The following is a 144,179-nucleotide window of genomic DNA, read 5'->3' as shown; positions in this document are numbered from 1 at the left end:
CACTAAGGTAACTGCTCAGGGTCCTTATCTTTCCTGTCACTCTGGTCATTATCTCAACCCAGATACACATTAACTCACCCTAGGTACATCCATAGCCACCGACTCCTTGCTCCTCCCATTCCCCAAGCATAACCCACATCCAGACTCAGCTGACCTCAAACCGCACCCATCCCCCCAACCAAAGGCTCACAAATCTCCCCATTCACGCCACTTATACACAACAATCAAGGCACCCTCTCCAAGAGCAGAGCATCCTACCACAACCCATGCACTATCCAAGGGGACATTGGGAACCCATCATCTATTCTCCTTCCTCTCTCTGTACTTCGTATTGTAAGTAAAGGTATTATAAATAAATAAAAAAACTGGCTGGCTATATTTAAAGCCACCTATACTAGTGGTATGCCTTACATTAACCCGCACCAGCAATGTACAACAATCACTAAAAAGCTTACCATTTACCTGCAAAAGGGCATAATTCTCCTCTATTCCCTGGGAAAAATCATCCCACCAGGGGCAATTCCAAAAGCAGTCCAGTCATGTCCTGAAAGAGAGCTATCTGAAGGTATATATACACCCTTATCTAATGATGCCTTACAGGTGTCTCTACTTAAGCCAACGCAATTGCGTGGGCCATGTGGTTTCTGCAGGGCATAGAGAAAATAAGATCCTAAAGAAGTACATGGTGCTGTAGGGATGGTCTAATCCAAGAAACACCTTGAATAAATGTTTTTACAAGAGAAGATGAAGCCGGGGGTTTTGGAACAAAATGGACAAGGCCAAAACCAGTTCCTTAAGAGTACTTAAAGTGGTAGTAATCTAAAGAACTGAAAAAACTGTTGACAGGCAGAGTTTTTATAATACACAAGACAACAGAAGTCTCTTCTGTCATAAATTTCCCCCCTGCCTGTCAGTGGGTAATGTGATCTGAGCTGCAAATGTGCAGCTCAGATCACATTTACGGCCCACTCTGTGTGCTGCAGCGATGTGATTTCAGTGCGCTTGAGCGGGAGTGATGTCACTTCGGTCCGCCCATTCAAGCGGCCGAAGATATGAAACCCTGAAGAAAGACCGGGGGAAGATGGAAGCGCCGAGGGAGCCGTGACAGCACTGCACTGGAGGGCTCCATTTCTAGGCAAGTCTGTCAAATTATCAGAGCATCCAATGCCAGTGCTAAATGATCCATGGGCCTAGCAAAAACTGGGGTAATTTGTTGCTGTATCTGGAGGCCAGGATGTCCACATCTGAAGTTCCCCATTTCTGACATTGGAGATTAACCACTTCCGTAACGCCCACTGCATATATACTGAGGCAGGGCAGCCCGACTGCGCAAAATCATGTACCTGTACGCGGTGTAGGGGGGGCATGTGCATGGATCTCTCTTTTCCTCCAGTGTATCTGTCCCCCACACCAGTTAGAAAGCACCTCCCAGGGACATACTTAACCCTTTGATTGCCCCTGGTGTTAACCCCTTCTCTGCCAGTGTCATTTATACTGTGACGGTGCATTTTTTTTAGCACTGATCACTGTATTGGTGTCACTGGTACCCAAAAAGTGTCAGTGTTCAACTTGTCCATCGCAATCCTGCTAAAAATCGCTGATCCCCGCCATTAAAATGAATAAATAAATAAAAATGCCATAAATCTATCCCATAGTTTGTAGACACGATAACTTTTGCGCAAACCAATAAATCTATGCTTATTGGGGATTTTTTTAATCAAAAAAATGTAGCAGAATACATATTGGCCTAAATTGATTAATTAATTAAATTTTTTTTATTGGGAATGTTTTATAGCAGAAAGTAAAAAATATTGTTTTTTATTCAAAATTGTCGGTCTTTTATTGTTTATAGCTAAAAAAATAAAAACCGCAGAGGTGATCAAATACCACCAAAAGTAAACTCTATTTGTGGGAAAAAAGGACATCGATTTTATTTGGGTACAGCGTCGCACGACCGCGCAATTGTCAGTTAAAGCAACGCAGTGCCGTATCGCAAAAATATGGCCTGGTCAGGAAGTGGCTAAAACCTTTCAGGGCTGAAGTTGTTAAGGATGCTGGGATGAAGAGCCCATTTCGCTTGGTCCAGGCGGTGATGGATGAAGTAAATCCACCTTCCAATTGTCCAGTCCTGCAAGGTGAACAGCAGAGAGGGCTGGCTGGACAGTTCTCTGCCAACGAAATGGAAAGACTTCCATTAGGTTGCCTGACTCCTGATGTCCCCTTGGTGGTTGATACAGGTCACAGTTTGGCATTGTCTGATTTCACCCCGATCAGGTGATCCTGAAGTAGGGAGTCCAGTGAATCAGAGCTAGTTTTATTGCTTTGAGCAACAGAATGTTGATAGGGAGCCTAACTTCCTTGGGTGACTATGTGCCTTGAACTGCAAGGGACTAGAACGCTTGTACCCAGGCTTCGAGGTTGGTATCTGCTGTTATCATCCTCCATGGTTATAGTAGAAATTACTTCCCCATTGTCAAGGTTGGATTGGAAATCCACAAAGCTAGGGAGCTCTTTGGCTGGCTGAAGAGGAGCATAGGGAAGTTGAGAGCAGGAACATGCTTATTTCAGGCCAACAAGATGTTGCGTTGGAAAGGCATTGAAGGGAATTGAGCGAAGGGGATGGCTTTGAATGAGGCTACGAGGTCCAGAATTCTCTTAGAGATGATTACTGAGGGATGCACCTTTGATCCTAAGATCTGAGCATGAGATCATAAGGAGAGTATTTTGTTTTTTGGAAGAAAGACTTTTGCCTGGGCTGTATACAGAGTGAGGCTTAAGTATTCTGAGCGAAGGGTGGGTTGAGGAACAGTCCTTTGAAAGTTCATTAACCAGATGAAGTCAGAAGTATTTAAATAACCCATTGGACATTTGCAGATAGTTAAAGCGGAGATGAATCCCTCAGTCTGAGTTCTTAAAGTGGATGTAAACCCGATTCATGAAATTTGAGCTTGGCACATACAGTATCTCACAAAAGTGAGTACACCCATCACATTTTTGTAAATATTTTATTATATCTTTTCATTTGACAACACTGAAGAAATGACACTTTGCTACAATGTAAAGTAGTGAGTGTACAGCTTGTATAACAGTGTAAATTTGCTGTCCCCTCAAAATAACTAAACACAGCCATTAATGTCTAAACCACTGGCAACAAAAGTGAGTACACACCTAAGTGAAAATGTCCAAATTGTGCCCAAAGTGTCAATATTTTGTGTGGCCACCATTATTTTCCAGCACTACCTGAACCCTCTTAGGCATGGAGTTCACCAGAGCTTCACAGGTTGCCACTGGAGTCCTTTTCCACACCTCCATGACGACATCACAGAGATGGTGGATGTTAGAGACCTTGCGCCTTCCGTTTGAGGATGCCCCACAGATGCTCAATAGGGTTTAGGTCTGGAGACATGCTTGGGCAGTCCATCACCTTTACCCTTAGCTTCTTTAGCAAGGCAGTGGTCGTCTTGGAGGTGTGTTTGGGGTCATTATGTTGGAATACTGCCCTACAACCTAGTCTCCAAAGGGAGGGGATTGTGCTCTGCTTAAGCATGTCACAGTACAAGTTGGCATTCATGGTTCCCTCAATGAACTGTAGCTCCCCAGTGCCGGCAGCACTCATGCAGCTCCAGATCATGACACTCCCACCACCAGTCTTGACTGTAGGCAAGACAAACTTGTCTTTGTACTCCTCACCTGGTTGCTGCCACACATGCTTGACACCATCCGAACCAAATAAGTTTATCTTGGTCTCATCAGACCACAGGACATGGTTCCAGTAATCCATGTCCTTAGTCTGCTTGTCTTTAGCAAACTGTTTGCGGGCTTTCTTGTGCATCATCTTTAAAAGAGGCTTCCTTCTGGGACGACAGCCATGCAGACCAATTTGGTGCAGTGTGTGGTGTATGGTCTGAGCACTGACAGGCTGACCCCCCACCCCTTCAACCTCTGCAGCAATGCTGGCAGCACTCATACATCTATTTCCCAAAGACAACCTCTGGATATGACGCTGAGCACGTGCACTCAACTTCTTTGGTCGACCATGGTGAGGCCTGTTCTGAGTGGAACCTGTCCTGTTAAACTGCTGTATGATCCTGGCCACCATGCTGCAACTCAGTTTCAGGGTCTTGGAAATCTTCTTATAGCCTAGGCCATCTTTATGTAGAGCAACAATTCTTTTTTTCAGATCCTCAGAGAGTTCTTTGCCAGAAGGTGCCATGTTGAACTTCTAGTGACCAGTATGAGAGAGTGAGAGCGATAACACCAAATTTAACACACCTGCTCCCCATTCACACCTGAGACCTTGTAACACTAATGAGTCACATGACACCGGGGAGGGAAAATGGCTAATTGGGCCCAATTTGGACATTTTCGGTTAGGGGTGTACTTACCTTTGTTGCCAGCGGTTTAGACATTAATGGCTGTGTGATGTTATTTTGAGGGGACAGCAAATTTACACTGTTATACAAGCTGTACACTCACTACTTTACATTGTAGCAAAGTGTCATTTCTTCAGTGTTGTCACATGAAAAGATATAAAATATTTACAAAAATGTGAGGGGTGTACTTACTGGTGTGAGATACTGTATATCTGCAGTGTTTTTTCTCTCTCTTCAAAGCACTATGTCCTGTAGCTATGTCCTGCTCCATTTCTCTGTTATCAGCATGATAAGTTTTGACAAGCTCTCCAAGATGGGAGCCTGAACTATGTGTCGCAGGGGGTTGCTATATTGTAAATAGTTTAGCACACAGCTAAACTATTCACAGGCAACCTCTGCATGTGTGGGGAGGGGCTGTGTGCCTTTCCTCCATTCTGCTGTCTCACAGTGTCTATCAATAATCCCCTCGTACAGGGGAATCAGGAAGAGAAAATTCTAAAAGGATGTGCACTTTCTAAACAGTATATAGACAGAAGATATACATGTAAAACTTATGTAGGGAGATTTGTTTAATCTCTGTGTATCATCTGAGGCTGTTCACTTCACTGGGTTTATGTGAGGGTTTACACCCACTTTAAGGGGGGGGGGGGGGGATAGCCAACTTTGAAGGTTTCAAAACTTTGGAACATGAAGGTTTTTTTTGAGGGATTTTGGTTCCAGGATAGGATGAATCTCTCCAATCAGTTTTGGCACAGGTTTGAATAGAATCCTTTGAAACTGTTCTCCAAAGGGAATGGAACAACCACACACTAGAGATGGTTCAGGGTAGTCTGTACAACCATTTATCAGATCATCAAGAACTTCAAAGAGCGGTTCAATTGTTGTGAAGAAGGCTTCAGGGCACCCAAGAAAGTCTAGCAAGCACCAGGACAATCTCCTACATTAGATTCGGCTGTTGGCTCAGGGCGCCACTGGGGCAGAGCTTGCTCAGGAATGGCAGCAGGCAAGTGTGAGTGCATCTGCATGCACAGTGAGGCGAAGACTTTTGGAGGATGGTCTGGTGTCAAGAAGGGCAGCAAAGAAGCCACTTATCTCCAGGAAAAACATCAGGGGCAGACTGATATTCTGCAAAAGGTACAGGGATTGGACTGCTGAGGACTGGGGTAAAGTCATTTTCTCTGATTAATCCCCTTTCCGACTGTTTGGGGCATTCGGAAAAAAAGCTTGTACGGAGAAGAAAAGGTGAGCGCTACCATCAGCACTACTATCAGTCCTGTGTCATGCCAACAGTAAAGCATCCTGAGACCATTCATGTGTGGGGTTGCTTCTCAACCAAGGGAGTGGGCTCACTCACAATTTTGCCTAATAGCACAGCCATGAATAAAGAATGGTACAAAAACATCCTCCGAGAGCAACTTCTCCCCACCATCCAAGAACAGTTTGGTGAGGAACGATGCCTTTTCCAGCATTATGGAGCACCTTGCCATAAGGCAAAAGTGATAACCAAGTGGCTTAGGGAACAAAACATCGTAATTTTGGGTCCACGGCCAGGAAACTCCCCAGACCTTAATCCCACTGAGAACTTGTGGTCAATTCTAAAGGGGCAGGTGAACAAAAAAAACCCACAAATTCTGACAAGCTCCAAGCATTGATTATGCAAGAATATACTGCCATCAGTCAGGATGTGGCCCAGAAGTTGATAGACAGCATGCCAGGGTGCATTTCAGAGGTCTTGAAAAAGAAAAGTCAACACTGTAAATATTGACTCTTTGTAAAAAGTTAATGTAATCATCAATAAAAGCATTTGACACTTATAAAATGCTTGTAATTATACTTCAAGCGGAGTTCCACCCAAAAATGGAACTTCCGCTTTAAGGGAGGTGACCCCCTGACATGCCATATTTGGCATGTCATTTTTTTTGTGGGGGGGGTGGGAGCCAAGGGTCCAAGCACCCACTTCCTCCCGATGCACCGCTGCACCGGTAAGGAGATCACCTCTCCCCCCTCCCTCTCAGCAATCATCTGGGATACGTCACAGGTCCCAGATGATTACCTGGCCATTCACGGTGCGCAGCGCGGCTCGCGCATGTGCAGTGGGTCCCACAGTGGGTAGTGGGTGAAGCCACAGCTGGACGCCCACACTTACAATGCTGGTGCCACAGAGAGGCGGGGGAGATGAGCGGGGTTTCGCTCCCCCGCATCGCTGGACCCTGGGACAGGTAAGTGTCCGATTATTACATTTTTAAATTTTTATTTCTTTAACAGAACTCCGCTTTAAGTATACCTAGTATCTGACAAAAAGATATAAAAACAATGAGGCAGCAGACTTTGCGAAAATTTATATTTGTGTCAGTGTCAAAACTTTTGGCCAGGGCTGTGCATACAGTTTAAAATCCAACACCAGGAAAATTAAAAAAAATCCAGCATTGCACTATAAGGGTAAATGCTTTTTATGTCTAGGAGAGGGTTGAAGAGGCTATCTTATGTTACACCCCCTACTCTACCTGAAGCTCTGGTCTTTGGGTGGAGACTCCAAATCATCACGTACAATACAGAGCCATTAATCTGTATTACAGTATATGCTAAAATGGTGTATGACAGGGACAGTCGCACCTTACAGAGCAGGCTTCAGAGGACCAGCTAAAGAGCTGGAGGGAGCCTGCTAGAGCAGGAAATAAGTATTTACTCCTTCACCACTTCAGCCCCGGACCATTTGGCTGGCCAAAGACCAGAGCACTTTTTGCGATTTGGCACTGCATCGCTTTAACTGATAATTGCGCAGTCGTGCGACGTGGCTCCCAAACAAAATTGACATCCTTTTTTCCCCACAAATAGAGCTTTTTTTTTTTTTAGGTATTTGATCACTTCTGCGGTTTTTATTTTTTGTGCTATAAACAAAAAAAGAGCGACAATTTTGAAAAAAAATGCATTATTTTTTACTTTTTGCTATAATAAATATCCCCCCAAAAATATATAAAAAACATTTGTTTTCCTCAGTTTAGGCCGATACGTATTCTTCTACATATTTTTGGTAAAAAAAAAATAGCAATAAGCGTATATTGATTGGTTTGCGCAAAAGTTATAGCGTCTACAAAATAGGGGATAGTTTTATGGCATTTTTATTAATAATTTTTTTTTTTTACTAGTAATGGCAGCGATCAGCGATTTTTATCGTGACTTCGACATTATGGCAGACAGATCGAACATTTTTGGCACTATTTTGGGACCATTCACATTTATACATTAATCATTGCGATTAAAAATGCATTGATTACTGTGTAAATGTGACTGGCAGTGAAGGGGTTAACCAGGAGGGGGCGCTGCAGGGGTTAAGTATGTCCTAGGGAGTGATTCTAACTGTGGAGGGGGCTACGTGTGACACAACACTGATCACCACTCCCAATTACAGGGAGCTGTGATCCGTGTCAGTGTCACTGGGCAGAACGGGGAAATGCTTGTTTACATTAGCATTTCCCCGTTCTTCCTCTCCGTGAGACGATCGCGGGTATCCCCGCGGACATCGAGTTCGCGGGACCCGCAATCACACTCACGGAGCTCGCAGCAGGGTCGCACGACCACACGGCGGCAAATTTAAAGGGACGTACCTGTACGCCCATTTGCCTGTCCGTGCCATTCTGCCGATGTATATGTACTTGCGGCGGTTGGCAAGTGGTTAAACCCTGGTACACACGGGCCGAATGTCGGGAGACATCGGCTGGTTACAAAAAAAAAAAAAATGTCCGACATTCGGCCCGTGTGTATGTCAGTATGTCTGAAAGAAGCTGTCCGTTTGGCCGACTTGTGTTGGACGTGCATCCTGGAAAAGCAGCAGCCGGATGACTACCGATCAGCACTCTCCACCAATGGCAGAGAGCACTGATCGGGGTGTTCTGTTGGGGGGCCGTCTCCCTGTCAGAACACAATAGTTCAGCAGGGAAAATCCCAATACTAACTTTGCATAGTTAGTATAGCAGCTCTGACTGGAGCTGACAGTTTTTTCTCATTCAACCGGCTGGGTTCAAGGGAAAAAAAAGGAATAGTGTGTACCCGGCTTACTTGTTACCCCCTAGACTAAAGAAGCAAAGGAAGTGGGGGGTTCACTGTAAGACTGGATTATTTAATTTTTCTGAAGTTGGGTTTTAAAGTGATTGTAAAGTCTAGTTTTTTTTTTTTTTCTATAAAAATAACATACAGTGGATATAAAAAGTCTGCACACCCCTGTTAAAATATCAGGTTTCTGTGATGCAAAAAAATGAGACAAAGATAAATCATTTCACAACCTTTTTCACCTTAAGGCTGGGTTCACATTGCTGCGGTGCGGGAACGCTGCAGATCTACTGCGGGTTCCCGCATCGCACCCACTCGCATGGCAGTTCACACTGCCATATGTGAACTGCTGGGGAGTCTCATACAATGTTAACGACACCCCCAGTTCAGCTCGCATATCGCATTGCGAACTGACATTTCGGACATGAATCGGATCGCATAGGTGTGAAAACCTATGCGATGCGATTCTGGTCCGAACAAAAAAAGGGTCCTGTGCGTGTTTGGACCGAATGCGGTGCGATATCAGCCATACTATATGTATGGCTGATATCGCACCACAAAGACATCGCATGTGATGTGAATAGCAGCGTGCTGCGAATCACATGCGATGTCTGCCATCGCAGCAGTGTGAACCAAGCCTTAATGTGACCTATAAACTGTACAACTCAATTGAAAAACAAACTGAAATCTTTTATTTTAAAAATAAAAAACAAAAATAACGTGGTTGCATAAGTGTGCACACCCTCTTATAACTGGGGATGTAGCTGTGTTCAGATTTAAGCAATCACATTCAAATTCATGTTAAATAGGAGTCAGTACAGGCCCAGTGGCGGGCGGCCGGTGATATTTTTTTGGGGCGGGGTGGCATACAGTGCACAGCCAACCACCCCCCTCCCCCCCCTCGGTCGGCTCACCCGCACCTCCCCCCGGTCAGTCACCCGGCTGCAACACTTACTCTAAGCTGCCCTCCAGGCGATGGACGGGCGGCCGGCTAGCTTCCCCTGCATCTCCTCGTGTCTCAACCCTCCTCCTCCCAGTGGCCTCTCCTCGGGCTTCCCTTTGGGCGGCCAGCTAGTTTCCCCTGCGTCTCCTCTGCCCAGCGGCCAGCATAGCTTGTCCTTTTGGCCAATCGGGAAACGGGTCTCCCTGATTGGCTGGGATGAGAATTAGTGTGACACTAGCGAAAATTCATTTGCTAGTGTCACACAACTGGGTGGGCTTCGGGCGCAGTGCTCTGCGCCCTGAGCCCATCCTATGTTGAAGCCTATTAGAGCCTCTGGGTCTAATCACCTGCTTAAAAAGAAAAAAAAAAAAACACCCCCCCATTGGAATCCATGCATCCGGCACCCTGCATGTAGATTAGTTTCCGGATGCATGGATGGGGGGCGGCAGGCCGCAGTCCGCCACTGCACCTGCCATCATTTAAAGTGCCTCTGATTGACCCCAAATGTTGATTAACCACAAAAAGTTCTAGTAGGTCTTTTCTGCCTTTTCTTAGTCGCATCCTACAGTAAAAGCCATGGTCTGCAGAGAGCTTCCAAAGCATCAGAGGGATCTCAATGTTAAAAGGTATCAGTTAGGAGAAGGGTACAAATTAATTTCCAAAGCATTAAATATACCATGGAACACAGTGAAGACAGTCATCATCAAGTGTAAAAAATATGGCACAACAGTGACATTATCAAGAACTGGACGTCCCTCCAAAATGAAAAGACGAGAAAAAAACTGGTCAGGGAGGCTGCCAAGAGACCTACAGCAACATTAAAGGAGCTGCAGGAATATCTGGCAAGTACCAGCTGTGTGGTACATGTGACAACAATCTCCCGTATTCTTCATATGTCCAGACTATGGGGTAGAGTGGCAAGAGGGAAGCCTTTTCTTACAAAATAAAAACATCCAAGCATGTGGGAAAATGTGTTAGGGTCTGATGAAACCAAGGTTAAACTATGGCCATAATTCCAAAAGATATGTTTGTTTAGCGCAAAAACAACACTGTGCATCACCAAAAGAACACCAAACCCACAGTGAAGCATGGTGGTGGCAGCATCATGCTTTGAGGCTGTTTTTCCTCAGCTGGAACCGAGGCCTTAGTCATAGTAGGGGGAATTTTGAACAGTTCCAAATACCAGTCAATATTGGCACAAAACCTTCAGGCTTCTGCTAAAAAGCTGAACATGAAGAGGAATTTCATCTTTCAGCATGACAACGACCCAAAGAATACATCCAAATCAACAAAGGAATGGCTTCACCAGAAGAAGATGAACGTTTCGGAATGGTCCAGCCAGAGTCAGACCTGAATCCGATTGAAAATCTGTGGGGTGATCTGAAGACAGCTGTGCACAGGGGATGCCCTCGCAATCTGACATTGGAGTGTTTTTGCAAAGAGTGGGCAAATATTGCCAAGTCAGGATGTGCCATGCTGATAGACTCATAGCCAAAAAGACTGAGGCTGTAATAAAATCAACTGGTGCTTCAACAAAGTATTAGTTTAATACACATTTATGCATCCATATTTTAGTTTTTTATTTTTACTTCCCTCCACCTAAAAGATTTCAGTTTGTTGTTAAAAACGAAGTTGTACAGTTTATAGCTCACATTAAAAAGGTGGAAAAAGTTCTGAAACAATTTATCTTTGTCTAATTTTTTACATCACAGAAACCTGACATTTTAACAGGGATGTGTAGACTTTTTTTTATATCCACTGTACATGTTATACTTACTTGCTCTGTGCAATGGATTTGCACAAAGCAGCCCGGATCCTCCTCTTCTCGGGTCTGTCTTCTGTGCTCCTGGCCCCTCCCTCCTGTCGAGTATCCCCCCCACAGCAAGGAGCTTGCTATAGGGGCACCCAAGCCAAGTCATAGCTCCCTGTGTCTATTCAGACATGGAGCCTCGGCCTGGCCCCTGATTGGCTAGCTGACTTTGATTGACAGCAGCGGAAGCCAATGGCGCCACTATGTCTTCACCAATCAGGAGGGAGAGTCTTGGATTTCCAAGACAGTTGTGGACATTGCTGGACAGAGATGGGGCTCAGGTAAGTATGGGGGGGGGGGGGGGGCTGCACACAGAAGGCATTTTAATCTTAATGCATAGAATGCATTAAGATCGAAAACCTTCTGACTTTACAACCCCTTTAATCTGAAGATGGAGAGAATGGCTGCTACACTGTGTCCGAGCACTTGGTTGCATTTTACTTAGTGTCCTCTGTATGGGCACCCTTACTATGAAACAGAATAGGGTTTGTACTCACAGTTGGTTCTCTTTCCAGCACTAATCTGTAATTGCACTGAAAAGCATATTCATACATTTACTGCTTCCATCACCAGTGCATATCTGATCTTTCTTGAGACACTTGGGAGCGGATGTGGGGAGCAGGGACATGTTTTGTCAACATGGAATAGTGCATGTTGGACACATAAAGGAGAGGAAAGAATATGCAGAAGATCTAGTTAGGGCAGGCAAATACAAAATAATGCATGTATGGTATGTATCCCATCTGTCACAATTTAAAACAATGGTCATGTCAATACCTGCGCTTGTTTGGCTCGGGGGATAATAAAAATCATGAGTCAGCTTGTTAGGTGCAGGTAAAGCAGAGATTAAGGTTTTTAATGAAAGTCAAACAGTCAGTGCAAGTACAGGTGAACTATGCTGTGGAGACTCCTACATATCAGCTGAGCTGTTGAATATTATTGTAGAAAAGGTATTAAATGGTTAACTCCTGTGCATTTGTGTTTCAGAAGTGAGAGGAAATATTTACAAAGTGAGGGGATGTCAACTCTAAGGCCTCATGCACACACAGCTCTTCTAAACGCCTCCTGGGAGGCGAAATCCATATTTTTTTACAGTGTGCATGAGGCCTTAGACAACCGTAACAGTAAGGCCCCTTTCACACGGGACTGTCCGTGTACGGACTCCGCTTGCTCAGCGGGCATCGCTCCGCTGATCCCCGCTGAGCAGGCAGATGACAGGTCCGTCTCCGCTCATTGTGCAGCTCTCCTCTATGGGGGATCGGATTAAAACGGACCGCTGTCCGTTTTCATCCGATCCGATCAACGGATGGAAAATAAGGTCTCCAACCGTCTGGATTCAGCGGATCGGATTTCAGCAGACATGTCACCGCTGACATCTGTCATTCCATAGACCTGCATGGAGCATCCGTTCAGGTCCGCTTTAAAAACTGACAGGTGGATCGTGTGAAAGGGGCCTTAGAGCTGTCACCATTAAAAGATTTCCCTTGTTATTCTTGTTCATATATTAGAAACTGGTTTTCCTCTGATGGTACTTTATAAGGCAAGAGTCTTCAAAAATATCAAAAACATGTATAGTTTATTTGGTATCAAAAAATTAAAATTGTAACAAAACAACATATATAAATACTGAAGAAAACATGAAGGATGCTACAAAAAAGGTGTGGACAATAACAGTATGCTTGTAAAGGTACACTGTGAACATAAAACCACATCAACTATACAAACTGGAGTCTAACCCACAGGGGCCCGACGCGTTTCGAGGTTTAAAATTTGGTTGAGACCTCTTCTTCAGGGGCTAGTGGTGAGATGAGTGACTATCATTTGACTCCTGAACCCACAATTTGAAAGCATCCAACTTTAAAAACAGAGATAAGCGCAGTAGACCACCAATGAAGAAATGACCCCCAGTCCAGCATTATCAGGCCTACACAGGCGTCGGACAGGTCGCTCAGCCACACCATTCCCTAAGTGATTGCATGCGGCTGTGCTCAACCGCTGTGTTTTCTTCCCCCCCTATTGTTGGGAGATCTGATGACACAGAGTGCTATTATATATCTTCTCTTACTCATTGCTAGACCTTTATGTGACCTCCTTCTACTCATGTTAGGAGGATTGTCCATTCTATATGAGTCTATAGGTGATATCACATACTACCTACAACAGCTGTGGCAAGTGGTGTCAATTTGCAAATGGTAGGACGCTCTTTGTGTCCTGCTGTGATCTGCATGTCCGTGCTGTGTTTCTGGTGCTAGCGCTGGACTGGGGGTAATTTCTTCATCGGTGGTCTACTGCGCTTATCTCTGTTTTTAAAGTTGGATGTTTTCAAATTGTGGGTTCAGGAGTCAAATGATAGTCACTCATCTCACCACCAGCCCCTGAAGAAGAGGTCTCAACCAAATTTTAAACCTCGAAACGCAACGGGCCCGTGTGGGTTAGACTCCAGTTTGTATAGTTGATGTGGTTTTATGTTCACAGTGTACCTTTACAAGCATGTTATTGTCCACACCTTTTTTGTAGCATCCTTCATGTTTTCTTCAGTATTTATATATGTTGTTTTGTTACAATTTTAATTTTTTGACACTAAATAAACTATACATGTTTTTGATATTTTTGAAGACTCTTGCCTTATAAAGTCCCATCAGAGGAAAAACAGTTTCTAATATATAGTCTCATAGGGATGTGGGCAAGTTGTCTTCCTCCACAAGGTCATCGTCACTATTCTTATCTATTGTTATTCTTGTTCTGGTCACAACTGTAACGTTTTGTATTTCTCATCACATTCTGTCCTGGTGACAAAAGTCACCTGGACAAAAAAAAAAAAGAAAGAGGATAAATCTCCCCAGATTGGACTCAGACAGCAATCAAACCTGCCAGGGGTCTCATTACTTACCTACTCCATCCAGTTTTGGCTTTAGTTGCAATTTAATCCTTGTGAAGTTTAGGATGTATGAATCTGGAAACACAATCATCACAGGAATTACATAGTCTATATATAAGCCCAGAGCTGTAATAGGAATAAAGTTGCACAGTTGGATATTTCAAGCATGCATGCTTATGGAAAGATCTACTTGTTTCTGGATCCATTTGGTATATCTGGACGGTCTTCTAATGTCCATTGGTGCCTTTATGTTGGAAATACACTTGGCAATTTTTGGTTCATATATATTTGGACACAGGCACAATTTTCATACTTTTCGCTCTGTATGCCACCAGAATAAAATTAAAGTGAAACAATCCAAATAAAATTGAAGTGCAGACTTTCAGCTTTAAAGTGTTACTAAACCCACAACAGTAAAATCAGTCTGTATATACAGTAAAGCATGCCTGTTATACTCACTTTGGAACCTAAGGGGTTAATCCTCTGCATTTTGTATAAAGGGTGTTTGATCCTCTTCTGGCTGTCCACTGTCTCCAAAAAATAACCTGATATTTACAGAACCAGGGGACAGGCTGCACATGTTCAGTTTGGTGTGTATAACTGGAGAGTTGTTTTTTTTCTTTTGGGAAAGTGCATGTGATCAGCACTGTCCAGACAGAGGATCAGGGGAGAATGAAAACTCCTTCTACAAGCTTTACTAGGAACTGATAGTTCCAAGGCTGCTAAATACTGCTGATGAGAAAAGGTATTTATCGGTTTATATTTGCTAAAAAGATTGCATTTCATGTTCTATGTACTGTGGGAAACCAGATATAGTGAATGCAGGGTCCTGGGTTTAGCAACACTTTAATTCAAGGGGTGGAACATAAATATCAAGTACAAATTTTAGGAACTGCAACCATTTGTATACACCGTCCCCCCCATTTTCAAGGGCTCAAATGTAGTTGGACAAATGAATATAATCATAAATAAAATGTTCATTTTTAATATTTTCTTGAGAATCCATTACTGGCAATGGTTGCCTGAAGTCTGGAACCCATGGACATTACCAAAGACTGGGTTTCCTCCTTTCTGATGCTTTGCCAGGCTCCAACTGCAGCTGTCTTCAGTTGTTCTGTTTGTGGGTCTTTCTGCCTTTAGTTTTGCCTTTAGTTTTGCCTTCAGCAAGTGAAATGCATGCGCAATTGGGTTGAGATCAGGTGATTGACACGGCCATTGCAGAATATTCCACTTCTTTTGCTTCTGCAGTGTGTTTTGGATCATTGTCCATCTCTAGTGTGAAGCGCCGTCCAACCAACTTTGGTGCATTTGGCTGAATCTAGGCTGACAGTATATCTCTAAACACTGCAGAATTAATCTGGCTGCTTCTATCTTTTGTCACATCATCAATAAACGCCAATGGCCCAGTGCCACTGGAAGCCATGCATGCCCATGCCATCACACTGCCTCCACCATATGTTACTGATGACATTGTGTGCTTTGGATCATGAGCTGTTCTTAAGTCTTCTCCACACTTTTTTCTTCCTATCATTCTGGTAGAGATTAATCTTAGTTTCATCCATCCAGAGACTGCTTTTCCAGAACTGGTCTGGCTTTTTTAGATGTTTTCTGGCAAAGACTAATCTGGCTTTTCTATTTTTCAGGCTTATGAACGGTTTGCACCTTGTGGTGAACCCTCTATATTTGCTCCTGTGAAGTCTTCTCTTGATTGTAGACTTTGACAATTATATGCCCACCTCCTGGAGAGTGTCGTTCACTTGTCTGGATGTTGTGAATGGGTGTTTCTTCACCAATCGCGGGATCCTCCACCACTGTTGTCTTCCATGGATGTCCAGGCCTTTTTATGTTGCTGAGCTCACCAGTGTGTTCTTCTTTCCTCAGAATGTACCAAACTGTTGATTTGGCCGCTCCTAATGTTGCTGCTATCTCTCTGATGGATTTGTTTTGTTCTTTAAGCCTTACAATGGCCTGTTTCACTTGCATGGACAGCTCCTTTGAACACATAATGTAGGTTCACAGCAATAGATTCCTAATGCAAATACCACAGAATCAACCACACACCTTTTACCTACTTAATTGATGAAGAAATAACAAAGGAGTAGCCCACACCTGGCCATGAAACAGCTTTTGATTCAATTGTCCAATTACTTTTGTGGTCCTTGAAAAGGGGGGTGGGCTATTAAGAGCTGTAATTCCTAAACCCTTCCTCCTATTTGGATGTACATACCCTAAAATTAAACCTGAGAGTGTGCACTTTCAGCCCACATCCATTATATAAACTATAGCTTGAATATGTTTTGGTAAATACCTGAAAAAAAAAGCCTTGTGTGTATGTATATATATATATATATATATATATATATATATAAAAAATATAATATATATACCACACACACACACACACACACAGTGGGGACGGAATGTAGTCAGACCCACTTAAATTTTTCACTCTTTGTTATATTGCAGCCATTTGCTAAAATCATTTAAGTTCATTTTTTTTCCTCATTAATGTACACACAGCATCCCATATTGACAGAAAAGCACAGACTTGTTGACATTTTTGCAGATTTATTAAAAAAGAAAAACTGAAATATCACATGGTCCTAAGTATTCAGACCCTTTTCTCAGTATTTAGAAGAAGCAGCCTTATGATCTAATACAGCCATGAGTCTTTTTGGGAAAGATGCAACAAGTTTTTCACACCTGGATTTGGGCATCCTCTGCCATTCCTCCTTGCAGATCCTCTCCAGTTCTGTCAGGTTGGATGGTAAACGTTGGTGGACAGCCATTTTTAGGTCTCTCCAGAGATGCTCAATTGGGTTTAAGTCAGGGCTCTAGCTGGGCCATTCAAGAACAGTCACTGAGTTGTTGTGAAGCAACTCCTTTGTTATTTTAGCTGTGTGCTTAGGGTCATTGTCTTGTTGGAAGGTAAACCTTCGGCCCAGTCTGAGGTTCTGAGCACTCTTGAGAAGGTTTTCGTCCAGGATATCCCTGTACTTGGCCGCATTCATCTTTCCCTCGATTGCAACCAGTCGTCCTGTCCCTTCAGCTGAAAAATACCCCCACAGCATGATGCTGCCACCACCATGCTTCACCGTAAGGACTGTATTGGACAGGTGATGAGCAGTGCCTGGTTTTCTCCACACATACCGCTTAGCATTAAGGCCAAAAAGTTTTATCTTGGTCTCATCAGACCAGAGAATCTTATTTCTCACCATCTTGGAGTCCTTCAGGTGTTTTGTAGCAAACTCCATGCGGGCTTTCATATGTCTTTCACTGAGGAGAGGCTTCTGTCGGGCCACTCTGCCATAAAGCCCCGACTGGTGGAGGGCTGCAGCGATGGTTGACTTTCTACAACTTTCTCCCATCTCCCGACTGCATCTCTGGAGCTCAGCCACAGTGATCTTTGGGTTCTTCTTTACCCCTCTCACCAAGGCCCTTCTCCCCCGATAGCTCAGTTTGGTCAGACAGCCAGCTCTAAGAAGGATTCTGGTCGTCCCAAACATCTTCCATTTAAGTATTATGGAGGCCACTGTGCTCTTAGGAACCTTAAAGCGGGGGTCCACCTATCGTTTTTTTTTTTTTGAGTTCATTCACAAACTTTTCCTCTCAGCATTACGTACTCACATATTGTGTGTAATATGTCCCCCTGTGTCAGATTTTGTCGGAAAGAATAACTTATATTATTCACTGCAGGCAGTTTCCATCTTCATTGTGGGCATTTGAAGCCCACAAGCATTTATTTCCTGGATGTGGTGAATGCTGTGCTCCCAGCATTCACCGCTCGTTCCCGCACATGCTCAGTGGCATCCTGGGAAGCCTGAGACTAGCTCCCAGGAGTCTGGGAGAGGCTAGAAACACGCCTACTCCCACGGGAGGAGAAGCAGGAAGTGCAAAGAAGAATAGAAAAATAAAAGGTAATTACGGCGATTTAAATTTTTTTTAAACGGCATGTCAGCATCTAGGCAAGGAAGAGAATACATACAGATATTGTTCAAAATTTGGGTGGAACCCCGCTTTAAGTGCAGCAGAAATTCTTTAACCTTGGCCAGAGCCATTCTTTGCCACAATTCTGTCTCTGAGCTCTTCAGGCAGTTCCTTTGACCTCATGATTCTCATTTGCTCTGACATGCACTGTGAGCTGTAAGGTCTTATATAGACAGGTGTGTGGCTTTCCTAATCAAGTCCAATCAGTATAACCAAACACAGCTGGACTCAAATGAAGGTGTAGAACCATCTCAAGGATGATAAGAAGAAATGGACAGCACCTGAGTTAAATATATGAGGGTCACAGCAAAGGGTCTGAATACTTAGGACCATGTGATATTTCAGTTTTTCTTTTTTAATAAATCTGCAAAAATGTTAACAATTCTGTGTTTTTCTGTCAATATGGGGTGCTGTGTGTACATTAATGAGGAAAAAAAATGAACTTAAATGATTTTAGCAAATGGCTGCAATATAACAAAGAGTGAAAAATTTAAGGGGGTCTGAATACTTTCCGTCCCCACTGTGTATGTGTGTGTATGTGTATATATACATACTGTCAATGGAAATCAATGCAGATCTGCCATTGTTGTAGACCAAAGTGACCCAATGCATGCAAGCTTTTATAAACAATGACAAAGTATCAGGATTATTTGCTTTTTCTGTGATTGATGAGATTTAACCTAATTTCTGTATGGTTACCATGTAAGCAAGTGTGCAAAAGCTCTCCAACTGGGGCACAGACAATTCTTAAAATTGTATGGGGAAGGGTGAGAATCTGTCATTTTATGGGCCGTCTGTGTCCCTAACTGCAAGACCTCCTTTTAAACATGATGTTTAATCTTCCCAACATGGACAAAGTAATAAAAAACTTTAGAGATTATACGTTTCCATCAAAATGATAAAACGTTTTGGCTGCAGTTGGGCTGTAAAGGGGAATGCAAGATGGGTGGTGGGAGGCCACCACTCTTCTGCTTGGTTGAATGACAGACACCCTGCATCATTCAACCTACTTCTTCAATGCTCTACCCTCCACCCTGGCCCCAGGAGAATGCTGCAGCTAGCAGATGTATGTCATTATATTTCATCAGGAATCCACCCACCACAGAGGAGGAAGACAGGAAAGAGGATTTGTGATGTCATCAAACTCCACCAAAGACACCTGCAAAGAGAGAAAAAAAAAGTAAGTATATTGAGGGTGGTGAGGTTACAATTCAAAATGAATCCAGTCCAGTTAGGCTTAAAAATGGTAAGTATAAGACTTTGCAGGTTGGCAAGCCAGCTGGCATCTAAATTATTTTACATACCTGAAGTTTGCATTAGGTGAATTTACGATTGTGCCTATGGAGAAGGAAAGGAGTGATTTCTGCAATCTTGTTGAGGGGTGTGGCTGGGAAGAAAAAACATTCTGGATATTCAATCTTTTACCCTGTCAGAAGGGATTGGGGGATGCCTACAGCATGTACAAAAGGTGCCCTCATCCTACCAAAGCAAGAAAAATTGGGTGAATGTTTTTAAACCCAAAATGAATCTGGGTGTAGAAAAACACAAGTTAATATAAAAAATAAAACATATTACTTCTTACCAAACTTTAAACATGGTAGCTGTATTGGTTTTATTTTTTATGGGACCATTAAAGCATCATGTGTATTGGTGCGATAAGGTGCCATTTACAATGAACACATATTGCCAAGGGACTTGCATTGCAATGCATGGCAACACACTGAAGTGTGACATAGAGCACTGCTTGAAATGGTACCTAAACCTTTTTTTGGTGTGTTAGGTGTGAACACACATTTGAATTTTGGGCCAAGGTTCACAGTAGGAGTACTGCAGTATACTCAACACTGGCCTATATAAAACAAAGTATCTATAAGGCTTATTTACTACAGGAGTTGAAAATGTGCGTGGAGATTCACTTCATTTATCCAATCGTGCAATTTCTGTTTATTTCTTCTGCACATTACTGGACAAATGGTCATTTCTGAATGAACATTCTGAACCTATTTAATAAATTAGCCTCATTATGTGGAGTCATAAAACTAGGTGGACTTTATAAAGCTTATAAACTGAAAACTGTGTAATTTTAGCTTTGTTCATCATTTAATTCCCAATACTAAAGTGTGCAATTGTGAGTAAGAAGCAAAAGCACAGCAATAGCTCAGTTTTCACCCTGTCCCAGTTTTATTCTAGTCGCCCCTGGAGGTTGCACACAGCAGTCAGCGTCTTTCTTTCATTAGCATTTCCAGGGAGTGAAAGACCAAGCGCACTTTCTCCTAATCTTATAGAGTGAATGCTTATGCATATCATAAGAAAGGATTATCTGGATAATCTGAGATAAACCAGGAAAACTACGTTTATTTCAAATCTAATTCTTTTTTGATGGGGTTTAAGTGTGGGTTTTGAGTCCTGGAAATGACAGCAGACGTAAAACACACTTAACATAATTCGGTATTAGTGTTTATTACAACATCCTAATAAGCTTTTAGGGTGAGATAGTTACATCATGAAGTTATACATTGTAAAGGATACAAAATCAAGCTCCTCATACCTCAGCAGTTTGGGTCCATTGGAAGCAAATACAAAATCTTCACCCCTCTTGATGAGAGTGGACAATTTTTCCTTATGGGTAAGAGGGTGGAAATTTCTCCCTAACATAATTGTTACCATTTGGTCATTATAACTGTGGATTCCATAAAAAAAAAAAAAAAAAAATTATATATATTTTTTTTTTTTTTTTTTTTTTTTTTTAAACCACTAGTGCTTGTGCCATTACTACCTTGTAGGGCATTTCAGAGTTTAGCAGCTTATACCCCAAGTAAATGACATTTAGTTTGCTAAAAGCACCATGTATCAAACAATTGCCATTTTCAGCATAAAATATGGTTTTCATCCTCCCCCCCCCCCCCCCCGTATTCTTTGTTGCCCTTCGGTGCTGCTACTCTTCTGTTGTCTCTCTGCTTCAGTTTTCTATCCAAATGCGCTCCAGTGATGCCTTCAAGCCATTTTTTCCTAAGAAGAATAAAATGTGTGTTGAAGCTACCCTTTGTCATCTCCACTGGAAGTTCATGTGATGGGGTGACAACACAGCAGCATGATTAGGAGACAGGGACACAGTCTTGTCATTCCCTAACATGAAGTGCCTGAACAAGGCAGGATTACCAGGCAGTATTTTAATAAAAACTGCAGATATAAAAGTATTAAAATTGCTTTACAGTAAAGCATATTTTTTTAATGTTTGTTTCTGTGCAATTGTATTGCGCATAGTGGTCCCTTACTCCCTCTTCTGAAACCCCCCTGCTGGTGCTGTCCACTCCTTCTTACTGAGGGTGCCCCTACAGCAAGCCTTGTACTATAGTTACACCAGTAAGTGGTGCGCTCCTGAGCTGGGCTGTGTGTGTGTTCAGACACGCACAGCACAACTCGACCACGACTCCCACTCCTTCCTCACAGGAATTGACTTTATTGCAGTATTAGCCTGAGTGTGTGTTCAGGGCTGTTCACCCGCTCTTGCATGCCTTCCACATTAGGATGAATGGCTGTGTCCATACAGGCACTGAGTCCCAATAGGCAAACAGTTTGCTTGCCTGCAGAGGGATGTTTCAGGATGGAGAGAGTGGGAAGGGCCCGGTAAATATGTAATTTACCGGCCCCTTCCTTTTCCGAATGGACACAGTGAGCGCTCAATACCAACCCCCCTCCTGTGTTCGTTTATCGCTGATGCACAGTAAACCGTTTACTATGCTTCAGCTTGTGAATAAATAGGAGGCCTGTGAGAGCTTTCTATTCATTCATTTATGCAGCTGAGCCTGCAGAGAAAGGGACTGATGAATCTACGTCCTCAGTCCCTTGCTCTGTTCTAACTGGAAGACATCAGTGGTCTGTTTAGAACACTGATATTTCACCAAAGCCCCCAAACAGGGCAGTTAAAAATTGAAAAAAAAATAAAATAAAAATCTAAAAAAAAATTGTAAAAAATAATAATAAAAAAAAAAAAGATTTACATGAAATGCTCTATAATTTCTGTCATGGCTGAGAATCATAGCATCATGCCAGTGGCATGGCCCAGCCACTGCCTCTGTTGCTCTGTGTTTGCACTTTCGGGTGCATTCACAATTTCTTTAGGAAGTCAACCCCACTGCTAGTACTACATTTACTTTGTATTTTATTTGGTTCACTTTCTATGCTGAAAAAAGCTTGTATGACCACTTCCTTTTTGAAGTAAGTTTTAAAACCCCCTGTAGCGGCACGTGCCAGCCAGCACCATTCTTTCCATTTCTAATGCTCATCAGGGCAATGGGTCAAAAAAGATGATATGGGTGGCAAGTAGCCATCTCTCAGGTCTACAAAGAAATGTCAAAGTCTGCATTTTAGAGCACCACAGGATGCCCCAGAAGATTTGCAGCAGACTATATAGTATCAATTTTGCAGGAGTGCCCATTTTCATGTTGTTATGCACATGTATAGGTGTGAAATGAGCCCAAAAAGTCAGTGTGTGGATCTAAACCAACCACCTAGGAAAGAATAGAATTTCTACTGTGCATTTTCATGTAGGGAAATTAATGTGGTTTACAGCATTAAAATAGACAAGTGTGAGTAGGCCTTAAAGACTGCACTTTGCAAAGTGCAGTTGCTTCAGAGTTTAGTAAATGAGCAGAAGCTCTGCTGACTTCCATCAACCAATCATGTGCAAGCAAAATGCTGTTTTTTTGTTTTTTATTTTCCTTGCATGTGATTGGGTACTCTTTGCAAAGTGAAGCCTTTACCTCATTTTACTAAGCTCTGGAGCAACTGCACGTTGCTAAGTGCACACTCTATTTGCCTTTAGTAAATCAACCCCATAGTGAACTACTGGGGGAAAAAAAACCTGCGTAGAAAGGAAACTATAAATGATCCTCCATATACAAAAGACAAAATGTATAAATATAAAAGTTTATTCAGTATAGTGTTTAGAAAAATAAGTTCACATCATTTCAGAATACAATAAAACTTGTCCAGGCATAAATCCCTATTACAGTACAATGAAAACAAAAATATACCGCCATACCTCTTTGGTTGGGTAACTGCACAGAAATGATTTTTGACATGAGTTTGGTACCATAAACAACAACAAAAAATGCATCATTAAAAATGACTACATAAAATGCGACAGGTGTATTTTCTGTTCAAACTGGATCATAAGGCACAAAAGAAACATATATAAATAAAAACAAAAAAAAACAGAAACATGCATAAAGAAGCAGTATGAACATGAGAAACGAAGGCCAGATATTAGACATGCATATTTAAGTTAAATAATACATAAAACAAAGCTAAAGGCCACCAATTCCCAGTTTCTAAACTAGAGGACATATTACATTTATATTGTCGGTCTCATCTGCTTCAGTTGCATTTTTACAACGACTTCTCAGGAAAATGAAAAAATATATATCAGACATGCAAAAACACAAGAAAAGTCAAGTAAACAAAAAGACTTACAAAGAGTGGAGAAGATTCTCCAATGACACAGATATAAGAAAGGAGAGAATTCAATTTTTTCACTAGTCAGAAACAAAATGTTAAAGTACAAATAGCATTTTGCCTCTAGCTATAAATTTATTAATGCAGGTTCCATGCAATAGTGAAAAAAGAAGTCTAAATATGTTTTTGTTAAAATAGTGCAAAAAGATTCAAATTAAAATGTAGTGTACATTTCCTAGAAGGAATCTTTTACTGATATGGACATAAACTGAACACTGAAATAAAGCATATCTAAACGCAAAAACAAAAATATACTATACTGCAGAACACTTGTTGATATATGTGGTGGCTTCATTCGTTTACTTTTTAAAAAAAATTTTTTACTTTGGCCTGGAAATCCTGCCAGTAACACATTTCTTGTCCTAGTGTGACAACCCTCAGGGTACTGTAGCTATGAAAAGGAAAGTGTTGTCACCCTAGGTTGCTCTCCTGCATTGGACCACAACACCTCCCTTTCTTGATATGTCCATTACATAGGGAGATGGTGTTCTGTAGTTCACAGAAGATAACTGGAAAAGCTGATAACATCGTTTGATATATGAGTTTAGTGCACATGAAATTACACAAGTTTTCTGGACAGGATCGACATGTAATTTTCTGTACTTGTAGAAAATGTACATAGCCAAAAAAAAAAAAAAAGAAAGAAAAGGAATGCAGCAAACATCAAAGGACTGGTAAGCTGCAATAATTACTTTTGTTCTTGGGTTTAGATATACTTTAATTACTGATTGTCATTCCCTTTGGGAGCAGATCACTAACCTATGTGCTTATGTTACTAAAAGTAACTACCATTATTTCAGTTTCCTTAAAAAGACAATTTCCAAAGAAAAGCCTTAATTTGCCTAGCCCCTTTCCCTATAGTAATACAAAGATGTCCTCAACTCCCACAATTCCTGTGTAAACAGTGCAACCCACATCATGCGACTGGTTGCAGTGTCTGGAAGACAAAGTTCCAGCATAGCAATATATTGTCGCTACAAGGAATCACTGTACAGAATTGTAGTGCTGCATTTACTGGTAGGATGGGAGAACAACTGAAATATCAAAAGTTCAGGTAAAGCACAGTAGCTGTGGGAGGAGGGGGAACCCCTCTGTATTAATATATAGGGGTCATCAAAGACTACTTCCAATCTTCCAGGTTATACCCTTAAGCCCCCATTCACACAAAGCCGCACAGCTGTCTTCAAAGTCATACCTGAAGTTGCACTGAGATGCGGCTTTGAAATCGTGAGATTGTAGATGAAGTCACACGATTTCAAAGCTGCAAAGTGAACGGGGGGCTTAATCGGCCTCTATCACCAAGAACTGCCAGGAGTCCACCATACACACCTGCCAGTGCCATATTTGCCAGAGTCACTGCAACAAGTATCAGAGCAGAATCCCAATGATGGTCAGGATTCCAAGTATCAGAATGGAATCCCAATGATGGTCAGGATTCCAAGTATCAGAATGGAATCCCAATGATGCTCAGGATTCTGGGCAAGAAAAGAGATCACTGACCTGGCATTGGCCTAGGAACATGATGGGAAGGAGTGGTCAGGTTTTGAGGCACAATTACAATGCATGGATTCAGGCTTCACCATTGCAGTGGGTAACACATTACCATACTCACTTTAAAGGGAAACTATATATACACTTTTTAATACATATGAATATAATATTTCAGTAAAAAAAATACTAACGACCCTAACAATATGTGTGTGTGCTGCAATATTTATATATATCCTGTTTCCCTGAAAATAAGACCTAGCGTGATTGTCTGTGATGGCTGCAATATAAGCCCTACCCCCCAAATAAGCCCTACTCTGTTTCCCCGAAAATAAGACCTACAAGGACTTTAACTAGGGCTTATTTGGGGGGGTAGGGCTTATACTGCAGCCATCACCGACAATCACGCTAGGTCTTATTTTCGGGGAAACAGGAGATCTATATCTATATATCATGTCTGACTTCAGCAGTCATAAAACTTGAAACCCAGGGAAATACTTAGAAACATCATCTAACTCAGTGATTAAAGTCACTGAATGTATTTTACATATGGCTAACATTTTTACAAGAAATCGGTCTTGTGAGCTACTTGTACTCACTATCACGGCAGAATGGGAAAAGGAGGAGCAGCACTCTCAGCCAATCAGGGCTCTATGGCTTTGAACAGTGCATGTCAACTCAACACTGAATATGTTTACAGCAAAGGAGGGGTAAACCTCGCCAATGTGCTTGCTGATCCTTCACTGACAGGGAGGAGAGCCGATTAAAAAAAGCAGAACTTCAGCACCCATCAGATGGGTGAGTGCCAATACTGTGAGGTCATAGTAAATTAGGGCAGGACATGTATATATCATAAAATTTAGATCCTGTGCTTATGCAGTGTTTACAGCTTAGCTTTAAACAGGTTTGCTAATAATATGGCTGACATTAAGACATGCAATGCCCAAATCTAGAAAAGCAAGCATTACAGAAAATGTCATATACATTTGCTTTCCGTTTCAAATAACGCCAATACTGTAGAAAGGTACGGTGTGCATTCTCAAAACCATAGTTATAGTTTCCCTTTATGGAGGGTTCATACCTACAGGCTTTTCAATGCAATGATGATGTTCAAAAATAATTAACCCATTGCACTCCAATTACACCAATCCAAAGCAGACATAACACCCTGTGTATAGAGCGAATATTACTCCCTATACCATTGGACATGTGGTTGAACGCATGCGTTCGCATTGAGTATATTAGAGTTCTAATAAGCCTGGTACTGTGGACATTCCTATGGAACCAACGCCAAGTCCTTCCATTGTGCACTGTACAGCTATTGCCAAAAGATTTGAGAATGACACACAAGTTAATTTTCACAAAGTCTGCTGCCTCAGTTTTTATGATGGCAATTTGCATATATGCCGCAATGTTATGAAGAGTGATCAGATGAATTGCAATTAATTGCAAAGTCCCTCTTTGCCATGAAAATGAACTTAAAGCAGGGGTCCACCTAAACCGCCAAAAAAAAAAAAAAAAAATATTAAAAGCCAGCAGCTACAAATACTGCAGCTGCTGACTTTTAATAAATGGCCACTTACCTGTCCCAGGGTCCAGCGATGTCGGCAGGCAACGCCGAGAACCTGCTCGGTTCTCGGCAGCTGCCGCCGCCATCCTAGGTGCGGGAATCAGGAAGTAAAGCATTGCGGCTTCACTTCCCGGTTCCCTACTGCGCATGCGCGAGTCGCGTGGCGCATCGTAACTGGTCCCCGCTATCTCCTGGGAGCTGTGTGTTTCCCAGGAGACAGCGCGGAGGGACAGGAAGAGGCATAGACTCCCATGGGAGTCTATGCCGGAAGTGGGTGCAAATACCTGTCTTAGACAGGTATCTGCACCCCCCTCCCCCCTGAAAGGTGCCAAATGTGACACCGGAGGGGGGGAGGGTTCCGAAAAGCGGAAGTTCCATTTTTGTGTGGAACTCCGCTTTAATACCAAAAAACATTTTCACTGCATTTCAGCCCTGCTACAAAAGGACCAGCGGACATCATGTCAGTGATTCTTTCATTGGGTCTGGGTTCACACTAGCGCGATCTCAGAGATCGCATGTGATTCGCACCCGCAATGCATGTGCCGATCACATGCGATCTCTGAGCACTGCGAATTCAGCCACACAGTTGCATGGCTGAACTTGCATTGGATTCGCACAGAAAATAGTGCAGGGACTTGTTTTTCCCCGCACTAGAATCAGATCGCATGGGTGCACCTATTAACAAAGTTAATGTCACCCCCAGTTTAGTTCACAGACCGCAGTGCAAACTGTGAACTCGCACAGGCTGCAGCGGTTCGCAGTGTGAACTGCCTGCGGGAGAGCGATGTGGGAACCGGCGCTGGAATCGTGCTGGTTCCCGCATCGCACTAATGTGAACCCAGGGTAATGCTCGGTTCACACTGCTGCGATGCGAGAACCCCCGTGCGAATCCATCGCATACAACTCGCAGGCAGTTCACACTGCCCTATTCGAACCCGCTGCAGGTGTCAATACAAAGTTAATGACACCCCCAGATCGTCTCGCATGTCAATTCGTACAGGAATCGGATCGCATGGGTGTGAACACCCATGTGATCAGATTCTGGTGCGGACCAAAAAAAGGGTCCTGCATGACTTTGGTCCGAATGTGGTGCGAATTCAGCCAGTCTGTATGGCTAAATTCGCATCATACAGAAATCGCATGCGATTTGCACAGCAGTGCAGTGCAAATCACATGCAATGTCTGACATGGCAGCAGTGTAAACCCAGCCTAACACAGGTGTCATTGTTGATGAGGACAAGCCTCAAAGTCACTCTAATTCTGACTGAGTTAAAATAACAGACTGGAAGTTTTAAAAGGAGGGTGGTGCTTGGAATCATGGTTCTTCCTCTGTTAACCATGGTTACCTGCAAGGAAACACGTGCAGCCATCATTTCTTTGCACAAAAAAATTCACAGCCAAGGATATTGCTGCTACTAAGACTTCACCTAAATCAACCATTTATCGGACCATCAAGAACTTCAAGGAGAGAGGTTCAGTTGTTGTGAAGAAGGCTTCAGGGCACCCAAGAAAGTCCAGCAAATGCCAGGACAGTCTCCTACAGTTGATTCAGCTGTGGAATTGGAGCACCACCAGTGCAGAGCTTGCTCAGGAATGGCAGCAGGCAGGTGTAAGTGCATCTGCATGCACAGTGAGAAGAATTTGAGGATGGCCTTGTGAAAGAAGGGCAGTAAAGAAGCCACTTCTCTACAGGAAAAACATCAGGGACAGACTGATATTCTGCAAAAGGTACAGGGATTGGAGTGCTAAGGAATGGGGTAAAGCCATTTTCTAAGAAGAATCCCCTTTCCGATTGTTTGTGACATTCAGAAAAAAACCTTGTCCGGAGAAGAAAAGGTGAGCGCTACCATCAGTCCTGTGTCATGAGACCATTCATGTGTGGAGTTGCTTCTCAGCCAAGGGAGTGGGCTCACTCACAATTTTTCCTAAAAAGACAGCCATGAATAAAGTATGGTACAAAAGCAACTTCTCCCAACCATCCATGAACAGTTTGGTGACAAACAATGCCTTTTCCAGCATGATGGAGCACCTTGCCAAAAGGCAAAAGTGATAACTAAGTGGCTTGGGGAAAAAAACATCGAAATTTTGGGTCCATGGCTAAGAAACTCCCCAGACCTTACAAGAGGCGGGTGAACAAGAAAAAGCCCCACAAATTCAAATCTGACAAAATCCAGAATGGGCTGCCATCAGTCAGGAAGTGGCCTAGAAGTTGACTGATAACATGCCAGGGCGAATTGCAGAGGTCTGGAAATAGAAGGGTCAACACTGCAAATATCGACTCTTTGCGTAAACTTAAAGTGGGGTTCCACCAAAAAAAACAAAAATACCTGAAAAATTGTAAAAAAAAAAAAAACCAAAAAAAATTTGAATATATATATATTTTTTTTTACTTACCTCTAAATGCCTGTTGCTAGGTGGTCCCTCGTAGTCTGCCTATTCCTTTGCCTGGGCTGGTGACATCACTTCCCCCCAGGCACAGGAAGGGCTCGGCTCTGCTCCCTCCCTCCTGTCAATCATCTGGGACCCATTACAGGTCCCAGGTGATTGAGCGGCCAATCACGGCGCCGCTCGCACATGCGCAGTGGGTGCCAGGCTGTGAAGCCACAGCCCGGCGCCCACAGTTGAAATGCCGGCGCCGACGAGCGGAGGGGGGGGGGACGAGCGGGGCTTCGATCCCCCGCATCGTTGGACCCAGGGACAGGTGAGTGTCCAATTAAAAGTCAGCAGCTGCAGTATTTGTAGCTGCTGACTTTTAATTTTTTTTTTTTTAATGGAGCCCCTGGGTGGAACTCCTCTTTAATGCAATTGTCAATAAAAGCCTTTGATATTTATGAAATGCTTGTAATTATACTTCAGTATACCATAGTAACATCTGACAAAAAGAGCTAAAAACGCTGAAGCAGCAGTCTTTTTGAAAATTAATCGACGTGTTCTTCTCAAAACCTTTGACCACAGCTGTATGTGTGTCTCCACTACATAGAAATACAGCAATGTCCATTCAGATAGTATTCTAGTGCTGCATGAAGAAAAGCAGCTACATGCACAGTCTGATGGGTGGTCAGCATTCCATGAATGAAGATTATCACCCAATTCAAACGTTCTTGTTGCAATAAAGTGCCAATTGCACTGTGAATGAATCATGAACCGTCATAGCATCAGAAGCCTGAATCTGTCATCTACTGTTCTAATAATCCTCCTGGATAGGGCACAAAAACGAGTGTTCTCTATTACTGCCAGTTAGTGATAGTAGATGTGCATGTCAAATTAACGTAAGAACAAGCTAGTGACTTGTCAGTTAATGTACTGGGCAATAATGTTCATGTATCATATGCATTATACTACTGACATCGATCAAAGAACACAACGGTCATTGAAATTAACCCACCTACACTCCCTGCTTTAAAAAGCTGGCATGAGGAGCACAGTCACAAGTGTCCGGCTTTAAGGCATCACAGGCAGAGCTTTTTGATTTTCCCACAAAGATTTAAGATCAACCTTGACAAATATTAAGTTGCACAAATTTCTGGTTTGATGCACCTACGTGTACCTATGTATATGAAAAAGAGCACACCCAGAGAACTCTATTAAACTTTATAGAAGGCCCTCCAATAGACAACTGTTGGTAAAACTGTCTGCAAATCAAAAATGGCAGCCAGATGTGATGCCACAATCCAACAACAAAACATCAAAACTGTCTGCAGGTCTCCTGTCCATGTGCTGGGCATACTACTGGAAGCCTGGACCTTATTCCTGGAAGCCAACTCAAGTGATGGCTTCTCTAACAAAGGATATATAGCTGGCAAAACAAGTCACAAATATATATGGTAATTGTCACCCAGTGAAGTCATAACTATTTTATTTTATGACCATCTAACCCAGTGGTCTCCAAACAATGGCCCACTGGCCAAACGTGGTCCTTTGTCTTTATCCGGCCACTATACCTCAACCTGATACAAGACACTATTCCTCCCAATGATACATTGGGGCATAATTCCTCCAAATTATAATAATAGTGGGGCATAATTCCTCCCAATGACACCAATGATTGGGCATAATCCCCCCCCCACACTGAACAATGGAGAATTTCCACTGACCACAAGACCTGAAGCAATTGCTACACCCACAGTTCGGCAACCCTGAAGTCTGAAGGACAGTATACCGGCCTTTTGTTTAAAAGGTTTGGAGACCTTTGATCTAATCTAACAAGTGGATTGAATCGTTCAATAAAAATCTATGTGTTGGGGATTCACTGTCAGTAAAAGGAACGGTGAAAAAACGTATCTCAAATATAACCAGACAAACAACACACATATGACCGCTCCACTCTTTTAGTATGTGCTTGGTTGCTAAATAAATGGCCCACAGGCCAGAAGGCACAGGAAATTTTTTTAAATAGCTAGAGTTAGATAAAAAAAAAATTCATTGCAGCAGCAAAGAACAAGCCCAAACTATAAAAAGAAGAAAAGAAAAAAAAAAAAAAGTTATGATTTGCTATTCTACGGCTTTTCAACATTCACTGTTAGTGTTTTCCAAAAAATAAAGTCTTGCATATTTTCAGCTTTTGCTACAAGTAAATTAAATTTAAGAATTGTACAACTGCTGCAATTGCTACTACAAAGAAGGAGGTCTGTATACAATACCTTAAGTAAATGACACGAAATGCTACTGTTTTAGTCGGACAGCATAGTTGGCAAAGATTAATAACATTCTTGCATTAGCAGAAGCTCACTGCAAAGTCACTGCTCAAATGTAACATTTCAATTTGTCTAATAAAGTTTGAAAGGAAAAAAAAAAAAAGTGTCAAGAGTGTGGCCTTGGGGGGAAGGGGAGGATGCCATTGTTTTATCCCTTATTTGATAATTTTATATACATTTCCAGCATAGCCCAAAAAGTACCAAAAAAATAGTTATTTTTTGTTTCGTACACCAAAGTGGCGATTCCTTTAAATACCCAAGTTAAAAAAAAAAAGGATTTAACTGGCTTTTGGAGGGTAGAAGATCAAAATGAGAAAAACAAAAGGGTGATTTGCCAAAAAAGATCCTACTTTAGTCAACTATTGATGAAACCGTAAAAAGGGTCATCAGAATTCATTTACTTTTTAGAAACTCTTTTTTGCTCACATGTCTTGCATATCTTCATCCATTTGAACATTCTGAAGCTTGACCAACTCCTTTTTGTCACCTTCAAGTTCCTCACAGCCAGAGTTGACCATACTACTTAGGACATACTGGGATTTTGCATCCAACAGCATGACGCTGCCACTAATAGTGGTGTTCTGGGCAATTGATAGGTAATTCTCCTTTGCCTCAGGTACACGCTGAAGAACCAGATTGTGCTGGTCGTTGAAATCCTGATGGACCTGATGAGCCAAGTGGCCGGTGTTATTATTGCTGCTTGTGGTGATGGGTTCCTCCAGGCCTGCCTGTGGTGTAGAAATAGACAACATGTCTTGAGTAGTGATGTAGTGACAGTTTGGAAGAGGTGCAAAGTTTGCGTTACTAGTGGGAGTGACACTGGCTGTGGTGACGGTGGCGGGTGCAGAAATGGGCTGGTTGATAGCTGCCGCTTGGTTCCCTGTAACAGAAGCAAGCTGCCCGGCTGCGGTAATTAAGGTAGAAGGAGCAAGGGCGAAATTTGGGGAGTGAGTTCCGTTTACTAAGGAGGCAGCAACGGACTGCAAGGCATCCTCTGAAGGCATGCTAATGTTTACGTGTGCTGTGTTTTGATTAACAGGCATTAACTGAGAGAAGACGAGGCTGCGTTCCAGACCATCCTGTTTTATAGAATGCGGAACAGTATACACGACTGTGCTGGGCGGCAGGGAGCTGAGGAACACTTTCCCCTGATCGCTGTTTGAGGTGGTGTCACTTGTAAACGTCCCTCCATCTGAAGTACCAGGAGCAATGGCAAGATTCCCTGCAAACAAGAAAAGAAAGCATGATCAGAGAAAATACACAACGTAAAAATACGCTGCAAAACAAGACAGATTTCTGCTGAGAGCAAAGGGGCCCAAAAGAGCATCCAGCCGTATTAAAGTATAAGTAAAGATTTGGCTTTGGTGATGAGGAGTAAGAACCCCTGTCAGGTTTTTATTGGCAGTTAGGAAGATTCACTCTCTCTGCCTGTACTGGTGACCACTGTCCCAGGAATTAAAAGTTACAATCCAATAGTCTGAGATGTCTCACCAGAACAAGAGTGAAATCTTCCAATGGAGACACTTATTTAAGAGGACATTTGGGGGGCGGGGGAGTTTAAAAACTAGAGCACTCAGGATATGGTGCAACTGTGCACGGTAGCCAATCAGCTTCTAACTTCAGCTTGTTCAATTAAAGTTGGTTCTAAAGCCTGAAGTTTTTTTGCATTAAATGCATAAAAAAAAACAAAAAAACAAAAAAAACAAACCTTCAGTGTGCAGCTCCCCCATCAGCCTCACCTGAGCACAATACCGAGATGTGCACAATAGCAGAAGCTCTCCTGAATCTCTGCCTCGTCATTGGCTGAGACACAGCAGCGGAAACCATTGGCTCTCGCTGCTGTTAATCACAGCGAACCCATCCCCATGAGCAAGCTCCAGTGGGTGGAGTGAAACGTGTTGGGGGGCGTGATTTAGCGGGGGTCCAGGCTGAGACTGCCACTTGTCTACGCACAGCAGGTCTTGTTCTGATGTGCAGCTCCCAGGTTCTTCTGCTCTTATCGGCTGTTAATCACAGCCAGAGAGAGGGGGGCAGGGCCGAGCAGACTGGTTATTATGCAGAGCTGCACCAGATTTTGCACACTCCAATTTTAGTATATCTCTACCTATGCATAATTTTTTCCTCCCACTTGCTGATGTGTCCCAATGGGAAAGCAAAAAACAAAAACAAAAAACAAAAAAACAAAAACTTATAGCACAAAGATGGTATTCAAAATAAAATCCGACAGGCATTTTAACCACTTGCCTACCCGCATATTGTCACATGGCATCCGCAGATAGGTTCTCCCATCCTGGGCGGGCGTCATATGACGTCCTCGGCTTCCTGGCGGTATAGGGGGCCCACCGCTTCACCGAGGAGCCAATGCACGTGCCTGGCAACCGCAATGTCTGCCGGGCACTCGCGATCACTCGTTACAGAGCAGGACCGTGGATCTGTGTGCGTAAACACACACAGATCCACGTCCCATCAGGGTAGAGGAGACCGATCGTGTGTTCATACCAAGTATGAACACCGGGTCTCCTCCCCTACAGTTAGAATCACTGCCTAGGTAACACATTTAACCCCTTGATCGCCCCCTAGTGTTAACTCCTTCCCTGCTAGTGACATTTATACAGTAATCACTGCATATTGATAGCAGTGATCGCTGTATAACTGTCAGTGGTCCCAAAAGTGTCCAATATGTCCGCCGCAATGTCACCGTCACGTTAAAAAAATAAATAAATAATATCGCAGATCACTGCCATTACTAGTAAAAAAAAAAAAAAAAAAAAATATAATAATAATAATAATAATATTAATACAAATGCCATAAATCTATCCCCTATTTTGTAGGCCCTATAACTTTTGCGCAAACCAATCAATATACGCTATACGATTTTTTTTTTTGTTTTACCAAAAATATGTAGAAGAATACATAGTGGCCTAAACAGAGGAAAAAAATGTTTTTTTTTTGTTATTGTTTTTTTCTAAATTGGGGATATAGCGAAAAATTTAAAAAAATTGTGTTTTTTTCAAACTTGTCGCTCTTCTTTGTTGATAGCGCAAAAAACAAAAAACGCAGAGGTGATCAAATACCACCAAATGAAACCTCTATTTGCGGGGAAAAAAAATTTGGGTACAGTGTAGTATAAGGCTCGGTTCACACTAGGGGCGGCACGACTTGCAGGTCGCCTCACCGAGGCGACCTGCACACGACATCCACGGCGACTTGCAAAACGACTTCTGTATAGAAGTCTATGCAAGTCGCCTCAAGTCGCCCCAAAAGAAGTACAGGAACCTTTTTCTAAGTCGGAGCGACTTGCGTCGCTCCTATTAGAACGGTTACATTGTACAGAACGGGAGGCGACTTGTCAGGCGACTAGGTCGCCTGACAAGTCACCTCCGTGTGAACCGGCACTAACCGTGCAATTGTCATTCAAAATGTTACAGCGCTGAAAACTGAAAATTGGCCTGGGCAGGAAGGGGGTGAAAATGCCCTGTATTGAAGTGGTTAAACAAAGATGCTGACTTTAGAACTAATGTAAAGTAACTCTGTCACAAAAAAAAAATATGGATGCCTAGAAAGTCAAATGTACTTATTTGCATACTTATAGTGGATCAGTAACTCAAAGCACTGAGGCCAAATAATCAGTGTGACAGCACAGCATCTAGTATTTGCAGAATTTAGCAATGGCAATAGTCATGTTTTATCACAGGGGTCTCCTTTGATCTTTCACTAGTCTGACTTTATTAGGCTGAAATAGGATTGGTCCCTGTTACTGTACTTTCTACATCTATTCTGTCCTCTGCACTGCTTTACTGCATAAGCTTGCTTGTATATCTGCTTTTGTCCATGTAAACCTATTTGTGTACAACCGTCTTAGCTCCTACCCCAGTGAAAATAACCTTCATTACCCATTGCTTTTGCTCGCAGCACTCCACGGAAACTGCCTTACTAAAACTCACTAACGATTTACTAACTGCTAAAACCAACAGCCAGTACTCCATACTCCTACTACTTGACCCCTCTGCGGCCTTTTATACCGTTGACCACCCGCTCCTTCTCAATAAAATCCATTCTCTTTGCCTCAGAGATTCTGCTCTATCCTGGTTTTCTGCCTATCACAGCACTCCTTCAGTATCACCTACAACTCTGTCTCCTCCATTGCCCCTTTCTGTGGGGGTCCCCCAAGGCTCTGTTCTTGGACCCCTTCTCTTCTCTATCTACACTTCCTCCCTTGGTCACTTGATAACCGCCCATGGCTTCCAATACCACGCCGATGACACCCAAATCTGTCTACTCCTCACCTCACATTACTAACATACATACTGACATATCAGCATGGATGTTGCACCACTTCCTTAAACTAAATCTCTCTAAAACTAAGCTAGTAATATGCCCCCCTCCATGACTTTTCCATCAAAATCAACAATGCAACTATCAGTCCCTCCCCTCATGCCAGGATACTAGGTGTAATCCTTGTCATTTCAGCCCCAAGTCCAATCGTTGTCAAAAGTTTGTAGAATTCACCTCCATAACATCTCTAAAATTTGCCCCTTTTTAACAAATGAAACCATCAAGCTCCTCATTCATTCCCTTGTTATCTCTCGACTTCACTATTGCAACTCCCTTCTCATTGGCCTGCCTCTCCATATTCTATCCCCTCTTCAGTCTATCATGAATGCTGCTGCCAGACTTATCCACCTTACCAACCGCTCAGTGTCTGCCAACCCTCTCCTCCAATCCCTACACTGGCTCCCAATCACCCAGCAAATTAAATTAAAAATACTAACCACAACATACAAAGCCATTCACAACTCTGCCCGAGCTACATCACCAATCTTGTCTCCAAATATCACCCAAATCGTCCTCTCCGCTCTTCTCAAGACCTCCTACTCTCAAGCTCTCTCGTCTCCTCCTCCCATGCTCATCTCCAGGATTTCTCCAGAGCCTTTCCCATCCCCTGGAACTTGCTACCTCCACTGGTCCAGCTATCCCCTACTCTTGCTACCTTCAGGCGATCCCTGAAAACTCATCTCTTGAGGAAAGTCTATCACGTCTCCAACTAATCTCCTACCACTTCCATCAGCTCATTCCCCACAGTTACAACCTTTTGTACCACCTGCCCCACCCTATTAGATTGTAAGCTCTTCTGAGCAGGGCCCTCTTAATCCTCTTGTATTTTTTTGTATTGTAACTGTATTGTCTCTTTTTTATATTGTAAAGCTCTGCGTAAACTGTTGGCGCTATATAAATCCTTAAGAATAATAATAATAATAATAATAATAATAATTTGGCCCCCGCACCAGCAAGCTCCTGGGACACGTCACAGGTCCCAGGAGGTTGTGGGACCAATCAGAATGTGAAACACCAGGCAATCAGCCTGCTTCCCATATCCAAGTTGGTGGCACCGGGGACCTAAAGACTTGCGAAGAACCGACCCAGTTGGAGACAACACTGGAACCCTGGGTACAATATTTGTAGCTGCCGACAATCTTTAAAGAGGAGCTCTGCTTATTTCTATAATGACAAATACCAGTATTGATGATATTATTCTTCCTAGTCTGGGCTCAGCTCATTGACATTTGTTTCTTGTGCTCTTTATTCTGGAAGACATTATTATGCCAATGTTGTGTTTACACAAATGTACAGTAGGCATTGCAAACTAGACTGGTGGACATTGACCTCTGGTTAAAGCACAATTAATAATTGCACTGCAATGCACCTGTACATTAGCCCTCCAGTAAATAAGAAAAGCCGGAGTAGAAAGGTAACACAGCTGATTCTTCTATGGTTTCTTGGTAACCCAGACACCACAACAGCCGAGAGATCCAGCACTTGTATTACATGTTCGCTTGTCAGTTTAGCTTACAAACAGTGTTGATATTGATATCTCACTCATAGAAAACAATACACTTTGAGCAGCAGGTACCTTAACAGCTGTTGACAAACAGTAATTGCACAGAACCCCTAAGGGCTCCCTCTAGTGAATCTAAAAAAGCTCTACAATTATTACAACAAGAAACCTGTGAAACGCTTTGAAGACAGCCCTTCCCATGGGTGTAGATTGGTATGGCCGTGTACCTGGATCTGCCTGCAGGCTGGAAATAATATTTATAAACAGGTTGTACAGGATGCCAGGGAAAGGTAATGGAAGGCAGATGAGTGTCCCCATTATTTTGGTTATAGTCCCTTACCACTTACTGACCACCGCACGACGATGTACGTCCAAACTTTGAACGGGGATATCGTTGTTATGGCAGCAGCTAGCTGCCATAACCCCGTTTTCGTGCGGCGGACAGTTTTCAGATAAAAGTGGTCCCTGCGGCGGATTCGCCGCAAGATCACTTTTAATCGGTGGCAGGAGAGGCCCCCCCCCCGCCGCTTACCGGAGCCGTCGGTAGCGGCGGAGGCGATCGCATCTGTCTCTGTCCTGTGCCTGGAGACGAGTGAGGCTAAGATGGCGCCCACTTGTCTCCATGACACTGCTGGGCGGAAGCGACGTCAAAACGTCACTTCCGTCCACGCCTCTTAAAAGGCACATTTTTTCAAATGTCATTTTTTTAAATGACTTTATTTTATTAATACATTTTAGTGTAAATATGAGATCTCAGGTCTTTTTGACCAGATCTCATATTTAAGAGGTCCTGTCATGCTTTTTTCTATTACAAGGGATGTTTACATTCCTTGTAATAGGAATAAAATTGACACAATTTTTTTTTAAACAGTGTAAAAATAAATAAAATAATGTAAAATAAATAAAAATTTTTTTTTTTAATTTTTAAAAATCCCCGTCCCGACAAGCTCGCGCGCAGAAGCGAACGCATACGCGAGTAGCGCTTGCATATGAAAACGGTGGTCAAACCACCCATGTGAGGTATCGCCGTGACTGGTAGAGCGAAAGCAATAATTCTAGCCCTAGACCTCCTCTGTACCGCAAAATATGCAACCTGTAGAATTTCTTAAACATCGCCTATGGAGATTTTTGAGGGTAAAAGTTTGACGCCATTCCACGAGCGGGCGCAATTTTCAAGCGTGACATGTTGGGCATCAATTTACTTGGCGTAACATTATATTTCACAATATAAAAAAAAATTGGGCTAACTTTACTGTTGTCTTATTTTTTTATTCAAAAAAGTGAAATTTTTCCAAAAAAAGTGCGCTATTAAGACCACTGCGCAAATACGGTGCAAAAAAAAGTATTGCAACAACCGCCATTTTATTCTCTAGGGTGTTAGAAGAAAAACCATATATAATGTTTGGGGGTTCTAAGTAATTTTATAGCAAAAAAAAACAGTTTTAAACATGTAAACACCTAAAATCCAAAACGAGGCTGGTCCTTAAGTGGTTAAGGGGGATGAAAAGAAGCTCAGTTGGAGTACTCAGGGATTCTCACTCATGCAGGGTGAGGGGTTCCAGAGCGATCTGATAGAAAGGGAAAGCTGGCCTGGTGGGAGGAGCCCCGCGCGGCTGTGTTTTTTTTTTTTTTTTTTTTTTTTTTTTTTAATAGTGACAGCGAGCAGCGGGAGAAGATCCCTGGTTCACAGTCACTAGAGGCAGCGGACCAGGCAGAGGCTGCAGGAGTATTAACTTTACATCTTTCACCCTAAAAATGGGTGGAACATGTAAAAATATTCCCAAAGGTGAATTCATCCTTTGAGTCCTTATATGGAACACAGAATTTGGACACTCGGAGAGATGAGTAGGAAAGATCCTCCAACCCCGATTATGGCTTTGGTCTTGTAAGGAATAACTCACCTGCAAAAGGTCTGAAAATGGCAGGAAGCTGTCAGCATAGGTTTGTGAGGTGTTGAGTGGAAGAGAATACAATTACAAGAGGACTATGACATATCTGGCCAAGGAAGACTCCTTTCCTAGACCTCATAGCAGACAGGAACCCTAAACCCTGCTGTGGGACTATTATACTGGTGGTGATCTGTAGTGCTATTTGCTGTATACCACAGTCATGGGCAGTTTTTGTTTTATTTGCTGAAGAAAGTGTTTTTTGTTTACTCGTTTTTTTTAACAAGCAGCTGGCTAGTGATCCGAACCCCAAAGATTACAAAGCTTCCATATTAATGTGACAAAAAATTAATTAAAAAAAAAGTACTGAACATACAGTTTAAGTTTTAGTATTGAAAAGCCCTAATATGGTTTCACTTTTTCCCCTACAGATACTCCATATTGATTTCTGGCTCTGTACTCCCAACTTTCTCTATTTTTGCTGTACCCTGTATTTTAGTTTAACTTGCTAGAGATAGAACAGTTGGACATAAATGCATGGGCTGACCTTCTCCTAATGTCTGCAAGTGCAGTATCTCCCTTACAGTGTTCCTGCTTAGGCAGTGGAGAATCTGGACCAGATTCCAGAAAAACGTCTGCACCGTGCTGCCTCTTGCATGCTCCAAATGGTCAGTTATGCCGTCCATAAAAGTTATAGGTAGGGACGCATCGATACCTATTTTTATTCTATGGAGCCGCAACACAAATGTTCTGGTCAGTCGCAGTGCGATTTTGAAGATCGTCCAATACGATTTTCAGTCCATTTCAGGTGCGATTTCAAGTATAACACACATTAAAAATTTGCACCTGAACAACACTGCACCAGACGCTTTTTACAAATCGCACTTAACCACTCGCCGACCGCAGCACACCGATGTACGTCCAAACTTTGACGGTGGAAATAGTTGTTATGGCAGCAGCTAGCTGCCATAACCCCGGTATCCCCAATTTCGTGCAGCGGCCGGCTTTCTGATAAAAGTGGTCCCTGCGTCGGATTCGCCGCAAGATCATTTTTAATCGGTGGTGGGAGAGGCCCCCCTCTCCTGCCGCGATCCGGTGCCCTCCGCCACTTACCGGAGCCGTCGGTAGCGGCGGAGGCGATCGCATCCTACTTCGTGCTGTTCCTGGAGACGAGTGAGGCTAAGATGGCGCCCACTCGTCTCCATGACACTGCTGGGCGGAAGCAACGTCAAAACGTCACTTCTGCCCACGCCTCTTAAAAAAGGCATATTTTTTTCAGTGTCATTTTTTTAAATGACTTTTTTTTATTTTTTATTGCATTTTAGTGTAAATATGAGATCTGAGATCTTTTTGATCCCAGATCTCATATTTAAGAGGTCCTGTCATTCATGCTTTTTTCTATTACAAGGGATGTTTACATTCCTTGTAAAAGGGATAAAGTGACACAATTTTTTTTTAAAACAGTGTAAAAATAAATAAAATAATGTAAAATAAAAAAAAAAAATTTTTAAAAACCCCCCGTCCCGACGAGCTCGCGCGCAGAAGCGAACGCAAACGCGAGTAGCGCCCGCATATGAAAACGGTGGTCAAACCACAAATGTGAGGTATCGCCGCAACCGGTAGACCTCCTCTGTAACGCAAAACATGCAACCTGTAGAATTTTTTAAATGTCGCCTATGGAGATTTTTCAGGGTAAAAGTTTGACGCCATTCCACGAGCGGGCACAATTTTGAAGCGTGACATGTTGGGTATCAATTTACTTGGCGTAACATTATCTTTCACAATATAGAAAAAAATTGGGCTAACTTTACTGCGGTCTTATTTTTTTATTCAAAAAAGTGATTTTTTTCCAAAAAAAGTGCGCTTATAAGACCGCTGCGCAAATACGGTGCAAAAAAAAAGTATTGCAATGACCGCCATTTTATTCACTAGGGTGTTAGAAAAAAACTGTATATAATGTTTGGGGGTTCTAAGCAATTTTCTAGCAAAAAAACCTGTTTTAAACATGTAAACACCTAAAATCCAAAAGGAGGCTGGTCCTTAAGTGGTTAAATCGCACACATGTGAACTCAGTCTTAGTCTGCAGCTTTGAAGAGCATTTGCACGAGCAGAAGTACCTGTGCAAAGGCTTACTATCAGCACAGATACCAGTATCAGTGCAACACTAACTATAGGCTAACAAGAATGTGTGTGTGAGAGAAAGAGCTGCAACACTACCTGCATTCCTGGATCAACAGTCAGCTGGACAGGAAGGTTTTGGGCACTGCTGCCCCTCAGTCTGCCATCTGAGTTTGTCCCCTCCATGGCAGTCTTTTTAACCCCTTCCCACCAATGTAACCCAAATATGGGATCTCAAGAGACTGAGGTCTCACCAAGAGCCCTGGGCCCCGTACTAATGATCAATACCCGGAACGCCTCATTCTGGGTCACCCGATTACTGTGGTAGCCTCCGGTTGGCTACCACAGTGATTAGTCACTGTGAAGCCTGTCCCTGTGTTTCTCTCTTTGCGAATGGAGAGGAAAGATACAATGCATCTTTCTCCTTCCTTGCAGAGAGGGAAAAAAAAAAAGCGTGCGCAAAAAATAAATAGTAAAATGTAAAAGAAAAAATATCTAGGTCAAGGTTTGATCTAGGTCACCAACAGGGTAAGTATTTGGGTCAAGTCAGGGTCGGTATATTTTAGGCAAGATTTTGTTTTATTTTTATTTATTTTTTTAGTATCAGTGTCTGTGGTTTAGGTGGGACAAAAAAAAAAAAAAAAAAAAACGCAAAATGAGCACTATTGATTCTAAGTTGTACTACGAGGTACAAACAACAAATAAAATACACATATTTAAATTTCTTTTTTTTACTAGTTTGGGCAAGTTTTCCTTTGATAAAACAAAACGAAAGCCCAATTTGTCCTCAACAAAAAAAACAAAAAAAACAAGGGATAATCCACCTGGATGCGCAAAGTAGTTGTGATGATATGTACGGCTTTACTAACACATGTCAAAGTTGCAAAATTGTGCTTAGGCATGAAGGGGTTAATATCTGCAAAGACAGTAATTGTTATAGAATTTGTAGGCTTCATCCAGTCTCAAATAACCTGATCAGGAGACAATTTAATGTCTATGAGTAGTTGGCACTTTGGTTTTGCTTCACTGAGGTTGAATGTCTTTTTCCCACCGGGGCCGCTATGGGCAAAGTTAGAAGGGTGCACTTAAACACTTTCAGTTGTGTTAAACTCTTTCCCTTGGGTCTCTCTTGAAAAGCGTTATATACTTTGATCTTTAGACCAAGGATTTTTTTCAAATAACAGGTTTTGAATACATTTTTCATATAGAAACAGAATAAGAATTACCGGTATGTAAAAAAAAAAAAAAAAAAAAAAACACACATACCCCAAAACAAGATCAGTGATTTGCATTTTGCGAAAAGTACAAATACCATATAAATATTCATTGACTTATAAATGCCATGTAACCATAGCATATAGAGAAATCTAACTGAAAACTCCTACTAAATATCGTAAATAACAAAAAATGTCGCAAAAACAGACTCGTGTAATGTGATTTCTGTTAGTTTTAGGCAGGGTAACAGTTATTGTATAGAACTAGCCAGTTTAAATGGCATATTGTTTTGACGCTAATACTGGCATGACCACTGACTTATCTCCTCCTGTTTATCTAGTTTAACCCCAAAAAGAAAAAATCACATACCAAGAGCTTTTGTTTTTCAATACATTGATCAAGCCCTGATGAAGGAAGATTTTTTGGCCCCAAAATGTGTTGGCTGCCTTTTGCATTCCTGCTGTCACTTGTGGAAATAAAGAACTGATAATTGTTTGATCTTCTCAGATGATAATTTTACCTTTGTGCAAAAAAAAAAAACAAACAAAACAAAAACCCACACCTTTTTTGCAAGTAAGAAAATGTGCATCTATTTTTATTTATTTTTTAAAATCTCAGGAGCCTGAAAAGCATTGCACTGCCTGTGATCAGTGAATCTTGGGTGCAATGTCAGGCTCCTGCAGACAGACACTTTGTACAGCTCTCTGCTCGTACTTCTAGGAGCAGAAAGTTACTGAGGTGTAGGAAAAAAGTCAATGGACTATAGGGGCACTGACCAGCACTCTCATAGTCCATGGAGAACTACAAGTTTGTCTACTACGGTAGGAGACAGGATTTTCTGATCCCTGTGAATGAATGACACGGCTTTGCAGGCAGAGCCCCGCACAGCCGATCTTATTTTAAATGTGACAAGAGGCTGCAGGAGAGAAAAACCGCTGCCTTCTGTCATGGGGGTGTAACATGTAGCTAAAGGTGTGATTAGCCCTCAACTACATGCGGACTTCTCAATTTTGCTGACGCCTACAATTTGGGACCCCTTCCCCACACACCCCCCCCCCTCAACTGTGTGTACATTCACACACGGAGCTGCAGCTCGGCCCTGCCTCCTCCGTCCCCTGATTGACTTTGATTGAAAGCCGTTGCTGCCAAAAGCCAATCAGGAGTGCTAGTCCCCGGAGAGGCAAGGCTCTCATGGACATCTCTGGATTCAGAGGGAGCTCAGGTAAGTATTAGGGGGGGCTGCCGCACGCAGGTTTTTTTTTTTTAACTTCAATGCATGAGGGTAAAAAACCTTGTGCCTTTACAACCACTTCAAATGATCACTACTCTCATCGTCAGAATCCTTCCTATAAAACATAAAATATAAAAAGATACACAATGAAGCAAATCTCAAAAGTTATACTTCGGAATGGAATTTCATTGCTAGCCTGAAGTGTTGGATGCTGATCAGCAAGCTTAGCTCTTGGTGGTGCAGGTGACAGGATAGGTATTAGTTCTTTATTTTGCAGGGTACCTGTTTAAACTACTCAGAGTTCTTTCAAAGCTGAAATCCCAGGACTATTAAAAAAAAAAAAAAAAGAAAAAAAAAAAAATTACTGTGAATGGCCCAGCCTCATTTTGTTGCAACTAAATCACTATCCAGACCAGGGGTGGGGGGCATGCAACCAAGCTGTGTTGCAGAATGCATCCTATAACCAAAATGTACCCTGCTGCTGGTATAATTTTGGGATTAGAGACAAACCAACATATTGGCAGGCAATGGAATTGTCACTGTGTGTGTATATATATATATATATATATATATATATATATATATATATATATATATATATATTTATTATATATAGAGATCTCTCTCTCGATATGATAGATTATATATATATATATATATATATATATATATATATATATATATATATATATATATATTCTCCCCATCTCTCTATCTATATCGATAGAGATATGATAGAGAGAGAGATGGAGAGAAGATATATATATATATATATATATATATAAAATTTAAATTGTGTATTGTGCTTGGAGATAAGATAACACGCTTATTTGTGGCAATGCTCTGGTCAAGGTACCAGGGCTTGGTGGCTTTGCAGGTGCCTACAGCCATCCTTGCTACAGCTACTGTCCATTAAAGAGAGCCTCAGTCCCGCATGATACTCGAGAGCAGATTTGATCACCTCCTGCTACAGAGCGTTTTCTAGCCGTTCACCGACATTGTGTGCATTTTATCTGCAGTCTATTTTTACCCTGGGGTCCACATTCAGAAAACTTAAAATACCAGAAATGATTAAAAATTAATACACAGCAGTAATATCATAGACACAAGCATGTTCACCATGCACTACATTTACTGTGATGAACTGTACAACTAGGAGGAATAATTTGATTTGTGATGATGGTGTAATAAATAAAAAAAAAAAAGATAAAATGAAAAAACATTAAAGAATTTAAACTATTGCACATGCAACTGACACTGTGTTCCAAAAACAAAACAAAAAAACACACACTAACATTTACATAGAAAATTGCTGTCTAAATCAGTATATTTAAAATCACAGTGTAAAATTAAAATGTATAACAAAAATGTGTTGCCAAGGCCTTCCCCTTTAAACAAACATCATGCAGCACTAACAGTGCACAAATATATGGAGTAAGGTAATGGAAAAGGTTATGCTGTCTCTCTGTCTATTGCCAAACCATAAACACACAGGCAAGCTCAACATATTTCAAAGGAAAACCTTCCTTTCTTCACATGAAAGAACAGCTTACCCTTTCAAGAGATAGCTGCTAACTGGTTCCAGTGTTAAAAGGAAAGGCAAACCTATCCAGGTGACATGATGGAATACAGGTGGACTGAAAAGGCTGGGGCTACAAGATCATAAGTGCTTAAAAGGTATAACTAAAAAGGCAAAACTTTTTTTTTTTTTAAGATTTGGATAGAGTGGAGAGGGATTAGAACACCTGACAGTTTTTATTGCGGTCTATGCCCCTGTTAAAAAGGAGATTCTGCCTCTCTATTGGTCCTGTTTACCATTATCGTGGGAAGTAAGAAATTACCCAAATTTTGGGTTGTCCCCAGAAATTTAATAGAGGGGAAATTTTCCAATGAGTACAAAAAGTTCTGGTGACCAGGGATTTCCTCTCACTTCCTGTTTGGCTATGGGACACAGGAAGTGAAGGGAAATCTACATAATGGGACACAGATGGGAAAAAAAATCTGACAGGGGTTATAATCCCCCTCCCCCCGCCCTTTACTCTATACAAAATGGGAAAAAAAATGTTAAATTCCTCTCTAAGCTACAAAGTAAAAGAATAAATTCAGCACTGCTTTAAACAAAACCAAAGCAAGAAAGCAGATTTTATGGCATTATCTGTCCCCTGTCTCCATCCTGCTTTTAAATCTCGTCTTTTAGGCTAAATTACACTCAGTTTTATTGAACCTGTTTCTTGAGAGTCCAGGGCATCGTGGACCCATCACACCATCAAGGGCTAACGGGACTTCTGTACTGATTGGTGCTTACACATCCCCTTTGTCGGTAATCTGGTTATCTTAAAACACCCCTACCAGATTCTCACAGCCAGCAGACTAAAGCTAGTTTGGGTGTTTGGCGATTCAAGAAGTACAGATCTAGCTTGTCTGATCTGGGGGTGCAGTAAAAAAGCCAGGAAGCACAATGTCAACACAGTGTGTGTCAATGACAAACTGTGGGGAAGGGGGGCTGTGCTAGGGACTGGGGTGACTGGGTCATGGATCAATGGATCTGCCAATCTCAGACCTGGTGGGCCACCCCCCAGCATCCCCTTGAGAGGAGGAGAATAAGAGTGAATACGAATAACATTTACAAATACATAAGTGGTCCATATGGTGAACTTGGTGTGGAGTTATTCACTTTGAGGTCATCACAGAGGACAAGGGGGCACGCCTTTACGTCTAGAGGAAAAAGGATTTCATCTCCAAATACGGAAAGGTTTCTTCACAGTAAGAGCTGTGAAAATGTGGAATAGACTCCCTCCAGAGTGGTTCTGGCAAGCTCAGTCGATTGCTTTAAAAAAGGCCTAGATTCTTTCCTAAATGTACATAATATAACTGGGTACTAACCTTTATACGTAAAGTTGATCCAGGGAAAATCCGATTGCCTCTCAGGGGACCAGTAATTTTTTCCCTTGCTGTAGCAAATGGAAGCATGCTTTGCTGGGGTTTTTTGCCTCCCTCTGGATCAACTGTGGGTATAGGTTTGTGTATATGGGATTGTATTTTTTTTTTTTTTGAACTTGTATCTTATTTTCAACCTGACTAACTATAACTATCTAACCCAGGGAGAGAAAGGAAGTTGCACCACTCACCCTTCAAGAAGTCTAATGCCTCGTAAACACGACCGTTTTTTCCGTCAGAATAAAGTCTGACGGTTTTGCTGACGGAGTTCCAACGGAGTTCCGCTGGACTTGCGTACACACGATCACACCAAAGTCCGATCGTTTAGAACGCGGTGATGTACAACAAGTACGACGGGACTAGAAAAAGGAAGTTAAATAGCCAGTAGCTGCCCTTGCGTTGTTTTTGGTCCGACGGAATAGCATACAGACGAACGGTTTTCCTGATAGGAATGGATTCCGTCGGAAAGATTTAAAACATGATCTATTTCTAGGTCCGTCAGCATTTTCGAAAGAAAAAGTCCGATGTAGCCCACACACGATCGGAATATCCGATGAAATGATTCCGTCGGATCTTTTCTGTCAGAAAGTCCGGTCGTGTGTACGCGGCATAAACCTTCTCCTACTAAGTCTGTTAGATCTGTGAGGCAGATGGTAGGAGTTGTCAGACCCTGTAAAATAGCTTTTTGGTAAAAGATCAGAACCATCAAGCCAGCCCAACAATCAGGTTAGACACGGACACATAACATATAAAAAAAAAAAAAAAAAAAAAAAAACACACACACTAGCAAAATGACATGCTGACATGAAGCCTGTAGGACAACCTGAAGGCAGGGATGTGGCCAGAACAGCAAAAACTTTCCGCCGCTTTACACCCACTTTCCTTCCACTCAATACCTCACTGACCTATACATCAGAGCTCCATCAACCCAGAACTACTAGGTATGGGTAAAGCGTAATACCTTCCATAACTAGGTGTGTATGAGCAGCCAACACTAGGCTGGAGTCCACTAATGTCTGGCTGGATCATCACCCAAAATTTAAACAGCTTCTGGGGATCCGGAAGGTAGGTGGGTACAAGCTCTAGAGCAGCACCTGCCATCAAGCACATCTGCCAAAGTACAAATTCACTTTAAAGCGGAGGTCTGCCCACCCCACAAATAATTAAAAGTCAGCAACTACAAATACTACAGTTGCTGACTGAACATTAGGACACTTACCTGTCCAGGGAGCTCGCAATGTCAGCAAGGCAGCCGATCTTCGGATCGGCTGTCGGGTGGAGCCACCGCCATTGCCGGTACGAGAACCTGGCAGTGAAGTCTTTCAGCTTCACAACCAGCTCCCTACTGCGCATGCGCGAAGCGCTCTGCACTAATTGGCCCGACGGCGGAGGAAGGGGCCGAACTTCTGAGAGACTGCGATGCGACCCAGTCTCCCGCTTGTGGGGATTTGGACCTGTCAAAAATAGGTCCCTGTTCTCACCTCCCCCTGAAAGGTGCCAAATGTGGCACCGGAGGAAGGGAGGAGATGAACAAGTGGAAGTTCCATTTTTGGGTGGAACTCCGCTTTAACAAAAAAAAAAAAAAAGGAACCCATATCTTCAAATTATTAGGAAAAACATTAAATGGGGTATAAAAAAAAAAAAAAGAAAAGAAAAATGGTGGCATTTGCCAAATTGCAACACCAGGTATTTTTTCCCAAAATGCAAAAGATTAGAACTTTTTTCAATTTTTTTTTTTTTTTTTTTTTTTTTTTTTTTACCTATTATTTTGGTGTTTGCGTACTTATTTGTGTAGATTTCCTTGAACTTCATCTTGTCAAAAGACAGGATGTGAAAGAATATCTGTGAATGAGAACAAAGAAGAAAAAAACCTAACAATCTGAGCCTTCCTGACCCCATCTGATAATTAAAAAAAAAAAAAACAGGTTTTTGACCAAAGTTCCATTTTATGCTGATGAAATACAGCAGACATGAACAAGCATTTTTTTTTTGTTTTTTTTATTATTTACAATAAAATGCAAAATGCACATTATAACAAACGAAACAGCAAAAAACAGTCAATGATCCAGACTCATTACTTCTACTTTAGAGACACCTGTAAAACGATCTCATGTTTCAGTTTCTGTCATGTGGAAGATTCTCTGTTACCGCAGTATTGGCAGCTGAAGATTTCTCAAGAAGTTCCAGCATTTTTCCCAGTATCAAGCCAATGTTGGCCATCTCCCCACGCAAACCTCGCAGGTCAGTAGCCATGCTCCTCTGGAGTTCACAAAGATCTTGTAATCTTTGGTCAACACATGAAAATGGTCCCCTGGAAGTACACTGGGCCCTACTTGCACATTCCTCAGGAGATATCTCAAACATCTGAGTAGTTTGAACGTTCATATGTTTTTTTGACTCCGATACCAACAAAGAACGCCGCCTATATTTCTTCTTTTTCCTCACTTTAGGTCGTTCACGTTGGCTGGATGCTTGGCTGTCTGAAGAAGAATCATGCTCAGCCAAGTAAAGGTCTGATTCAGATATGCAATTTGATGACACCTCAGCTATGGTCATCTGTCCCTGAATGGATTCATCCACATTTGGAGGAAAGCTGGAGGGCGTGCTGCCTGTAATATGGGCATTTGGTGGCTTGTTAGCAGTTGCATACTCTACATTTTCATGACTGACTTCCTCAACATATGAGCCCCGCGATAAAGAAAGCCGGTCCTCATCCACAGATGTTTCCATGTACTCAGAATGACAAAACTTCATATTCTCTTGCTTTAAGAAGCAGTGTGGAAAGGTCTTGGCTTTAGAGCAGTGTGGGGATGGTGCACATTGATGCATATCTTTAGGACCTCTGCCTGTTAGGGAAAATGGCTGTCTCTGTTCATCTCTCCCTTCATCTCCTGTGAAAAAGAAAAGCAAGAAACATAAAAAACAAATCTCTGAGCTCCTGGAATAGTAGCTTACATTCATGTATTTCCTCATTAATTAATTACTTACACATAATCACGGAGTAGTAGTCTGCAGCACAGGGTCCTGTCCACTGAGCTACTGCAAAGGAGCAGGAAGAGACTGACTGACCTCATGTTCTAACCTTAAAAACAAATAAATTTCTGCTTAAAATTTGGTGCCAAAAGGCATGGAGGTCAAAAATGAAGGTATTTTAAAATTAATTGAAATATTGCTTAATAGGAAAAAAATGCAAATAAATGATGGTTTTTCTTACCTGAAAAATGTGGATCATCTATCTTCCAGTAGGGCGCCAACTAGGGCTTGTGTTTGTATTCTGGCGACTGTCCACAATGCTGCCATGTTGTTAATGTTCACACAAGATAAAATTCAGAAAGCTTCTTCTCTCTCTTGCAGTAGCCCAGAATAGACATGACAAGCAATAAACATAATACAGCAACTAAAAGGAGGCAGTTCATCCATTCATAAAGGTTCCATGCCTCTGTCATCTAGACAGGATAATTAGGAGTCACAACTGAACTGCACTCTTTTCCATTCACTTCAATGTCCAATATTCTGTTGTGGCCTTTATATTATACATTCATGATGAAGCACAGTATGGGTAGAAATTAATGACAGGTGAAGCAGGACCTTAAATAGGTATTAATCCCAAAAGCCAACATTATATTGCAGCTTAACAATTCTTAGATGTGGTGACTGTATTTATTTTCTTTTTTAGACTTTCTTTCCCTTACTTTGACCTGGTGGTGTGGCCAGTAAATCTGTTTTTCAACAGGACAAGCTCTCCTGCAAATGTAGCAGTTACAGGGCTGAGACAAACCATTTACCACTGGCAGCTTTTATCACTTTTATCGGCTTTTATCACTTATGTATAACCTTTATCCCAAAAAAAAAAAAAAACAAACTGTTGCTGTAACCGATTAAAAAAAGTGTTAGCTAGAGTTTGGCTTCAATTTGTTTAGTGTATTTTATCTAAATCTGCTAGTAAATGTAACACTTTCCAAGCTCAGATTAACAATGCCACTGTCTAAAGGTGCCTATGTGCTCCTTCCTCCAGAGTGGGGGAGCTCTAATACAGGAGGGCTGTTAATGGCCAGATCACCAGATGACAACACAGGTGGAAAAAAAAAAAAAAAAAACCCTAATGAAGCCTCCAAATTTAGCAAATGTGCAATATATTACACTTTTGGCTTTGGGTTTAATGCCATCTTGAAAAAAAATATTGCATTCTGATTAGCTGTACATGAATATATGAAAATGTCCCCCCCCCCCCCCCCCCCCACATGTCTGTAGTTTTATAGTGCCATAGTGGAACAAGCTGTGCAGCCAAATTCAGAATGGTTGAAGGAACAAGCTTACTGTTGGGGTGCTAAAACTGTTACTTTTTATTCATATTCTTTACATATTTTTTCTCATGATAACCACACTTTGTTTTAAAGTCAATTTGAGCACCTAAGGCCCCTTTCACACAGATCAGGTCCGCCTTTCAGTTATTTAGGCGGACCCGATTGGACCATCCATCGCCCTCTAAGAAGCCGTGGATATAAACCGACATGTGTCCGTTGACACACGCCAACATGTGATCCAATCTTGTCCACTAAGACAGACAGAAGGGGGATCTATTTGTCTGGTGGATCGGCCAGGCGGTCAATTTACATCTGATTGTCCATAGAGGAAAGCGGGCTGTGTCCGCAGAACCTGCCATCCGCCTGCTCAGTGGACAGATCCCCTACTGAGCAGGCAGATCCGATGGTGGGAGTTTGATGTTGGGTAGAATTATTCTTTTAATAAACATCATAGCTGTAGGACACAGATACAGAATTATACTGAATTATTCCTTACCAAACAGAAAAATCTATGCCATGTCTACTTATTTGGATAGCAGATATTTTACAAAATAATAATTTAGTCTATTTTCACCATCAAGCTTTATTGGCCAGCAAAACAAGGAACCGCATATTTATTACCTGCAGCCAGCACATTGCAAAGCACAAGCTTTGTGAAAGTTCTTTTTATGCTGATGCTGTAAAAAATGCAATTCCTGTTCAAACCTACATTTTTTTTTTTAAAGAGTGAGGAAAGGTTAAAATGCTTAGCAAGTTTCAGTTGCTGTGTCCACGATGGGGAAGCATCATGTTTGGTCACTGAACCAGGAAATGCCATCAATGGGAATAGCAAATAGAGGGCAAGAACGTCAGTCAAGGTTTTTTTTTTAATCTCTGTTCTTGTGACTTGTCTTGAGACTGGTCACGAACAAGGAAAATTAGGAGAAATTTTCCCAATTTTTTTTTTGTAAAATAAAGATGTTCTGTGAATAGTTAAAATAAGAAGACCAAAAGGATTTAAACTCTCTTTGAGGGGCAAAAAAGGTGCAACTTTCTTTTTAAGGTGCAAACATACTTTAGCCTCTATTCACACCTAGTAAGTGCATATAAGCAGTTTTTGCGTTTTACAAGTCTTTTTGCACATGTATGCAAGCGCCGGGGTGGGAGTAGAGGAAAAAAAAAAAGAGAGAGCAGTTGTTCAGGAACACAAATGTATACAATACGGTTTATTGCCCTTTATTGAGGTTTATGGGGCACAAACATGCGACAGCTCCAAATAAAAGGTTATGTTTTCAAACTTTCGGCAGCTAAGCAGAGATGTAAACAGCCTGTACTGAAAAGAATGGGATTCATACTGCGAAGTGAGCTTTCAGTGTATCTACACTACAACACTATTCTTAAGCTTAAAATAGAATTATAGGCAAATTCCCCCACCCCTCCCCCCCATTTTGGATAGAGCAAGGGAGGGTTATAACCCCAGTTTTTTTTTTTTTTTTTTTTTTTTTTTTGCCATCTGTGTCCCATTGGGGAGATTATCCTTCACTTCCTGTCCCATAGCCGAACAGGAAGTGAGAGCAAATCCCTGCAAATTAAGGAAGTTTCTTGGGGACCCCAGAACTAGTGACCCCATTGGAAGATTTCTCCTCTATTACTTTTCTGGGGACAACCCAAAATTTATGGTTTTCTTTACTTTCAATGTTAATGATAAACAGGACAAAATGGAGAGAGTGAAACTTTTTAACGGGGACACAGACAGCAATAAAAACCGACAGGGGCTCTAATCTCTTTCCACTCAATCCGAAACAAAAAAAAAAAATAAATAAAAAAGGATTTGCCTTTAAAAATTCTATTTTGTAAATCTTAACTTCACATAGAAAGTTGGGAATTGTCTTCTCTCCCTTCTATACCCTTATTATTGGTCAGTACAACACAGCAATGGCAGAGCCAAGACTCAACATTTCACAAAGTAGCTCCAGACTTTTGCTAAAGAGTTTGTTTAGGTGGTTTACAAAGTATTCAGGTTTGACTAAAATTTTAGTTTCATGTTAAAAACTTAAAAATGCCTACTAAAACTTAAATGTTTCGCCTAAAACTTGTATTTAATATGATGGACCTTACATCACAAAAGCAATATACTGGTATAAGTCTGCATCAAGCTATTTAAACTTTAAAAATACCAGTGTCATTTTTCAGCTGGATAGAAAAGAGATTACTATGGAATTCCAGAAAACCACACAATGACAAAAAGAAGTACAGAAGGTGGAAGATCTTCTAGAAGGCCTAAAATCCAAGATTTAGGACAAGGATCCTATATAGCAGAGCTCAGAACACCATTTAAATCTACAATATCTGTACAAATACAGCTTTCCAAAGATGACAATACAAGACCGATTTCCTAGGGTACAAGCACATGACCATACAACTAGCACGCAGGGTCTTGCTGGCAGAAGTTGACAGCAAGATGCTGTGTAAAAAGTTCTGTATATGCATGTATTTTTTTAAAAAACATACATCATTGCAGTGTAAATAGCCCTGTTGCTAGGATGCAGGCAGCTGCTCACTGAAGCTGCCCAACGTCCTTCAGTTGCTAGGATGCAGGCGGCTTCCCAACTACGCTGCCTAGGGTTCCTCGCTTCCCAGGATGCAGGCAGCTTCTCAAAAAGGAGCCTCCTAGTGTCCTTCCATTGCTAAAATGCTGACAGTTTTGTTGCTGAAACCACCTAGCATATTGTCATTGCTAGGACGCAAGCGTCTTTTTAAGGAACCTGCCTAGCATCCTTCTGTTACTGGGACACACTAGACTCCAACAGAGCGCATTCGCACTACATGTATGTGAAGGTTATCACAAACATTTACAGTACATGTGTACATGCAAATTACAGGTTTCCCTATATATTTTTTTGGACAGATCTGTACGCAGTATAAGTTCACTGATCTTTAAGAAATTGTGTGAAAGCTACAGTCGTGTCTAGATTACTGAAAAGAAAAAAAAAATTACTGAAAAAAAAAAAAAAAAAAAAAAGAAAAAAAGTGCCTTTTTTTGCATCAGTATGATTAAAGATCTTAAATATTTGGACAAAAGAAGCTGACTCAGTTACAATGTAGACCTGAATTACAGTATGCTGGCCAGAGAGCACTGGAGCCAACAGTTTATTTACCAACTGGGGCACTAACTGTAGGGTATTTGTATGGGCTACCTGTACTGTATAAACTGCACGCTCAGAGTACTTTGCACACTCTAAACCCCCCGTTACAGGCTCTCATCAAGAGACCCCAAATATGCCCACCCTTTCTGCCCAGCCGCTCCATTCAAAGAAGGCATACTACTAGCTGGGTACACACTATGGGAAAATTGGAAGAAAAATTCCATACAAGGCACTAGCGTTTGATTTTTATATAGTGTATACACAACATTCAACATCTGATTCAGACTTTCCAAAAGGGACATATTTTTTGGTATGTGAACAGAACTAACGAGTTTTGTTTAAAGCGGAGCTCCACTGGGTTTTTTTTTTTTTTCTTTCAAACATTAACACAATCAAACATTGACACTTGCAAACTCACTGTTTTGGAGATTGAGCTTGCCCGATGTCCGCTTTCGTTGTAAAGATCAACTTATATAAAATCCGTCCGGCCGTTTTCATCTTGCTTGTGGGCATGTGAAGCCCACAAGCATTTACTTCCTTATTCCCTTGATGCTGAGCTACCAGCATTCTTTGCCTCCGCAATGACTCCTGGGAACAATGACACAAGCTCCCAGGAGCCAGTGCGGCTGAAAGGAAATGACAAAATAGCCGCACAATACCCGCAGAATAGACAGACAGGAAGCAGAGAGGAACATCTGCTTAGGCTACTTTCACACTGGGGCGGGCGGGTGCCGGCGGTAAAGCGGCGCTATATTTAGCATGGATTTACCGTTGTTGTAGCGGCGCTATTCGCCCGCTAGCGGAGCAGTTTTAACCCCGGGGTTAAAACTGCCAGCAAAGCGCCGCTGCAGCGGGTTTGCAGCACTGCCACATTGTTTTCAAAGGGAAGGGGTGCTTTAGGGACGGTGAATAGCTCCTATAGTGCTGCAAAGATGCGGCCTGCATTACTTTTTGGACCGTCCTGCAAGCGCACCGCTCCAGTGTGAAAGCTCGAGACACAGGAGAGGCTCTTTACAGGCGCTACACAGGTGCTATTTTTAGCGCTGTAGCGCCTGTAAAGCGCCTCAGTGTGAAAGTAGCCTTACAGTTTTCGTATGGTTTTTTACAAGAAAAATCATTTTACGAAAGACGGTGCATGATCGGGGGAAAAATAAACAAAAAAAAAAAAAACAACCTTTGTCGTACGAGAATTTTCATACGTTATATCCTTCCTCAGTTCAGACTTGCTGTGAAACATCAAGGAAAACTAGACGATCGTTCATCCGATTCTCCTATAGTGTGTACTCACCTTAAGGACTTGTGCACACAGGATGTTTTGCAAACTCTTGTAAAAGTCCTTCTCCTGGCAAAAGTGTTTTGGTAGAAACAACGCCTTACACTTGGCAAACGTGTGTAACACGTTAAGGAGTGTTTACAGGCTTCAAGCGCTTGGGCATTACAGTTATTATTATTGCCAAAGAAATGCATTATTCTGGCCATTGGAATGAATGAACGCTCAACTGCTAAATGCCCTCAGTGCTAACACGTTTAGATGCGTTAACATGAATTTACAAGCATAAAGCTTTTTTCTTTTTTTTTTTTTTTTTTTTTACTGCCAAAACCCCACTGCTCTTGAATGCACGGGCAGTGTGGTTTCTTTCTGCCTCTAAACCTGCTAAAACCCTAGGTGTACATGGACACATAGGCCAACATGCAGGGAAGTTTACAGGCAGGTGTGAAAAAAAAAAAAAATCCTCCACAGTCCTGTGGGTTGATACAAGTAACGGAGAAGGAATTAACACAAGGGACACATCCTGCTAAGGCCCCTTTCACACTTGTGACCTAAAAGTCACGCAATTTTTTACCACGATTTTGACGCGACTTGAAGCAATGCCTGTGTAATCTTGAGGTCTATGGACCTTGAGTCGCATCAAAGTTGAACCAAAGTAGTGCAGGGACTACTACTTTGAAGTCACACAGATATGAATGGTAGTCATTGGAAATCATGGAGTATGACTTGTCATATGACTGTGCAGTCCCAAGTCGCAGGACAAGTCACACAAGTATGAAAGGTGCCCAACTAATGTCCCTTGTGATTTTTCTGTTTGTAATTTTAAGTAGTCCATTTCATCCAAAAAGAAATAGGTAAGAGAGTGACAGTTGTGAGCAGCCCTGACACTTTGACAAACAGCAAGGCTGCTTGAACCTGTCACTCTGTTGCCCCCTCCCCCCCCCTTTTTTTTTTTCGGATGAAATAACTACTGATGTTGCAACCCTTCCTGTGTATTACTATATAAAAGAAGTCTGAAGTGCATGACTCTCCTGTTTATCGATATTTTTTGGTTACATACATGTGGCCATACTTAGTGAACACGTCACCATCATACCTACCTACGTGGCCAAAAGTATGTTGACACAGATCTAAATTAAGTTCAAGTGTTTCCAGCGAAGGGTAATATTTATTCTACAGTATTTAACCAGTTCTCAGTTCTCAAACCTGTATGCTCCTTATGGACCAGAGCCTACTGATACAGCAACTTAGTCATTACCAGTTTCCGCCCGGCCTGTAGATCAATGACGGCCAGGTGGGACATTCGTTCTTTCAGTTGGACGTCATGACATACTCCAGGAACGAGCTGTGCTGCAGATCACTGTACCGGGCTGCTGCTAGTAACATGTGAACGTTGTGACCAATCACAGCAGATCACATGACAATTGTAAACAATGGATAGCTTCCACTCATGCCATTGTGTTGCTAGCTGTGATTGGCCCTGTATGTACCATGTGCTCACTGTGACCAATCACAGCCCATCTGTACCAGGTGATTAGCTAATCACAACAATACACATTGAATGAATCAATTTCATTCAGTAAAAATGGTTGCTTATAACAATGAACTTCACTGGTATAAGCAATGTGTAAAAAAAAAAAAAAAAAAAAAAAAATCCTGATCACTTTTCCAGTGCAATATTAATATGGTAACACTGTATTGCTCTGGCCACAGCGTGTTAAAAAAAAAAATAAATAAAAACAAAAGTAAAATTTTCTTATTAAAAATGTTTTTTTTTGTTTTTTTTTTTAAACATACTGTCACCAGTCAGTGTCTCTGATCACCACCACCCTAGTTATATGATGATGTTGTATGCACTGGTGACGGTATGTAAAAATAAATTAAAAATGTGAAAAACACATTTTTAATTTCTTAAATTTTCAAAAAAATTGTGACAAGAAATTACAACTTCAAAAGAAAAAAAAATAAAACTCACCATGCCTCTTACTAAATACCTTGGACTGTCTGCTTTCTTAAAAGGGGGCATTTTGGTGGATATTTGTACTGCCCTGACATTTTTGGGCCATATATTATATATATATATATATATATATATATATATATATATATATATATATATATATATATATATATATATATATATATATATATATATATATATACACACACACACATACACACACATACATATACACACATACATACATACATATACATACACATACATACATACACACTATAGTTTGTGGACACTTTCCTACAAACTAAATAATAAACACTGATTTTGGTTATTTTCAGCAAAGAAATGCAGCAGAATACAGTTTGGCCTAAACTTATGAAGAAAGATTATTTGCAAAATTGTATAGCGCAAAAAAAAAACACAAACAAACAAACAAAAAACCCAGTGGCGATTAAATGCCACAAAAAGAAAGCTCTAGTTGTGTGAAAAAATGATTAAAATGTCATATGGGTATTGCGTTGCATGGCCACGCAATGGTCAAAGTGCGACAGCGCTGGAAGCTGAAAATTGTCCTGGGCAGGAAAGGGGCGAGAGTGCCTGGTACTGAAGTGATTAAAGGAGTATGTAAACCCAACATTTCATACTCCCGATATGTGCCTACTGTACCACGTACTTGTATGACAAAGTATCCTGTTCTCTTTGTATTGCTTCCCTTGTGTGAAATCCTTGGTGTTCCTGCCAGTCCCTCTGCTTTCCTAATAAAAGCGAACCACACTAGGCATGAGAGCACACCGTGGTCAGTTCTCTAGCTATGCTGAGAACTCAGCCTGCTCTGCTCCAATGATCAGACTTGTCCTGACACCCCCTCCCCCACAGCCTTTCACTGGGAAGATCAGTGTACTGCTGTTTTTCCTCCTCCAGCTCTTGCAGCTGAGAAAAAAAGGAAAAGTGTTTATGTTTATTTTATATGTATACACAAATGTCTTACCTTTCATTTCTATTTTAAACTGAATGGGTTTACAAGACGAGGGTTTATATATACTTCAAACCCTGAATCGAAATTCAGCCATTTCCTGCCGAGCCCTCTAGTAGAACAAGTGCCCAACTTAAAAAACATATATATTACAAATCAAGGTTATTTGCACTTTTGAGCTCTTCTTCTTTGCCTTATATTAGATTATATTTACATCTGGAAGTTTGTGGTGCTGCATATTTAGAACTAGAGTGGTTCTGTGTATTGGAGACCATCCCTTATTTATGTTACCTGGAGTGTTGCTGGCTGAGGTCATCCTATGAGTGGGAATTCTGGACAAAGATCACCATCTATTTTGTGCACAAGTGAAATATTTTCAAATGCCACAGTTGAGCAGAGATGGACGAATTTCAATCCATGTTGGCTGCCCCTGCTTGACAGTCAATCTAACAAAGGTCAGTTTGATTCTGGACGCTAAAAACTATATTATATTATACACATTATATATTTTATTATGGATAGATGGAGAGATTATAGATATACATACACCAACACACAGTATCTCACAAAAATCAGTACACCCCTCACATTTTTGTAAATATTTTATTATATCTTTTCATGTGACAACACTGAAGAAATGACACTTTGTTACAATGTAAAGTAGTGAGTGTACAGCTTGTATAACAGTGTAAATTTGCTGTCCCCTCAAAATAACTCAACACACAGCCATTAATGTCTAAACCGCTGGCAATAAAAGTAAGTACACCCCTAAGTGGAAATATCCAAATTGGGCCCAAAGTGTCAATATTTAGTGTGGCCACCATTACTTTCAATATTTTCCATTATTTTCCTTAACCCTCTTGGGCATGGATTTCACTAGAGCTTTACAGGTTGCCACTGGAGTCCTCTTCCACTCCTCCATGACCACATCACAGAGCTGGTGGATGTTAGAGACCTTGCGTTCCTCCACCTTCCCTTTGAGGATGTCCCACAGATGCTCAATAGGGTGTTTAGGTCTGGAGACATGCTTGGCCAGTCCATCACATTTACCCTCTGCTTCTTTTGCAAGGCAGTGGTCGTCTTGGAGGTATGTTTGGGGTCTTTATGTCGAAATATTCATCAGCGGCCCAGTCTCCAAAGGGAGGGGATCATGCTCTGCTTCAGTATGTCACAGTACATGTTGGCATTCATGGTTCCCTCAATGAACTGTAGCTCCCCAGTGCCGGCAGCACTCATGCAGCCCCAGACCATGACACTCCCACCACCATGCTTGACTGTAGGCAAGACACACTTGTCTTTGTACTCCTCACCTGGTTGCCGCCACACACGCATGACACCATCTGAACCAAATAAATGTATCTTGGTCTCTTCAGACCACAGGACATGGTTCCAGTAATCCAGGTCCTTAGTCTGCTTGTCTTCAGCAAACCGCTTTCAGGCTTTCGTGTGCATCATCTTTAGAAGAGGCTTCCCTCTGGGACGACAGCAATGAAGACCAATTTGATGCAGTGTACGGCGTATGGTCTGAGCACTGACAGTCTGAACCCCCAACCCTTCAACCTTTGCAGCAATGCTGGCAGCACTCATACATCTATTTCTCAAAGACAACCTCTGGATATGACGCTGAGCGCGTGCACTCAACTTCTTTGGTCGACCATGGCGAGGCCTGTGAGTGGAACCTGTCCTGTTAAACCGCTGTATGGTCTTGGTTACCGTGCTGCAGCTCAGTTTCAAGGTCCTGGCAATCTTCTTATAGCCTAGGCCATCTTTATGTAGAGCAACAATTCTTTTTTTTTTTAGATCCTCAGAGTTCTTTGCCATGAGGTGCCATGTTGAACTTCCAGTGACCAATAAGAGAGAGAGAGCGATAACACCAAATTTAACACACCTGCTCCCCATCCAGATCTGAGACCCTGTAACACTAACGAGTCACATGACACCGGGGAGGGGAAATGGCTAATTGGTCCCAATTTGGATATTTTCACTTAGTTGTGTACTCACTTTTGTTGCCAGCAGTTTAGACATTAATGGCTGTGTGTTGTTATTTTGAGGGGACAGCAAATTCACACTGTTATACAAGCTGTACACTAGGGGAGCCGAAATTAATTGTTGCATCGCGATTCGGGTGTCCCCGATGCGGCATCGATACATAGGGACCGGAAAATCGATTGCGGGTGACGTCATGGCGACTAGCCCCGCCCCTTCCGGGAAAGCACTCGGACCGTATTTTTAAAAGTACTTTCTTTTAATAAATTCTGTGTTACAATGGATAATGTGCCCCCGCTGTATGTGCTTTTTAAAAAACGATGTCACTTCATACCGAATTTCTCCGTAGTCATGTGACTCCCAGTCCGTCCCTCTCCTGAGTCCTGACATCAGCGGGGAATTCTCAGTCCCGCCCGCCTCTCTTCTGATACAATAGCTTTAGTCAGCGGACGGGGCTGAGAAATCCCCGCTGACGTCAGGACTCAGGAGACGTGAGAGGAGAGCAGAGAGAGGAGAGGGGCGGGGCGGGAGTCACATGAGCGGGATATATCATACTACAGTGAAATTTGGTATGAAGTGACATCGTTTTTTAAAAAGCACATACACAGTACAGCGGGGCACATCATCCATTGTAACACAGAATTTATTAAAAGAAAGTAATTTTAACAGTAATCTTACACCTCTCGCTCCATGCTGACAGGTCCCTGGCTATCCTGTGCACGTTCCACTGTTAACTCCTAGTGTGCTGGAAGGTGCAAACAGGAATGCCAAGGAACTGTCAGCACCAGTGGTGGCCCGTGCATTGTGGGGTGGGTGGGGATGTGGTTAGTGATGGCTGCGTTTGATGGGCACAGGGGGCTGCATTTGACGGGCACAGTGAGGCTGCATTTGATGGGGGAGGTTCAGCATTTTTCAGTTTGTTTGCGCCCCCCCAAAAATTTTGAGCACCCGCTGCCACTGGTCAGCACAGAGACAGTACAGGGAACTTCACAGGGATGTTTGTCATTTGTGGATTGTAATCCCTCCTGACCTCCCAGCAGCCGTGTGTGTGAATGTCTGTACCTTGTAGTGCACTGGATTACTGCACTTTTTAAAGGGAGTGAGGTTATTTGTAATTCAAAGCGGAGTTCCAGTCAATTTTTTGTTTATTAAAAGTCAGCAGCTACAAAAAAAAAGTGTATCTTCTGACTTTTAATAAAAAAGACACTCACCTGTCCCACAATCCAGCGACGTGGCCACCCAAACCCTCCATTCTCTCCCCCGCCTGTCCACAGCGCTGGCAATACTACTGTGGGCATCCGGCTGCGACAGCTCGCAGCTTCTCAGCCGGGTGCGCATGTCTCACTGTGCTTTCCTGCATAGCCGGGCAATCTTTTGGGAACTGTGATGTGTCCCAGAAGATTGCAGGGTGGAAGGGCCGCCAAACGGCCCAAGCGGAAGTGGGAGCTCGTCGGTAATCGTGATGCATCGCGGAATCGAATCGTTGACCAGGTAAACGTAATCGAATCGTATCGTGAGACCAGTGAAGATGCGCACACCTACTGTACACTCACTACTTTACATTGTAGCAAAGTGTCATTTCTTCAGTGTTGACACATGAAAAGATATATAATAAAATATTTACAAAAATGTGAGGGGTGTACTCACTTTCGTGAGATACTAATAAATACACACACACATATACAGTGCCTTGCAAAAGTATTCACCCCCTTGGCATTTTTCGCGTTTTGTTGCCTCACAGCCTTGAATTAACATGGATTGTTTGAGGATTTGCATCATTAAATTTACAGAACATGCCCACAACTTTAAAGACAAAATAACAGAAAAGGTCAATATGCATAACTATTCACCCCCCTAAAGTCAATACTTTGTAGAGCCACCTTTTGCGGCTATCACAGCTCCAAGTCGCTTTGGATAAGTCTCTATGAGCTTACCACATCTTACCACTGGGATTTTTGCCCATTACTCCTTGCAAAGCTGCTTCAGCTCCTTCAAGTTGGATGGTTTGCACTTGTGAACAGCAATCTTTGTCTGACCACAGATTTTCTATTGGATTGAGGTCTGGGCTTTGACTAGGCCAGTCCAACACATTTACATGTTTCCTCTTTAACCACTCAAGTGTTGCTTTAGTAGTGTGTTTGGGGTCATTGTCCTGCTGGAAGGTGAACCTCCGCCCTAGCCTCAAATCACACACAGAGTGGTACAGGTTTTACTCAAGAATATCCATGTATTTAGCACCTGTATTTCCCTCAACCCTGACCAGTTTCCCAGTCCCGACTGCTGAAAAACATCCCCACAGCATGATGCTGCCATCACCATGTTTCACTGTGGGGATGGTGTTCTTTGGGTGACGTGTTGGGTTTGCACCAGACATAGCATTTTCTTTGATGGCCAAAAAGTTCAATTATAGTCTCTTCAGACCAGAACACCTTCCTCCATACATTTTGGGAGTCTCCCTCGTGCCTTTTCGCAAACTCAAAACAGGCCATTTTGTTTTTTGCTGAAAGTGATGGCTTTCTTCTGGCCACTCTGCCATAAAGCCCAACTCTATAGAGCATACGGCTTATTGTTGTCCTATGTACAGATACTCCAGTCTCTGCTGTGGAACTCTGCAGCTCCTCCAGGGTTACTTTAGATCTCTGTGCTGCCTCTCTGATTAATGCCCTCCTTGCCCGGTCCGTGAGTTTTGATGTGCGGCCGTCTCTTGGCAGGTTTGCTGTTGTGCCATGTTCTTTCCATTTGGTTATGATAGATTTGATGATGCTCCTAGGGATCATCAAAGATTTGGATATTTTTTTTATAACCTAACCCTGACTTATACTTCTGTTTTTGGTTAGTGGTGCCTCTTGCTCAGGTGTTGCAGCCTCTGGGGCCTTTCAAAAAGGTGTGTATATGTAATGACAGATCATGTGACACTTAGATTGCACACAGGTTGACATTTCACTAATTATGTGACTTCTGAAGGTAATTGGTTGTACCAGAGCTTTTTATGGGCTTCATAACAAAGGGGGTGAATACATACGCACATGCCAATTATCTTTTTTTTTTCTTTATTATTTCTGAAAAATAGTTTTATGTATATATTTCTAATTTTACTTCCCCAACTAAAGCAGGCCATACATGGTCGAACTTCAAACTAATTTTCTTTTCAAAATCAGAAAGTTCATTTTTTTTGTGATCTAATGAAGCCACCATTGATTTTCGAAATTCAGCCGACCAAGTCTTCAATTGCACCTCATGTTGCTACAGAAAAGAATTTTCGTGGGCGGGAATCTTCTTTTCTCTCCGTAAATTTTCTTTCCTTATTACATTTCTCGCACGATTCTCCCATCATTGATTAGAAAATCGTTTGTTTTTCAAAAAATTTCCAACATGTCCGATTCTTCAAATTTGATTGCCGCACGAAAATCGGCCATTGTTGCAGCCCACTAATGGTGTGAAATTCGTACGAAAATTCTTTCATACGATTTTCGAAAGAAAATTCTTTCAAAATTCGAACCGTGTATGGTCGGCATTAGACTATTGTGTTCTGATCCATCACATATAATTCAGATTAAAAAAAAAAAACCATCAAACTAAAGGCTGTAATGTAACAAAATAGGTAAAAAGCCAATTGGGGAGAATACTTTTGTAAGGCACTGTACATACTACATACACACACATCCAGTTATTCCTTGCACACAATGCAAAAAAAGTTAAGTATCGCTTGTTTACCCCATCAACACAGACAATGCTGATAGGGGAATCCCTCCCGCAGAGCCATTGTGTTCTCCCGACTGGGGGGGGGGGGGGGGGGGGGTGTAATAGCCATCCCCACCACAGAACACAGTGATTACTGCTAGCGGCAATAAATCACATAAATCACATGTAAAATCCAACAGGCTGGTTGTACCCAAGTTGTATCGGTTAACTTGGGTACATTCAGCCTGCCCATACATGATTCGAATCTCGGGCCCAGGCCCTGCAGAACCGGCCAACATTGGAACAGTCTATGGCCAGCTCCAGAGTATTATTATTTGTTCATAGAACCCCGCAGATCTTAACACACACAATGTACAAAACAAATTATGCAGTATAAACAGAGAAAGAAAGAAATAAAGCTCAGTTTTTCTGAACTCATTACCATGATCTGTTCAGCTTTATCAGTTGTTTGAGGAGTGTGTCACATTTATAGCTCCAGCTGCTGAGTCATCAGCACTGAAAGTATCTACTTTTCAATCACATCGATTAGTGACCAGAGAAACACAGAAATCAGGTGAGAGTTTTTCATTGGATGACAACTGTACAACTGTTAACTGTTATTACCAAAGTTAACCACTTCAGCTCCGGAAGATTTTTTTCCCCCTTCCTGACCAGAGCACTTTTTACGCTATAAACAAAAAGCGTCAGTTTTGGAAAAAAAAACAATATTTTTTACTTTTTGCTATAATAAATATCCCCAAAATGTTTTTTAAAAAACAAATTTCTTCATCAGTTTAGGCCAATATGTATTCTTCTACATATTTTTGGTAAAAATTGCAAGCAGCGTATATTGATTGGCTACAAACTATGGGAAAGATTTATGGCATTTTTATTAGTAATGGTGGTGATCTGCGATTTTTAGCGTTATTTGGACATTGCGACGGACAGATCGGACACTTTTGGGACCGTTGACAATTATACAGCGATCAGTGCTATAAAAATGCACTGATTACTGTGTAAACATCACTGGCAGGGAAAGGGTTAACACTACTGGTGATCAAGGGGTTAACTGTGTGTTTTAACTGTGGGGGGGATAGGACTGAGTGAGAGAGGAGACATATTGCTGTTCCTACTTACTAGGAACAAACGACATGTCTCCTCTCTGATCGCACAGGGATTTGTGCGTTTTTACACACAAATCCCTGTGCTGGCGCTCGTGCACGCGATTGCGCGTGGCAGACGGCGACTGCGACCGTCAGCAACTCGCATCAGGTCCCCCCGCCGTGCAGCGGGCACGCACCCTCTGGTGGCCGAAAAGAGGAAGGATGTACCCATACGGAGTTTCACCCAGGAGAGCCATTCTGCTGCAGCATATATGCGTGAGACAGTCGGGAACAGGTTAAACAAAAAGGGTTATAAGTAAAATTAGACTGGTTCATGAGAGAACACGGGTAGTACACACAGGCCGAATGTCACATGACCAAAAAGGTCTGCCAGTCAGCTCCCAATCAGCACTCTCAGCTAAAGGCAGAGCGCGCTGGCCGGAGTGTACTGGCCATCCCCCTGTCAGAACACAATAGAATAGCAGGGGAGATCGCTGTACTAATGTCAGATAGTTAGTACAGGAGCTCCTCCTGGGCTGTCAGTTTGTTTTTTGTTCAGCCCTGCTTGGTTGAATGAAAAATAAATAAATAAATAAAAAGCTACTAGTCTGTACTAGGCTTAAGGCAGGCCACTCATTCCCCCCCATCAACAGTCTGGTACAATCAGCCTGCCCATAGATGGATCGAATCTCTGCCGGTCCCTGCTGAACCAGCTGATCCATGTATGGCCAGCTTTAGAAATTGGCCTTTTGCATTGTTTGTTGAGGAATAGTTCAGTTTGTCCCCAATTTGTGTGGGGACAGAGCCACTGTTAGACACTCCAGAACTGCTTACAATATGTGATGTGAACAGCAGTGCGCTGCGAATCACATGCGATGTTGGGCATGGCACCAGTGTGAACCGGGCCTTAAAGTATGTATAGCTGTAATTTTATTTCCGTTCTGGATAGAGTAAGAAAGGGATAAATGGCCTATTTTATTGCAAATACTTCCTTACTAGAAATGCAAGAGGAAGTTAGAGAACGCCTCCCAAAGTGAAGGAATTCCCCTTTTAAAAAGCGGTCACAGGAATATGTATCTGTATTGGAAGATTGACTGACAAGCCCAGTTTTAGATTCCCAAATAGCTTCCTATCTCATGGATTACAGGAACCATTATAAATACAGGAGAGAATTTCACCATCAGGGACACAGCCAGCTAGAACTGCACGATTCTGGATAAAAAGGAGAATGATAATTATTTTGCATAGAATAAAGATCACAATTCTCTGCAAAACATCATCTTTCACATTATACAAAAATAATTTGGCTAACTTTACGGTTAAGTTTTTTTTAATTCATTGAAGGGTATTTTTTCCCCAAAAATTGCTTTTGAAAGACCGTTGCGCAAATACAGTGCGAAATAAAATATTGTAACCACCGCCATTTTAAGCTCTAGGGACGCCACTAAGAATAAATAAATGTTTGGGGTTCCAAGTAATTTTCTAAAGTAAAAATACTGATTCTAACTTGCAAGTGTCAGAAAAAGGCTCATGTCTTTAACCACTTAAAGCGGGATTCCAGCCGTAAAAAAAATAAAAAAATAAAAAAAATGTGAAAGTCAGCAGCTACAAACACTGTAGCTGCTGACTTTAAATAAGTACTTACCTGTCCTGGGTGCCCGCGATGTTGGCCGCCCGAGGCCGACCCGTCCCTCGGGTCCTGGCACCGCCATCCTAACTAAGGGAAACAGGCAGTGGCGCCTTACGGCTTCACTGCACGTTTCCTACTTCACATGCGCGAGTTGTGCAGCGCTTTGTGAATGGGACGCAATGTGTTGTGGGACACACACACGGTTCCCATAACACACCGCGCCCCATTCCCCAGAAGCCAACGTGGGGAGGAGAAGAGACAACATCACCGCTGCGTAGGAAGAGGCAGATTAGGAAGACTGCCTAGCAACAGCCATTTCACGTAAGTAAAAAAAAAATTTTTTTTCCTCCATTTTTTTTTTTTTTTTTAGTTATTTTTTGTGCATTTTTTTTTCAGGGTGGACCTCCACTTTAAAAACTGCCCTCATTTGCAGACTGAACTTCATCCCTTTGATCTAAAAGAACCAAATGATACAATGTTTCTTATTACCTCAGCGCTGAGCAATGTTGTGATAAACTTTGCAGGGCTGTCTTTTTTTTTTTTTTTGACAGCTCCAAGCAGATAACGGCTCTGTAATTTGTGAAGCTCTACAACCAGCAATCTAACTCCCACATGCTATCCAAAACCAAAAAAAGAAAAACATTTCACCTGGCTCCTGATTTAGATTGATTTCTTAATGCTCTGATTATAGCTCATCAATGGGAACGTAATCTCAACAAAAGGAAAGCCTACATTTTACAGGCAAACTTTAGTTAAGCTTGCATTTGCAAAAATCTGTAACTGGAATCAACTGCATCTAGTCAGGAGTTGAATACCTTGTATACATAAGAGTATTGTAATTACTATAGAAGTCAGCTGGTGCTCACTTAAGTCACACTAGAGATCCTGTAGCTAAGAGAACTGTCACCTGTTCCTAGGCTGTAAGGATGAGCTCCGGTGTGATCGCACAGCCCACGTGCAGAGCCGGTCAGGAAGTCGGCACTGCGCTAATCATAGGCCGTGAGACATTTCCCGATCTCTGCAGCCGCACATCAGGACAATGTCTCACTGCCTGTGATTAGCGCGGCGCAGACTTCCTGGCGGGCTCTGCACATGGGCTGTGCGATCACGCTGGAGCTCATCCTTACTAGGGTGTCACTACCTGGATGGCCAATCCGGTGAAGTATCACTCTGTCACTTGACCCTCATGGGTAGATAAGATTCGGCAGCAATTTTGGCCACAGGACAAGGTTAGTGCTCTCACTAGTGAGTTGAGGCATTAGTGGTAAGTTGAGGTCAGCCACAGGATCACTATTCTGACGGGGACCCAACACCCCAGGGCCTAGTCAAACTCTGGCATCCTGGTGTTGTGTATCAACATGTAATAGCATTCACTACAGTAAAGTAGATGTTAGGCCCCTTTCACACTTGTGCAACTTTTTCTGCAACTTTGGACATCCAAGACGCATAACAAGTCATATCCCACAATTCCCAATGATAACCATTCATATCTGTGCGACTTCAAAGTAGTCCCTGTACTACTCTGGTCCGACTTTTATACGAGTTGAGGTCCACAGACCCCAAGGTAACACAGGCGGTCCTTGCTTCCAAGGCAAGTCTGACATATTGTGCCAATATATTGTGCATACTAGCACACTATGGCTAAAAGCTCCTGGGGCGTTAGTGTTTTTGTTTTTGTGAAGATTTAAATTCCAGGTTAACTTGCCTTGGGTGCTATTCAAAACTAATGGCGCCTCAACACAGTAAGGAACATAACATGCACACTGGACTTAAGTTGAGGTCCACAGACCCCAAGGTAACACAGGCGGTCACTAAAATCGCAGCTGTCGTGGGAGTGTGAAAGGGGCCTAAACCCTCACATATACCCAGTGAAGTGAACAGCCTCAGATGATACACAGAGATGAAATAAATCTCCCTACATAAGTTTTACATGTTTGTCTGCTTTTTTCAGCTTACGTTAGAGATTTTTTCTTCCTGTTCAGCACTGGGAGTGGAGTCTGTCATACACTGTGTGACAGTTGATTGCAGGAAAGGCACACCCCACCCCCTCCACATAGGCAAAGGAAGGAAGCAATGTGCAGAGCTGTGAATAGACCAGCTCTCTGCTAATCTATTTATAGCACTCATCATTACACAAATTCAGGCTGGTTTTATATCGGTTTTAGAAGAACTTGTCAGAAGTTATCGTGCTAGTAACAGAAGAACAGAGCAGCAGAAAGACATGGGACTCAGGGCTTTGGAGAGAGATAAGAAAAAACACTACAGATATATGTGCCCAGGTCAAATTTAATGAATCAGGTTTACATCCACTTTATTAAAGTGGAACTAAAAGGCACAAGTACTTACCTTTGTTTCAATGGTCTGACGCCTCTGAGGCCCCTTGCTGGAATCTTCTCCCAGTGACTGTCAGGGAGCCAGTCTTCAGTCGTTCTGATTGGCCAGCATGGGGTGACATTACTCATACATGCCTGGGAATGCAGCCATCCCAGCACAATGGCAGTGTACCAGAATGTACATGCGCAGCTCAGTGTACATTCTGCAGAGAATTGCAGGCAGGCAAGTGTACTTTACTACAGAAAAGACACTGCATGTCACATCTGCAATAAAAAGCTTGCCTGGTCACAGACATTTACTTTTTGATTAAATTCTGCTTCAAGGCAGCCTATTCAAAAAAAAAAAAAAAAAAAAAAAAAAAAAACTGAGCTGGCAACTGACCAAAATGTCTAAAAAAAAAAATGGACATGCATCGTTTTAGGCAACACAGCACACCATAACCCATGTAGTGCCTTACCATGTGTTGTCATGCGCTGCAATGAATGTGCACTGGGGCTGTGTTAAAATGAAATGAAATTGAAAAAATGAATGACAAAGTAGAATTTGTATGACTGAAGAGATTCTATTGGTCTTTTCTGTCATAACTGCTTCTCCATGGCTGTCAATATTTGTCCACATGCACAGCTCAGCGTACATTTATGGCATTGATCTGTGCCAAGGTGATGCGATGTCATGCCACGGCCAATCAAGTGGCCAAAGAGTCTGGACCCTGAAGGAAGACCGGGAGAAGATGGAAGCACCTCTGACTGATGGGAGCACTGACAATGCTTCCAAGGCAAGTCTGACATAATGTGCCAATATGTTGTGCATACTAGCACACTATGGCTAAAAGCTCCTGGGGCGTTCGTGTTTTTTTTTGTTTTTGTGAAGATTTAAATTCCAGGTTAACTTGCCTTGGATGCTATTCAAAACTAATGGCGCCTCAACACAGTAAGGAACATAACATGCACACTGGACTGAAGTGGAAAAGTGTGTTTGGCCCTCAGTGAAGGCAATGTACAGATTAACCACTTTAAGACCTGTTATATATATGTATATATATATTTTTTTTTTTTGTTATAATTATATATATATTTTTTTCTTTTTTTTTTGTTTTATATATATATATATATATATATATTTTTTTTTAGCAGAGACCCTAGAAAATAAAATGGAGGTTGTTGCAATATGTTATATCACGCTGTATTTGAGCGGTGGTCTTTCAAACGCAATTATTTTAGAAAAAAATACATTTTAATGAATTAAAAACAAAATACTGAAGTTAGCCCTTTTTTTTTTAATGTGAAAGATGTTACGCAGAGTAAATAGATGCCAAACATGTCATGCATGCTCGTGGAATGGCAACAAACTACGGTACTTAAAATTCTCCATAGGAGAGGCTTTAAAAGAAGTATGGGTTGTTTCTTTATGGTTGATTCATACTTACCTAGGTGGATGCAGCATCAGACCGATGCTGCAGCTGTCCCCCGGAATCTCTGCACTGAGAACCGAGCCACCAAACACCGCCGAAGGCTCAGTTTTCACAGATCCCCAAGAGGATCAGCCAACGGCTCTCCTCTCTGCTCCTCCACTCTCATTGGAGCGATGAGCTGAGGGGCAGGGAGAGGCCGTCTCAGCGGCTCGCTGAGACTGCCATCAATCAAGGCAGCTGGCGGATCCAGGCGTGAGAATTCTGGATGACGCGGTGCCTCAACTGATGGCAACGACACCAGCAGAGAATGGACTTTAGACTGCTCTCCACTGAAAACAGGTCACAGGAGTGCAAAACGAATTGCACTCCTGTGACCCAGAGAAGAAGCCCAGCCTAAAAAGCTCAGGCTGGACTTTTTCTTTAAACATTTTTGAAGGTTACCTGTTTAGGAGTTACAGAGGAGGTCTTAAAAATTACAGAGGTCTTAAAAATTACTGCTCTCGCTCGAACGATACCTCACATTTGGTTTAAACACCGTGTAGATAGGTGGGTGCGACTAACGTATGCGATCGCTTCTGCATGCAAGCTCGGAGGGATTGGGCACTTTAAATTTTTATCTTATTTTACTTTTTATTTTTACACTGTCCCTTTAATTAATTAATTTTTTGATCACTTAATCCTATTACAAAGGAATACGTATGACTGGTCCTCTTTATTGAGAGATCTGGGGTCAAAAATCTCTTTAACCTTCTTTATAAGCAAAAAATAATACCATTGAGGTATCTGATTATGTTTGTGATTCTAACGACCTTTATGGGTAAACAAGGGACGTTGCCATTTTCCACTTCATTTATCTTATGTAATTTATATTCTATAAGAGCCCTTTCACACTGTGGCGGGGGAGGCGGTAAAACGCCGCTATTATTAGCGACGTTTTACCGTCAGTAAGCGGCCACTAGCGGGGCGGTTTTACCCCCCGCTAGCAGCCGAGAAAGGGTTAAATACCACCGCAAAGTGCCTCTGCAGAGGCGCTTTGCCGGCGGTATAGCCGCGCCGTCCCATTGATTTCAATGGGCAGGAGCGGTAAAGGAGCGTATACACACAGCTCCTTCACCGCTCCGAAGATGCTGCTAGCAGGACTTTTTTTACCGTCCTGCCAGCGCATCGCTCCAGTGTGAAAGCCCTCGGGGCTTTCACACTGGAATGAAAGTAGCGGCACTTTCGGGTCGGTTTGCAGGCGCTATTATTAGCGCAATAGCGCCTGCAAACCGCCCCAGAGTGAAAGGGCTCTTAAGGAGCCAACAGGACTGCGGGTCTGATTTAATGATACGATACAGACTTTTGTCACGTTGTAGTGGTTTTGGGGATACCCTCTGTCCAGTGAATATTATATTGATATGGTTATGATTGCATGGATTGTCCTTTATATTTCTTTGGAGGCAGATTTTCATTTTGTCCTCATTATAGAATGCGGTACTGTGAATTATTGGCTGATTAATCTAGGGATGTTTCTCGTTGATCTGGTTGCCTCTGGGTGGCACTTGGCATGCCGCATTTATAAGGGCTCTCTCTGATATGTGAGTGGCACTTTATACACTGCTCCCCATATTACTTATGGGGACTATATTATTATAAGATATCTGGCTGCGTTTCTTATCCGTTCTGTGAAATATGAGATTCCCCTCCTCTCTTTTCTATATAGAATCCCTTGGCTTGCAGTCAAGGAAAAAAAAGGTCCTGAGGAAGCATAAAGCGAAACGTCGATCTCTGACTCAGCAGCATTAGGGACGCTACATATACACAATGTGTGGTTATACCAATGAGATCTTTAATTTAGGGCTGGGAAAATTAAAGATTAATTCCTCGATCAAGCGTTAATTTTTTTGATCGATCAAAATTCTTTTGATCAGTACTCACCTCTCCGCCGGCTTCCGGGTCTTCAGGGAGTTCCATTGGAGATCCAGTGACGCCACAGACATCGACGTCACTGGACTCCTCCCCCCTTCCCCAAGTGCCTCCGTCTGCTAACGAAGGGAAGGGGGGAGGAGTCCGGTGACATCGATGTCCGTGAAATCATAAATTGAGGAAGACAGATCCTAACGATTTGAATGATCTCACTGGTCAAAGTATTCAGATAAAGATCTATGTAAATCCTGGACTTGACTATGAAAATCAACATATCTGAGGGCTTTCCTGGCTGTAAGTCAGTTTAACGATGAACTGACATTGATTGGTTATCCAGCAATCAAGAAACATTTATGATGAGGGCACTTTTTTTCCAAAGAGCTGACACTTTGCTGTCTCAGCAGGTGATGGATGTCTCTTGCTCTCCATCGGTCCCCCTGATGCACAACGTTGCTATTTAAATAGACTGTAGGGTGACGCCGTAGCCCCGCTGAGGAAGTTCTGATTGAACGTAAAGCGCACGGGGGAGGAGCTACACATGACGTCAGCTAAAAGTAGTTGGATCTGTATGTGCATTATAATTAATCAAAATTAGTCGATCGATAAAAAAAAAAAATATATATATATCGATTAATCGAACACGAAAATTTTAATCGGTAACAGCCCTACTTTAATTCTCTTGTTTTTATTCTGTACTAAATTTTTATTTTGTAATATTAAATCAATTTTTCATAAAATGATATAGTGTTCCTTTTCTGCTACCGGTAAAGTCCGCTCAAAATGGCCTATATCCCTTAAACAGCAAAAATTTAAAAAAAAGGGAGGACATGCCTTAAAATCTATACTTTATATAAATTACAGCGCTTACAATAGTGCAAAAAATCAAAGATATAAATCATTCAATGATTTATGGATGCGGTGTTCCTTGATCGAAATACATTTGTATACACGCCTATTGTACTTGGGTGTCTTGTAAGGACATCTCTTTTTTTTGCGCAATAAACTTAAATCATATAGAACTTCACTATTAGCTCCCTTTTTTGTCCATTTCGGTGAACATCTCAACCTTGACTACCACGCTGGTGGAGATCTCCTCTGGACCCAATTTGATTCATCATTCCTTGCCAGAGTCCAGCTCTTATGACCCCTAGACTGAAAAGCTAGGGGTCCATTACATCTGGTGAGTGGGGGCACAGGAGGGGTGTGCGACACGCCACAGTGTGGAAGTTTGGAGCACTTAGCACTTTCGGAAGATTAGCGCACATTTAATGGAACGTTTTTGCAATAAATACCATTTTCAATTTTGTTTACATTTTAGATGATTTGCTAATTTTGCACTAGAGCACTTTTAAATGGGACATTTCTGCAACAATTCCAATGAGTTTATATTAAATGATTTATATCTGGTATTTTTTGCACTATTGTGAGCGCTGTAATTTATCGATTTCATAATTTCAAGTGAATAGCACTTTGTGTACAGCAGCTACAATTTTTAGTTCATAATTACTCATTTTTTATTATATATTTTTTTTTTTTTTTTTTGCACATTCACTGTAGTGCAAGTATTCACAATTTTCACTATACCTTCATCTAATATCACTCACTGTTGCTTTCCACTTATATATCCTCTTTGCGTTCCACTAGACAAATATGAGTATTTAGCACTTGTGGTACGCGGGGTGTCATTTTTACATTTCCATGTAGTTCAGCTTTAAATCAACAGATAAACTAAACCCATTCAATTAGGTCTCATGTATAGCTGTGATATATTTAGCTCTAAGCTGAACAGCTGCAAAATAAAAAGAGGCAAATGCAAAGCTTCACTACTGTTCCTAATGACCACACGTGGCATTGAACGGGTACAGTTCATTAGTAGGATTAGAAATCTCTTCCATGGAATGAATGTTCTGCATACCTTCCAGAATTCACCTAAGGCCTGAGACTAGCACAGCCATCAAAAAAAAAAGGGGCACCAAGTAAGGGTTCCGAACATGAAACCAAGCAATCCCTGATGTTCAAGATATACAGCGCCTCAACTAGGTGCAGGCATTAGTCGGTGTGACCATTCACAAAGTGTGCCGCAGCTCACGCTGGCGATTGGACACAAAGATGGCCGACAAGCTAGATCGGGGGAGGACAGCACTGGATCCCTGGACAGACAAGTGCTCCATTATTAAAAGTCAGCAACAGTATTTTTGGTGCAATAGGACTTTTTGGCATTTGAATTTTTTATATTATATATATATATATATATATATCCACACACAGAATTTTCAAAAGTATTGGGACGCCTGCCTTTACAGAAAATAACTTTAATGGCATCTTAGTCTGTGGATTGAGTTAGCCCATCCTTTGCAGCTATAACAGCTTCAACTCTTCTGGGAAGGTTGTCCACAAGGTTTAGGAGTGTGTCTATGGGAATGTTTGACCATTCTTCCAGAAGCACATTTGTGAGGTCAGGCACTGATGTTGGATAAGAAGACCTAATTCGCAGTCTCCACTCCAATTCATCCCAAAGGTGTTTGATCGGGTTAAGGTCAGGACTCATTTCATGCTCTCAACTTTGTGGGAACAATTTGGGGATGGCCCCTTCCTGTTCCAACATGACTGCGCACCAGTACACAAAGTAAGGTTCATAAAGACATGGATGAGTGAGTCCTGACCTCATCTCAATAGAACAATAGAGTTTCCTCTCCTCTTGCATACTTTTGTACTGCACTACATTTAAAGAGCTCTTCCATTTACATGACTGGTGACACAGATGGAAAACTCTTGACAGGACGATGTCCTGATGCTAGCGGGGTTAGTGCATACTTCACCCCAAGATTGCAAGCTCAATTTTCCAACATGAATAGAAGCAACAGTTACTAGAGCAGGGTTTAAAGGAGGAACAAAAAATACATTTGTAATTAGCTTCTTATAAGCATCTGAAGAAACAACATTTTGTGGTAAAATTTCTGCTTCACAAGAAAACGTAAAGTAATATTTTTTTTTCTTTATGATAAGGACTTGAAAAGAAAAAAACATTTTTTTGGTTTTGTAAAAATTTAAAATTTATACAGCCTTCTTTCCAGCCAGCAGGTGGAGCTCTACTTTCTTTTCGACATCATTAACCCACTGACTTTTCAGCTGTGTTGAAAGAAGCCCGTTTACACAACTCAACACTGCAGTGATTCACTCATTATGGAGTGTCGAGTCTGCGGTTTCAATCAGACAACTGAGCTGCAAAGCAGTTTGCTCTGTTTTGGTGATTTTAGCTTACTCATAGTGTTTTAAGAATCCTTTGATATGTATTAAATGTTTATTCGTAAAGCAAATTGTACAAAAGCATTTAAGAAAAAAAAAATATATATGAATACTTAAAGTGTAAGTCCACCCTAAAACTAAAATCCCGGCATCTACAGTCTAACACTAATCTATCTAACCCTGTAAAGCAGAAATCAGTATACAAAACTTTTTTAAAGCCGATACGATCCTATCTCCAGCGTGAAATGAATAGGGAGTGACATCACCCATAGAATTACTATGGGGCTTCCGTTGTCTGCAGTGTCCTCTGCACCCACCTCCACAGCAAAGCCATGGCTGACAGCGCAGTGTGGGATCGGCTTAAAAAAAAAAAAAAAAAAAAAAAAAAAAGTGTATGTATACCGATAACCAAAAAATTAATATAAATTGTGAACATCATTTTCAGATAGTTTTATAGCTGGTCATGTGATGCTTTTCTAATCTGTCAGTAAGTCTATGTGCTATAGGTGGGTGGATATTTAGCAGTCACTTGATTGAAAAAAGAAAAAGGAAGAGAAAACACTTTATAGTGTCAAGGCTGCCCCACGTGACACTGACATCATGCGGGGTGGCTCCAGGATCGTTATTGACAGTGGAGATCGACTCAGTGCGCCTCTGTTTATCCTTGCTGAATATCTAATTATGTGGGTGGAGCTTCAGAGATCACCTGATCCATTTATAACCTCTCCAAATGTAAACATTATGTAAAGCAAATGTGAGAAAGAAATACTTGCCTTTATATGTTTTGTTTCATATATTGTAGAGCTGCACATTTAATCGTCAAGAATCGTTATCCCGATCTTGACTAAAGTGTTTCAAGATTCTTTCTAGGCAAAGAATTCTCTCTGCTCTTCTGAAGCCACAGCCTCAAAAGAGAGGAAGAGAAAAACTGGGCAGTCTGCCAAGAATCAAAACATTCTTTATCAGTTGAACTTAAGTATAAACATTGTAATAATTTGTCAATGGAATAGACTTTGTGTGTAAGTGAAAAAAAAGTTTAACCACTTAAAACACTAAACCTTTTTCTGACATTTGTTGGTTTCAAGTTAAAATCATTTTTTTTTTGCTAGAAAATTTACTTAGAACCCCCAAACATTATATATATTTTTTTAGTAGACACCCTAGAGAATAAAATGGTGGTTGTTGCAATATTTTATGTCACACTGTATTTGCGCAGCGGTCTTTCAAATGCATTTTTTTGGAAAAAATTACTTTAATGAAATAAAAAAGAAAACTAACCAGTAAAGTTAGCCCCTTTTTTTTTTTTGTATAATGTGAAAGATTTTATGTCGCGAGAACCGTGATCTTTTTATTCTAAGCAAAAAAATTGTGATTCTCATTTTGGCCAGAATCGTGCAGCTCTAATATATTGTTATGCACACTTGGAGCAGTTTTCAATGGATCTCTCCTGTGCTCTGCCCACATATTAAGTAAGGATAAACAGCAAAGCGAAGAGTCAACACTCCGCTGTCAATCACGATCCTGGAGACATCCCGCATTATGTTAGAGTGGGGCAGCTTAATACTGAAATAAGAAATTTCGGAGCGCGCGCACACACACACACACACACACACACACACACACACACTGACCGGCAACACAGAGCAGTGAAGATCGGGGGGCAATAACGCTGCCACTCATAATAGGGAACTGGCAGAATCACTAGGCAATTGGAACCACAAAAGGACTTGTTCAAAATAAAAAAACAAAAAAACACACATATTCAGATCTAATGCTCTTAGCTCTGGTTCACACAGGGGCGGCACTACTTGCAGGTTGCCTCACCGAGGCGACCTGCACACGACTTCCACGGCGACTTGCAAAACGACTTCTGTATAGAAGTCTATGCAAGTTGCCCCCAAAGTAGTACAGGAACCTTTTTCTAAGTCGGAGCGGCTTGCGTCGCTCCTATTAGAACGGTTCCATTGTACAAAACGGGAGGCGACTTGTCAGGCGGCTAGGTCACCTGACAAGTCACCCCTGTGTGAACCGGCACTTACATACTAAGCTAGAGTTTAAGGTTTGGGTTCAACGTCACTTTAATAGTAGTTTTTTGAAGAAGAAATTATAGCACAGTGGCTAAGTGGTTAGAATTTCTACCTAGCAGCAATAGGGTCATTGGTTCAAATCCCAACCACAGCACTAACTGTCTGGAGTTTGCATGTTCTCCCTTGGCCTGCATGGGGTTCCTCCCACTCCAAAGACATGCTGATAGACATTGGTTCCTGTCTAAATTGGTCTGAATATGTGTATGTATTAATGAGTTTGGGACCTTAGATTGCAAGTTCCTTGAAGGCAGATACTGATGCGAATGTACAATATATGTGTAAAGCGTTTCATAAACTCATGGTGCTATATAAGGACCTGCAATAATAAGAATTATTTAAAATGCACCGTCGCATGTTTCCAGGCACCTATTTACCAATAGCCCATGTTGCAAACATTACATTAGTTCCTGTGCTTCACCTTCCACTCAGACAAATAAAAAGGTAGTTTTTGGTAAATAGGGGAACACACCAATTTTTTTATTGTACATTTCATAAATGAAGACTGTGTTCTGACATAAAGTACTGACCTTGTGAGACAGCGACAGAGGGCAGCTGGAGTGTGGAGAATCCAATACTTCCATTTATTAACTGAGCATTTGTTCCTGAATTGGGTATTTGCACAATGCCATAGGGGTTTATCTGTATGGGAGTGGTGAACGTAACAACTGTTCCGCCATCTTGAGAGGTGATGGGATGGATGGCCTCAGTCTTAATTTCAGAGGGAGGTATTAACCCCGGGAAAGAGGGCTGCATGTTTGTAGTGTACGTTGAAGAAGAATCTGAGAGGCCAGTCTGTAGAACTTTGACATCCTCAGAGGAAGACACCAAAAGATCAGAGTTCGGGACACCGTTGCTTACAATGGTGGGGGCCAGTTTTGATGGGTTCAGTGACAAAGTTTGTGAGTTTGCTACATTGATACCATTAAGGAGCACTCCATTGGGTCCTTGGATAAATGAGCCCCCATTTAAAAAGACAGATGAAGGATTGGAGGACAATAAGTTTCCATTCAACAGCACTCCAGGGGAGCCCAGTGAGATTTTATTACCGATTTGTTGCATGTACAGTGTGTCGGCTTGAGAAGGAAGGTTTATGTTGGAAATCCCATCCGAACTGTTGGAGAGGGGATTTGGGGAGAGATCATCGTGACCTTTGCTCGATTCGTCTTCAGTGCTGTGGTTTCCATCTGACTCACTGAAAATGCAACACAGAAACAAAACAGACATTATTAAAACTAATCCAAATGAAAATGTAACAACCTGCCCATGCAAGACTATGCTCCCAGTCCTCTGTTATGTAAAAACAAACAAATGGTTCAGAATGACCTATTGTGTGGAAGCTAAATGGACTCTTCAGCCTGTGTGAACTGGTGAGGAGCAAACATTACAAGGACAACAAGGGCCATTTGGCAAGTCTCTGGTAATCAAGTGGCAGTATGTGCAATTAAATACCATTTGTCAAGAGGCCCAACACATACCAAGCTCAGAAAAGAAAAAAAAAAAAAAAAAAAAAAATGGGTATGTTACAACAAAAAAAAAAAAACAAAAACACACATTTAGCCCTCATGCACACAGGCTGTTAAAATAACGTTATGAAAACGCCAGTATCTTTGCAGTGATTTTTTTTAACTTTTTTCAGCGTTTTTGCAATAGCGTTTTTTAGCGTTAGCGTTTTTTTTTTTTTAATTTTTTTTTTTTTTTTTTTTTTTTTTTTCAATGGATCAAAAACGTTAAAAAAACATTGGTGAATGACGTTTTTGAGCGTTAGAGCATTTTTACAGCTGAAAAACGTCTTTCAGAACCCACTGGTCCAGGGTTTTTTTTACAGCTTAAAAACGCCTATGCCACTTTCAGCTCAAAAACACCTAGGTGGGCATGAAGCCATAGACTAACATAGACAGGCCTTTTTAAGCTGCAAAAAAAGCTCAAAAAAGCAGCTGTAAAAACGTCCGTGTGCATGAGGACTTAGGCTTCATGTACACGGGACGTTGTTTAACCTCTCCTGAAAGATTTAACTTGACAGCTAGAAACCAACATCTAAAAACGGCCGTTTAGCCGTGTTTACAAGCCGCGTTTGTGTCTAGAAGCGTTTGACAAAAAAAAAAAAAAAAAAAAAAAAAGATCTATATCTATCTCTATAGATATATCTCTATCTCTCTATAGATATATCTCTCTATAGATATATCTCTATCCCTCTATAGATATATCTCTATCCCTCTATAGATATATCTCTATCCCTCTATAGATATATCTCTATCCCTCTATAGATATATCTCTATCCCTCTATAGATATATCTCTATCCCTCTATAGATATATCTCTATCCCTCTATAGATATATCTCTATCCCTCTATAGATATATCTCTATATCTCTCTATATCTCTCTATATCTCTCTATATCTCTCTATATCTCTCTATATCTCTCTATATCTCTCTATATCTCTCTATATCTCTCTATTTTTTTTTTTCAAAATAGCCAAAAATGAACGCCTGTAAACGAAACGCTGCTAAACGTGAGTTGCCGCGTTTGGCGTTTCAAATGCCTCTAAACACAGCTTCTGAACGCGTTTTTTTGGGTTCTAAAAAAAGCCTCTAAATACAACTGCCCAGAAACGACTAAACGAACCAGTTTACATGTACTTCTAAGATAACATAGAGAAAGGTTCAGGAGCAATTGAAAAAAAAAATGCCCAACTGCTCCCAAGGCTAGGTTCCCACTGCTGCGATGTCCGAGATCGGATGTGATTCACACCGCACTGCTGTGCACATCACATCCGATCTCTGTGCAATGCGATTTCAGCCATACAGATAGTATGGCTGAATTTGCATCACATTCGGACCAAACTCGTACAGGACCCTTTTTTTGGGTCCGCAGCAGAATTGGATCGCATGGGTGTTTACACCATGCAATCCGATTCCTGTCAGAGTTTGCAGATCACACTGCGATATGCAAACTGATTTGGGGGTGTCATTAACCTTTACCTGACACTCCCAGCAGTTCGCATAGGGCAGTGTGAACTGCCGCTGGGAGACATGCGATGCGAGAACCCGCAGTAGATTTGCAGCATTCCCGCATCGCAGCAGTGGGAACCGGCCCTTAACGTCCGTTTACCAGCAGCAGTGTACATGAGGCCTATCATTTCCTGCAAATGTAATAATATAAGCAAGGGCAGAAGAGTGATCAGCTGTGTGAATGGCCCTAACAGTGCCTTAGGCTTATATAGGTTCCAGAAAACAGAACCCCGGATTAATATTTTGCTATACCAAAACATAAAAGCAGACCTGAATCTTCATCCACTCCTCTCCCCTCCTTTCACACAACCACACAAATTATTTTTCTGTAAATATACCTTTTTCAATGCCATATACTTACAGATTTTCACCTAGTTAAAAATGACATATCCCCCGCTGCCCGCAGACTCCTGTGATACTTGAATCACACATTTCAGGAAGCTTCAGGGCAATCTACCATATGAGCTGCGTCACTGGGGGGCCAGCTATTTTTAGTTTGGCTCATTCCCGTCATCAGGGGGTTGGATACAAGAATCAGGAGAAGCAGCGGGCTCCTGGTGATGTCAGAAAACAAGATGGCTGCACGGACTTAAAGAGGAGTTCCACCCAGGGGGTCGGGTAAAAAAAAAAAAAAAATTAAAAGTCAGCAGCTACAAATACTGCAGCTGCTGACTTTTAATTGGACACTTACCTGTCCCTAGGTCCAGCGATGCAGGGGATCGAAGCCCTGCTCGTCTCCCCCTCCGTTCAGCCGAGCCGGCATTGCAACTGTGGGCGCCGGGCTGTGGCTTCACAGCCTGGCACCCACTGCGCATGCGCGAGCGGAGCCGCGCGCCGTGATTGGCTGCTCAGTCACCTGGGACCTGTAATGGGTCCCAGATGATTGACAGCAGCGAGGGAGCAGAGAGGAGCCCTTCCTGTGCCGAGGGGGAAGTGATGTCACCAGCCCAGGCACTGGAAGGGGCAGACTACGAAGGACCCCCTAGCAACAGGCATTTAGAGGTAAGTTAAAAAAAATATATATATATATATATATATATATATATATATATATATATATATATATATATATATATATATATATATATATGTGTGTTTTTTTGTTTTTTTTGTTTTTTTTTTTAGGATTTTTAATGTATTTGTTTTTTTGGGTGGAACCCCACTTTAAGGTGCAGCGGCAGGTCACTAGAGAATGCCACTGATTGTAGGAAGCATGTTTGTCAACAATATCCCACCAAAAAAAGGATTAAACAAAAAAAATTCAAAAGAAAAACCAGGGGGAAGTTCCACTTTAAGACACAAGAGTGTTGATAAATAACTGTAGCAACCACTTTTAAATCAAGCACTCTGCTTGCTAAAAATGTCAGCACAGTGGCTAAGTTTAAGTGGTTAGCACTTCCACCTAGCAGCACTTGGGTCATCCAAATTCCGACTATAGCACTACCTGCCTGGATGAGTTCCACCAGGTACTCCAGGCTCCTCCCACACTCCAAAGATATGCTGCTAGGTTAATTAGCCACTGTCTAAATTGGCCCTAATATGTGTATATAGGATTGTGAGTTAGGGACCTTAGATTGGAAGCTGCTTGAGGGCAGGGACTGATGTAAATAGCTTCGGAAGTTGGCAGCGCTATACAAGTACTGGTAATAAAAAAAATAAAAGAAACAATTTCACTTTTTTTCACCATGAATAGTTCTGTCTGCAATGCTCCATGAGCAACAAATTAAAACAAGCATATTTTTTAGTTTTCATTAAATTTCAAAGCATAGTTCTATAGGAATGATTGGAGGAAGACATTATAAATACAGTTTATAACCTTTAGGCTGCTTTCACACTGGGGCAGGCAGATGTTGATGGTAAAACGCTGCTAGTTTTAGCGGCGCTATTCGGCTGCTAGCAGGGCACTTTTAACCCCGGCTAGCGGCCGAATAAAGGGTTAAAATGTGCCCGTGTATCGCCGCTGCACTTTTGGCAGTAGTTCCCATTTATTTCACACTGGGGCACTGCGCTGGCAGGACATTCAAAAAAAAAAAAAAAAAAAGTCCTGCAAGCAGCATCTTTGAGGCACTTTAAGAGCGGTGTATACACCGCCCCTAAAGCGCCCCTGCCCATTGACATCAATGGGCAGCGCCGCCGAAGCGCCTGCAAAGCGCCACGGCAGCAGCGCTTTGCAGGCACTTTTAACCCTTTATTCAGCTGCTAGCTGGGGTAAAACGCACCCCGCTAGTGGCCAAAAAGCGTCTTTAAAACAACGGTAAAGCACTGCTAAAACTTTCAGCGCTTTACAGCCAACGCCCCCACGCTGTCAGTGTGAAAGGGCTCTTAACGTCCTGCCAGCGCAGCAACTCTGGCTTTCACACTGGGATTGCAGGGGAGGTGTTTTTTTCAGGTGCCATTTTAGCCCAAAAGTGCCTTAAAAAAGCCTCAGTGTGAATGGGGTCCAAGAATTAATCTTTAAATCCCAGCTCTAGCCTAAACCTTTTGCATTTGGTTTGGGATAAAGCAGGGAAGGGGTTATCATGGCCTAAAGTGCTGACAAGATTAAAAATACTCAATTCAAAACAGTTGGAGTTAGGATAAATTTCTTTCCACATCCTGTAAAAATGGACTTCACACCTATGATTTTAGAACAGTAGGTGTCAGGACAGGAAGTGATAGAAAATCTCCCCAATAGGGACATGAACAAAAACATTTTTACTAGGGCGGGTAGAGTCACAATATTTTTTATTGTTCCATGTCTTCCTGTCTTGGTGACCGCAACAGATTCTACATTTCCTGTACAGAGACAGGAAGTGAGTCAAAATCTCCCCCATGCTGTCTATGTGGCTCCTTGCAAGCCCCTTGGGCTGGACTCATGCGCTCTGGGGAGACAGGGGCGAATATGGGGGCCCCCCGGATTCATTTACGGCTCTTACTGGCCAAAGGATTATTCCCTCTACTTTTCAGCGGTGAATATACTACCACTTTTAACCTTACAATGAGATTTATGATGACATGTTCTTAAATTTTGAAGATATTCAATGTATTTTATAGAACCAACTATCCCCCTGATGATGACCGTACACAGGTCGAAACGCGTCGGGGATTTATACCGTCAACAGCCCGGAAATGTATGACTGTATATAATTTTGTGTAAAGATGTGTCGACTTTATATTGTGGAATATGTATTGTACTACTTGGCCAGTGCTCTATGTTGTAATGCCAATTGAATTATAGCATTACAATTGTTCATGGTTCAATAAAAGCACTTACTGGTTATACATTTTTTTATTATTTCTGAATATCAAGATTTTGCTGTCTAAAGCCCCACCGGGGAAACTGTCCATTTTTTACTATTATTGTTTCGGGGTGTGCAGCGCATGCGTCTCTCCCACATGTGTTTTTCTCTTTAATGCTGTCACTGCTAAAACCAAAATAGTTTGGAAGTTTGGAGAGAAATCATTTAAATTCTTTTTTGCTTGCTTTATTTTTCTTTTTTAAATGAATGTGAAATAGAACCATATTAGGTAAATAATTTTATGATTACATAAAAAAAAAAAAAAACTGTTCTTGTGTAAACTTTAAAATGAGACATAAAATGGGGGCTGGCCACATATTCATTAAACATACAAGCCATGCTGGCACTTGTCTGGCCGGTTAACCTTACTTCACAGGAAGTCTGATGGGATTTGTTTGAAAACAATGGATTGTGTAGTCTCCAATTAAAACCCCCCACCATGCTCCTGATAGAGAAAACAAGATCTTTGCATAGGCTTTAGGTTACAAATGAGCTTGAAACAGGTTTTGTTTTTTAAAATTATTCACAAGAGAGACATACTTTAAATCAAATAATAATGTGATTTAGTAATGCTGCCGTGTATCCAAACTTGAAATGAATGAGAAGTTATCCTACAAATGACTATTATAAACAAAGCATCATTAAGTGAAATGACTCCAAAAGGTCCTTTTTGTAAAGTCAACCCCATCTATAGAGATTATTGTAACTGCCACAGTATGGGCCCATTACCATACAGATTACTCCATCCACACTACATAATGAAGATGAAGGAATCTGCAGTGTAAACTAATCTGACAACCGCCACCAGCAGGTGTCAGAATACCCCAACAGTGACTGCATATTATTGGAAGCAGGTGCTGTTTGACTGACATTTTCCACTTGACTTCTCTGACAAAAGCGGATGGTTCAACTGACATTTGTTGATCAAGATGCACCAGCAGGGTGGTGGCGGTTATCTGAGTTGTGTATGGCAGCCATAGGATGCAGTAATACACGGTACAACACTTCAGTGCTATTCAGTATGAAAGACACTATGTAAAAGGGAGACAGTACACATATAAAAGGAAAAAAAAAAAAATCAAGACAGGAGGATTAAAGGCACACAAGAGCTTACAATCTAAAAAGGTATGAGTGAGTAAAACTAAAAAGATAATAGCCATAAGGAAGGAGCTGTTGGAGAATTAAAATTCCAGTTGTTAGGTAGAGGCAGGATAAGCTTTCCTAAACAGAGGAGTTTTCAGGACACACCTAAGGCCAAAGTAGAAGATCGCTGCATATTTTGGTGTGGGGAGTTCCAGAGGCTCTGGAGAAAAGTTGGAGAAAAGCATAGGGAGAAGGAGAAACGGTATCTAAAGAGTAGGAGGTCAATGCATGGCAATGCACTACCCTATGTAGCTGCGTGCTGCACTGCACAAAATGGTGCTGGTCCAATTTTTGATCCATTGTGGTGTGTTGACAGCCCAGGTAAATATTTGGGCCATCTTCTGTTAACATGCGACACAATGCATTGATGCAATCACAATAATACAGATAGATCTGAATGAGCACCAAGCAAAAGGAGGCACTACAATGACAGTCTGGCTTTTTGTTCTATGGAATAACTGGGCATGAGACCAACTTTGCATATGTAAATCAGCTCTCTATGCCAGCCTAAATTTTTAAAGCTGAATTCCAAGCGAACAGCTAAATACAAAGATGGGCGCTGCCAAATGATGTGCATTTCTGTCCATACAGTCCTGAGATTTACACAGCTCTTCCACACGCAGCAGCCTGTCTGAAAAGGGACCTCGCTGTTCTCTACTGCAGTGTCACTTCTAGGCCCCATTCACACTTGAGCTGTGCATTTTTGTTTAGTTTTTGTATTTCCATTTTAGCCAATGGAAAGCTAGTTACTAGGCAAGAAAACATACACAAAGAGCACGTTGCATGCGTTTTCCAGGTGCTCCCATTGAAGTCTTTAGGGGCCAAAACACACAAATCTGCCCCCAAATGAATCTCATGTCCTTTTCCGAGCACCGAGCTTAAAGCAACACTGCACTCAGGTGTGACCGGGCACCACTGAGTAGAATGATAATCTTATGCTGGCCACACACGGTTAGAAAATGGTTTAAAAAAGCGCTCGATACACTTGATCGTTCGACTTTTGAAATGTTAGTGGGCTAATTTCGATTTTCAAAACATTGGTAGTGGAGTTAATCAAAAAGGGTTCAAACAAATCTACAGGGCATGCGTGTGTTAAAATGTAACCGATCAACGACCGTTTGTGCATTGATTAATAATAGGATGTCGATAATTGGGCGACATCTGGATACGGCCAGCATAAGTGTCGAGCATCAAATCACTTAGGTGTGAATGGGGCCCAACGTTCCCACAGACATCCTGTCACTGAACTGTTGCTGTAACTGCTTAAAGTGGTTGTAAACCCTTTACAACCACTTTTTACTACAGACAAGCCCTATAATAAGGCTTACCTGGAGCTACCCAGGATATCCCCTAAACCTGCAAGGTTCAGGAGATATCCCTGTATTTGCATGTGCAGACGTCATCAGCACATGTGCAGTTAAGCAAACTGTACGCGCCGTCGCTTTAGTCAGACTGTGCCGCTACCAGCGGCTCCAGCATGCATGCGCAGGAGTGACGTCATCGTGGTTCCGGCCAATCACAGCACCGAAGCTGCGATACCCGGGAGAGATGTTGGCCACCGGAGCGGTGAACGAGGACCGCTGCTGCGGGGGGGTTTCAACCTCAGGTAAATAATTCATAATGAGCTAGTATGCCTTTGTCTTGCAGGATTTTTTTTTTTTGGATTTTTTTTTAGGGTTTACAACCACTTTAAAAAGGAGAAGTATAAAGCTATTTTGGCCCTACTAATCCCATGGATCACGGGGGTGCTAAAGCCCACTGTCGGCTGACGTCATTCCGCCGGTCCAGGCTCTGTAAAGATCCCGACTTTACAGTCGGGATCCACCCAGATGACTGGACCAGCGGCTGGTTCAGCCCCTCAGTGAGCTGCTGGAAGACTAAAGCCTAGTAACACACAGGCAGAATATCGGCCGGTTCAATAGAAACCAGCCAACATTCGGTCTGTGTAAATGGCAGCCGGCCCAACAGAAGCTGGTCGAACGGCTCGACTGAAAAAAGGCCTGCTGACCGGCTCCCAATCAACACTCTCAGCCAATGGCTGAAAGCACTGATTGGAGTGTTCTGGTGGGGGTGGGGGTGGGGTAGCTGGCCCCCTTGTCAGAACAGAACAGCAGGGGAGCTTGTTGTACTAACATGGCGAGTAAACTGAGCTGTGCATGCGCAGTTTAATTTACATGCCACAGATGTCTGAGCAGGAAAGTCTGTTTTTTTTTATTTTATTGCAGATACATTATTTTTAAATGCCTTCAGTTCCACTTTAAAAAGTGTTACCGGAATTCTGCTTCAGTTTGTTAGTCAAGTTCATCTAAATCTGCTAATGCATCCAACACCACCCTCTCCCTACACCGACAATGCTGCTGTCCAAAGGTGTGTCAGTGGCTCCTCCGTCCAGAGTGGAGACACCCAAAGACAGGAAGCGTTACTGACTGGATGACAAGGTAAAAACAAAAATCTAAAAAGAAAACAAATGCAGCCATCACATCTAAGAATTGGCAAGCTGCAATACATCACATTTTTCTTTTTGGGTTTAATACGGCTTTAATGATGTATTCATGCATACAAAGCTACGTCATCTTGTTTCTTCTAGATCTAGTTAGGCTGGAACTACACTGCATCTAAGCACCGCAAACCAAAAACGCTATTTATTTTTAATATTTAAAGCCAACGCCTACATCCATCCATGTCTCCATGCTTTATTTGGCTGAGAAATCACTCTGAGAAAAACCCCCTAGCATTTCTGCCAGCAGCCATTTTGACTAAGGGCAGATGATTCAACTAGCATTTACTTCCTGGAATCCATCTGCCCTTAGCTCAGCCATGCAGGCAGGAGGAAGAAAAATCCAAATGAAGCTCATGTCCTTTTCCGATTGCCGAGCTTAAAGCAACACTGCACTCAGGTGTGTCCGGGCACCACCGAGTAGAATGGTAATCTTATGCTGGCCATACATGGTTAGAAAATGGTTTAAAAAAAGCGCTCAATACACTTGATTGTTCGACTTTTGAAATGTTAGTGGGGTAATTTTGATTTTTAAAACATTAGTAGTGGAGTTAATCAAAAACGGTTCAAACAGATCTACAGGGCATGCGTGTGTTAAAATGTATATAATATAACTAGATACTAACATTTACAGGTAAAATTGATCCAAGGAAAATGCGATTGCCTCTCGGGGGATCAGGAAGCCATTGGCTGAGAGCGCTGATTGGGAGTCGGTCAGCTGCTAGTTTTCCATCATTCACGGCCGGCTTCTGTCGGACAGACCGACATACACATAGGCCGATCTACGGCTGTTTTTTTAATTTTGTTTAACTGGCCAATGTCTCCGGACATATGGCCCGTGGGTACCTGGCTTAAAGCAGTAAACTCTGCTTTGTTATTTTTACCTACAGGTAAATCTATAATAAGGCTTACCTGTAATTAAGATGAATATCTCCTAAACATGCACAATTTAGGAGCAAGTCACCCTGCATGGACCCACTGACGTCAGCGGCACATGCGCTCTGAAGGTCCGGCATATCGTGCCAGAACATCAGAGCCTTGCCAGAACTGATGTCATCGCAGCTCCGGCCACTCACTGCGATCGCTCGATCCCAGAAGAAAGGACGGGTGAAGATGTCAGCCCACTCAGCGGTAAGTGGGTGCCGCTGAGAGGGCTTCATTCTAAGGTGAGTATTTCTTAATGTGCTAGTATGCAATGCATACTAGCACATTATGCCTTTGTCTTGTAGGATGTTTGTTTGTTTTTTTTTCCTTTTTCAGCAGTTTACAACTGCTTTAAGGATTAAAAATAATCAATGTTGATTGATGCTCCATTCACACTTGTATGACTCCAAAGTTGCACTGACTTTGGAGTGCAACGTTGGATGGGCGCAATTGGATAGGACTTTGACCAGTCATAATGGACCACTGTTGCATTGAATAACATTCAGGTACAACTTTTATGCCCCTTTTGAGGGTTAACATTAACACTCAAGTTGCATGAAAGTCAGACTAAAGTAGTGCATGAACCACTTTGAACTTGCTGCAACTTTAAGTCGCACATATATGAATGGTCATCATTAGAAAACGACTTGTCATGCACCTTTGATGTCCGAAGTTGCATGACAAGTTGCACAAGTGTGAATGGAGCCTGAGAGAGAGAGGTTCCATTTTGTGTGGCAGCACAGTGGTGTAGTGGATAGCACTTTTGCCTAGCAGTAAGAAGGGTCGCTGGTTCAAATCCCAACCACGACACTACCTGCCTGGAGTTTGCATGTTCTCCCTGTGTCTGCGTGGGTTTCCTCCGGGTACTCCGGTTTCCTCCCACACTCCAAAGACATGCTTGTAGGTTAATTGGATCCTGTCTAAATTGTCTCTAGTATGTATGAATGTGAGTTAGGGACCTTAGATTGTAAGCTCCTTGAGGGTAGGGACTGATGTGAATGTACAATGTATATGTAAAGTGCTGCGTAAATTGATGGCGCTATATAAGTACCTGAAATAAATAAATACATTGAAGTCTGATCATTTCCTTTTAAACTTCTTATTCACAAAGTTAAAACTGCTTTACATAAAAGGGAATGTATATTTAGAAAACCTTTAAATAAATATTAACCAAACTCGTGAACCATAAGAGAGTTTATGGGTTTGGTTACCTGAGTGGATTTTTTATTCCTCTGTTATCAATAAACGGATCTCCCATTCCCAGAAAACAACTTTCTTTCTTTGTGTAATGATCAGAAGACTGCTGGAGTAAGAAGCACAAAGTTTCTGCCTTAACTGGACACTTCCTGAGTTGACAGGCCTACAATTTACGAAGGGCCTGGAGGGTGGAATGTCCCCAAGGTGTGAATGTGTGGGGGAGCGAGAGGAGCTTCAGTGAGGTGGGGGAGGAAAGACATGAACCAGGAAGCAGTCGTTTAGACGACCCAAGAATGTTACCTGTCTGCGTTTGCCCATCCATCAAGCAGCCCTCCCCCCACAAGCTCTGATCTAACAGTAGACTTACTCATTGCTCTTTGCAAGAAGAAAAAAAAAAAAAAAAAAAGGCAAAAAGAAGCCACATTCTTTTTGCAAAACTGTAAACGTTTCAGGAGATTCTATTGAATGTAACCATTTCCAATATGCAGCCTTGTCATAACGCAGAGAGCTGCACATTTAAAAGCTCATGAATATTTTACAAGCTGTAAAGGTTTAATCCATAACAAATATGTCTGCATGCGCAGGCATGTGAGGACCCAAATAGGAAGTGACTGGACCAATACAGCCTGCACAACCCCCATCCATCCTTTCTTCTGTACTCAATACTCGCCCCCATTCTCTTCACCTATTTCTAAACAAAGTAAAGAACTCTCCAGCAATGAAATAGGACAAGCAGATCTATACTAGAGGTGACTGGAGACATATCCGTACACTTATGCCCCGTACACACGGTCGGATTTTCCGATGGAAAATGTCCGATCGGAGCGTGTTGTCGGAAATTCCGACCGTGTGTGGGCTCCATCGGACATTTTCCATCGGATTTTCCGACACACAAAATTGGAGAGCAGGAGATAAAATTTTCCGACAACAAAATTAGTTGTCGGAAATTCCGATCGTGTGTACACAAATCCGACGGACAAAGTGCCACGCATGCTCAGAATAAATAAAGAGATGAAAGCTATTGGCCACTGCCCCGTTTATAGTCCCGACATACGTGTTTTTCGTCACCGCGTTCAGAATGATCGGATTTTCCGACAACTTTGTGTGACCGTGTGTATGCAAGACAAGTTTGAGCCAACATCCGTCGGAAAAAATCCTAGAATTTTGTTGTCGGAATGTCCGAACAAAGTCCGACCGTGTGTACGCCCTATTATAGTGCACAATATCCGCAATACCTTTTTTTTTTTTTTTATTTGCACTAATATTCAAATTTTCAGGACAAGCTTTCAGGTGGCTGTATTAGTTTTTTTTTGCTTTGTTTTTAATTTTTCTACTTTTCGCCTGGTGATCCAGCAAGTAATTTTTTTTGTTTGGGCTAGCTCACAAGCTGAGGTACCGTATATACTCGAGTATAAGTCGATCCAAGTATAAGTCGAGGCCCTAATTTACCACCAAAAAAAATGGGAAAAACGTATTGACCCGAGTAGAAGACGAGGGTGAGAAATGCACAGCTACTGCAAGTGGAAAAGAGGGTCAACAATGGCCATTTGCAGCCTCACTGTGCCCATTTGCAGCCATAGGTCAGCCGAACTTCAAACTCGGTAGTTAAGGGTTCCTAGATGCCCCCTAGCTGCAGCCAAAATTTGGGGTCTCTGAACCCAAAGGGTCCCGAAATTACATTGCTGCAGATGGACACAGTTGACCAAATTTGTGGCCCTGTATCTCGGGGCCACTTAGTGCTAGGAACCCCAAATTTGGTGTGCAAACCCAGTGGAACTAGCACCATAAAATATCCAAAGCTGGGGTTTCTAGCACTAAGTGGCCCCGAAATACAGGGCCCCAAAAATCGGTTCAGAAAATGTCAAGCACTTTTCAGCAGCAGAGAATGACATTTTCCGAACCAATTTTGGGGCCCCGTATCTCAGGGCCACTTGGTGCTAGTAACCCCAGCTTTGGATATGTTGTGGTACCAGTTTTACTAGGTTTGCACACCAAATTTGGGGTTCCTAGCACCAAGTGGCCCTGAGATAGGGGGCCCCAAAATCGGTTTGGAAAATTAAATTTTTTTGCTGCAGAAAAGTGCTTGACTCGAGTATAAGTCGAGGGGGGCACTTTCAGCACAAAAAAAAAAAAAAATGTGCTGAAAAACTCGACTTATACTCGAGTATATACGGTAACACTTCCTGAAAGTAAAAACCCCTTTCTGGGGCCTTATTAACTAGGGTTGCACCAGAGCCGATACCAAACACCAATACCTTTGCGGTGCGATTTGTTTCCCGTACTGTTCCTGTGTGAACCGAGGCTGAAGTCGCTATGACAAGCCTAGGTGCACACAGGAGCAGTGCGGGAAACCACGTGCGATTCGGACATTCCAGTTCAAATCACCAATTCATGCAGTGCAGTTTGAGCCCATTCATTTTGTATGGGCTCAAATCATACCGCACTGCGCGCTATCTGTAATTGGTATCGGCAAGTATTGAGCACAAGTATTGGTACGCATACTCGCTCTTAAAACAGGTATCGGTGCATCCCTAGTATAAACATCACAATTTGCATAATTTATGCACACCAACACACCAGGATAGGGATCCTTATTAGTATAAAAATGATTGTAGCCATCAAAGCACATTTATATTTAAAGAGGACCTCCAGAAGGTTTCACCCCCTTCAGGATCAGGCCTTATTTTGCTATTTAGCACTGTGCTGCTTTAGCGCTGGAAATAGCCTGCTAAGCACCTGAAAACCAACTCTCATTCATCCCAGTGTGACTTTTCACACTGGGGCGGTGCGTTTGCGGGATGGGAAAGAAAAAAGAAGTCCTGGAAGCAGCATCTTTGGGGCAGGTTGGGAGCGCTGTATACAGTTTCCAAAACGCCCCTGTCCATTGGAATGAATAGGCAGAGATTTCAAAGTGCCTTAAAAGCAATTTGAAAGAACCTCAAAACTGGAGTTTTTAACCCCTACTTTGGGGTTAAAGTCCCCCCGCTAGCGGATGAAAAGCGCCGCTAAAATGAGCGGCGCTTTAGCGCTAACGCGGCTGCAGTGTGAAAGTGGTCTAACTGGTAATTGCTCGATCATGTAATGCTGTACCAAATTCAAATTTATATCTTTGTTTTTTTTATTCAAATAGAGCTTTCTTTTGGTGATATTTGATCAGCACTGGGTTTATTTTTTGAGATCTAAAAGAAAAACAAAAAAAGAAAGTCTTGAAAAAAACAAAACAAACAAAAAAAAAAAAAAAAACAAACAAAAGAAAACAACAAAACACAGTATTTTTACTTTCTGCTACAAAATAAATAAATGTATTTTTGTTTTGGCCAAAATGTATTCTGCTACATGCCTTTAAAAAAAAAAAATCCCAATAGGTACATATTGATTGGTTTGCATGAAACACATACATACACACATATACATATATATATACACATATACACATATACATATATATACATATACATACACACACACACTAGTATTTTCACACTACTAATGGCGGTGATCAGCAACTTATAACGGGACTGCAATAGTTTGGCGGGCAAACTAAAACTAACTGCCGCTGACATCACCAGTGACATTAATACAGTGATCAGTGCTAATACTATACACTGTCACTGTACCAACGACAGTGGCTGGGAAGGGGTTACCATGTAGGGGTGCTCAAGAGGTAAATGTGTGTCTAAAGCCCCGTACACACTGGCCAAATGTCAGAAGACATCGGCCAGTGCAAAAAAAAAAAAAAATGCTGGGATTCGGCCCATGTGTATGCCAGCCATTCTGTCTGGCTTCTGTCGACCTGCATGCTGGCCGAATCCCGATAAGCGCTCTCAACCAATGACAGAGTGCTGATCAGTGTGTTCTGGCGGGGTCCGCCCCCTGTCAGAACAAAACAGCTCAGCAGGGGAGATCGCTGTACTAACATCGCATAGCTAGTACAGCTGCTCCGACCAAACTTGACCGTTTTTATTTGCGTTCAGCCCGCTAGGTTAAAACACAAAAATAAAAAAAAACACACCACCTCATAGAGCGTACTAGACTTTTAAATGTGTGCCTCTTTACTACAGATCTTTTTTTTCTTATCTCTGCTTTGCAGAGATAAGAAACAGAGATCTCACCCTTTGTACAGAGCCCTGTGTTGCCTGCGGCCTTTGTGGCAAATGCGGCCCACTGCAAGATCTTCTTGCGCATTTTCGCACAAATTTATTCTTATTCTCGTTCTGCACACTATGCAAATCGGCATTTGTGAGCACATTTGCACACGAGGTGTAAATTACTGACCAAAAATGCAGATTTTTCTATTTATTTTTTTTACTGAACAACGCACAGCGCTTGTTTATGCGCCTGTGTGCATAGGTGCATTACAATTAATGGGCTGTATTTTAGCTTAGTAAAAAAAGCTGTACTGAGCTTTTTCAAGCTGCAGTGTGCAAGAGGCCTGATTTTTTTTTTCCCAGGCAGCAAAAATTTGTAAACTATACAACATGGCCCTCATACCGAAAAGTTTGAAGACCCCTGCGTTGGAGGGTAGAGTACGCAGAAGCCTGTGCATTGCACCCATGATGCCTTAATCGCGGCTGCAAAGGTTTGCATGTTTCAATCCAAATATGTAATACACGCAAATGCTTTATTTTATCTTTATGCCGCGTACACACGATCGGTTTCCTCATCGGAAAAAGATATGATGGCCTTTCCGACGGGATTCTGCTCAAGTTTGCCTTGCATACACGCGGTCACGCAAAAGTTCGCTGAAATTACGACCGTCAAGAACGCGGTGACGTACAACACTACGACGAGCCGAGAAAATGAAGTTCAATGCTTCCGAGCATGCGTCGAATTGTTTCCGAGCATGCGTAGGGATTTTGAGCATCGGAATTGCCACAGACGATTGCATTTTCGGATAGGAACATTTCCCGACCAAAAAATTGAGAGCGTGCTCTCAATCTTTTGCTGGCCGAAATTCGGCCAGCAAAAGACCGATGGAGCATACACACGGTCGTATTTTCCCCGAAAAACTCTCATCGGTCTTTTGCGGGCTGAAATTTCCGATTGTGTGTACTCGGCATTAGAGGAAGAGAAAATACAGTATGCAAAGCTCATTAAGCCATAGCAACCTATTAGAATTCTTTCATTGCACCGTTTCGGTCTAGAGATGGATGAAATCTTTATGGCTAACGGTTGCTGCATATCACCGCTCTTAGCATTTCCTTAAATCATGAGCCTCCAAAAAGGTATTCATTGCGCTAAGAGTCTCGTGAAGATAAATATGATCATAAACCATAATTACTTATACGTCAGACTCATCCCTTGGCCCTTTGTGCACATGCCTGCAATGCTTCACAGCAAGCAGTATACATTCTCCGCCTTTCGAGAAAAAAAAATGCCTGTGGGCAAGTTCTCTTTATGAAGTTCAGTAAATGGGAGGTGATGAAAAAAAAAAAAAAAAAAGTAAGAGAGAAGAGCAGGGAAGGGCCTAGCCTTCCGCTGGAAGAACCTGTCACCTCCACCTGGCAGGCCAAACCAGTCAGAAACCTGTAGAGATAAGTGATTTTCTGCCTGAAGACAACTACCAACCCCCTGCAAAGCCTCAAAATCCCTGAGCAATGTGGCCCTGGACCTTGCACCCAGACACAATGAAAGAGCAGCTAATCTACAAGAAGTCCTTCAAGTCAAACATGACAAGAAGAGATGGTATCTGCCATAGGCACCTGTGTGATAAGGCTCTGGTGAAAGCAGCCTTTCCCTCCGATTCATACACTTGCTCTGAATCAATGAAGCTAAAACTGCTGAATCACCAATCTGGAAGTAGCATGTAGTCCATGCTAACACACAGCTACTTACATCAGAGCTTTACAGTTCAGGAGAGCAGCTGATAGTGCTTCTATGGGCCGTCATACACAGCCTTCAGCTTGTATAAGAGTAGTATGAACAGCAAGCTTTGACAGAGTATTTGCTGAGCTTTCAGCAAGCTTTGTAGAAGCTTTTAAAGTACCATTCAGCTCCACCAGGCCATTTCATGTGGCTCCCACACCTCTCCTGCACCTCCTTCTGCCATCTTCACATCCATCTTGTATCAGCTGCGAGGACAACAGAACTCCTCCTCCAGATCCTGCTCTTCTCTGTGCAGAAGCAGCACCCCCTCCCTTATCTCCGCCTCTAAATCCAGCCCCCGTGTGATGTAAGGGAAGGTGGGGAGCTCTTAACATCCGATGTAAGGGGGGGGGGGGCTCTTGACATCCGATGCAAGGAGGAGGAGGGGGGGGGGGGGCTATTGACATCCGATTTAAGAGGGGGGGGGGGGGGCTCTTGAGGGTTGCCACCTCATCCCTTTAAACCCGAACACATATGAATTACACAGGTTCTGTGGCTGATTAACATGGTAATTAAATTGACTTGGTGCCTTATCTGCAATAAATTAGCCTCAGAATCCGTGTAATTTATATGTGTCCAGGTTTAAAGGGATGAGGTGACAACTCTAGGGGGGGGGGGGGGGGGGGGGTGCTCTGGACATCTTGTCTTACAAATACAACCGGCCCTTTGAGGGTATTCATAATGCTGAAGGGACCTGCAATTATATGGAGTTTGACACCCCTGTGCTAGAGATTCACAGACATTAGCAACTATCTCAGGTGGGTTACTAAAAATCTCTAAAAAGTAGCAACTGATCATTAAATAGATGGAGCACACAGTCATGTAGGAAATAAACTAAACAAGTGTCACAAGTTGCATATGAAAGAGATACATCTCCCATGACTGCACATCAACCAGGACTGCTACAAAATGCTACTTGTGTAAGTCACTCTATAGGACCCTTTTACACAGGTGCCTTTGTGAAGCGGAAGCCTCTTGTTCAGCGGGGGATCTCGCCACTAAGCATGGCGGATGACAGATCCGTGTCTGACACAGTCCTGCTCTCCTCTATGGGGAAATCTGTTTGGAAATGGACCGCCTGCCAATTTCCATCTGATGCCATCCACCCAGACGGATGGCGAATAGGACCTCCACCTGTCTGTTTTTGGCGGACAAGATCGGATGGCGGTGATTGTGAGCAGACACCCCCACTCCATGGAAGAGAATGGAGGGTGCGATCAGGACCGCCTGAAAAAACGATAGGATTGCCCATGTGAAAGGGGCCTTAGTAGTCATTTGTTCCACATAAGGATTATTCTCCAATGACGCTCAAATCACAACTGAGCTACTAAGACCCTCCTATGTAGCTCTGGGGTCCAACAGCTCTAGCTTATAGGAGATTACACAAATAAATTGTAATGTATATGGTCAGTTTATTAAACAAAGAAAAAAAGTTTGAAACTTTCTGGACTTCAGACGTGTACATCAAGTACCATTCCTACAGGACTGGCAGCTGAGGGAACAAACTCACATCTGTTCTAACACTCTGCAATCTCAGATCCCAGCAAAATCTCAACCCCCCCCCCCCCCTCTGCCTGCTGGAGGGGACGGCCTGATCAACCAGCAGAAAATCTGACACTTTTCACAGCTAAAATGCCCTATTCTTCAGCAATGCAATACAAACACCACAAATGTGCACAAATCCAGCAAAAAATACTTTTTTTTTATATAATATTTGCCCACTAGGTGAACTTACTGGATAACATGGGATTGCCCTCACTACATCTTGTGATGCCCATGTCACACATCCCAGAATGCAGCATTTTAGAGTGGTTCTTACTTTAAAGTGATTGTAAAGGCTCAATTTTTTTTTTTTTTTTACCTTCATGTATTCTATGCATGAAGGTAAAAAAACCTTCTGTGTGAAGTGAATACTTACCCGAGCCCCATCTCGATCCAGCATTCTGTTCCAGAGCAGTTGCTCTCCCTTCTCATTGGCTGAGACAGCAGCAGTAGCCATTGGCTCCCGCTACTGTCAATCACAGCCAGTGAGTCAAATGAGGAGAGAGAGTGGGGGCAGGGCCGAGGCACACTCCACCTGTAAATGGGCACAATGGAGCAAGCCTGCTCGGGTGCCCCCATAGCAAGCTGCTTGCTATGGGGGCACTAGGCAGGAGCCACAAGTGCCGGCAGGGGACCTGAGAAGAGGAGTATACAGGCTGCTCTGGGCAAAACCATCGCACACAGCAGGGAAGTAAAACATTTTTTTTTTTAAATAACAAACGCAGAACCTTTAATATCACTTTAATACATCCCCTGCATTAAAGCGGAGTGCCACCAAAAGTAGAATCTCCGTTTATCTGCTTCCTCCCCCCTACAGTGCCACATTTGGCACCTTTGAGAGGGGAGGGAACGGGCACCTGTTTTTGGCAAGTACCCATCCCCACTTCTAGAAGACTGCGCCGTGGTGACGTCCCTTGAAAGTTCGGCCCCCTCCTCCTTCCTCTGCTGCTGGGCCAGTTAGAAAAGTGCAGCGTAGTAGGGTACTGGATGTGAAGCCAAAAGGCTTCACTACCGACTGCCGGTACCGGTTTCCCCTACCACGAATGGCGGGGGCAGCAGCCGAGACCCGATCGGAAAATCGGCTGGGGTGCCGGTATAGCGGGATCCATGGACAGGTAAGTGTCCTAACATTACAAGTCAGCGGCTATAGTACTTTTAGCTGCTCACTTTAAATTACTTTTGTTTACTCTGCTTTAATACATCCCCTGCATTTAAGGTAAAAAACATATTATAGCTTTCTGTCCTTCCCCTCTCCTGTGTTATCATAGGGAAATGATTAGGTAGAGGGAACTTCGTTGCACTTAGGTAGGGTAACTATAGCCAAAAAGACTCCAAATCATTCTGCCAATAAAAACGGAGTCTAAATGCAGAATTACACTTAAAATATTGATTCTTCCTAAACAAAATAATAATAAAAAAAAATAAATAAAAAATACTTGGTTATCTCTTCAGCCCTCAGAACCTACTCTAGGAGGGTGACAATGCTGTGGGGCCTGCAATGTATTCACTGCAGTGTTGTCACCCTCATCAGCCACACACTTCCTAAGGAGGAGCCCTTCCCAGTGTTGTAAAAAACCACCCCATCAAATCCAATTCCGCATCTCGAGGAAGTCATGCACCCTCTTTCTGAAGACCTCAGTGAATCCTAGAACATCATTAAGTGGGGAAAAAAAGTTGTCACCAGAACAGGAAGAGATTAAAACCTTCCAATGACGACATTTATTCTGGTGACAACCGTTTAAGAGAGGCTCTTGCCCACTTCCTATTGTGTCAGCAGGACAGGAAGTGAAGGAAAATGGGAAATAAAACCTGGGTTTTCACGATTGTCTACAGTACACCATTCAAAAAAAATGTATGTTGGCTTTAGATATATTTAAATCCTTCTGGACTTCAGACATGTACATCAGGTACCATTCCTACAGGACTGACAACTGAGGGAACAAACTCACATCTGTTCTAACACTCTGCAATCTCAGATCCCAACCCCCCTCCGGGTGCTGGAGAGGACGGCCTGATCCATATAAACAGCAAATCTGTCACTCTTCTCAGCTAAAGTGTCTTATTCTTCAGCAGTGCAATACAAACATCATGCAGAAAAATAAAAGGGAGGCTGGACTGTGGTCAGTGGGAGAAATTACCCCCCATTGTTGGTGTCAATAGGAGAAAAGGTGACACATCACAGATGTCAATAGGCGGAATATTGGCGTTTTTGAAAAGTGCCCCATCATTGGTGCCAGTGGGAGGAATAGTTCGGGTTAGCGGAAGGAGCAGTGCCCCCCCAATATCCGAGTTAGCGGAAGGAACAGTGCGCCCCCATATCGGGGTTAGCGGAAGGAGCAGTGCCCCCCCCATATCGGGGTTAGCAGAAGGAGCAGTGCCCCCCCCATATCAGGGTTAGCAGAAGGAGCAGTGCCCCCCCCATATCGGGGTTAGCAGAAGGAGCAGTGCCCCCCCCATATCGGGGTTAGCGGAAGGAGCAGTGCCCCCCCCATATCGGGGTTAGCGGAAGGAGCAGTGCCCCCCCATATCGGGGTTAGCGGAAGGAGCAGTGCCCCCCCATATCGGGGTTAGCGGAAGGAGCAGTGCCCCCCCATATCGGGGTTAGCGGAAGGAGCAGTGCACCCCCCAATATCCGAGTTAGCGGAAGGAACAGTGCCCCCCATATCGGGGGTTAGCGGAAGGAACAGTGCCCCCCATATCGGGGGTTAGCGGAAGGAGCAGTGCCCCCCCATATCGGGGTTAGCGGAAGGAGCAGTGCACCCCCCAATATCCGAGTTAGCGGAAGGAACAGTGCGCCCCCCATATCGGGGGTTAGCGGAAGGAACAGTGCACCCCCCAATATCCGAGTTAGCGGAAGGAGCAGTGCCCCCCATATCGGGGGTTAGCGGAAGGAACAGTGTTCCTCCCACTGACACTGATAGGGCACCAATCCACTAACACCAATATTAGGACACTATTCCTCCCACTGACACCAATGATAGGGCACTGTATCTTCCGCTAACACAGATACTGGGGGACACTCCTTCCGCTAACCCCCAGTATGGGTGGGCACTGCTCCTTCCTCTAACACTGAGAGGAAGGAGCAGTGCCCCCCCATACTGGGGGTTAGCGGAAGGAGTGTCCCCCAGTATCTGTGTTAGCGGAAGATACAGTGCCCTATCGTTGGTGTCAGTGGGAGGAATAGTGTCCTAATATTGGTGTCAGTGGGAGGAATAGTGTCCTAATATTGGTGTCAGTGGGAGGAATAGTGTCCTAATATTGGTGTCAGTGGGAGGAATAGTGTCCTAATATTGGTGTTAGTGGATTGGTGCCCTATCAGTGTCAGTGGGAGGAATAATGCCCTATCACTGATTTTAGCGGAGACAAGTTTGCCCCCCAGGGCCAGTGAAAACAAACAAAAGGGCCACATCCATCTACCCAAACAAAGTACTCATAAATCCAATCCCAGAGTCAAACATCCAACCAAAGTCCACATCTACTTCCCAGTAGAGAAGTGCCCGGCAGGAAGAGGCAGGCGGAGGAGGCTGTGCCCGGCAGGGAGAGGAGGCTGTGCCCGGCAGGGAGAGGAGGCTGTGCCCGGCAGGGAGAGGAGGCTGTGCCCGGCAGGGAGAGGAGGCTGTGCCCGGCAGGGAGAGGAGGCTGTGCCCGGCAGGGAGAGGAGGCTGTGCCCGGCAGGGAGAGGAGGCTGTGCCCGGCAGGGAGAGGAGGCTGTGCCCGGCAGGGAGAGGAGGCTGTGCCCGGCAGGGAGAGGAGGCTGTGCCCGGCAGGGAGAGGAGGCTGTGCCCGGCAGGGAGAGGAGGCTGTGCCCGGCACACAAGGAGTCTTCGTCTCTTTAACATTTCAATGAAAGCCGAGCCCAGCCAGGCCAGAATCAAGTTTCAAAACACATGCAGCTCCCTCCTCGCTCCTCGCTCCTCGCCATGCTTCTCCTCCAGGATCCCAGTCAATGATTGACTCTGTCATTATCACACCCCATGCCTGGACACCGGCTTCATCTACAGGAAAGTTGGGTCCCGCCGCCATATTGCAGCACAATGGAGGAGAGGAGTATGGTGGGGGTGGGGTGGGGGGGGGGGGGGGGGGGAGTACAGAAGGGAAAGAGTATGATGGGGGAAAAAAAAGGGTAAAGGGAAGTACAGGAGAGGAGAGAAGTGTGGAAGGAAGAGGAGTATGGAGGAGATGGGGAGTACAGGGGAGGGGGTGATAGGTGTCCGGAGGAGTAGAGAAAAGTCTAGGGAAAGGAGAAGAGTACTATGGAGTAGAGAAGAGTGCCAGGTAGCTCACCTCTTGGAGTATAGGGGGAGGAGAGGAGTGCAGCAGAGTGGGGGAAAGGAGTGTAGAGGAGTGCAGGGGAAGGAGAGTAGTATGGAGTAGAGAGGAGTCTGGGGTAGCTCACCACTTGGAGTGCAGGGGAAGCACAGGGGGAGTAGAGGAGTACAGCAGAGTGGGAGAGAAGAGTGCAGGGGAAGGAGAGGAGTATGGTGGAGTTGGGTGTCTGGAGGAGGGCAGGAGAGGGGGGGAAGGGGTAGGTAACTTGCCTCTTGGAGTGCAGGGGAAGCACAGGGAGGGGAGAACTATGTAGTCCAAGGTAGGTAGCTCACCTCTTGGAGTGTAGGGGAAGGAGAAGAGTGGGGGAGAGGAGTATGAAGGAATAGAGAGGTGTGCAGGGTAGGTAGCTCACCTCTTGGAAGTGCAGGGGAAGGAGAGGAGTAGTATGGAATGGAGAGGTGTCCGGAGTAGGTAGCTAACCTCTTGGAGTGCAGGGGAAGAGAGGAGTAGTGTGGAGAGGAGTATGGGGGGGGAATAGAGAAGAGTGGCCGGGAAGCACAGGGGAAAGGAGTAGAGCAGAGTGGGGGGTGTAGTATGTAGCTACAGGGGGAGAGGAGTACTATGTAGTCTGGGGTAGGTAGCTCACCTCTTGGAGTGCAGGGGAAGGAGAGAAGTAGTATGGAGTGGAGAAAAGTATGGAGAGGAGTACTGACCTCTTGGAGTGCAGGGGAAGGAGTATGGAGGTGAGTATGGAGTGGGGAGGAGTACTGACCTCTTGGAGTGCAGGGGAAGGGGAGTAGAGATGAGTATGGCGTGGAGAGGAGTATGGAGATGAGTACTGACCTCTTGGAGTGCAGGGGAAGGAGAGGAGAGTGGAGAGGAGTATAGAGATGAGTACTGACCTCTTGGAGTGCAGGGGAAGGGGAGTAGAGATGAGTGTGGAGAGGAGTATGAAGGGGAGACGAGTACTGACCTCTTGGAGTGCAGGGGAAGGGGAGTAGAGATGAGTATGGAGTGGAGAGGAGTATGGAGACGAGTACTGACCTCTTGGAGTGCAGGGGAAGGGGAGTAGAGATGAGTATGGAGTGGAGAGGAGTATGGAGACGAGTACTGACCTCTTGGAGTGCAGGGGAAGGGGAGTAGAGATGAGTATGGAGTGGAGAGGAGTATGGAGACGAGTACTGACCTCTTGGAGTGCAGGGGAAGGGGAGTAGAGATGAGTATGGAGTGGAGAGGAGTATGGAGACGAGTACCGACCTCTTGGAGTGCAGGGGAAGGGGAGTAGAGATGAGTATGGAGTGGAGAGGAGTATGGAGACGAGTACTGACCTCTTGGAGTGCAGGGGAAGGGGAGTAGAGATGAGTATGGAGTGGAGAGGAGTATGGAGACGAGTACTGACCTCTTGGAGTGCAGGGGAAGGGGAGTAGAGATGAGTATGGAGTGGAGAGGAGTATGGAGACGAGTACTGACCTCTTGGAGTGCAGGGGAAGGGGAGTAGAGATGAGTATGGAGTGGAGAGGAGTATGGAGACGAGTACTGACCTCTTGGAGTGCAGGGGAAGGGGAGTAGAGATGAGTATGGAGTGGAGAGGAGTATGGAGACGAGTACTGACCTCTTGGAGTGCAGGGGAAGGGGAGTAGAGAGGAGTGTGGAGAGGAGTATGGAGACGAGTAATGACCTCTTGGAGTGCAGGGGAAGGGGAGTGGAGAGGAGTATGGAGTGGAGATGAGTATGGAGACGAGTACTGACCTCTTGGAGTGCAGGGGAAGGGGAGATGAGTATGGAGTGGAGAGGAGTATGGAGACGAGTACTGACCTCTTGGAGTGCGGGGGAAGGGGAGATGAGTATGGAGTGGAGAGGAGTATGGAGACGAGTACTGACCTCTTGGAGTGCGGGGGAAGGGGAGATGAGTATGGAGTGGAGAGGAGTATGGAGATGAGTACTGACCTCTTGGAGTGCAGGGGAAGGGGAGTGGAGAGGAGTATGGAGTGGAGAGGAGTATGGGGGAGACGAGTACTGACCTCTTGGAGTGCAGGGGAAGGGGAGTGGAGAGGAGTATGGAGACGAGTACTGACCTCTTGGAGTGCAGGGGAAGGGGAGTAGAGAAGTGTATGGAGTGGAGATGAGTATGGAGACGAGTACTGACCTCTTGGAGTGAAGGGGAGTAGAGAGGAGTATGGAGTGGAGAAGTGTATGGAGACGAGTACTGACCTCTTGGAGTGAAGGGGAGTAGAGATGAGTGTGGAGTGGAGATGAGTATGGGGGAGACGAGTACTGACCTCTTGGAGTGCAGGGGAAGGGGAGATGAGTATGGAGTGGAGAGGAGTATGGGGGAGACGAGTACTGACCTCTTGGAGTGCGCCTCGGAGGGGTTCCGGTCCCGCTGTCTCCGGTTCTTGAACCAATTGCTGACCTGGGTGAGGGAGAGTCCGGTGATCTTGGCGAGGTTCCTCTTGGCGGCAGGCGATGGGTATCGGTTGTGTTTGTAGAGCTCTTTGAGGGCGTTGCGGCTCTTCTCCTTGAAGCAGTAGACGGTCTCCTCTCCGTCCCATATAGTACGGGGAAGGGGGAACTTCCTGCGGAGCCGGTATTTGTCTACAGCCCCCAGAGGTCTCCCCCGGGCCCGCTCCGCCTCGTTGTATCGCGCCTTGTACCAGAGATCCTGGAGGGCGGCGTGGTTGCTGGGCTCGAAGTTGTGACTCTCTAGGACGGAGAAGAGCTCCTGGTAGCGGCCCTGATGGAAGGCCACCAGAGCCCGGGCTTTCAGGATGCTCTCGTTGCCACGTAGTAGGTCGCTGTGGGGAAGAGACCACAAGAAGCGGGCCAGTCTGTCCAGGTCGCCGCCTTGTTGTAGAGCTTCGCACACACAGGCGACGTGCTCCGGAGAGAAGGCCAGAGTGTACGGGGGGGACACCTCACCCTTCACCGCCTCCTCGTCCTCCTCTCCTGCCCCGGGATCCATGGAGAACACCGCGCCGTCCAGCACATCCTCCTGCTTGATTTCTATCCCGCTGGAAGGGGAAGACATTTTCTCCCCTCACCCCCCTTCTGTTTAAAAAAAAAAAAAACAAAGTCCTCCCCTCTGTCCGATCAGGTTTCCATCGGCCACGCAGCGATCATTAGGAGCTCCTCTCCTTTCCTCTGTGCTTTTTTTTTTTCTTCTCTCTAAGTGTAAACGGAGAACAACGTGACTTCTCCACTACTGCAAAACTCTGCCAGCAACGTCCCGGCCCCGGAGCTGGGAGCACCATTGGGGGACTGGGGGCGGGGCCTGCGCTGTGCAAGACCGGCCGTCGTCCTGGCAACCGTCACTCAAACTACGCCCACCTCCTCCTATCCCGCACACAGCACACACCTCTACCTGCCTGCACTCATCACAGCGGTGACACTTCTTCCCACACTGCCATAGGACACACAGGAGCAGGCTGGGCGACACTGGGGTCCCAGGTTCCAGCAGGACACATCTACATGGAGTTTGCATGCTCTCCCTGTAAGTGACACTCCCAACACATGCTGGTTGCTGGAAAAAAACAAACTCTTTCCCCCCCACACAATTATTTATATTTACCATTTCAGCTCCAGAAAATTTACCCCCCTCCCCCTTCATGACCAGGCCATTTTTTTTTGCCTCTGAACACACAGCCAGCGGCTTGGACATCCTTGTGCTCCCTCTAACAGGATCATTCCAGAATTACTTCTATTAGCAGCCCTGATGAAGGGGGGGAGTCCTCCGTCCCCCGAAACACATTTAATTGTGTGCCTAGCTGGTGTTTCAGTGTAGTGGGGAGGTGCTTTTACTAGTGGAGGGCATAGATCGGTGTCCCTGCTTTACAGAAACAAAGGATCCATGCCTTCTGTAATCACAGAACGACAATCTGCCTTCTTTACATAGGCAGACTGCTGTTCTGTCAGTGTATCTAACAACCAGCAGGCATCGGGTCCAATGATCAAGCTCCAGCTATGTAAAATCACAGCAGGAGCAAGCGACCAGTGGCGCTCACTCGTGCCCAATACCCATGCAGAATCACATATATATATATATATATATATATATATATATATATATATATATATATATATGTGATTCTGCGCAGCGCGGCTGCCCTGTAGCAGGAAAATGTGCTATGGGGCGGGCGCCAAGCGGTTAATATTTATTTTTAATCACTTGCAGACGAGGCCATTTCTGGCACTTTGTTCAAATTAAACCATCCCTTTTTTGTGCTAGAAAATTAGTCAGAAACCCCCAAAATTATATAATTTTTTTTTTAACCACTTCAATACCAGGCATTTTCACCCCCTTCCTGTCCAGGCCAATTTTCAGTTTTCAGCGCTGTAACATTTTGAATGACAATTGCGCGGTCATGCGACGTCGCACTTAAATGAAATGATCGTTTTTTTCCCCCACAAATAGAGCTTTCTTTTGGTGGTATTTGGTCACCTCTGCGGTTTTTATTTTTTGCGCTATAAACAAAAGAAGAGCGACAAGTTTGAAAAAAACACAGCATCTTTTACTTTTTGCTATAATAAATATCCCAATTTAAAAAAAGAAACAAAAACGATTTTTTGCCTCAGTTTAGGCCGATATGTATTGTTCTACATATTTTTTGTTAAAAAAAATCGCAATAAACGTATATTGATTGGTTTACACAAAAGTTATAGCGCCTACAAAATAGGGGATAGATTTATGTCATTTTTATAATTTTTTTTTCTTTTTTACTATTAATGGTGGCGATCTGCGATTTTTTTTTTTTTTTTATCGTGACTGTGACATTGCAGCGGACATATCGGACACTTTTGACACAATTTTGGGACCGTTCACATTTATACAGTGATGGGTGCTATAAAAATGCACTGATTACTGTGTAAATGTCACTGGCAGGGAAAGAGTTAACACTAGGGGACGATCAAGGGGTTAAATGTGTTTCCTAGGGAGTGATTCTAACTGTAAGGGGATAGGAACACACGATCGGTCTCCTCTCCCCTGACAAGACGTGGATCTGTGTGTTTACACACACAGATCCATGGTCCTGCTCTGTAACGAGCGTTCGCGAGTGCCCGGCGGAAAATTGCGGCCGCCGGGCACGCGCATCAGCTCCTCGGTGACGTGGCAGGCGCGTGCACCTCCAGCCCTGTGACCGTGCCCCCCATGCCACCGGGAAGCCAGGGACGTCATGGTACCATTATGCCAATTCTGTCCAAAGTACTCTAGTTTTCTAACCATAAAATCTCTTACGATGTATGTACTCATTTGAACATATATTTTCTCATTATACATCTCTAATTAGGAATTTTTTCCATTATGTATTAATCCGTTTCAATAATTATCATATATATACATATTTTTATTACCCCAGTTTTTTATAAGGTATATGATCCTTTAACTTACATTTAGTCCCTCTCCTGTTGCACTACTTTTACTATTTTTTATTTATATGTGTAAACTTGACAGTTAGCACTTTAATATAAAATATAGATACATATTCTTTATATACTTATTTGGTCTGTCATTTTTGCATTTATCTATTTACACACATTGAATCCCTGTTAAGGTACCTTAATTCTTTCATTTGTAGGGGCGCCTTCCTGTGACCTCAGCATACCGCTCTGGCTTGCGCATGCCCGGGTCGGGCGGGATGGGCACAGTGCCATACTCCTCTATGGAGATTGCTGCCTACCTTCCTGCAGCTTATACCATCTAATATTAGCACTTATACCCACTACATCCTAATTGCCCATCTACACCCTGCTCTTTCTCAGTGGCTTTTCGTTTTAAACTTCTTCCCACAAGCAGTTAACGGAACTTTTCCAGGTAGGTGATCAATGGATCATTTAAACCCCCAATTGGATATCCACTGACAACTTTTGCATTATTTGACTCTTGTCTACACACTTTTATTCTTATATTTTTTTCAATATACTCAGATGAACCCCTCTTTTCGACCATGCCCCTGAAGAAGGACCCTAGAAACATTAAACACCCCGAAACGCGTCGGGCTTGAAAAGAGTTTTCTGGTTTCTTTTCACCATTGCCTATTGCTTGATTGTTCAATGTGTTTACTAAGTAGTACTGCTTTGTTACCGATGATATCCACTTTGTTTTTAATATTTGTATTTTCCAATTGAATAAAATATATATCCTTTTATGATGTATTATAATTTCTATTTCTAATTTTCTCTGTTATGCAAGTGCCGGGAAAGTCCACCTAGGGGAACCTTTTCTTGTGTTTATGTACTATTGGACGTGGCACGGCTTTCCTCCTAAACAAGTTGGTCTTCCTTTCTGAGTAAATAGATACCAAACATGCCACGCTTTAAAATTGCCGCACGCCCGCACAATGGCGACAAACGACATAAATTTTACTATCCATAGGGGACATTTTAAAAACCTTTACAGGTTATCACTTTGTATCTACAGAGAAGGTTTGGCGCTAGAATTACTGCCCATGATCTGATGTTCGTGGCAATACCTCACATTTGTGAGACAATCGCTGTTTACGTGCTAGTACGGGGGGGATGAGGGCACTTTCAATTTTTTATTTTTTTTATTTACACTGTTGCTTTTAGCAGAGGAGGGGAACCTGCACTGAGGATAGGCTGACTGGTGGTCTGCATAGGACTGTCACTTTGTCTGGGTCACCGCAGGCCACCATTTAGTGATGGTTCCCTAATGCCGCGTACACACGAGCAGACTTTCCGGCAGAAAAGATCAGACGGAACGATTCCGTCAGACATTCCAATCGTGTGTGGGCTTCATCGGACCTTCATCGGACCTTTTGTGTCGAAAATTCCGACGGACCTAGAAATAGAACATGTTTCAAATCTTTCCGCCGGAACCAGTTCCTATCGAGAAAACCGCTCGTCTGTATGCTGTTCCGACGGACCAAAAACAACGCATGCTCTGAAGCAAGTACGAGACGGGAGCAATCGGTCTGGTAAAACTGGCGTTCATAATGGAGCTAGCACATTCCTCACGCTGCAAATTCTGTGATTGTTTAATGCAGCGCATTATTGTCTTCTTTATAATGCTAAAATTAAAATGAAAAAAAAAAATTAAATTAAAATTGCATTTGAAAGGCCGCTGCACAAATACAGTGTGACATAAAATATTGCAACAACCACCATTTTATTCTCTAGGGTGTCTACTAAAAAAATATATGTAATGTTTGGGGGTTCTAAGTAATTTTCTTGCAACAAAAAAATGATTTTAGTGATTTTAACTTGAAACCAACAAATGTCAGAAAAAGGTTTAGTGTTTAAGTGGTTAAACTTTTTTCACTTACACAGGAAGTCTATTCCATTGACAAATTGTTACAATGTTTACACTTAAATTCAACTGATAAAGAATGTTTTGATTCTTGGCAGACTGCCCAGTTTTTCTTTTCCTTTCTTTTGAGGGCTTCAGAAGAGCAGAGAGAATTCTTTGCATAGAAAGAATTGTAAAAAACACTTTAGTCAAGATCGCGATAACGATTCTTGACGATAATTGTGCCCAATCTGATGGCCAGCATCATTCAACCCACTTCCACTAAACTCAGGACCCCTCAAGCTGTGACTGGACAGTGAAAGGAGAAGCAGCACTGTGATGAGCTCATCTCTTTCTGTCACTCTGCTCTCTCTCTCTCCTTCTATCAGCATGCTTCTTGCCAGCACATGAAATGATTGGCTCCTCCTTGTGCTGCTATTTCCTATCACAGTCCAATTCTGTACAGAGACTGCCAGAATGTGTTACCAGGTCAAATTCAGATACTTACACTGTTTGAAATAAAACAAAAATACATTTAATGATACTAAAGGCTTGGTTTTTTTTAGTTTAAGAATAACAAACATGTCATACTTACCTGCTCTATGCAGTGATTTTTGCACAGAGCAGCCCCAATCCTGCTTTTTTCGGGTCCATCGCTGGCACTCCGGGCCTCTGCCTCCTGCCTCCACAGCAAGCAGCTTGCTATAGGGGCACCCGAGCCAAGACGCTGCTCTGTGTCCATTCAGACATGGAGCTGTGGCTTGGCCCTGCCCACTCTCTCTCCTCATTGACACACTGACTTTGATTGACAGCATCAGGAGCCAATGGCGCCCGCTGCTGTCTCAGCCGGTGAGGAGGGAGAATCCCGGCAGCTGAGGCTCTCCTGCAAAGATGCTGTATCGAGATGGGGCTCCTGTAATTATTGGGGGAGGGGGAGCTGCAGACAGAAGGTTTTTTATCTTAATGCATAGAATGCATTAATGTGTGAGCAAACTCCCATGCATAATTTGTACCTATAGGTAAGCCTATAATAAGGCTTACCTTTTATGTACTGTAAATATCTCCTAAACCTGCACCGTTTAGGAGATATTTACTGTTAATGCAGCCGGTGACGTTGCTGGCGCATGTGCTTTGACAAAATGGCCACCCGGGCCATGTCTTCAGAATCCTGTGCCATAAACGCCGGCTCCCGCGCACATGTGCAGGACTGATGTCATTGCGGCTCTGGCCAGTCACACAACCGGAATCCACGAACCCGGAAAGAAGACCAGGTTAAGATGGAGGACTTGTCAGGGGTGACAGTTTGTCGCTGGAGGGCTGCTACGTTCTAAGGTAGGTTTCACATAATGTGCTAGTATGTGATGCATACTAGCACATTATGGCTTTACCTTACAGGTTCCATAAAAAAACAAAACAGTTTACTACCGCTTAAAGATAAAAAAAAAAAAAAACCTTCTGCCTTTAGAACTGCTTTAATTAAATACTAATAATTACAGAGCTGCAATATTGTGTGTCTTTTTATCTACCTAGAGTTCAGCTTTAACAGTTCGACATTCTATTTAAAGTGTTACTAAACCTAAGACCCTGCATTCACTATATCTGGTCTCCCACAGTACACAGAACATAGAAATGCAATTATTGTAGTAAATATAAACTGCTAAATGCCTTTTCTTATCAGCAGTATATAGCAGTCTTGTGACTTTGATCAGTGTCCGGCCGCGCACTGATTAAAGCTTGTAGGAGGAGTTTTCATTCTCCTCTGACTGTCCTATTAGGCAGCAGGACCCCTGGCCCTCTATTTGGACAGTGCTGATTGGCCCTGTGCCGATCCCCCCCCCCAAAAAAAACTCTTTAGCAATACACACCAAACTGAGCACGTGCAGAGTGCCCCGTAGGGCTCTGTACTATCAGGAGATGGATTGGGGACTGTGGAAAAAGGGGAGGATCATAGAAGACAGGACCAAACTGCCTTTTACACAATGTGGAGGATTAACCTCTTAGGTTCCACAGTGAGTATAACAAGCATGCTTTACTGCATATACAGAATGATTTTACTGTTGTGGGTTTAGTAACACTTTAAAAAAAAAAAAACGTTTTGTCTTCAGATACATTTTAACTTTTTTTCTTCTTTTGCCATGTTTTTTTTCTTTTTGCGATTGCTAACATGACTGCCACACTTAGGAGCAACATACTCATCATTTATAATTCAACATTTCTAATAGCAGACAGCACACGTCACACAGTTGAATTGGCGTCAACCAAATATCAGTTGCCCCCACCATATGTCAAAATCTGGTGTCAAAGGTTAAGCACTCAGAGACGTCTGCAGCGCATGTTCAATAATCCAATCCATTTCTATACCTGACAAAGCCTGATTGCTGATGATCACCAGTGGGACCAGACTGAGATTCTGGAGAAGGATCTGGGTTGTTCATGAACTATAATGTTCTTTTTCTGATTCCCTCCCTGCTGGGATACACAGGATAATGTGGCGTAAAGACAATCGATGACCTCAGCTTCACATCTAGTTTTGGTAATATAAATTAAATGGAAGCTATCATTAATATTTCATTGTGTTTATATTGATACAGACTTGGTGTTTCGTCTGGTCGGGCTTACCACTTCCCTATTACGTCGTTCTTTCTGTGTTTAGGATATAAATATATTTATGCAACTGAGATGCACCACTCTGTGAACCCAGTACAGTGACTGATGAATATATTATGAAACAAAGACTCTGAACAGGAATGAAAGCTGTGTGCTTTATACAGTGGAACCTTGGTTTACGAGTAACGCGGTTAACGAGCGTTTTGAAAGACGAGCAACTTTTTTTTTAAAATTCTGACTCGGTTTGGGAGTGTTGTCTCGCAAAACGAACAGGATTCAAGCCAATGGGGTGTGCAGTACCGCATTTGGCCAGGGGGGCGGGGGCGCCGTGACACTCGGAACGGTTTGGAGCCGTTCAGAAATACTCGGAAACACTCAGAAATACTCCGTTCCCGAGAGTTTTCGAGCCTTTCCAAGGGTTTTTAAGTTCAGCCGAGTTGTCCCCGAGTATTTCTGAGGCTCTCCAGCACCCCCCCCCCACCTCTGGCCACATGCAGTATTGCATGTAATAGAAGTCAATGCAGAACAAATTATTTTCATTTTTATTGACTTCTATGGAGAAACTCAATTTGATGTGCGAGTGCTTTGGATCACAAGCATTCTCCTGGAACGGATTATGCTCGTAATGCAAGGTTCCACGGTATGGGCTTCACCATCGCAGGCTTGGTGTCATTGCTTGTCTGTATTGTGCATGAAACAACCTGATCAGAAGGCAGCATACAAATGAAAACCCCAGAAGGTCTTGATTTAAAGTTATCTCTAGGAAAAACTTTTTTTTTTGTTTCTTGGATAAAGTTAGATCCTTTGTAAAATTGCTGTGTGTCCCCATTGAGAAGATTCACCCCTCTATTTGTACCAGTGACCGTTGTCCCCCTAGAAAATGAGGGAACATCCTAAATTTTAGGGTGGTGAGAATAAATGGGGAAATCTGTCTAAAGCCTCGTACACACGATCGGATTGTTGGCCAACAAAACCGTGGACTTTTGTCCGAAGGGCGTTGGCCCAATCTTGTCTTGCATACAAACGGCAAGAAATTGTCAGCCAACAAATACGAACGTAGTGACGTACTACGTTGTTTTTCAGCTCTTTAGCGCCACCCTTTGGGCTCCTTCTGCTAATTTCGTGTTAGTAGAAGTTTGGTGAGTGTTGATTCAAGCTTTTCATTTCGCGCTTTTCAGTTTGTTTCTGAACAGCCGTTTGTCAACCAGCCATGTTGCAGAATCGGAGGAGATAACGTGTTATTTATTATTGGCCTTGGAGTTATTGCATTGACATTGTTTTTTTGGTTGAATAATGATGATTTGATTTGGTATATTTTCTATATTTTTGGATGCATAGAATGCACTTTTTGGTTAAGTTCTATTGGCAGATATCATGTCTAATTTTATTTGTTTTCTTTTTTTAATGCACAATAAAAAAAATTGTGGAGAATAATACTTGGTTATGTGTTTTACTTCAGTTTGGGAGTAGGCAGTTGCATTTAAAAAATACAATGTAAAATTGACAAGGGACACCAACATAGTTGTATCTTTGATCTTAAAAAGTACGGGATAATGGTGTTGTGGTAACTTGCCCAAATAAAAAAAAAAAGCATAATAATATTATTCTTGATATCACTAGAAAAAAAAGCCTTTGAAAATTTGTTTGCAATAACTCCATCAGTATCACCAGCAAAGCAGCTTCATTATTATCCCATTAAAGAAGAGAATTGTGCGCTGCATTTCGAAATTTCATAATTTGCCACGTCACGAATGTTAATTCTCCATTACAAATGCTAGTTTACAAGACCGACCGCTTCTGGCTCATCCTTGCTTCCGCGCATGCGTGTTTGTACTTTGGACTTTTGTCCGACGGACTTGTGTACTCACGCTCGGAAAATCCGACAACAGACATTTGTCCGCGGAAAATTTTATAACCTTCGATCCAACATTTGTCTGTGGAAAATCCGACAACAATTGTCCGATGGAGCATACACATGGTCGGATTTTCCGCCAACAGCCTGTCATCGAACATTTCCCGTCGGAAAATCCCGATTGTGTGTATGAGGCTTAAGAGAAGATTAACCTGAATTTCTCTTTTTTTTCAAATTTCTGTTGCATCTCTGGAATAGGATATTAAAGAAAATTTCTCCAATGATAAACAGACAGCAAAAAACCTGGCAGGGAAGTTAATGCTTCCCTACTATTCAAAGAAAGGAGAAAGTTTGGGACTTTAAATGAGGCACATATAAAATGTGCCTCCATCCCTGATTCATTTAAAAGAAAAAAAAAGGTTGGGACTTTGAATGAGGTGTGTAATAATAGTAGGTAAATCCCAATATAAATTACCATGGGGTTTGTTCACATTTGTACATCATAATTGCAGCAATTCATGTGGTAAAAATAAATATAAGATGTTAAACTTTAACCATAGCAACTAATACAAACATATACAATTGAGAGCTGATTGCACGAGGGATACAGTTGATATTACATTATTGATACATATGAATAAAAATTGATGTAGAAAAACAGATATTTATACGCATAGTTGATGCAGAAAAATTGCATCTGATCGTGCTCGACGCGTTTCGTGGAGTCCAATTCACTTCTTCAGGAGCAGGTGCAACTGGCGTATCTATAGAAGTATATGAATCGCAATATAATTGAATCATTGACAGATAAATTTGAAAAAGTGTTCAAACGATGCCTTATGTAGAATGTACTCACAAATCAGCTCAGGATATTGGCATAAGGTGTTAAGGGTCAAGGCTGCCTGAAAATACACCCGGAACTGAGGGAGTGATACCCATCAATGTCGGGTACACATGCAAGCACTCAAGTAGAACTTCAGATCTTAATGGTAACACAGCTGGCAATTCACAACGGGTTATATAAAGAATATATTTTTTATACATAAATGTATTGGGTATTTATGAAAAGGTCAATCTATTGTTGAAATAACATATATCACACCAAGAGAGACACCAAGAGATCCATGAAAAAAATATACTGGTGTATCGGAATGGGCATATGACTATAATTAGGATATAAAAAAACCTAGTATATCCATGTAAACATAAACAATGTGTATTAAATGTGTGTGAAAAAAAATGGATATGAGAAGAGTTGAGGAGAAAAAGCCCAAAAATGTATAGCCCAATTTGCAGGCAACTAAAAAATTATCCTTTGCAGTGGGGCTGTGCCTGCACTGCAAGGGCTAAAGTGGTTGTAAAACTCAGATATGAAATATGAACAAAGCATATCCCTCTATAGTATGTACTTGTCTCAGTTAAGAGCACTTAGGCTGGATTCACACCTATGCAGTTTTAGTGTTTTTTGCATTTTGCAGATTTGCACTACAGTCCATCTTACATGGTTTCCTATGGAACACGTTCTGTAGTGCAAATCTGCAAAATGCAAAAAGCACTAAAACTGTATAGGTGTGAATCCAGCCTAAGTGTCATTTCTGCCTGTTACTTCGTTCCTCTGCTATCAGTATGAATCACTTCTGACAAGTTTTCCTGACACCAAGAGAAAAAAGGTGACTGAAGGTTCAGCTCCAGCTGATTGACATCCTCAGCTCTGTTCCTGTGTACTGTGTGAAGGGGGTGTGTCTCTTCCCTCCAGTCAGCTCTCAGAGCTCTCCTTACTGAGCTCTGCAAAGTGTAACTTCAGCTCTCCGCACCCTTTTTTCTCACAACTCAGAGAGGCTGTATAAATGCTGGATTTTGAACGGCTATAGAGAAGAGAAAAACTGCAGATAAAAAGGTACAACTTATGTAGGAGGATTTGATTCATGTCTTTGTATCACCTGAGCCCAGTCACATCATTGGGTATCTGTAAGGGTTTACAACTACTCTAGTTGCTTGTTTTGGTCTAGGCCAGTGATGGCGAACGTTGGCACCCCAGATGTTTTGGAACTACATTTTCCATGATGCTCATGCACTCTGCAGTGTAGTTAAGCATCAGGGGAAATGTAGTTCCAAAACATCTGGGGTGCCAACGTTCGCCATCACTGATCTAGGGGAACAAAAAATATGATTTACTTATCAGACCTTTCACTCCTTCCCTGAAGCTTCTTATCCCCCATGCTCCAGTGGTAAAGGGTCCTGATGTCATGAAGACCAAAGCAGAGTCCATAGCTGACAGGGGTGCACCCCTGTTCTCCTGCATTATCAGGACACTGGTGAGAACAAAGAAACATATTTTTTTGATAACTGGCCAGTAGTACCGTATTTATCGGCATATAACACACACTTTTTTCCATTTAAAATAAGGGGAAAACGTGGGTGCATGTTATACACCGATCCCTGCTGTCTCTGAAGGAAGAGGAGCGAGCGTCGCTGAATTACTGTACATAGAGCCACGATCTCCTGTGTACCCAGTACTTCGTCATGCACAGCCACGCCTCCTGGCCCCGCATTGGGCCACTGTTCTGTCTATCATATGAGCACGGCCAGGAGGCGTGGCTGTGAGTGACGGAGCACCGGGTACACAGGAGATTGCGGCTCTGTGTAATTCAGCAGCGCTCGCTCCTCCTTTTTCCTTGGAGACAGCAGGGATAATCCAATATTGGCGAGGCTGCAATGATGTGTAGCGCTGGTAGATTTTCAATCTACCGCAGATTAGGTAAATTTAGTAAATTGTGTGTTAGGAAGGTAAAAGTTCGCTTCTGTTCCAGCTTGGCTGACGTTGTGTGTGCTTCTGTGCTGACCGGTGGGTGTCGCTGTTACCATTAGTCAGTGTTGGAAGGGCAACGTGTCGAAGTGTATAGATGCTCCTCTGTCTCGGAGACAAGCTCGGTGGAGGTGGTCCTCCAAGTTGCATTCTCGGAAGGGGGTATTTATGGGACAGGCGACATGTTCTAGGGTTCGTTTTTCAAGCACCTGCTGGCCCTCCTGGCCGACAGGTATGCGTTAAGGAGCTACCTCGTGGTCCTCCGATCGGGAGGCCCACAATGATACGGCGCAGGGGTGGGTCCGGAGGCTTATCTAGGGCCTACCACCGCGGCCGAGGAATGGTCCTGAGCTGTCGGTCCTGTGTGACGAAGCTGGACAGCCGAGGAGATCCCAGGGGAGGACCCGTCTTGGAGAGATCACGCAGCGTGCTGGTCTATAGAGGGGCCTGGTGACTCGGTTGCAGGATGTATCCAAAAGAAGTAATTATACAGCATAGTGTCGCTGGTTCAGCTTAAAGGTTCAGGCACTGTGACTGACTGTTCACTGCAGAAAATCTGATACATCCTGTGGCAGAGGATCGTGCAGATTTACCCCCCCCAAGTAAGTCTGTGGCAGAGACTTTGGTTCGTGCTGCGTGCTGGCTGCTGGACCGGTGAGAGAGGCCTATCCAGACGAGCAAAGAGTGCATCCCATGAGGGGAGCGCATTCCACATAATTATCTGAATTCTACCGGGACATTTGTCGCTAAGATCTTGTAAGTAGATATTTGAGTTTCTCCTGAAAGTTTCCTTTTCCGTCTCTTTCCTGCTACTTCCTAAAGTTTGACTGTTCAATAAAGCATTGAAAACGTACTCCAGTGTTGGTGCGTGTGTCGTCTGGCAGTAAACTCAACGGAACCCCTAGACCCGGTGCTGGTGAAACAGAGGGAAGCAAGGTGAAGGTAACAGACCCATTTAAACCAGCAGCTCCACCGAGAGTTAGTGCTACAGATGGGAAAGGTGAGGCTGCAGATGGTTGGTCAATTTATTGGCTGCAGGTGGGCACTGAGCAGGGTGCATTGATGAGCTGTGACCCTAATTTTGCTTCAAAGTTCTTTATTTAAAATGTAAGTTTTTTCCTCAAACTTCCCTCATAAAATTGGGGTGCGTGTTATACGCCTGTGCGTGTTATACACCAATAAATGCGGTAATTTTGAAAACCCTGGGCAGTGTTCTACAGCTTCCATTACTACTTGGCTTCCATATTGTGGAGAACTTTTTATGGCCTCATTTTCAAGACTATAGAGAGATGACATACAGAGGTTGATTTGTGAATGGCAAACAGACTGCTCACAATGCAAGGTTTCACTTTGCAAGGAAATTTGCCCCAGAGCTGAAGAAGATTTGATGACTTCCATTATTCAATAATGTTCGAACAAAAATTATGCTTTTTTTTCTTGCATGTAAGTTTTTTCCACCATATTCACTAAGCTTTGGGGAAAACTCTCTTGCAAAGTGCAACTTTCCTTGCAAAGTTAGCAGTCAATTTACAGGTAGTAAATTAACTCCACAACTCCTTTTTTAGAAACAGTGCCATTTTCTCAAAGCGAATGGCAAGAACACTGGGGTTGATTTACTAAAACTGGAAAGTGTAAAATCTGGTGCAGCTGTGCGTGGTAGCCAATCAGCTTCTAACTTCAGCTTGTTCAATTAACCACTTCAGCCCCAGACCATTTGGCTGGCCAACCAAAGCACTTTTTGCGATTCGGCACTGCATCGCTTTAACCTGCCTGGCGGTATGATTATGTCAGATTTTTACGTCTCAAAGCAGTAAATTATTTTGCATAGAAATTTGGCGTTTTATATTGTAGGCCTGTAATTCTTAGGAATAACACACTCAAATCTGTCCGCCAAGAGTCTAGTAAATATCCCGGCTATGGTGAAGTTTGAAACACAAATCATAAATTATAATATAATAAATAAATATAAAAATTATAAAAAATAATAATATAATAATAATAAAATTAATTTCCCCACGATTCACTATCGCTCAATTCTGCAAGTGTTCTAATTTACTATCGCTGTTTTCTAGCTGGTCTAAAACCACTTTTGACGTAAAGGGACACTTTTTTGGTTGCTATGGACAATCTCAAGTTTCCAGGCAGAAAGAACAGTATATATCATGTAAAACTATATGCAGGGCATTGGACAAAGCACTGGGGACAAAAGGGATGTGAAATAATTTCATATAGTAATGTAATCTGTAAGATTACAATGTACTGTATGTATTATGATTTTACACTTTTTTGAATTTGCTGCCAGGCTCTGCCCCCGTGTGTCGCGACGCTCGCAGGGAATGGAGCCTGGCACACAGAGGCATCGGGCGGAGGACAGAGCCCATGGACACAATGGGGGGACATCGCAGGATCCTGGGGACAATGTAAGTATACCGAACCAGGATCCTGCAATGCAATCCCGAGTGTGGCTCGGGGTTACCGCTAATGGTGCTGAAATTTAACTACGAGCCACACTCGGGAAAACCGCCAGGGAGGTTAACTGACAATTGCGCAGTCATGCGACCTGGCTCCCAAACAAAACTGACGTCCTTTTTTTCCCACAAGTAGAGCTTTCTTTTGGTGGTATTTGATCACCTCTGCGGTCTTTATTTTTTGCACTATAAACAAAAAAAGAGCGACAATTTTGAAAAAAATACTTTTTGCTATAATAAATATCCCCAAAAAATATATAAAAAAACATTTTTTTTTCCTCAGTTTAGGCTGATACGTATTCTTCTACATATTTTTGGTAAAAAAAATCACAATAAGCGTTTATTGATTGGTTTTCGCAAAAGTTATAGCATCTACAAAATAGGGGATAGTTTTATGACATTTTTATTAATTTTTTTTTTACTAGTAATGGCTGCAATCAGTGATTTTTATCATGACTGCGACATTATGGCAGACTCATCGGACAATTTTGACACATTTTTGGGACCATTCACATTTATACAGCGATCAGTGCGATTAAAAATGCATTGATTACTGTGTAAATGTGACTGGCAGTGAAGGGGTTAACACTAGGTGGCACTATAGGGGTTAAGTGTGTCCTAGGGAGTGATTCTAACTGTAGGGGGAGGGGCTACGTGTGACACATCACTGATCACCGCTCCCGATTACAGGGAGCTGTGATCAGTGACAGTGTCGCTAGGCAGAACGGGGAAATGCTTGTTTACATCAGCATTTCCCCGTCCTTTCCTCTCCGTGAGACGATCGCGGGTATCCGCACCAGATTCTACACTCTCCAGTTTTAGTAGATCAACCCCTGTATGCCAGGCAAAGGGGATTCCAGATTGGAGGAAAGTTTAGAACATCATTTATGCTGGCCATACACGCTTACAGATTTCTGAACGAATACTCGTACGAACATTCATATGAAAACTCTTTCAATTATTTCAATGACTTGACGAATGTCATTCGAAACTACACTGAGCAAAATTATAAACGCAACACTTTTGTGTTTGCCCATATTTATCATGAGCTGAACGCAAAGATCTACAAAAAAGGCCCATTTCTCTCAAATATTGTTCACAAATCTGTCTAAATCTGTGTTAGCGAGCACTTATCCTTTACCAAGATAATCCATCCACCTCACAGGTGCATACTTGCCAACAGTCCCCATTTTCCCGGGACAATCCCGATTTTTGAACCCTTGCCCTGATCTGAGGCCGTCTCGATTAAAATTCCGGGATTTTGCAAAAGAAAATACGAAAGAACCCCCTAACGGGGCTTTAAAGCAGCCAATAAATTCAGAGTGAGTAAGTAGTCAAAATAGTTTATTAATACAAAAAATTGTATAAAACAAGTGGGTTCTGACCTACAGCCAGGACATGAACTGGAGTACAATGTAGAGTAAAAAACAACAACAACGGACAGTGCCCGTAATCAAGAACAGTGTACAATACAATGTATTTCAGACAACAAGATCATGAGTATTAAAATCCTGACGCGTTTCGACCCTAACTGGGTCTTCTTCAGAGGATGGTTGTCAGCTGTAGGGATGTAAACATATATCAAACATAGCACAAAAACACCACCAAAAATAGACTTGTGTATATGTCACATGACATATCTTCATAACTTGCATAGTTACCAGTCACAAAGTTCCCGATAGCTCAGAGTGTTCGTGATGAAAAAGGTATGGTCCCTCCTGTGTCCTTTACCTCCCCAATGACAGGCCAGCTCCCCGGAGAGCCGGTGATAGGCCAACATGCCTTGCAAGGAATCACGCATAAATTACTCCCCAGAGGGGGACCCTGAGGGTGAGGAGCACACACTGCACCCAAAGCGGAGCACCGGTGACGCTGGAATCAGATTAGAAGTAAGGAATCATTAGTTCCTCAAATCATACAGAAGAATAATTTACCCCAGCTTAGGACAGTTTTACTCATACTGGGATATATGAGGGTCCATGGGTATACAGGGAACAGGGCGGGAAAAAAGGGGGTGGGGGAGAGGGGGGGAGGAGTGGAAAAGGGAAGGAAAGAGTGTGGAAAGGAGGGACGGGGAGAAAAAGGGAGGGGGGGAAGGGGAAATAAAGGGGGGGAGGATAAAGACCGGGGGAAGATTAAGGGAAGGAAGAACGGGGAGGGGAGGGGGGAGGAAAAAAAAATTGTAATCTTCCCCCGGTCTAAAATTCATTCTATTGTACACTGTTCTTGATTACGGACACTGTCCGTTGTTGTTGTTTTTTTCTCTACATTGTACTCCAGTTCATGTCCTGGCCGTAGGTCAGAACCCACTTGTTTTATACAATTTTTTGTACTAATAAACTATTTTTGACTACTTACTCACTCTGAATTTATTGGCTGCATTAAAGCCCCGTTAGGGGGTTCTTTCGTATTTTCTTTTGCATCTTCTGGGGTGCGCAGCCCATTTGTCTGCACTCCTATGAGTGTCCCTGTTTTGTCAATTCCGGGATTTTGCTTTTGTCCCGGGAAATCTGGACTGTTTTTGGCACCGTAGCTGCTTCTGGCTCCAAAAATATGGCCGCCGCCACCACAAGATCTCTTTCTGGCTAGCAGGTTCTTTACCCTTGTGTTCAGTGGAGAGGGGAGGGGCCTCCGATCTGTGCAGCCAATCAGCTTCTCTCTTCAGTGTACAAGTAGACAATTCTCTTGTACACTGAAGCCGGTTAGCTGCACAGATCAGAGGCCCCCCCCCTCTCCACTGAACACAGGGAACGAGACCTTTTATTAGATAAGCACCTGAATGACCGCAACATACAGGGATATACAATGTAATACTGACACATAATCACACACATAGGTTGGACTTGATGGACTTGTGTCTTTTTTCAACCTCACCTACTATGTAACTATGTAACTATGAGACCTGCTAGCCGCATGGAGCTGCCGCCAACACTCCGCCCCGTGGCCTTCTGCCAGTCTGTGAGAGGCAGAGCCAAGGGAGTCTACTGCACTGGGGACACCTGATGTAAGGAGGCACTCCGCTGGGTCATCTGATGTAAGGAGGGACTCCGCTGGGGACGCCTGATGCAAGGGGGGACTCCGCTGGGGACGCCTGATGCAAGGGGGGACTCCGCTGGGGACGCCTGATGTAAGAAGGGACTCCGCTGGGGACGCCTGATGTAAGGAGGGACTCTGCTGGGGAAGCCTGTAGTAAGGAGGCACTCTGCTGGGGACACTTGATGGCATCTGGTGGTAGGCGACGTGGTAAGTGACATGCTCATGGCTCCCACTGATTCTGCATTATGGTGAGTTGAACTATTTCATTTTATATTACAATGTTATAATAAAAATAATGCGCTTCAATCATCCTGACACCATAACAACCATGGTTCCGGGGTGACTGAAGCGCTAACACCAGGTGTTTGGAGTATCTTTATCTGCTGATTGTTAAACTTTATGGAATACATATATTTCTATTGTGGTGTAGGATCTGGGCCAGCTGTCCCTCTATCCCTCTTTCTTTCCTTCCTTCTCTCTCCTTCCCTCCGTATTTCTTTCTTTCTCCCTCCACCCCTCGTTAATCTCAGACTCGGACCACACCCCCTTTGAACCACACCCCTTTAAGCCACGCCCACTGTTTGGTTTAAGCCACACCCTTTTTGCCGCATTTTTATCAGGTTGTTGATTGTGGTCTGTGGAATGTTGGTCCATTCCTCTTCAATGGCTGTGCAATGGCTGGATATTGGCTAGACATGTGCGCCGTCAAAATTTTTTTTTCATTTTGTTCCGTTCTGTTTTGTTTAGAATTAATTCGTAATTCGTGTCCGAAATTTCGTCCGAAATACGAATTTTCGTTAGGTTCGTTAACTTTTCGTAACGATTATGAATGTTTGTTATGATGAATTTATCATTATGAGGGGCTCCCACCATCCCTGTGCTGTGCTGACTTCCTGGGTTTTGAATTTTTAGGTTCGTTAACTTTTCTTAACAATTACGAATGTTCGTTAGGAATTTGGATCCGAAAAAACAAAATTTCGTATTTCGTACAAAATTCGGGAGCATAGCAATTCGTATTTCGGATCCTCCCGACTGTACGAATTTACGGAAATTCGTACGAATTTTCGTTTCGTATAAAACTAATCGCACATGTCTAATATTGGCAGGAACTGGAACACGGTGTCATATACGCCGATCCAGAACATCCCAAACATGCTCAATGGGTGACATGTCCGGGGAGTATGCTGGCCATGCAAGAACTGGGATGTTTTCAGCTACCAGGAATTGTGTACAGATGCTTGCAACATGGGGCTGTGCATTATCATGCAGCAAAATGAGGTGATGGTCGTGGATGAATGGCACAACAATGGGCCTCAGGATCTCGTCACGGTATCAAAATGCCATCAATAAAATGCACCTGTGTTCGTTGTCCATAGCATAAGTCTGCCCATACAATAATCCCACCGCCACCATGGGCCACTCAATCCACAACGTTGACATCAGCAAACCGTTCACCCACACGACGCCATACACGCTGTCTGCCATCTGCCCTGTACAGTGAAAACCGTGATTTATCCATGAAGGAGAACACCTTTCCAAAGTGCCAGATGCCATCGAATGTAAGCATCTGCCCACTGAAGGTGGTTACGACGATGAACTGCAGTCAGGTTGAGACCCTTATGAGGACGACGAGCATACAGATGAGATTCCCTGAGATGGTTTCTGACAGTTTGTGCAGAAATTCTTTGGTTATGTAAACCAATTTTTGCAGCAGCTGTCCGGGTGGCTGGTCTCAGACGATCTTGGAGGTGAAGATGCTGGATGTGGAGGTCCTGGGCTGGTGTGGTTACACGTGGTTTGCGGTTGTGAGGCCAATTCTCTGAAACGCCTTTGGAGACAGCTTATGGTAGAGAAATTATTATTCAATTCAAGGGCAACAACTCTGGTGGACATTCCTGCAGTCAGCGTGCCAATTGCACGCTCCCTCAAAACTTGCCACATCTGTGGTATTGTGCTTTGTGATAAAACTGCACATTTTAGAGTGGCCTTTTATTGTGGCCAGCCTAGGGCACACCTGTGCAATAATCATGCTGTCTAATCAGCATCTTGATATGCCACACCTGTGAGATGGATGGATTGTCTCGACAAAGGAGAAGTGCTCACTAACACAGATTTAAACAGATTTGTTTACAATATTTGAGAGAAATAGGCCTTTTGTATACATAGATAAATAGGGGCAAACACAAAAGTGTTGCATTTATAATTTTGCTCAGTGTACTTCAAAATTGAATTTGCTTTTAACATTCTATATTGTAATAAATATAGTTTCCTGAACGCAAAGCACATACACTATTAGAAATTTGTGTGTTCGAGGAAAATTTTCTATCTTGCTTCTTTGAAATTTCTCATCACTGGGGTTAAAAAAAAAAATCAAATTGGCCAACTTAATGTGGTTCTAAAAGCTAAGCATTTTTTACCTAAATACATTCTATACATTAGGGTGAAAGAGTAGCAGCATTTGATGGGCACAGTGGGAGCATTTGATAGCACAGTGGGAGCATTTGATGGGCACAGTGGGAGCATTTGATGAGCACAGTGGCAGCGTTTGATGGGCACAGTGGCGGCGTTTGATTGGCACAGTGGCGGCATTTGATGGTACAGTAGCTACGTTTGATGGCACAGTGGCAGTGTTTGATGGGCACAGTGGCTGGGTTTGATGGGCACAGTGGCAGCATTTGATGGGCACAGTGGCGGCATTTGATGGCACAGTGGCTGCGTTTGATGGCACAGTGGCTATGTCTGATGGGTACAGTGGCGGCAATTGATGGGTACAGTGGCTGCATTTGATGGTACAGTGAGGCTGCAATTGATGGGGTTTTATTTTTCAGTTTGTTTGCGGCTCCCCCAAAATTTTGAGCACCAGCCGCCACTGCTTCTCACAGGTGGCTGCTGTCAGTCAAATCCTATGAGTAAGGATCGCGGGCGTGTCAGAGCCTTGCTGTGTGTGTCTATGGATGCACACAGCCCAGATCAGAAGCATGTCAAACAAAATCACAGAAAATTCCCAGCTCAACTTACCGACCAGTCTGCAACCAACCAAATTCTCCTGTCTAACAGTATGCGTTAAAAACAGGGGTTTAGTTAGCACACATTTGCAAATACATGTGTAAGCTGCAGAGCCACTTCACGGCACCCCAGTGTCCAGTGCACCCTTATGCCTATAACCACTTGCCGACCAGCCACTGTATATATACAGTGGCAGGTCGGCTCGATTCTGCAAACTGCCAAACCCGTACGGCGGCCTGTGCATGCGACACTGTGGGCGTGCAGGCGCCTCTGCATGCCACGGGAGCACACCCGTGGGTCCCGCAGACTCGATGTCCGCCAGCGACCCTCAATTGCGGTGCACAGAGGCAAAATGGGGATCTGCCTATGTAAACAAGGCGATCCCTATTCTGACAGGAGACATCATGGAGATCTTCTGTTCCCAGTGATCGGGAACAGCGATCTCTTGGGTGTTCCAGTGAGCCCAGCCCCCACACAGGTAGAACACACCCAGGGAACACAATTAACCCCTTGATCACACCCTAGTGTTAACCTCTTCCCTGTCAGTGTAATTTATAAATTGGTCAGTGCATTTTTTTAGCACTGATCAATGTAATAATGTCACTGTTCCCCAAAAAGTGTCACTTAGGGTCAGATTTGTTCGCTGCAGTGTCGCAGTCCCGCTAAAAATCGCAGATCGCCACCATTACCAGTAAAAACATAAAAATTTAAACAAAAGTCCATAAATCTTTCCCATAGTTTGTAGACGCGATAACCTTTGCGCAAACCAATCAATATACACTTATTGCGTTTTTTTTTTACCAAAAATATATAAAAGGATATATATTGACCTGAACTGATAAAAAAATTTGTTTGTTTTTTTTTGGATATGTATTAGAGTCCTTTCACACTGGGCGGGCGTCGGCGGTAAAGCCGCGCTATTTTTAGCGCCGCTTTAACGTCGCTTTAGCGGCGCTATTCGGCCCGCAAAGCGCCGCTGCAGCGGCGGTTTGCCATCGGTTTGGCGACACTGCCCCATTGTTTTCAATGGGCAGGGGCGCTTTAGGAGTGATGTATACACCGCTCCTACAGCGCTGCAAAGATGCGGCTTGCAGGACTTTTTTTACCGTCCTGCAAACGCACCACTCCAGTGTGAAAGCACTCAGGCTTTCACACTGGAGAGACAGGAGAGGCTCTTTACAGGCACTATTTTAGCGCTGTAGCGCCTGTAAAGAGCTTCAGTGTGAAAGGGGTCTAATAGCAGAAAGTAAAAAAATATTGTTTTTTTTTTTTCAAAATTATCGGTCTTTTTTTGTTTATAGTGCAAAAAATAAAAACCGAAGAGGTGATCAAATACTACCAAAAAAGAGCTTTATTTGTGGGAAAAATTTTGTTTGGGTACAATGTCGCACGACCGCGCAATTGTCAGTTAAAGCGACGCAGTGCCGTATCACAAAAAATGACCTGGTCATTAAGGGGGTAAAACCTGCCGGGGTTAAGGAGGGGTTAAGAGGGGTGGGCTCCCTCCAGGCTCACCTGCCCTCTGCTTAACCACTACAATGCATGTGCTTCCACTGTGGAGGTTCTCAAAATTTAGAGTTAGGACTGCAGATAATACTGGGGTGCCGTGAAGTGGCTCTGCAGCTTATGCATGTATTTGAAAATGTGTGAAAACTGAACCCTTGTTTTTAATGCATACTGTTAGACAGGAGAATTTGGTTGGTTGCAGACTGGTAGGTAAGTTGAGCTGGGAATTTTCTTTAGTTTTTACATGCGTCACCCTCAGGGCTGGTGCAAGGATTTTTGACACCCTAGGCGAAACCTTATTTTGCCCCCCCATTGGCTCCACCCTGACTCCACCCCCTTTCCCTGCCCATGTATACCCCGCCTTTTTAAGGAAGCGCCCATCAAATGCATCCCACCAGTGCCCATCAAATGCAGCCTCATAGCGCCCATCAATGTAGCCCGCCAGCGCCCATCAATGTAGCCCACTAGCGCCCATCAATGTAGCCCACCAGCGCCCATCAATGCAGCCCACCAGCGCCCATCAATGCAGCCTCGCCAGAGCCCATCAATGCCGCCCACCAGCGCCCATCAATGCAGCCTACCAGTGCCCATCAATGCAGCCTCACCAGCGCCCATCAATGCAGCCTACCAGTGCCCATCAATGAATGTTTGCTTGCTTTTATTCATTCGGGAGTCAGAACACAGACACAGTCCTCTGCTGCCGCTGTGTTTCTGACACTATGTGAGTGGCGGCGGCTGCCTGCTGATGCTGAGACTTAGTTGCTTGCTGCAGAAAGAAGAGAGTAGGAACACCAGTGGCTGGCCACCCTAGTTTGCCTAGTGGTAGCACCGGTCCTGGTCCCCCTTCCATGTGCTCCTTGCAGCAAAGGCCAGTTATAGGTGGGGCAGTGGGGATTTGTTTGTACAGATCAGAAGAATACCCGTATGGGTGCACCCTCAGCACACAGCTTGCAGAGGGAGCAGTCAGAGAAGAGGAGGAGAAGACAGTGCAGGTGGGGGACTCCAGAAGAAGTGATAAGGGACCATTCTGTGCAACAACATTGCACGGAGCAAGTAAGTAAAAACCTCTTTTTTATTTTAATGAAAAAAAAATGTAACATTAGTATCACTTTAAGACACACAATTTTGAAATACATTATTTGGAAATTTTTGAGGATCACCTGCTGAATGGCTCCAACTTTCATTCTGGCATTTGCCCCTGCACCCATCTGCCCTATCAGCTAAATGAAAGATAACGCGTTATTCACTTTGAAAAAAATTGTATTGCAGTGTTTCAGAATATACTTTTTACCATAAAGAAACATGTGGATGTAAACAATGCAAAACTATTTTTCAGAACTGTAGCTGTCAATGGCATGAATCCATGTTTAACTATAACAAAAATCTATAAATGTTCTGGATGATAAGCTGGTTATGCAAGGGTGGTCTGTAGTCATCCTGCAAGGATTCAGGTGGCTATCAGGACACATCAATATATATTGCTGAATCCAGTTGGAAAGGTGAACCTTGTTCAGGATGAAGATAAAGGGAAACCTAAAAGAGCCTCCCCAGTAGGGAGGATTGAGGAGGTGTCAAAAGGAGGTTGAAAGGGAATAGGGTGTGGTAGGGAGGACACCAGCCGCCAGCGGCTGGTGCTCAAAATTTTTTGGGGGGCACAAACAAACTGAAAAATTCTGAAAAAAAAGCCATCAATTGCAGCCTCACCTTGCCCATCAAATGCAGCCACTGTGCCATCAAATGCTGCCACTGTGCCCATCAAACGCTGCCACTGTGCCATCAAATGCTGCCATTTTTCCCATCAAATGCTGCCACTGTGCCAATCAAATGCTCCCACTGTGCCCTATGCTGCCACTGGGCCCCCCCGCTCGCCGTCTGCCCGGCACTTATCCTTTCTCAGTGGGGCAGTGAGTGACAGCGGTGGGTGATGTCCTCCATGCTCCTCCATGCTCCCTCCTCCATGTCATCAATGTCTTCTCCCGTCCTCTCCTCCCATCCTCTCCTATGATTGGACGCCTGATAGGCATCCAATCACAGCGCCTGTCGTTTCAGCCAATCAGGTGACGGGTAACAGACTCGAGCATCTGATTGGCGGAGAGGCAGTTCAGTATTGGGGAAGTGAATATTTATTCGCTTTTCTCACACAGCTGGGTGAACTGCGAGCGCCAAGCTTGGCGCTCACTGTTTACATTTTTTGATGCCTATTAGCCTATGGCTCTAATCGGGTGCTTCACCGCCGCTGTAATTCAGGCACCCGGCACCCGAAAAGGGGCTGAGCGCCTGAATAGGGGGTGGCTGAGGCGGCCATGGATAGATTCATGCATTGCATGAATCTATCTATTGGTGATAGAGGAGGTGGCTGGAGAGAGGGGGCGGCGCCCCTGCGCCCTTATGGACGCACTGCCACCAGAGGACATTAAACACACCCATCCAGGTCCTGAAGACTCTGCCACTTACAGAGATGAAGATGAGGAGTTTTTCAAACACTGAGCCAAAATCAATTCCATATCCAACATGTACTGTATAGACAGAGATTTTGTGCCCTGAGATTGTTATGCTGCAGCCTTTCTAGCCTTTAAACATTTTTTTTTCAAATCTAGTGTCTACTTTCTTGCATAAGGACACCAGGGGGAGATTGACTAAAATTGGAGCACTCTGAATCTGGTGCAGCTGTGCATGGTAGCCAATCAGTTTCTAACTTCAGTTTGTTCAATTAAGCTTTGACTATAAACTGATTGGTTTCTACGCAGAGCTGCACAAGATTTTGCATGCTCTAGTTTTAGTAAATCCCCCCCCAAGTCTTTAACATAATACCAGAGTAATAGCAGTGGGTCATGGCTATTACAGATCAACTCTAAAATAAGGCTCAGAATGTGTAGAGTATTTTTCAAAAACTTGCTATCTTGGACTTAGTTGGTAGAGCTGTTGGATGCAAAGATAAATACTGTATGTGGATACAATTATGAGCCATTCAAAATGCAAAGCAAGCAAAATGTTTCATGTTTGGCTGGAAAGTACCTTTTAAAGCACACTTGAAGTACGGAATTTATGGCATAGTTACATTGGTACAATGTAAGTATGCATATGCTATACTTATGGGAATGCTGGGGAAGCTGCAAATCACTCTAGTTGTAGGGGCTACTACAGTGATTACCAAAATCTTCAAGGTCCTTTGCAATGCAGCTGCGTAGTGAACACAGGGGGTTGCCCGCTCGACAAAGGCGGCAGTCACAGAACACTTTGAATTTTTCTCAATGAATGCAATTGTCTGATTGAGCGAGGTGGATATTGAGACATCACCTTCCTTTCTACTGTGTCCAATCAGAGGACACCTTGTATTAATTGAGAAAAATGTGAATGTCCCCATGCTGAGCAAGTGTTTACTATGTAGATGGGTGGCAGCTTGACATGGGACCTGGTAGTGTCAGGGCTGGGCTCCTGTTATTTACTAACACCTCTTTCTTTCAGTGCACAGAGGCTGCTCAGCTGTTGGTTAATTACTAGCCACTTATTGTTTCCACAGTGATTCACCTGGTTACCATTACCTGTCTCATTAGTCCAGCCTATAGCCAGACCCTTTTGGCTATTTAAACAGCTTTGCTCATTCCCTCTGTGCCCTTGCGTGGTCAACATCTCCATTGTGTTTCTCTGTATGACTTGGCCTGGCTGATTTCCCTTCTGATTCTGATTACTGCTACTGAGAACACTGACTTCTGGTTTCCTGATCCTAGCTCATTTGATTACCCACTCTGGCTTCCAAACCCTGGCTTCTGTTTTTGACTATGTTCCTGAAATGTTGTTATTTTTGCTATTACATTAAAGGTGTTATTTTAACTGCATTTTCTGTCTCTGCCTGGTTCATGGTTCCTGACAGGTAGCCACGACTACTGTAGTGATTCTTCTCTCCCCCACTGTCAGAAACCATGAATCAGACTGAGACAGAAGTACAGTTAAATCACACTTGTTTAATCATAATAGAAGGTAAATAGAGTAAACATAGTCAAAACATAGCCAGAGTTCAGGAATCGGAAAAACAGATAGTCAGACAAGCCAAAACATCAGGGAGCCAGAGATGAGCGTAGTAGAACAGCAAGCAGGATCTGGAGCCAGAAGGAATGTCAGTCAAGCAAGTCTTTAACAGAAACACAGGAGAGCGTCTCTAGAGATGTGGCCAAGGTGAAGGCAGAGATCATCTGGGCTGGATGGCTTAAGTAGGCAGGAATGACGAGCAGGATATCATCAACAGGTGAGTCACTGTGGAGAGAAAGGAGCTGGTAATTAGCCGACAGCTGAGGGGCCAGCTTTGAGAAGGAAGGGCTGAGCCCAGCCCTGACAGTACCCCCTCCTCAATGACCCCTCCTCGGAGGAGGACCACCAGGCTTGAGGGGAAAATGTCTAGGAAAATCACAGAGGAGGACAGGGGCATGTAGGTCTAAGGATGAGACCCAAGAGCAATCCTCCGGACCCTACCCTTTTCAATGCACCGGGTACTGTATGCGCCCATGGAACCTACGGGAGTCAACAATGAACTGTACTTCATACTCCTCATGGTTCACAACCTGTACAGGGTGAGGACGAGGCACCAAGGTGGTAAAGTGGTTGCAGACCAAAGGTTTTAATAAGGAGACATGAAATGCATTTGAGGTACGCATATTAGATAGAAGGTCTAATGTGTAAGCCACTGGGTTAATCCTGCAAAGAATACGGAAAGGCCCAATAAACCGAGGTGCGAACTTCAGAGAGGGAACACGAAGTCGGAGGTTACCAGATGACAGCCAGACCCTGTCCCCAACCTAGTAGGAAGCCGCAGGCAGGTGTCTGCGGTCAGCATAGAGTCTGTACCTATCATTAGCATGTCACAAAGCCTTCTGGACTTGTGCCCAAGTGGAACGAAGACCACAAAGATGCTCCTCTAATGCAGGAATACTCTGCGGAACAAATGAGTCGGGCAACATGGAAGGTTGGAAACCAAAGTTCGCCATAAACGGGGACAATCGGGAAGCAGAATTCAGGGCACTATTGTGAGCAAACTTCGCCCACGATAAGAGGTCTGACCAGTTGTTATGATGGTCAGAAATATAGCAATGTAGGAATTGCTCCAAGGACTGATTGGTTCGTTCTGTGGCCCCATTAGACTGCGGGAGATACACAGAGAAAGCAAGCTGAATTCCCAACTGTGCACAAAAGGCTTGCCAGAACCGGGACACAAACTGACTACCCCTGTCCGAGACAATCACCTTGGGTAGCCCATGTAAGCGAATTATCTCCCGAGCAAAAATAGAAGCCAGTTCCTTAGAAGTGGACAACTTCTTAAGTGGGACATTTTTGAGAACCGGTCAACCACCATAAGGATAACTGTGTTGCCCTGGGAGTTGGGTAACTCCACAATAAAATCCATAGACAGGTGGGTCCAGGGCCTCTCCCCATTGGGTATGGGTTGTAGGCCCACTGGAAGGTGTTATGGAGTCTTATTCTGAGCACACATGGAACAGGCAGCTACGAAGGCGGTTACATCAGCACGTAGACTAGGCCAGTAGTGTTGGGAAATGGCCCAAAAGAGTTGATTCTTCCCAGAGTGGCCAGCAGCCTTGGGAGAATGGTAAGTCTGGAGCACGGCAGTACTGAGACTCTCTGGGACAAAGTAGCAGTCACAAGGTTTCTCAGGAGGAGCATGGACCCGAGCCTCAAGAATTTTGTCACCCAAAGGAGAAGTGAGGCTGGTGCAAACCGTAGCCAGAATACGATCAGGAGGAATCACAGGAACCGGAACCGACTCCATCTTGGAAGTGGACGAAAATTGTCGTGACAAAGCGTCAGCCCTTACATTCTTAGTACCGGATGAATGAGACAACACAATTGAAACTAGAGAGGCGTTTAGCCTCAGACAAGAATGCGAGATTCTTATGATCAGTAAGAATGAGAACAGACACAGTGGTACCTTTGAGGAGATGTCTCCATTCTTTCAGGGCTAAAATGATCGCTAACAGGCCTCTGCCACCAATCTCATAATTGCACTCTGCAGGTGACAATTTCTTGAAAAGTAGCCACAAGGATGCATAGCGCTCTCAGAGGTAGGACGTTGAGACAGAAGGGCGCCAACTCCAGTGTCAGAAGCATCAACCTCAAGGATAAAAGGTAACGTAGGATCAGGATGTGCCAACACAGGAGCAGAAACAAAGGCAGCCTTGAGACTCTCAAAGGCCATAATGGACTCCGGAGACCAACTCTGTGGGTCCTTTCTGGTTATATCAGTCAGGGGCTTGACCAGAGACGAATAAACTTCCAATAATAGTTTGCAAAGCCAGAAAACGCTGTCAAGGATGTAAACCCACGTGTCGGGGCTACTGTAGAACTGCTGAAAGTTTCTCTGGGTCCATCGAAAAACCAGCAGTGGAAATGACATAACCCAGGAATTTAACCTGTTCATGATGGAATTGGCACTTCTCTAATTTACAATAGAGATTGTTCTCTCTTAGTTTCTGAAGCACACGACAGACATCTGTGTGGTGGCTCTCCAGGGATTTCGAAAATATGAGGATATCGTTGAGATAAACCACCACACATAACTGCAACAAATGTCGGAGGACATCATTAATAAATTCCTGGAAAACTGCCAGGGCATTACAAAGGCCAAAAGGCATTATGAGGTACTCATAATGACCTGCTCTGGTATTAAACGCAGTTTTCCACTCGTCGCCCTCCTTAATCCTCACGAGATTGTATGCCCCTCTCAAATCAAGCTTTGAGAGGGGCCCCTTGAGGCAGTCAATTAACTCCATAATCTGTGGAATCGCATAGGCATTCTTAATCATGAAACAATAATTGAGACCCCTATAATCAATACAAGGTCTCAGTTCACCACTCTTCTTCTTCACAAAAAAGAAACCAGCACAACCAGAAGACAAGGATTTGCGGATGAAACCTGGAGAAAGTGCATCTGCAACATCCTCCATGGCCCTATCCTCCAAGACCGACAAAGGGTAAGCCCGGCCACGAGGGGGAATAGCACCAGGTTAAAGGTCAATTGTGCAATCATACGACCAGTGTGGAGGCAAACTACCGGCTTGAACTTTGTCAAAGACATTGCTAAAATCGCGGTTCTCCTCCGGCAGGGAGGAGAATGAAGAGGTGCACAGGACCTTGGCTACCTTCTGGAAGCATGACTTACTGCATTGTGGTGACCAGGAGAGAACCTCAGCACAGAGCCAATCAAAAGAGGGGTTGTGCCTCTGTAACCATGGATAACCAATAACCAGCGGAAACTTAGGTGAGGAAATAACTTGAAATTGGATTATCTCATGGTGAAGAGCCCCTACGGCTATGGACAACGGAACAGTCTCATGAGTCACATGGGCAGGCTGTAGAGGTCTCCCGTCAAGAGCCTCAATGGCAAGTGGAGTGTCACGCAGCTACAGTGGAATCGAGTGCTTTGATACAAAGGCAGCATCAATGACCAGGCCTGCAGCCCCAGAGTCGATTAGAGCCTGTATCTCGATGGATGACTCAGCCTAAGAAAAGGTAACCGAAACCAGGGGCTTATCCTTCTGGATAACTAGGGACGAATCAACGCCACCTAAGGTCTGTCTGTGACAGAACCTCAAGGTTTTCCCTGGACGGGTAGGACAAGACTTCAAAAAGTGACCTGCCTGGCCACAATAAAGGCACAATCTCTCCCTCCTCCTAAGGGTTCTCTCATCCGCAGAGAGATGCGTGAAGCCCAAGTGCATGGGTTCATCTTCACAGACCGACTCAGTACCAGGAGGCATGGGAGGTGATGGAGGCAAGGGTGGGACTGCAAAGTTCGGAGACAAATGTACAGGAGTCTTCTGCAAGCGTTCCTTAAAAGGAAGTCTTTCTCTGAGTCTGGAGTCAAGGAGGATGGCAAACGTGATCAACTTCTCCAGCTCAGTGGGTATATCTTGGGCTGCTATCTCATCCTTGATGGTATTCGAGAGACCATAAGAAAAAGCAGCCACGAGGGCCTCATTGTTCCAAGCAACCTCTTTTGCCAGAGTACGGAATTCAATGCCGTAATTGGCAACAGTTCTCGTACTCTGTTTGATGGACATGAGGCAATTGGCAGCAGAAGCAGAGCGTGCGGGAACATCAAATACCCTTTTAAAGAAGCCACAAACTCTAGGTAACTCAAGACAACAGGTTTTTGCGTCTCCCATAGAGGGTTTGCCCAGGCCAAGACTCTCTCAGAAAGCAAAGATAGCATGAAATCTACTTTGCTTCTCCTGGGGCAGCATCTCAAAGTATATCTCAACCTGGTTGAGAAACCTTCTGCATTGGACTGGACCGCCCCCAAATCACTGGGGAAGTGGAGCTGAACCAGACATACCTCTTATAGAGGTAATACTCGAGGCGGGTGCCTGCACGGAGACTAGAGCAGCAGCAGGGACGGCCTGCAACACAGTTCGTAGCGGAGCAGCCACAGTGGGAGATTCCAGGTGAGCCGCACGACCCAGGAGCGTTTGTAACGCCATGGCAAACTGATCCATGCGGTGATCCTGCTCATCCAATCTGGAAAAAATATTACCAACAAGTGGATTGACTGCATCTTCTGAATTCATGGACTTCGCCTACTGACAGAAAGCATGAATCAGACTGAGACAGAATTCAGTTAAATCACACTTGTTTAATAATAGTAATAAAAAGGTAAACAGAGTAAACCTAGTCAAAACATAGTCAGAGTTTAGGAACTGGAACGGATAGTCAGACAAGCCCAAACATCAGAGAGCCCTAGATGAGCGTAGTAAAACAGCAAGCAGGTTCTGGAGCCAGAAGGAATGTCAGCCAAGCAAGTCTTTAACAGGAATACAGGAGAGCGTCTCTAGAGATGTGACCAAGGTGAAGGCAGAGATCATCTGGGCTGAACGACTTAAGTAGGCAGGACTGACAAGCAGGATATCATCAACAGGTGAGTCACTGTGGAGAGAAAGGAGCTGGTAATTACCTGACAGCTGAGCGGCCAGCTTTGAGAAGGAAGGGCTGAGCCCAGCCCTGACACCCAGCAGTCCTACAGGTATGGCATATGCATACACGAAACTTAGCTTTAAAGAACAACTTTAACCGCATGCCGACCAGCCGCTGCAGTTGTACTGCAGCAACATGGTTCGGCTGCGCGATTCGCCGTCATGTTACGTCGGTAACATAGACAGCCACTAGGGGGCAAGTGCACGCCGCCGGAGGCGCGCGTGCCCCCTGCTCGCCCACGAAGCCGATGCGAGTGCCCGGTAGTTGCGATCACCGATGGCAGGGACAATCCTGGATAGGGTGCACGGGGTGCAGTGCACCCAGGCGCCACAGAGGTGGGGGCGCTGAAGCGCCAGAGTGCTCCCCTCCCTCCTCCTCCTCCTCTTCCTTGTTCGTAGTAGGCGGCTCTCTCTGCTGGTCACCGCCTTGACCTGCCGAGTGCCGAAGCCCGTCGCCCGTCCCCCCTCCTTCCTCCCTCCTCAGAGGAGGAGAGCAAAATGAGATCGGAGCGGCTGTCTCTGCCGCGCGGTGACGTCACTGGGGGGGGGGCGGCCCGTGGCCGTGCCCAAGCCCAACGTTCCAGTTCTCCTCCTTCGACCTCCTGTGTCTCGATCCCGCCTGCTGCCCAAGCCTGACACGCTCCACCCGGGCGGCACGGCTGCACACTGTTCTCTCCTCTCCAGCTGCCGCCCAGGTGTTTTAAATTAACCTAATGGAGGGGGGATGTTTGTCCTGGGGGGGTCTATACTAATGTGGGGGAGGGGTTTCTCCTGGGGGGTCTATAGTAAAGTAGGGGGGGTGGTTTGTCCTGGGGCGGTCTATACTAATGTAGGGGGAGGGGTTTCTCCTGGGGGGTCTATAGTAAAGTAGGGGGGTGGTTTGTCCTGGGGGGTCTATACTAATGTAGGGGGGGTGGTTTGTCCTGGGGGGTCTATACTAATGTAGGTGGGTGGTTTCGTCCTGGGGGGGTCTATACTAATGTAGGGGGAGGGGTTTCTCCTGGGGGGTCTATAGTAATGTAGGGGGGTGGTTTGTCCTGGGGGGGTCTATACTAAGTTAGGGGGGGTGGTTTGTCCTGGGGAGGTCTAAACTAATGTAGGGGGGGTGGTTTGTCCTGGGGGGTCTATACTAATGTAGGGGGGTGGTTTGTTCTGGGGGGTCTATACTAATGTAGGGGGGGTGGTTTGTTCTGGGGGGTCTATACTAATGTACGGGGGTGGTTTCGTCCTGGGGGGTCTATACTAATGTAGGGGGGTGGTTTGTCCTGGGGGGTCTGTACTAATGAAGGGGGGGGTGGTTTGTCCTGGGGGGTCTGTACTAATGTAGGGGAGGTAGTTTGGCCGGAGGGGTCTGTACTAATGGAGGGGGGTGGTTTGTCAGGGGGTCTGTACTAATAGAGGGGGGTGGTTTGTTCTGGGGGGGTCTGTACTAACAGAGGGGGGTGGTTTGTCCGGGGGGTCTGTACTAATGGAGGGGGGTTTGTCCTAGGGGTCTGTACTAATAGAGGGGGGTGGTTTGTTCTGGGGGTCTGTACTAATAGAGGGGGGTGGTTTGTCCGGGGGGTCTGTACTAATGGAGGGGGGTTTGTCCTAGGGGTCTGTACTAATAGAGGGGGGGTGGTTTGTTCTGGGGGGTCTGTATTAATGGAGGGGGTGGTTTGTTCTGGGGGGGTCTGTACTAATGGAAGGGGGTGGTTTGTTCTGGGGGGGTCTGTACTAATGGAGGAGGGGTGGTTTGTTCTGGGGGGTCTGTACTAATGTAGGGGGGGTTTGTCCTGGGGGGGTCTATACTAATGTAGGGGGGTGGTTTGTCCTAGGGGGGTCTGTACTAATGTAGGGGGTTGGTTTGTCCTGGGGGGTCTGTACTAATGGAGGGGGGGTGGTTTGTCCTGGGGGGGTCTGTACTAATGTAGGGGAGGTAGTTTGGCGGGGGGGTCTGTACTAATAGAGGAGGGTGGTTTGTTCTGGGGGGTCTGTACTAATGGAGGGGGGTGGTTTGTTCCGGGGGGTCTGTATAAATGAAGGGGGGTGGTTTGTTCTGGGGGGGTCTGTACTAATGGAAGGGGGTGGTTTGTTCTGGGGGGGTCTGTACTAATGGAGGAGGGGTGGTTTGTTCTGGGGGGTCTGTACTAATGGAGGGGGGGTGGTTAGTTCTGGGGGGGTCTGTACTAATTGAAAGGGGTGGCTTGTTCTGGGGGGTCTGTACTAATGGAGGAGGGGTGGTTCTGTACTAATGGAGGGGGGTGGTTTGTCCTGAGGGGGGTCTATACTGATGGGAGGTCTGTAATAGTGAGTGGCGCACTATGTTTCTTCCCCCACCTTCATATTAGCCAGGGAAGAAAAAAAAGGAGCAAAGAAGAGGATTGTGGGACATGTAGTCCCGAGAACTGGCAGCCCCACTGTAACACTGAAACTGCAGCTCACACAGCAGGTTCAGCTGAATGGGAGAGAGAGCCAGGAGCCCGGGAAAGCTTTCAGGGAAGTACACCCAGGACTCCAGAGGGAGAGGACAGTGCTGAGGGAACACCATCAGAGAGAGAACCCCACTGCCCTGTGCCACCAGAGGGAAAGCCACACAGCCTGGTGCCATGCCTGGCAGAGAAAGGAATGGAGTCATTGCCAGAATACAGATCTGGGCTCTACCCAATGGAGTCGCCACGGCAATTCAGAGTGAGCAGACTCCTGATCAGAGGAACCGTTGTTGCTGTATCGCTGGGTCAGGTGAGAGGGCCAATCGGTCATTATCTACTAACTTTCATAAGAACTGCAGTCTCTGACCATCTCTTGTACCATGTCTGCAGTCTCTGACCGTCTCTTGTACTATGTCTGCAGTCTCTGACCATCTCTTGTACTATGTCTGCAGTCTCTGACCATCTCTTGTATTATGTCTGCAGTCTCTATCCATCTCCTGTACTATGTCTGCAGTCTATGACTATCTCTTGTATTATGTCTGCAGTCTCTGACCATCTCTTGTAACATGTCTGCAGTCTCTGATCATCTCTTGTAACATGTCTCCAGTCTCTGACCATCTCCTGTACTATGCCTGGGGGCTCTTTCTAACAGACTCTCTAACAGAAGCCCTCTCTGTGTGCATCAGAGAGACTCCCCTCCAGGTCTCATTAGTGTAAGCTCTTCCTGTATTTGCTTTATTGTTAAGAGATCATGGGAGGATCCCAGGGTAACAAAGACTTCTTAGGGGAGCATCTCTGTGTTTGAGTCATTGCCATAGAAACATTTGTAAAGGGGAGGAGTTGGTAAGATGACCACGCCCACGTGGGGCGCCAGAAATATTTCTGCACCCAGGCGTCTGTGACCCTAGGATCGGCCCTGACCGATGGGCTCCCGCGATTGCTCAAGGCACACCGAGAACCGGTATCTGTGTGTGTAAACACACAGTTTCCGGTTCTCTGAGGGGAGAACAGACAGCTCGTCTGTTCATGCAGAGTATGAACAGACGATCTGTCATCTCCCCTGCACAGTCCTATCCCCCCTTCAGTTAGAACACACAATAGGACACACTTAACCCCTTCACTGCCTCCTAGTGGTTAACCCCTTCACTGCCAGTGACATTTTTACAGTAATCAATGCAATTTTATAGCACTGATAGCTGTAAAAATGCCAATGGTCCCAAAAATGTGTCAAAATTGTCCGACGTGTCCGCCATAATGTCGCAGTCCCGATAAAAATCACAGATCGCCGCCATTACTAGTAAAAAAAAAATTAATAATAAAAAATGCCATCAATTTATCCTCTATTTTGTAGACACTATAACTTTTGCGCAAACCAATGAATATATGCTTATTGCGATTTTTTTTTTACCAAAAATATGTAGAAGAATACATATCGGCCTAAACTGAGGAAAAAAAATTTTTTTATATATTTTTCGGCGATATTTATTATAGCAAAAAGTAAAAAATATTGCGTTTTTTTCAAAATTGTCGCTCTTTTTTTGTTTATAGCGCAAAAAATAAAAACCGCAGAGGCAATCAAATACCACCAAAAGAAAGCTCTATTTGTGGGGAAAAAAAGGACGTCGTCAATTTTGTTTGGGAGCCATGCCGCACGACCGCGCAATTGTCAGTTAAAGCGACGCAGTGCCGAATCGCAAAAAGTGCTCTGGTCTTTGGCCAGCCAAATGGTCCGGGGCTGAAGTGGTTAAAGAACAACAGCCCACCTACCTTCTTCTCAATGAAACCCGCATGGGTAAATACTTAACTTCAGTGCCACTTCAGAGATCTTCACTATGAGGCTCTGCTTAGTCAGCCTTTAATAGTCCAGGCCAGGCTCTGTCCCTACTGCACATACATGCCACAGTCTTAGTTACTCCTATATGTGTTTCAACTTAGTAAAAGTGCCAAGAATAAAAGTGCTTAGAGTCCATAAAGATATTTTATTGTTTCTATAGACAGCAAGAATAGAACAACAGACAATTGATGCGTTTCGTAGGCCAAAAAAACTCCCTCTTCATCAGGAATACAAAAAGTACAGGTTTGTACTCCTATGGATAACTGTCTCCTTAATGAGCACAGCCAGGGGAATACATTAAGTTGTGACATGCATGCACAGTGAGAAGGTGTGAATAGAGCCTCCCAGTCCCCCTCCCTAGCACACTAAACATGCACAACTGAGCAAGCCCCCCCCCCCCCCCCAGGCAGGACTGCCCATACATGTGCACCACCATCCCACAGATTTCAATGGAACATACCCATACTGCAGGAACAACATCCCTTTAATAAGATGATTCTTTTGCATTCGAACACTCAGTGTATAACAGCATATGACATTAGGGATTATAGCGACACACCATACAGAAACATTACATTTTGCAAAAACTGAATATAAAATGTGTGCATATATTAAAATTAAAAAGACAAACATGGAATATATTGCAGCTTACCATTCATTAGATGTGATGAATTTGTTTTATTTATTCTTTTTCAATTTTTTTCCTTTTTTTTTTACCTGGCCATCCTGCAATTATTACACTTGCTACCCCAGGATACCCTGACTTGTGTACTGTATCTTTGGAATAGCAGCACTGTCACTTTAGGACAGAACTATAGAGCACCTCTCCTTTACCTTTTCTCCATAAAAGGGGGTATGTAATCCGCAGAGATAGATGGGAACAATGTAACTAATGCCCCGTACACACGAGAGAATTTCTGTCCGAAAAATCTTGGATGGTTTTTCTGACGGAATTCCGCTCAAACTTGCCTTGCATACACACGGTCACACAAAAGTTCTCTGAACTTTCAACCGTCAAGAACGCGGTGATGTACAACGAGGTGAGGAAGTGAAGTTCAATGCTTCTGAGCATGCGTTGAATTGTTCCCGAGCATGCATGATCTTTTGCGCGTCCGAATTGCATACAGACGAACGCATTTTCGGATAGGAACTTTTTCCAACCGAAAAATAGAGAACCTGCTCTCAATCTTTTGCTGGCTGGAATTCTGACAGCAAAAGTCCGATGGAGCATACACACGGTCGCAATTTCCGACCAAAAGCTCTCATCAGACTTTTGCTGGCAGAATTTCCGCTTGTGTGTACGGGGCATAAGAAGAGAGCTGCTGAGGAAGTTACCAGCTCACATGATTTCTTGTAGGTTCAACAGGTATCATTTTACACTTATTGATCAGATATAACAAGATATTTTCAATGATATAAAAGGGAGCAAATCTGAGATGTTTAAGTTATATAGACATATATTTTAATAGCTAAGCTCAGAGAAACCATTTAATTCGCCTTCCATTACAAGCAGTGTTGATATGCTCACTAAAGCTGCACTTCTGAAAATCTTGAGCAACTGTTATCAGGGGTGTATCCAACAAATCTGTTTGAATTGGCAGCTATTATGTTATCCTGCTCATCTCTTAAATGCTGACTCTGTGCTTCAGGGCCAGCTAAGATCAATGCACTAAAAAACAGTGAATCAACCTATTTGCATCCTTCTGTAACTGAAATTTAAGTTTAGGATGACCTACCATTTTAATAACATTTAGACAAATAAATATAAAAGATTCCAGGTAACTGGTGCTTTGCCCATTCTTCAGCTGGGTACACACGGCTGGCAGGGATCAAACGATTTTGGATCTGTGTGTAGCCCGTCTGCTTTGACAGAAGCCAATCATCAGATCATCTTACGTTGAATGGGACTGCTGGAAAACCTTTCTGCGATCAGCTGCTTGCAGCCAATTGTCTGCAGCGCAGATCAGTGTATTCTGACAGCAGGGAGTCCCCAATGTCAGAATACAACATCTCGGCAGTTGGGATTCCTGCATCCACCTCGTTTGTGTAGATGGAGGGAATGGTTCGTTTTTTGTTTTTCTTGCGTTTAGCCTTCTTTGGTGACTTTAGAGTTTCTGCTCTGAAAGTTGAGGACAAGTTGCTCCAGATTTCCTACAACTACAACAGTCAGTGAGAGTTTTCTTCTGAAGCTTTTTTACTGCTTCCACCTATCTGTGCCGCCTATCAGTGCCCACTAGTGCCACCTATCAATGCCCACCAGTGCCGCCTATCAGTGCCCATTACTGCCACCTATCAGTGCCCAACAGTGCCACCTACCAGTGCTCATTAGTGCCGCACATCAGTGCCACCTATCAGCGCCCATCAATGTGGCATATTAGTGCCTCTTCATTAGTGCCACCTAATCAGTGCCCCTCAGTGCCACCTCATCAGTGCCCATCAGTGCAGCTTATCAGTGCCGCCTCATCAGCGCACATCAGTAAAGGAGAAAAATTACTTATTAACAAAATTTATTGACAGAAACGAAGAAAAGTTTTTTTTTTTTTTTTTTTTGTAAAAATTAAAAAATGCAGCAGTGATTAAATACCACCAAAATAAAGCTCTATTTGTGTGAAAAAAAAATATAAAAATGTCATTTGGGTATAGTGTTGCATGATCACGCAATTGTCAAAATGTGAGAGCGCTGAAAGCTGAAAATTGGCCTGGGCAGGAAGGGGGTGAAAGTGGGGGGGCAATTGGTTAATAACGTTTTAATTCAAATGAAAAATGTGGATAATTCAAATATACCATATAATAAAAAAATACATAAAAGAAGTTGCCTTCAGTGAAAACCATATGTCAAAATGTTCTGTAGATCATTTGAGTTTTGGATAGAGTGAGAATGGGGTTTCTCTGTTCCAAAGACATAGAAACTAAAGTGAAATTGCTCCAAAATGAAGAAAATTGCCACCTTTTACAGGTATTACTACAACAGATGCCCCCTTTGTCATGAGCCCTGAACCCAACCCTATTAAAAAATTCTAGGATGACTGGAATGGAGATTGTGAGATAGGTCTTCTGCACAAAATCAGTTCCTGACCTCACAAATTCCATTCTGACTCAATGGACATACAGGTGCATCTCAAAAAATTAGAATATCATCAAAAAGTTAATTTATTTCAGTAATTCAATTCAAAAAGTGAAACTCATATATTATATAGATTCAGTACACACAGCGTAATATAGTTCAAGCATTTCTTTCTTTTATTTTGATGATCATGGCTTACAGCTAGTGAAAACTCAAAATTCAGTAGCTCAGAAAATGTGAATTTTACATAAGACCAATAAAAAAAGGATTTTTAATATAGAAATGTTTGCTTACCATGTACCGTATAGTATTGGGGCACCTTTTGCATGAATTACTGCATCAATGCAGTGTGGCATGGAGGCAGTCAGTCTGTGGCACTGCTGAAGTGTTATGGAAACCCAGGTTGCTTTGATAGTGGCCTTCAGCACATCTGCATTGTTGGGTCTGGTGTCTCTCATCTTCCTCTTGACAATATCCCACAGATTCTTTTCCCAGTAATTGCTCCGCATCCAGGCACACACGATCACAGTCACTCTTCGGCTCAATAACAAGTCTAGGGGTGTTCTTTTTTTTTAATTTTTGGAGTCGCTGGGATAGGGTTGAGGGAATAGAGTGGGATACTCCATAAAAGAACTGTGCACAAGTTGAGGACAGTAAACTTCCTTCTGTAGAGCTGAAGCAGAAGTCCTTGAAACAGCAAACTGTGGACTAGCACAAAAAACTAGATAGACAGAGCTCTTCCGCACACCAGCCGATGTCTCCTTTACGCAAACACAAAGCTGACTCGTTATCACTAGGGATGGACAAATGATTCAGCCTGAGCATAAGTTTGGGCCGAACTTTCGTTGAACAGCCTAACAAACGGGTCGTTCGACAATTTGTTCGGCCCACTGAACCGACCACAATGCATTGCGGCGCTGAACAGTGCATTGGAAGCTCTGATTGGCTGAAGCAGTGAAAGCTTCAGCCAATCAGGACACAGAGCATTGTCAGAGTCATGATTGGACACTATCATCATGACTTTATTCAATCATGGCTCATTCCCGCCCCACAGTATAAAAGTATTCTTTCAATGGCAGCCATTTTCAGTGTGATTTTGGCGTGGACAGAGATAGTACAGGGCTCTGTTCAGTGCTATTAGTTAGTGTGCTATACTGTGCTATTTTGCTTCAATTGTCAGTGTAGAATATTAGTTTAGTGTCAGTCTAGGGATAGTGTGAGTGTATCGAGGAGGACCATCATTCAGCTTTGCTTAGTGTGCAACTAGAGTAGGGACAGCTCAAATAGTTTCACTGTAGTGTAGTAAGACCGTGTCAGTAATCTTGACATTAGTGTAGAGTAGGGACAGCTCATATAGTTTCAGTGTAATGTAGTGAGACCGTGTCAGTAATCTTGACATTAGTGTATAACTAGAGTAGGGACAATTCAGATAGCGTCAGTGTAGTGACGGTTGAACACTGTCTATTTGATTGCGTTACTGCCAGTTTAACGCCATATAGTTTTGCGTGTGTTACTGTCAGTTTAACGCCATTTACTTCTGTGTGCGTTACTGCCAGTTTAATGCCATATTGTTTTGTATGTGTTACTGCCAGTTTAACGCCATATAGTTCTGTGTGCGTTACTGCCAGTTTAACGCCATATAGTTCTGTGTGCGTTACTGCCAGTTTAACGCCATATCGTTTTGTGTGCGTTACTGACAGTTTAATGCCATATAGTTTTGTGTGCGTTACTGCCAGTTTAATGCCATATAGTTCGGTATGCGTTACTGCCAGTTTAACGCCATATCGTTTTGTGTGCGTTACTGCCAGTTTAACGCCATATATTTCTGTGCATCGCTGTACGTTTGGTGCATTATATTGCAGTATATTATAGGAGGAGTGTGTCTGTGTAGTGTGTACTCAAATGGAACTGCACCAAACACCAGTTTACATTGATTAAAGTGCATCTACGTACAAATTTCAACTTCTTCTTTACATTTGCTTATAAGCACCGCCCCCTCCCTCCCAATAATGTCTGGGATGACAACAAGGAGAGGCAGACGTTCCCTTGGCACTGTAAGGGAGCCAGCAACAAATGTGTCCACAGGCAAAGGTGGACGTGGT

General features: G+C 43.4%; 1 protein-coding gene and 1 long non-coding RNA gene across 3 annotated transcripts; one reads left to right on the top strand and one right to left on the bottom strand.

The window, feature by feature from the left end:
* Positions 1–26,566: 26,566 nt before the first annotated feature.
* SIX4 (SIX homeobox 4) lies at positions 26,567–104,990 on the bottom strand. Of its 2 annotated transcripts, none has more exons than XM_073609665.1 (3): positions 103,618–104,297; positions 78,074–78,738; positions 26,567–32,529 (listed from the first exon to the last, which is right to left on the bottom strand). In XM_073609665.1, exons 1-3 carry the CDS (start codon positions 104,295–104,297, stop codon positions 31,730–31,732), a joined length of 2,145 nt encoding a protein of 714 aa, XP_073465766.1. In that variant the 3' UTR covers positions 26,567–31,729. The 2 variants fall into 2 exon arrangements, with proteins under 2 accessions (XP_073465766.1, XP_073465765.1); XM_073609664.1 differs by lacking the exon at positions 26,567–32,529 and adding an exon at positions 48,421–49,422 and having other exon boundaries at positions 103,618–104,990.
* On the top strand, positions 104,509–107,419 carry LOC141117063 (uncharacterized). The gene is made up of 2 exons (XR_012237086.1): positions 104,509–104,759; positions 106,843–107,419. It is a non-coding gene; the product is annotated as an uncharacterized lncRNA (long non-coding RNA).
* The last annotated feature ends 36,760 nt before the right edge of the window (positions 107,420–144,179 follow it).

Source organism: Aquarana catesbeiana, linkage group LG13 (assembly GCF_042186555.1).
Source record: "Aquarana catesbeiana isolate 2022-GZ linkage group LG13, ASM4218655v1, whole genome shotgun sequence".
Classification (NCBI taxonomy): domain Eukaryota; kingdom Metazoa; phylum Chordata; class Amphibia; order Anura; family Ranidae; genus Aquarana; species Aquarana catesbeiana.
The sequence above is the reverse complement of the archived record's forward strand: the minus strand, read 5'-3'. Positions and strand labels throughout refer to the sequence as shown.

Excerpts from the sequence above, each read along its gene's own strand:
- SIX4 (XM_073609665.1), bottom strand. The coding sequence starts at position 104,297 with ATGTCTTCCCCTTCCAGCGGGATAGAAATCAAGCAGGAGGATGTGCTG. Across the intron at positions 78,739-103,617 it reads TCCGAGGCGCACTCCAAGAG|TGAGTCAGATGGAAACCACA; the intron begins GTCAGTACTCGT and ends TTGCATTTTCAG. Across the intron at positions 32,530-78,073 it reads CTCTGTCGCTGTCTCACAAG|GGAATCTTGCCATTGCTCCT; the intron begins GTCAGTACTTTA and ends TCTTGTTTGCAG.